The sequence below is a fragment of the Rhinoraja longicauda genome, chromosome 15 (assembly GCF_053455715.1).
Source record: "Rhinoraja longicauda isolate Sanriku21f chromosome 15, sRhiLon1.1, whole genome shotgun sequence".
In the NCBI taxonomy this organism is placed as follows: domain Eukaryota; kingdom Metazoa; phylum Chordata; class Chondrichthyes; order Rajiformes; family Arhynchobatidae; genus Rhinoraja; species Rhinoraja longicauda.
In genome coordinates, this window is record NC_135967.1 from 12,102,005 (window position 1) to 12,217,380 (window position 115,376).

At 44.5% G+C, this 115,376-nt stretch overlaps 2 protein-coding genes across 6 annotated transcripts; one reads left to right on the forward strand and one right to left on the reverse strand.

Annotated features, from left to right (window-relative positions):
* Positions 1-29,745: 29,745 nt before the first annotated feature.
* fam199x (family with sequence similarity 199, X-linked) lies at positions 29,746-50,737 on the reverse strand. 4 transcript variants are annotated; one of them, XM_078412194.1, is made up of 7 exons: positions 50,686-50,737; positions 46,293-46,490; positions 40,747-40,975; positions 37,589-37,741; positions 34,558-34,719; positions 33,727-33,981; positions 29,746-32,748 (listed from the first exon to the last, which is right to left on the reverse strand). In XM_078412194.1, exons 2-7 carry the CDS (start codon positions 46,457-46,459, stop codon positions 32,578-32,580), a joined length of 1,137 nt encoding a protein of 378 aa, XP_078268320.1. In that variant the 5' UTR covers positions 46,460-46,490; positions 50,686-50,737; the 3' UTR covers positions 29,746-32,577. The 4 variants fall into 4 exon arrangements, with proteins under 4 accessions (XP_078268320.1, XP_078268321.1, XP_078268319.1 ...); XM_078412195.1 differs by lacking the exon at positions 50,686-50,737 and adding an exon at positions 50,451-50,661; XM_078412193.1 differs by lacking the exon at positions 50,686-50,737 and adding an exon at positions 50,386-50,661.
* A 186-nt stretch (positions 50,738-50,923) lies between these two features.
* Positions 50,924-106,170, forward strand: commd5 (COMM domain containing 5). Of its 2 annotated transcripts, none has more exons than XM_078411926.1 (8): positions 50,924-50,954; positions 57,131-57,240; positions 57,682-57,842; positions 59,908-59,936; positions 78,010-78,060; positions 82,006-82,101; positions 84,432-84,507; positions 105,449-106,170. In XM_078411926.1, the coding sequence occupies exons 2-8, from the start codon at positions 57,132-57,134 to the stop codon at positions 105,548-105,550; spliced, it is 624 nt and encodes a 207-aa protein (XP_078268052.1). In that variant the 5' UTR covers positions 50,924-50,954; position 57,131; the 3' UTR covers positions 105,551-106,170. The 2 variants fall into 2 exon arrangements, with proteins under 2 accessions (XP_078268052.1, XP_078268051.1); XM_078411925.1 differs by lacking the exon at positions 50,924-50,954 and adding an exon at positions 51,890-51,941.
* Positions 106,171-115,376: the final 9,206 nt, after the last annotated feature.

Genomic DNA, 115,376 nt, shown 5'->3' on the forward strand with positions numbered 1-115,376 from the left:
TCAACCTTTAACTCTTTTAATGTGTAGGAAAGAACTGTAGATGCTGGTTTGCACCAAAAATAGACACAAAATGCTGGGGTAACTCAGCGGGTCAGGCAGCATCTCTGGAGAAAAGGAATAGGTGACATTTCGAGTCGAGACCTTGCTTCAGACTGAGAGTCAGGGGAGAGGGAAATTCGAGGGATGAATAGGTACAAAGAACAAATGAATGAAAGGTATGGAAAGAACATATCAAAGCCAGCCAAATGTGTTTAAATTAGTTGGCAAAATCATCTTCGCCTTGCAGGGATGAAAGTGTATCTCTTCTTTCAGAACAGGTGCAACAATTTGAACCCCAGACAATAAAACTCTAAGCAAAACAATGCCTAAAGCAAGTGACAAACCAAATCTCCCCACAGTCACCATTTCAGAGCAGCAAACAGATCAAAATGCAAATCTCTGACTTTTATTTGCTTTCGAGTTTGTTCAAGATTCCTAACGGCAAGTTTTTTTTTTCTCTGCTGGTCGCTGGGAAGATGGGAACACTGCTGGGAGAAAGATGTCTTTCTGGAGTTTAAAAACTTCAGCCGATGAGAGAGTAATTACACCGAGAACGCCCATTAAAGTATTTAAAACACAAACAAATCCCCCTTCTTCAGCTCCCCGAGAGTAGTGTAGGGCAGAAATAGAAAGGGGGATTAAAAATATAATCAGGTTTTGTGATCGGGATTGAAGGGGAATAGACTAGGCGAATGCACGGAATCTTTTACCCAGGGCAGTGGATATCAAGAACCAGAGGGCACAGATTTTTAGATGAGAGTGGAAAAATATACAAGGAACCTGAGGGCCGACTTTTTCACTCAAAGGGTATATGGAAGGGGCTGCCAGAGGAGGCAGTTGAGGCAGATACTATATCAGCTTTTAAAAACAGTTGGACAGGTACGTGGATAAGAAAGGTTTTGAGGCATATGGTCCAAATATGGGCAAATGTGACTGGCTTAGATATGGCATCCTAGTAGGCATGGACTAGTTAGGCCAAAGGGCTCAATCCCATGTTGTATGGCTCTATGGCTAGTTTGTTCTTCTCATAAAGTCATTGACTCATAGGGTCATAGAGTCATACAGCGAAAAGACAGGCCCTTCAGCCCAACTTGCCCACATATCCCATCTACACAAATCCCACCAACCTGTGTTTGACCCATATCCCTCTAAACCTGTCCTATCCACATATCTGTCTAAATGTTTCTTAAACGTTGCTATAGGATCTGTCTCAACTACCTCCTCTGGCAGTTTGTGCCATGCAGCATCTGTGAAAAAGGTACCCCTTCGGTTCCTATTAAATCTTTCCCCCCTCACATTAAACCTATGTCCTCTGGTTCTTGATTCCCCTACTCTGGGCAAGAGACTGTATTTTTATCCAATCTATTTTCATGATTTTGTACATGTCTATAAGATCACCCCTTATCCTCCTGCACTCTAAGGAAGTGGTCCTAGCCTTCTCATTAGCTATCCATATCCCGGGCCCTCGAGTCCTGGCAAAATCCTCGTAAATCTTCTCTGCACCCTTTCCAGCTGATCTTTATTTTTCTGAATTACAAAAAAAAAAATAGATTACAGACCCTGAATATCTTAATCATGTTGTAATAAATAAATGCATTTGTTCATTTCCGTTTCCTCAAATTAAGGAAGTAAATTGTTCATCGAAGCAATGTTGTAGACATAAAATTACATGTTTAGGATAAACAAAGAAACAGATGGAACAAATCAACATACTGAAAGTAGTTATTATTGTATTATTATATATGCTCTGTGTATGAATGCAAATGCATTATAAAATCATGTGGCTTATTGCAAATAAAACATTTTTGGAGCTCTTTACGCAGGGTGATCACAATATGAAGCACTCAGTGTAAATTCAGGGTTTTCAGTTAATCACTGCAAACTATTTCCCATCCAGCACATCTTCTGATTAATGGAGACTATCCCTATTCAATGTGCTGACCCTCAGTTCAAACCAATATTATTAGTTTTTGCTGTTGCTAACAGCAACTTATCTGGTGAACATAATTGCGGCAATTTGTGCAACACCATGGTGACCTGAATTACAGCTAGATAAATACTTACTCCTGTTACGGTATCATCAATTTTCGGGATAGCTGAAGTCAAAGACTGCTGGACAAATGAACAAACAATCTCTATTTGCCATTGTCTGAACAAAATGTAAAATTGATACTAACAATCAGAAAGGCAACTCACTCTGTAATGTTTAAATTGATTTATTACAATTAGGAGAATCCGCAACAAATCCTCATATTTCATCTTGGAGATCAAATGTCCGTACTTCAGGGCTTAGTCACCAGACTTTAACCCATTGCGTATGTAAAGGATTTGCAGCCATGGCGGGTTGCCCATCGTCACGTAGAGTATCACACAACAGGAGGATATTCAGCCCATTTTTTCCATGCTAGCTTCCTCAAAGATCGATTCGATTTGATTCCATTCCATCTGCGGTTTCCCCTTAGTGCGGCTATTTTCAAGGTCCATCTAATATCCCTTGGGGAACCACAACTGGATCTGTAACCAAAGGGACACAAAGTGCTGGAATAACTCAACGGGTCAGACACCATCTCTGGAGCTACATCCAAGACCGCAAGATATTGCAGAGATTTGTGCACGTCGCTCCGACCATCATGCAAACCAACCTCCTTTCCATTGGCACCATCTACACCACGACGCTGCCACCAGCATAATCAAGGACAAGTCTCACCCCGGTGACTTCTCCTCTCCCCTCTCCCATCAGGCAAGAGGTCCAGAAGTTTGAAAATGCATACCTCCAGATTCAGGGAGTTTCCCAGCCGTTTTCAGGCAACTGAACTTTTAATACCATTATCCAATCCAAGCTCACCAAACCTGTTGAACTTGGAGTCATCACTCATCTCTGCAAGTGGATCCTCAACTTCCTGACCAACAGACCCCAATCAATGAGAATCGGGGACAAAGCCACCTTTCAATGTTTCAAGGTATGTTTATTGTCACATATACCAATTAAGGCACAGTGAAATTTGTGTTAGCATACAGCCATACTCAGTGAAAAGCAACAAGACGCACAGCCACATAAAATAAAAGTGAACATAAATTTTAGGCTCCCCACATTCTTCACTGTGATGGAAGGTAATAAAGTCCAATCTTCTCCCTTACGGGAGAGCCGGTGGATGAGGTGTGCCTCGACTTTCAGAAAGCCTTCGACAAGATCCCACATAGGAGATTAGTGGGCAAAATTAGAGCACATGGTATTGGGGGTAGGGTACTGACATGGATAGAAAATTGGTGGACAGACAGAAAGCAAAGAGTGGGGATAAATGGGTCCCTTTCAGAATGGCAGGCAGTGACTAGTGGGGTACCGCAAGGCTCGGTGCTGGGATCGCAGCTATTTACAATATACATTAATGACTTGGATGAAGGGATTAAAAGTACCATTAGTAAATTTGCAGATGATACATAGCTGGGTGGTAGTGTGAGCTGTGAGGAAGATGCTATAAGGTTGCAGGGTGACTTGGACATGTTGTGTGAGTGGGCGGATGCATGGCAGATGCAGTTTAATGTGGATAAGTGTGAGGTTATCCACTTTGGTGGTAAGATTAAGAAGGCAGATTATTATCTGAATGGTGTCAAGTTAGGTACAACGAGATCTGGGTGTCCTAGTGCATCAGTCACTGAAAGGAAGCATGCAGGTACAGCAGGCAGTGAAGAAAGCCAATGGAATGTTGGCCTTCATAACAAGAGGAGTTCAGTATAGGAGCAAAGAGGTCCTTCTGCAGTTGTATAGGGCCCTAGCGAGACCGCACCTGGAGTACTGTGTGCAGTTTTGGTCTCCAAATTTGAGGAAGGATATTCTTGTTATTGAGGGCGTGCAGCGTAGGTTTACTAGGTTAATTCCCGGAAAGGCGGGACTGTCATATGTTGAAAGACTGGAGCGGCTAGGCTTGTAAACACTGGAATTTAGAAGGATGAGAGGGGATCTTATCGAAACATATAAGATTATTAAGGGGTTGGACACGTTAGAGGCAGAAAACATCTTCCTAATGTTGGGGGAGTCCAGAACCAGGGGCCACAGTTTAAGAATAAGGGGTAGGCCATTTAGAACGGAGATGAGGAAAAACCTTTTTAGTCAGAGAGTTGTAAATCTGTGGAATTCACTGCCTCAGAAGGCAGTGGAGGCCAATTCTCTGAATGCTTTCAAGAGAGAGCTGGATAGAGCTCTTAAGGATAGCGGAGTCGGGGGGTATATGGAGAAGGTAGGAACGGGGTACTGATTGAGAATGATCAGCCATGATCACATTGAATGGCGGTGCTGGCTCGAAGGGCCGAATGGCCTGCTCCTGCACCTATTGTCTATTGTCCATTGTCTTTTGTCTATTGTCTTGATTCTCCCGCGGTCGGGGCTGTCGAACCATCCGCAGTCGGGGCCATCAAAGCTCCCGCAGCCGGCAATCTGAAGCCTTCGTGTCGGGGTGATCGAAACTCCTTCGTCGGGATGGTTGAAACTCTCCGCGGCTTCGAGCTTCCGAATCAGTCTCTAACCAGGGACCGCAGGCGTCACGATGTTAAAGTCCACAGGCCCGCGGTTGGAGCTCTCCACAGTCGATCCTTGGCAAAGGGATCACAAGCTCCACGATGGGAAGTCCGCACCGCACCTGCGGTTGAAGCGCCAGGTTGGTCTCCAGGAAAGGCCACCAACTCCATGATGTTAGGCCGCAGTGCGAACAGAGATACGATACGGAAAAAAATCGCATCTCCGTCAAGATAAGAGATTGAAAAAAGTTTCCCCCCCTCCATCCCCCCCACATAAAACAAACCAAGGAACACTAAAACATACTCATTAACACGTACTTAAAATAACAAAAACAAATCATCCTCTATGATAACCCTCAACACTAGTGCTCAGCAAGGATGTGTTCTCAGCCCTCTTCTTTACTCCTTGCATACCCACGACTGTGCAGCCAAGTACAAATCCAATTCAATTCACAAATTTGCGGATGTTTGACACCACTTTGGGCTGGATATCAAATAATGACAAGAGGAAGCACAGGAAGGAGATCAAGAACCTCGTGACCTGGTGTCAAGACAACAACCTTTCTCTCAATGTCAGCAAGTCAAAGGAGATTGTGAATGACCCCGGTACATATTGACGGCACCAAAGCTGACCGCTTCAAGTTCCTAGGAGTAAATATCACCAGCAACTTGTCCTGAACCAGCCATATTAAAGCAATGGCCAAGAAAGCACAACAATGCTTCTACTTCCTCAGAAGGATTAGGAAATTCGGCATGTCCCCAACGATTCTCACCAACCTCTACAGATGCACTGTAGAAAGTATTTAATCGAACAGAAGGGCCTCTTTCCTTGCTGAATAATTCTATGAATTTGGCGGCACAGTGAAGTTGTGGTAGAGTTTCTGCTTCCAGCGGCAGAGACCCGGGTTCAATCCTGACTACGTGTGCTGCCTGTACAGAGTTCGTATGTTCTCTCTGTGACCGCGTGGGATTTCTCCGGGTGCTCCGGTTTCCTCCCACACTCCAAAGACACACTCAGGTTTGTAAGTTAATTGGCCTCTGTAAAATTGTAAATTATCCGTAGTGTGTAGGATAGTGTGTAGTGTGATCGCCGGTCAACATGGACTCGGTGGGCCGAAGGGCCTGTTTCCATGCTGTATCTCTAAAGTCTAAAGTCTCCAAGAGTATTTAAAAGGCACATGGGGAGAAAAAAATTCACCTCATCTCTGACCTACACGGGGAATTACTTTTTAACAGTGACCTGGAATCTATGATTGTCCTCAAGTGGAAACATCCTCTCCGCACCCACCCTGTAATATTCCCACAGGATGGCATACGTTTTAATCATGTTCGAAGGGCAAAGTACTGGAGGAACTCATCGGGTAAGACAACATGTATAGAGGGAAGAGCCACAAAGCTGGAGTAACTCTGCCGGTCAGACTTGATGTTTAGCATCAAGACCCTTCTTAAGATTGGAAGTAGGGTCTCGACTCGAAACATCACCTATTCCTTTTCTCCAGAGATGCAGTCTGACCCACTGAGTTACTCCAGCTTTTTGTGTCTATCTGCGGTTTAAACCAGCATCTGCAGTTCCTTCCTACACAGCATGTATAAAGCGAATAGATAGACCACATTTCAGGTCAGGACCCTTCCTCAGACTTTTACGATCAGTCTGAAGAAGAGTGCTGACCTGAAAAGTCATCTGTCCATCCAATCTATAGATGCTGCCTGACCCAATGAGTTCCTCATGCACTTAGTTTCTTTGCTCAAGATTCCAGTATCTGAGGACTCTTGGGTTTAAATCAAGTTCATGAGACCATAAGATCATAAGACATAGGTACAGAATTAGGTCATTTGGCCCATCGTGTCTGCTCCACCATTCCATCATGTCTGATCTATTTTTCCCCCTCAACCCCATTGGCCTGCCTTTTTCCTGTAACCTTTGACACTCTTACTAATCGAGGACCATCAACCTCTGCTTTAAAACTACCCAATAACTTGACCTCCACCGTCGTCTGTGGCAAATAATTCCACAGATTCATCAACCTCTCGCTAAAGAAATTCCTCCTCATCTCCATTCTAAAGTTACATCCTTTTATTATGAGGCTGTCAGAGATACTTCCTACAGTAATAGTTATAATAATAGTTCGTTTATTTGTCATTCCACTCCTTACAGATCATGCAACGAATGGGACGATACAGGGTGTCTCCGGGGACCATAGTGCAATACAAATGCAAAACATATAGACAGGGGATGACAGTGCAGTACAATACAATACGACACAGTACAATACAATTAGACAGTGCAATACAATACAATACATATAGACAGGGGATGACAGTGCAGTACAATACAATACGACACAGTACAATACAATTAGACAGTGCAATACAATACAATACATATAGACAGGGGAGTAAAGCATGTAAACGATAAAAGGTAAAGCACCAGGAAAAAGAGAAAAACAAAGGAGAGAAGTGTAGTTTGGGTGCATTTGGAGTATTGCGTGCAGTTCTGATCACCCCCATGACAGGAAAGATGTGGAGGCTTTGGAAAGGATGCAGAAGTGATTTGTCAGAATGCTGCCTGGCTTAGAGGGTACTAGCTAAAAGGAGAGATTAGGCAGACATGGATTGTTTCTCTGGAGGCTGAGGGGAGACATGATCAAGTATATAAAATTATGATAGACGGAGATATGGGCCACAGAATCTTTTCCCCAGGGTAGAAATATCAAGGACGAGAAGGCACAGCTCCAAGGAGATTAGGGAAAGTTTAAAGTTGTGTCACATAAGTTTTTTATAACATAGTGAGTGGTAAGTGCTTGGTGTTGGAAGCAGGTACAATATTGGCATCTGAAAGGCATTTCAATAGACAAATGAATGAATGAATGAATGAATGAATGAATGAATGAATGAATGAATGAATGAATGAATAAGTTTATTGGCCAAGTATGTGCATGTACAAAGAATGTACCTTGGCGCACCACTCACAAATGACAACACAAACATACAAAACAATAAGGATACAACATTACGGTCCAAATATGTGGGTGAAAATAAACCAGAGAAAAAAAGAGGCTACAGACTTTGGTTATTGAGTAGAACTGCTACTCGTGGAAAAAAAAGCTGTTTTTATGTCTGGCTGTGGCTGCTTTGACAGTCCGGAGTTGCCTTCCAGAGGGAAGTGCTTCAAAGAGTTTGTGGCCAGGGTGAGAGGGGTCAGAGGTGATCTTGCCCGCTCGCTTCCTGGCCCTTGCAGTGTACAGTTCGTCAATGGGGGGAAGGTTGCAGCCAACAACCTTCTCAGCTGTGCGAACGATCCGTTGCAGCCTCCGGATGTCGTGCTTGGTGGCTGAGCCAAACCAGACCATGATGGAGAAGGTGAGGACGGACTCAATGATAGCAGTATAGAATTGGACCATCATTGCCTGTGGCAGATTGCACACGTGAATATAAAAGGAATAGATGGGCAAGGATCACATGCAGGAAGAAATTAGTTTGATTTGGCATCTTGTTCGACACAGACATGGTGGGCGGAAGACCCTGGTCCTGTGCTGGACTGTTCTATATTCTAGAGGAGACAATGTTCCCATTGTCCTTCCCCAGCCTTCTCTATTACTAAAAACGAGTGTGTCCCTTTAATTCAATTTCCCTCATAAATATGTCCTGCCTCTCATTGCATGCATCGCTCCATTCACTTAATCCATTTCCTATGTGAGCATGTAGAAAGGAACTGCAGGTGCTGGATTATGCCGAAAATAGCCACAAAGTGCTGGAGTAACTCAGCGGGTCATGCAGCATCTCCGGGGAAAAAGAATGGGTGACATTTGGGGTCCCGACTCTTTTTCAGACTGAAAGTAGAGGGGAGGGAACTGGGGGCAAGAAAAGGCCAGAACAAAGCAGGGCTGGCAACAGATGGCCAAGGAAGGGTGGAGCCCAAAACTCCCCATTGTTGGCTGGGGAAGAGGTGTTAACGGAGGAATACAAGGAGGCAAACCGTGGCCTACAAGATCTCCTGGTTCCCAAACATTTTAACTCCACTTATCATCCCCATACTGACCTATCAGTCCTGGGCCTCCTCCACTGTCAGAGTGAGGCCACACTCAAATTGGAGGAACTGCTTGGGCAGTTTACAACCCAGCAGTATGAACATAGATTTCTCTAATTTCAAGTAACCCCTGCATTCCCTCTCTTCCCCCACCCTAGTCATCCTACTAGTTATACCGTTCGCATCCTTGTATCCCTTTATTATAGTAGTTCTATCCTACATACTAGGGACAATTTACAGAAGTCAATTAACTGACAAACCTACACATCTTTGGAGTGTGGGAGGAAACCGGAGCACCTGGAGAAAACCCACGCAGTCGCAACGAGAACGTACAAACTCTGTACAGACAGCACCCACAATCAAGATCGAACCTGGGTCTCTGGCACTGTAAGGCAGCAACTCTACCACTGTGCCACTGTGCCACTGTGCCACTGTGCCACTGTGCCACTGTGCCGCCATTGTTAACACTATTCAGATTACAATGGCGGCTGGCCGAATAGACCTGTAGCAGCATCATGCGCTCAGGTCATGCTGAATTATGCACAGGTTTATATATTCAGGACTTCTCAGCCAGGTTAATATGCATCAGCTGTCATGCTCATGAACAAAGATTACATTTGCTGTTGAGGTGAGCTGTTATTAAGTCTTAGCTGCAGTTTTTGAAAGACGAGCTTATTAGAAGTGGCTTTAAGTATTGCACTATGACTGTTACTTGTCGAAACACTGGTTTGATTCGTATTTGTTTTTTTCGCTCAAATATCCCACATTCAATTTTCAACGTTTCTTCTGGCAGGTTAATGATATTTAAATTGAAACACTGCAAGGGACAAGAAAGCAATTGCAATTAATCCGCATTGACATTAAGATCAGTTATGATGGCAGAAATGATTTTAATGTGCTCAGTTAAATCAAGGAATATTTCTTAAATTAATGGTGGGATGTGGCTATTGTTGGCATGGTCAATATTTCCTATCCATTTATAGTTATCCTGAAAAGGCTGTGCTACTGTTGCGCATTTTAGAGAAACAGCCCCTTCGGCCCACCGAATCCTTGCTGACCATCAATCACCCGTTCACACTTGTTCTATGTTATCCCACTGTCTCATCCATTTCTCGCCCACTAGTGGCAATATTACAGAGGCCGATTTTAGGGTGGCACAGTGATGCAGTGATATAGTTGCTGCCTTACAGTGCCACAGACCTGGGTTTTGATCCTGACTGTGGATGCTATCTGTATGGAGTTTGTACGTTTTCCCTGTGACCGTGTGGGTTTTCTCCGGGTGCTCTACTTTCCTCCCACGCTCCAAAGACGTACAGGTGCTTTTGGTTAATTGTCTTCTGGCAATTGTAAATTGTGCTTCGTGTGTAGGATAGTGCTAGTGTCAGAGTCACTGGTCGGCACGGACTCGGTGGGATGAAGGGCCTGCTTCCACGTTGTATCTCTAAAGTCTAAAATCTAATTATCCTACCAACCTGCAGGTCTTTGGGATGTGGAAGGAGACTGGAGCACCCAAATGAAACCCATGTGGTCACAGGGAGAATGTACAAACTCCACACAGTCAGCGCACGAGGCCAGGATCGAACCTGGGTATCTGGTGCTGAGAGGCAGCAGCGCTACCAGCTGTGCCACTGTACCACCCATCTGAGGAAAGGTTTCTTCACTCAGAGAGGGTTGAATCTTTGGAGTTCTCCTCCCTGGAGAAAGATGGAGGATCCATCAAACAACATGGAGATCCTTACATTTCTGGATCATGGGACAGGTCGGGATCAAGAAGCTTGGTCGAAGATCAGCCATGATATTGTTGAATGAATGAGATGGATCCCAGGACCAAATGGCTTACTTCTGCTCTTAATTCAAGGCAAGTATATTTTAAATGCACCAGTGCGGTGAGATACAGGTACAATGAAAATGTTGCTTGCGGCAGCAGTCCAGTAACATAGACTCAGACAACACCCAGAATTATCGCCAAACATTTTATCTCCCCTTACCATTCCCATCCTGACCTTTTTGTTCCGGGCCTCTTCCACTGTCAGAGAGAGGCCGCACGCAAATTGGAGGAACAGCACCTAATATTTCACTTGGGCAGCTTTCAACCCAGCAGTATAAACATTGATTTCTCTAATTTCAAGTAACTCCTGCATTATCTCCACTCCCCTCTCTCCCCCCATCCCCCACCTTAGTTGTCTCACCAGTTTCACTGGTCACATTCTTGTATGGACCATTATAGACTCCACCCTTCCTGATGGGAGTTATCTATAGGCCCCCAAACAGTAGCCTCGACTTAGGGTGCAAGTTAAATCAGGAGATAAAATTGGCGTGTCAAAAATGTAATGCTACGGTGGTTATGGGAGATTTCAACATGCAGGTAGACTGGGAAAATCAGGTTGGAAATGGACCCCAGGAAAGAGAGTTTGTAGAGTGCCTTCGAGATGGATTCTTAGAACAGCTTGTACTGGAGCCTACCAGGGAGAAGGCAATTCTGGATTTAGTGTTGTGTAATGATCCTGATCTGATAAGGGGACTAGAGGTAAAAGAGCCATTAGGAGGCAGTGATCACAACATGATAAGTTTTACTCTGCAAATGGAAAGGCAGAAGGGAAAATCGGAAGTGTCGGTATTACAGTATAGCAAAGGGGATTACAGAGGCATGAGGCGGGAGCTGGCCAAAATTGATTGGAAGGAGGCCCTAGCAGGGAAGACGGTAGAACAGCAATGGCAGGTATTCCTGGGAATAATGCAGAGGTTGCAGGATCAATTTATTCCAAAGAGGTGGAAAGACTCTAAGGGGAGTAAGAGACACCTGTGGCTGACGAGGGAAGTCAGGGACAGCATAAAAATTAAGGAGAGGAAGTATAACATAGCAAAGAAGAGTGGGAAGACAGAGGATTGGGACTCTTTTAAAGAGCAACAAAAGTTAACTAAAAAGGCAATACGAGGAGAAAAGATGAGGTACGAGGGTAAACTAGCCAATAATATAAAGGAGGATAGCAAAAGTTTTTTTAGGTACGTGAAGAGGAAAAAAATAGTCAAGGCAAATGTGGGTCCCTTGAAGACAGAAGCAGGGGAATTTATTATGGGGAACAAAGAAATGGCAGACGAGTTAAACCGTTACTTTGGATCTGTCTTCACTGAGGAAGATACACACAATCTCCCAAATGTTCTAGGGGCTGGAGAACCTAGGGTGATGGAGGAACTGAAGGAAATCCACATTAGGCAGGAAATGGTTTTGGGTAGACTGATGGGACTGAAGGCTGATAAATCCCCAGGGCCTGATGGTCTGCATCCCAGAGTACTTAAGGAGGTGGCTCTAGAAATAGTGGAAGCATTGGAGATCATTTTTCAATGTTCTATAGATTCAGGATCAGTTCCTGTGGATTGGAGGATAGCAAATGTTATCCCACTTTTTAAGAAAGGAGGGAGAGAGAAAATGGGTAATTATAGACCAGTTAGTCTGACATCAGTGGTGGGGAAAATGCTGGAGTCAATTATAAAAGACGAAATTGCTGAGCATTTGGATAGCAGTAACGGGATCGTTCCGAGTCAGCATGGATTTACGAAGGGGAAATCATGCTTGACAAATCTACTGGAATTTTTTGAGGATGTAACTAGGAAAATTGACAAGGGAGAGTCAGTGGATGTGGTGTACCTCGACTTTCAGAAAGCCTTCGACAAGGTCCCACATAGGAGATTAGTGGGCAAAATTAGGGCACATGGTATTGGGGGTAGGGTACTGACATGGATAGAAAATTGGTTAACAGACAGAAAGCAAAGAGTGGGGATAAATGGGTCCCTTTCGGAATGGCAGGCAGTGACCAGTGGGGTACCGCAAGGTTCGGTGCTGGGACCCCAGCTATTTACGATATACATTAATGACTTAGACGGAGGGATTAAAAGTACCATTAGCAAATTTGCAGATGATACTAAGTTGGGGGGTAGTGTGAATTGTGAGGAAGATGCAATAAGGCTGCAGGGTGACCTGGACAGGTTGTGTGAGTGGGCGGATACATGGCAGATGCAGTTTAATGTAGATAAGTGTGAGGTTATTCACTTTGGAAGTAAGAATAGAAAGGCAGATTATTATCTGAATGGTGTCAAGTTAGGAGGAGGGGGAGTTCAACGAGATCTGGGTGTCCTAGTGCATCAGTCAATGAAAGGAAGCATGCAGGTTCAGCAGGCAGTGAAGAAAGCCAATGGAATGTTGGCCTTCGTAACAAGAGGAGTTGAGTATAGGAGCAAAGAGGTCCTTCTACAGTTGTACCGGGCCCTGGTGAGACCGCACCTGGAGTACTGTGTGCAGTTTTGGTCTCCAAATTTGAGGAAGGATATTCTTGCTATGGAGGGCGTGCAGCGTAGTTTCACTAGATTAATTCCCGGAATGGCGGGACTGTCGTATGTTGAAAGGCTGGAGCGATTGGGCTTGTATACACTGGAATTTAGAAGGATGAGGGGGGATCTTATTGAAACATATAAGATAATTAGGGGATTGGACACATTAGAGGCAGATAACATGTTCCCAATGTTGGGGGAGTCCAGAACAAGGGGCCACAGTTTGAGAATAAGGGGTAGGCCATTTAGAACGGAGATGAGGAAGAACTTTTTCAGTCAGAGGGTGGTGAAGGTGTGGAATTCTCTGCCTCAGAAGGCAGTGGAGGCCAGTTCGTTGGATGCTTTCAAGAGAGAGCTGGATAGAGCTCTTAAGGATAGCGGAGTGAGGGGGTATGGGGAGAAGGCAGGAACGGGGTACTGATTGATAGTGATCAGCCATGATCGCATTGAATGGCGGTGCTGGCTCGAAGGGCTGAATGGCCTACTCCTGCACCTATTGTCTATTGTCTATTGTCATCTGCTGCCAGCCCTTTTTTGCCCTGTTTTGTTCTGGCATTTTCTTGCCTCCAGTTTATTGCCTCCAGTTTATTTATTTATTTATTTATTTACTCACTCCCTCCCTCCCTCCCTCCCTCCCTCCCTCCCTCCCACTCACCTCTACTTTCAGTGTGAAGAAGGGTTCCGACCAAAACGTGACCTATTGTTTTACTCCAGAGAAACTGCCTGGCCCACTGAGTTACTCCAGCATTGTGTGTCTATCATCGGTATAAACCAGCATCTGCAGTTCCTTCCTGTGCAAAATTATATATTATACATAAATTACACTTAAATTCTATGAGCGAGTGAAAGGATAAAGACTGTAAACTAAACAAGAGATGAGTTCAAAGCACAATTGGAGAATAAACCCATAGTTGTGCAAAATGAAATCTATCGGTTCTGACCTGAAATGCTGTCTGTCCATTCGCACCACAGATGCTGCTTGATCCACTGAATTCCTCCAGCACTTTAGGTTTTGTTCAAGGTTCCAGCATCTGCAGTTCTTATGTTTATCTTATGTTATTATGTTCTTGTAAATCTCCTTTAACACAGTAAAACATTCCAAAGTTCCTGTTAGGCACTTTATCCACTAAAAATATGGTACTGAACCATGCAAGAATTTCATGTATCATGTATTACTTCATGGTTCATGTAGTTTGTATTTAATGTATTTTGTGTTTTTATGACTATTGGCAGATCAATTTCCCTCCTGGGATAAATTAAGTTCTATCGTATCGTATTGTAAGAAGATATATGACAGATGAAGATGTCATTTTAAGGAGCAAAGAAGGAGTGGCAGATAACAGAGAGGGAATTCCAGAGGCTGGGGCAGGAGTCAACGGAAAAATTGACTGCCTTTCAGACAGCAGTAGAGCTGCTACCTTGTAGTGCCAGAGACCCAGGTTCAATCCTGACTATGGGTGCAGTCTGTAGGGAATTTGTACATTCTCCCTGTGACCAGGGATGTTCTCTCTCCCATGTGGGTTTTCTCCGGGTACTCGAGTTTCCTCCCATATTCCAAAGACTTGCCGGTTGTAGGTTAATTGGCTTCTGTAAATTGTGCCTAGTGTGAAGGATAGGGTTCGTGTACGGGTGGTTGTGATCGGCATGGGCTCGGTGGGCCAAAATGCCAGCTTCTACGCTGTATTTTTCTAAAGTAAAACAAACATTGGTGGCATGGTTATAATCAGGGATGAGGGAGGGAGGAACTGGAAGATCCAGCATATCTCGGAGGGGGTTGGAGATAGAGCGGGGCAAGAGCCCAAAATGATTTAAAGCACGGATGAGAATTTTAAAATTGTGGACCGACGGACCTCTTCCTGTGCTGTTCTGTTCTATGTTCTATGTTCTATGTTCGGGTGTCAGAGGTTATGGGAAGAAGGCAGGAGAATGGAGTTAGGACAGAGATAGATTAGCCATGATTGAAAGTCGGCTTGATCGGCCCAATGGCCTAATTCTGCTCCTATTGCTTATGCCCTTCTCTGAACGACTAAACCTGGAACAGTCACTATGATGCTTCCACGACACATGTTATGAGAATATTCAAGGCAAAAAAAAAACGCATGGTAACTATCAAAGGCAGAGAATGTGCAGAAGATAAAGAGTGCCACGTTTAGAGTTAGACCAACAGCTGAAAGTATTTGCCTCACAGCACTGCCTTTAATTTGACAGGGTATTATTTATCTGGGTTCAGAGTCAATTATTACAAGGAGAGAGTTGGTGATGTGAAGCCGTTAATGAGGTGCCAATTGAAGAGTAGCGTTTGCTCTGTGACTGTGATTAACACTTAGGTACTTAGGACACTAAAGCGTTAATCTCCACAGAAATGATGAGCACAAATATCAGACGTCAAACACCTGCGTTGATAAGCCAAGTATCCACTTTGTTAAAATCCTTGCACAACCTATATAACCCATATGTGTAAGAAGGAATTGCAGATGACTGTTTATATTAAAGATAGATACTATCTGTGGGGAATGTAGACACATAATGTTGGAGTGGCTCGGCGTGTCAGGCAGCATCTCTGGAGAAAGACACACAAAAAGATGGAGTAGCAGCAGGTCAGACGGTATCTCTGGAGAAAAGGAATAGGTGACGTTTCGGGTCGAGTCCCTTCTTCAAGGCAGCTCTGGGCCTCGCTCACCCAGATCTGCAATGGACCCCAACTTTACTTCATTTTATGCCAGTTCCACACCCTAAAAATTAAGCATCTTTGGAGAACATGGATAGGTAACATTTCGTGTCGAGGCCTGGTCGGCCTGGGCTAAGTGGAACGAGGGGCCTGCTTCCATGCTGCATTTCTAAACCAAACTAAATTAAATAGATTTAATCTTCTCACAATTATAGCAAAATTATTTTTTTAAATATCTAAGTGTAGTTTGTGTTTGTGTTTTTAATGTAATCTGATATTCAGCTAATACTAAAAACGAAATAAAGTGCCGGAGTAACTCAGCGAGACAGATAGCATCTCTGGTGATGTTTCAGGTAAGGACCCTTCTTCAGACTGATTTGATTCAGACTCCATCTGAAGAAGAGTTGTGATCCAAAACTCCAGAGATGCTGCCTGGCCCGCTGAGTTACTCCAGCACTTTGTGCCTTTTGTTTTAGTAAACCAGCATCTGCAGTTCCTTGATTCTACATTCTTTAGCTAATACCAGGTTTGGGTTTGGGTTTATTATTGTTGTGTGTACCGAGATACAACGAAAAGCTTTGCTTAGAATGATATCCAATCAAATAAGATAATACTAAACATAAATACAATCAAGCCAAACTCAAGTACAATAGTTAAAGTAAAGGAAAATATACAGAATGCAGAATATAGTTCTCAGCATTGTAGCATACAGGCAATGCTTGGTTATATGTAACTAAGTGGCAAGCAAACACCATCAGGAGGGTTGGGAATGATTTGGATTGTTCTCTCTAGAATAATGGAAGTTGAGTGGAGAGTTGATCAAGGTAGATAAAATGATGAGAGGCATAGAGATGGAGTAGATGGTTAGAATCTTTTCCCCAAGGTGGAAATGTCAGACCACAGGGTATTGCTTTAAGGTGACAATAGACAATAGACAATAGGTGCAGAAGTAGGCCATTCAGCCCTTCGAGCCAGCACCGCCATTCAATGCGATCATGGCTGATCACTCTCAATCAGTACCCCGTTCCTGCCTTCTCCCCATACCCCCTCACTCCGCTATCCTTAAGAGCTCTATCCAGCTCTCTCTTGAAAGCATCCAACGAACTGGCCTCCACTGCCTTCTGAGGCAGAGAATTCCACACCTTCACCACTCTCTGACTGAAAAAGTTCTTCCTCATCTCCGTTCTAAATGGCCTACCTCTTATTCTTAAACTGTGGCCCCTTGTTCTGGACTCCCCCAACATTGGGAACATGTTTCCTGCCTCTAATGTGTCCAATCCCCTAATTATCTTATATGTTTCAATAAGATCCCCCCTCATCCTTCTAAATTCCAGTGTATACAAGCCCAATCGCTCCAGCCTTTCAACATACGACAGTCCCGCCATTCCGGGAATTAACCTAGTGAACCTACGCTGCACGCCCTCCATAGCAAGAATATCCTTCCTCAAATTTGGAGACCAAAACTGCACACAGTACTCCAGGTGCGGTCTCACCAGGGCCCGGTACAACTGTAGAAGGACCTCTTTGCTCCTATACTCAACTCCTCTTGTTACGAAGGCCAACATTCCATTGGCTTTCTTCACTGCCTGCTGTACCTGCATGCTTCCTTTCATTGACCGATGCACTAGGACACCCAGATCTCGTTGAACTCCCCCTCCTCCTAACTTGACACCATTCAGATAATAATCTGCCTTTCTATTCTTACTTCCAAAGTGAATAACCTCACACTTATCTACATTAAACTGCATCTGCCATGTATCCGCCCACTCACACAACCTGTCCAAGTCACCCTGCAGCCTTATTGCATCTTCCTCACAATTCACACTACCCCCCAGCTTAGTATCATCTGCAAATTTGCTAATGATACTTTTAATCCCTTCGTCTAAGTCATTAATGTATATCGTAAATAGCTGGGGTCCCAGCACCGAACCTTGCGGTACCCCACTGGTCACTGCCTGCCATTCCGAAAGGGACCCATTTATCCCCACTCTTTGCTTTCTGTCTGTCAACCAATTTTCTATCCATGTCAGTACCCTACCCCCAATACCATGTGCCCTAATTTTGCCCACTAATCTCCTATGTGGGACCTTGTCGAAGGCTTTCTGAAAGTCGAGGTACACCACATCCACTGACTCTCCCCTGTCAATTTTCCTAGTTACATCCTCAAAAAATTCCAGTAGATTTGTCAAGCATGATTTCCCCTTCGTAAATCCATGCTGACTCGGAATGATCCTGTTACCGCTATCCAAATGCTCAGCAATTTCGTCTTTTATAATTGACTCCAGCATCTTCCCCACCACTGATGTCAGACTAACTGGTCTATAATTACCCGTTTTCTCTCTCCCTCCTTTCTTATATGTATATGCAGGGAATGGAAGGATATGGATCGTGTATAGCAGAAGAGACATATTGGGCATGGACATTATGTGCTGAAGGGCCTGTTCCTGTATAGTATTTCTCTGTGCTCTACCTAAAAAAAAGACTGATCATTTATACAATGCTTTTCTGAAACTCAAAGTACCTTTTTGTCATTGAAGTTTAATTTAAATGTAAACAGTGAAACACATCGGAAGCAACAAGAGTGGTGGGCCTCGGCCTGTAGAGGGATCCGTCGTGCCCTGCCCCAACTCGACCCCAAGGACCGGAGAACTGTTGAGGAGGATGGAGGGAGCAGGCAATGGCAGACACGAGGAGCAAGGCCCAGTAGGAGAGTGAACCGGGGTCTTGCCTCCTGCATCCTCAAGGTCAGCTGCTGGAGGCACCTCCAGGGCACAAAGACTGACGGGCGAAGAAAGGGACGATGTTTCGCTGGACTATCCAGATGGAGGCGACAGTTGCAGCATCCTGTTTTGTTAGTGTGTTTCCTTTCTGTAACCAACTCCAAGCTACATATACACTGTATACACTGGAATTTAGAAGGATGAGGGGGGATCTTATTGAAACATATAAGATAATTAGGGGATTGGACACATTAGAGGCAGGAAACATGTTCCCAATGTTGGGGGAGTCCAGAACAAGGGGCCACAGTTTAAGAATAAGGGGTAGGCCATTTAGAACGGAGATGAGGAAGAACTTTTTCAGTCAGAGAGTGGTGAAGGGGTGGAATTCTCTGCCTCAGAAGGCAGTGGAGGCCAGTTCGTTGGATGCTTTCAAGAGAGAGCTGGATAGAGCTCTTAAGGATAGCGGAGTGAGGGGGTATGGGGAGAAGGCAGGAACGGGGTACTGATTGAGAGTGATCAGCCATGATCGCATTGAATGGCGGTGCTGGCTCGAAGGGCTGAATGGCCTACTCCTGCACCTATTGTCTATTGTCTATTGTCTACACAACTAATTAACAGAGGCTTTACACTCGTGTCTTGGGTTCAGCCATTTTAATTCAGGATCCCCTTGGCTACTGCCTCATGGGTAATATATCCCCGGTACTGCGCCACAGTGTGCGCTATTCCCATAACACATCCTGGGGCTCGCCTGGATCATGCGCCGGCCGCTCCAGAAAAAGGAGCGCGCGGACCGGACTCGACTTTGCAAGTTGCGCCAAAACCTGACAACCTTTGCATGCGGTCTCAGTGGATTATTTTAGTTTTAGTTTTGAGTTTTACAGATACAGTGCGGAAACAGGCCCTTCGGCCCACCGAGTCCGTGCTGACCAGCGATCCCCGCACACTAACACAAGCCTACACATACTGGAGGCGATTTACACTTATACCAAGTATACAAACCCAAGCCAATTATCCTGCAAACCTGTACACCTTTGGAGCGTGGGAGGAATCTAAACACTTTGTGCTAATCGGGGATTGTGCTTGGGTATGGCAATGCATTACTGAACCGTATGAAAAAAGGGATTTCATTGTGCATTTGTATGTGATAATAAAGCACCATCGACCACCTAAATAGAAATAATGTTAAGCCAATCTGTGTTTTCACGTTAATGTTCATGGATGTTGTCCAGGACTACTGAGAGAGTGGCCAGTGGATAGAGTCCCCATTTCAAACTGCTTTATTTTCTGACAATAGACACAAAATACAGGAGTAACTCTGCGGGTCAGGCAGCATTTCTGGAGAAAAGGAATAGGTGAAGTATCTGAAGAAGGGTTCCGACCCAAACGTCACCTGTTCTCTTTTCCAGAGATGCTGCCTGACCCGCTGCGTTACTCCAGCATTTTGTGTCTATTTTTGATATAAACCAGCATCTGCAGTACCTTCCTACATTTCTTTTCTGACATTCTTATTTCTGCTTGCTGCAGAGGCTACATTTACTAATCACAGTCTGACCAGAGGCAGGATGAAAATATCCTCAAGGATTCTTTTTCAGCTCACACACGCCCCCTCGTGGTCAGAGTAAGGATCATGGTTAACACCAGCAATAAATATCACACCAGTGATCATCAAGTCAAGAGCCAAGAGTGTTTTATTGTCATATGTCCCAGACAGAACAATTAAATTCTTACTTGCTGCAGCACAACAGAATATGTAAATATAATACACTGTAAACAACATAATAAACGATAGAGAAAAAAAAGTTAATACTCACAAGTACACACATACATATATGTGCATATGTACATATATATATATATATACACATATATATATATATATACACATATATATATACACATATATATATATACACACATATATATACATATATATATATATATATATATACACACACATACACACACACATATGTACACACAAAAAACAAACAATTGTAGTGCAATATTAATAATAATAATAATTATTATTATTATTATAATAGTCTATTGTAGTTCAGAGCTTATTTGTGGTTGTGATGTTTAATAGTCTGTTGGCTGTAGGGAAGAAGCTGTTCCTGAACCTGGACGTTACAGTTTTCAGGCTCCTGTACCTTCTTCCTCAATATCAATAGTCAATAGTCAATAGTCGTTTATTTGTCACATACACATAAATGTGTAGTAAAATGAAACATTACCCGCAGTTGAACAATAAGACCAATAAGATTAATCAATAAAAATGCAATAACACATACAATCACAACTAACACCAAACAAAAAGAAACATCCATCACAGTGAGTCTCCTCCAGTCCCTCCTCACTGTGATGGAAGGCCAGAATGTCTTTTTCTCTTCCCTGCCGTCTTGTCCCGCGGTCAGGCTGTTGGAGTTGCCACGTCGGGGCGGTCGGGGCTCCCGATATTGAAGCCCCCGCTGGGCGGTGAAAAAAAATCCCGCGGCCTATTTCAGGCCGCGCCGGATGGTGAAAGGTCCGTGGCGGGCCGACCCAAGCCCCGCGATTCGGGGCGGGCGGACACGTTGCCTCTGCCGCTGCCGGAGCTCCCGATGTCGGCCCCCATCCAGGGGCCTGCGGGCTTCCGACGTCCACGCGGCCCGCGCCGGAGCCTCCGGAGACGAGTCGCAGCCGTTCCCGCAGCATTCGCAGGCAGCCAGCGCCGCAGGTGGTGAGTCCGGACCGCGGGCTCTGCGAACCAGAGACCCAGGTGGTCCCAGGTGCATGGCCGGTGGTAGGCCGCAACGGGAACGGAGACACGATACAGAACAAAGGTCGCGTCTCCGTTCTGGAGAGAGAATGTTACAGTTACAGTTCCCGTTCCCTCCCACCCCCCCCCCCCCCCCCCAAAACATAACATACAACACTACATCATATTAACACTACAATTGAGACAAAAACAACAAAAAACACAAAAGACAGACGGACTGCAGGCAAGCCGCAGCTGCGACGGCAGCGCTGGCTCCTGATGGCAGAGGTGAAATGAGTGTGTGGCCAGGATGGTGTGGGTCTCTGATGATGCTGGCTGCCTTTTTGAGGCAGCGACTCCGATAAATCCCTTCGATGGTGGGGAGGTCAGAGCCGGTGATGGACTGGGCAGTGTTCACAACTTTTTGCAGTCTTTTTCACTCCTGGGCATTCAAGTTACCAAACCAGACCATGATGCAACCAGTCAATATGGTCTCGACTGTACACCTGTAGAAGTTCAAGAGAATCCTCTTGATATATTCGGACATACCGAATCTCCGTAATCTTCTCAGGAAGTAGAGGCATTGATGGGCTTTATTTACAAATGCATTCAGGAAAGATCTTCGGAAATATGCACGCCCCGGAATTTGAAGTTTTTGATTCTCTCCACCGTCCCGTTGATATAAACAGGATTGTGGGTCCTCATCCTTCCTCTTCCAAAGTCCACAATCAGTTCATTGGTTTTACTGATATTAAGAGCCAGGTTGTTGTGCTGGCACCATTTGGTCAATCGGTCGATCTATACTCTGACTCAGCGCCATCTGTAATTCGTCCAACGACGGTGGTGTCATCGGCAAACTTGAAGATGGAGTTGGCACTGTGTCCGGCTACACAGTCATGAGTATAGAGTGAGTAGAGCAGGGGCTGAGCACGCAGCCTTGAGGTGCTCCCGTACTGATTGTTAATGAGGAAGAAGTGTTTCTGCCAATTCGAACAGACTGTGGTCTGTGGATGAGGAAGTCGAGGATACAATTGCAGACGGATGCGCAGAGACCCAGTTCCGTGAGCTTGGTAACCAGCTATTTCTTTTTTTAAATTTCATCAATAATATGTATTCAAATATTAAAATAATATTTACAATACAATAAAACAGAACCCACCACCATAATACGAGACTAACAATAAACTATTTTACAACTATCTTACAATCCTTGTCAAGGATGCATTCAACCCCCCGCGGTGCCCAGCGGTCCCGGAGATCCCCACAGGGTTCCCGTAGTCAGCGCATGGTCCCTCTCCAACACCACCCGGGTGGGGGAAAGTAATATAGATAGGACAAGTCATAGGCGATACGGTGAAGAAACAGGTCATTCAGCCCAACGTTTCAGCATTTGACGGCACTGGGCCTGTACTCGCTGGAGTTTGAGGTCCTCATTGAAACGTACAGAATAGTGAAAGGCTTGGATAGAGTGCATGTGGAGAGGGTGTTTCCACTAGTGGGAGAGTCTAGGACTAGAGGTCATAGCCCCAGAATTAAAGGACGTTCTATTAGGAAGTAGATAAAGAGGAATTTCTTTAGTCAGAGGGTGGTGAATCTGTGTAATTCTTTGCCACAGAAGGCTGTAAAAGCAGAAATAGATATATAGATGAGGCTCTCACTAGGGTCTCCTCGATATCCCGCAGCTCCTCTCTCGCTCCCCCTCCCCCATTGGCAACAAGGACAGAGTCCCCCTTGTCCTCACCTTCCACCCCATCAGCCGTCGCATACAGCAAATAATCCTCCAAAACCTTCGCCACATCCAACGGGATCCCACTACTGGCCACATCTTCCCATCTCCTCCCCTTTCTGCTTTCCGCAGAGACCATTCCCTCCGCAACTCCCTGGTTAACTCGTTCCTTCCCACCCAAACCACCCCCTCCCTAGGTACTTTCCCCTGCAACCGCAGGAGATGCAACACCTGTCTCTTTACCTCCCCACTCCACTCCATCCAAGGACCCCAACAGTCTTTCCAGGTGAGGCAGAGGTTCACTTGCACCTCCTCCAACCTCATCTACAGTATCCGCTGTTCCAGGTGTCAACTTCTGTACATCGGCGAGACCAAGCGCAGGCTCGGCGATCGTTTCGCTGAACACCTTCGCTCAGCCCGCTTTAACCTATCTGATCTCCCAGTTGCTCAACAGCACTTCAACTTCCCCTCCCATTCCCAATCTGACCTTACTGTCCTGGGCCTCCTCCATTGTCAGAGTAAGGCCCAGCGCAAATTGAACGAACAGCACCTCATATTTTGCTTGGGTAGCTTACACCCCAGCGGTATGAACATTGACTTCTCAAATAGCCCTTGCTTTCCCTCTCTCTCCATCCCCTCCCCTTCCCAGTTCTCCCACCAGTCTTACAGTCTCCGACTACATTCTACCTTTGTCCCGCCCACTACCCTATCATCAGTCTGAAGAAGGGTCTCGATCCGAAACGTCGCCCATTCCTTCTCTCCAGAAATGCTGCCTGTCCCACTGAGTTACTCCAGTATTTTGTTTCTACCTTCGATTTAAACCAGCATCTGCAGTTCTTTCCTACACATAGTTTCTTGATTAGTACAGGTGTCAGAGGTTATCGGGAGAATGGGGTTAGGAGGGAGAGATAGATCAGCCATGATTGAATGGTGAAGTAGACTTGATGGACTGAATGGCCTAATTCTGTTCCTATCACATGATCTTATGAACTTCCCCTATACCCACCAACATGTCCCATTCACACTTGTCCCAATGCAGCAAGGTATAATGTAATTATACTGTGTTTGGTTGCACAACACTATTCCTTCTGTGTTTTGAGGGGTATATGATAATGCAATCTGGAGATTAATCTGTCTTTGCACACACATATGTAGAAACAAAGAATTGCAGATGCTAGTTTACAAAACAAAAGACACAAATTGCTGGAGTAATTCTGGTTAGTCTGTCTGAAGAAGGGTCTCAACCTGAAACGTGACCTATTCCTTTTCTCCAGAGATGCTGCCTGACCCGCTCAGTTACTCCAGTACTTAGTGTCTTTTTTCTTTGTAAACCAGCATCTGCAGTTCCTAGCTTCTACATATGTGTGCAAAGACTGATTAATCTCCCTCTTAAGACCTTTCTTAAGAAAGGTCCAGACTGAAATATCACCCGTCCATGTTCTCCAGAGATGCTGACTAACCCTGTGTGCTGGATGACCCAAAATATCCCCTATCCATGTTCTCCAGAGGTATTGCCTGAAGGGTCCTGACCCGAAACATCACTTATCCATGTTCTTCAGAGATACTGGCTGACCCACTGAGTTACTCCTGCACTTTGTGTCTCTTAGTATACTCATATGATGCTTTTACTCTTTACATGCAGAAAATGGAGGTGTTATAACAAAGACATCTTTGATAAAAGTTAATATATAAACATCACTTTAATAACAGGAACATTACCAGGGAGATTTGTAGCCTTTTAAACAATGGAAATAATGCATAGGAAGGAACTGAAGATGCTGGTTTAAACCGAAGATGGACACATTCTGAAGAAGGGTGTTGATCCTTCTCGTCACCTGTTCTTTTTCTCCAGAGATGCTGTCTGATCCGCTGAGTTACCCCAGCTTTTTGTGTCTATCTTCAGAAATAATTCATACCGTTTGCATATTGACTACACCATATCAATACAGTCAAATAAATGTGGGAGAAAATGACATTGTATAATGGGACTAATAACAGGTGAGTCAGAGGTTCCAACTTAATAAAGTACCGGGCGGCACGGTAGCGCAGCGGTAGAGTTGCTGCTTTACAGCGAATGCAGCGCCGGAGACTCAGGTTCGATCCTGACTACGGGTGCTGCACTGTAAGGAGTTTGTACGTTCTCCCCGTGACCTGCATGGGTTTTCTCCGAGATCTTCGGTTTCCTCCCACACTCCAAAGACGTACAGGTTTGTAGGTTAATTGGCTGGGTAAATGTAAAAAATTGTCCCTAGTGGGTGTAGGATAGTGTTAATGTGCGGGGATCGCTGGGCGGCGCGGACTTGGTGGGCCGAAAAGGCCTGTTTCCGCGCTGTATATATATGATGATGATGATGAATAAAGACTGAACAACAATCAATGTTACCAAGTTACATGTTAAAACCATGCTTCCATTACGAGAAACAAATCAGATTATCAGAGCCTAAAAGAATAATGGATTTATTCAAGCTAATGTCATTTCTATCCTGCAAATCTAAACATAAACCATCAAAGTACACAGGAAATTTGTGTGCAATAAACCAAAAATAAATTACAATCCATATCCGAGCACTCTGGGCATCCATCACTGCTCTGTGCAAATACACATATGAATTCATGTGTTTAAGACAAATTACAGCAATAAGTTTACTGCATATTGAAACTATCAACAGATGTGGTCAAAATAACACGTCGCCAATATGTGTTTTGCAAGGGTGATGAAACCCCAATTTGGCAAATCTTTACCAATGATTCCTGCTTCATCAGGCAGTATTTCAGATTAAAATCACAGAAGAGTAAGCTTAATGGGTTGTTATAAGTGAGATAAAGACGTGCGGTAATTAACAAATCACATTGAACGCCGCGTTTCTTCAGCAATAAGTAAGTGTGTCAACAGCAGTGATATATTCCTACAAATAATCATAACAGGCCAGAGGTTTGCAGCTTAAAAATATATATTAACAAGATTGGAACTGTGATAATTACTTCCCACTTAACTTCTGTTTGACCTATCTAGGTGTGAAAGTTTTTGTAAATTATATCTTAAAATTAATAAGAATGGCTGTTATATTTCCAAATGTTCAATATTTACAAAAAAGTTGGAAATCATTGACTATCAGAGGTATCATGAGTTTTAATAAGGTGGTGCAGCTGGTAAAGCTCCTAACGCCAGATGCCTGGGTTCAATCCTGATCTCGGGTGCTGTGTGGAATCTGCATATTCTTCCTGTGACCACATGGGCTTTCTCCGGGTGCCCCGATTTCCTTCTTCATCCCAAAGATGGGCAGGTTTTTTAGTTAATTGTTCTCTGTAAATTGCCCCTAATGCGTAGTGAGTGGATGCAAATATGGGATAACAGAACTAGTGTGAATGGATGATCAATGGTTAGCATGGACTTGATGGATCAAAGGGCCTGTTTGCTGTATCTATAAACTTAACTAAACAAGCAGCATGTTTTCATATTTACCAAGGCTTCTCATTTCACACAGATGAGAGGTGTCCACAAGATTTCTGTTAACCTGATGACTAATATTTCATAATCTTGAACTCACATAAGACAGATGAACTGTTTAGTACATTACCATATGGTGTACACTGTTTTTAAAATCATTTGGCTCAATGTACTGTGATTATTAAATGTTGTTATGATTCACAAAGCATCACGATTGTTTGAGAGCGTAGGGCCACATCCTTGTTCAGAGAATGAATCAGAAAATGCTGGAACAACTCGAGTCAGGCAGTATCTGTGGAGAAATAGATACAGCAAGGAAACAGGCTCTTTGGCTCACCGTGTCCATGCTGACCTCCGATCATCCATTCATACTAGTTCATTGTCATCCCACTTTCATAATTAATCTACAAACCTCCACAACGTGCAAACTCCACACAGACAGCATCCGAGGTTGGGATCGAACCAGAGTCTCTGGCGCAGTGAGGGTCTTAAGCTTGTTCAGGGCTGGTGAAAATGCCAGTCTGGAATCAGAAGACATGCTTTAATTGCTATTGGAAGCAAAGATACACCAACATGATTCTGGGTTAAAAAATTATGGAATTATTAATATGCAGAGGGAAGCCATTCAGCCCTTTTGGAGTAATCCATTCTATCCCTGCCTCCTGCTTTAGACTTTAGAGATGCAGCACAGAAAAAAGGCCCTTCGGCCCAGAGTCCAGGCCGAACAGCGCTCATCGCACACTAGCACTATGCGACTTACATAGGGACAGTCTACAATTTTACCAAAGCCAATTAACCCACAAACTCTTCGGAGTGTGGGAGGAAACAGGAACACCTGGAGAAAACCTATGTGATCGCAGGGAGAACGTACACATTCCATTCAGACAGCACCCATAGTCAGGATCGAACGCGGGTCTCTGGCGCTGGAAAGCAGCAACTCTACTGCTGCTCCACTGTGCCGCCACATCCGGCTTTTTCCCCAATCCCTTGAAATATATCTCTCCGGTGTAGACCCAATTACCCTTTGAAAGCTAATTTCTACCATCTTCACAGACGGCAAGTTCCAAATTTTAAAATACATCAAATGAAAATAATTGGCAATTGTGCAACTGATGGAGCTGCAGCCTCACAGAGACTCCGGTTCGATCCTGACCTCGGCTGCTGTCTGTATGGTTTGCACGTTCTCCCTGTGACTCCATGGGCTTCCTCCCACATCCCAAATATGTGCGGGTTTGTAGGTGAATTGACCTCTGCATAATTGCCCCCGGTGTGTAGGAAGTGGGTGCAAAAGTGGGATAATATAGAACTGCAAATAGGTGATCAATCGTCGGCAGGGATTAAACGGACGGAGGGCATCTTTCCATGCTGCATCTCTAAACTAAACCGAGGGTCGAGATCGGCCACCTCACCAGACCCAAGCACCACATTGTCGGGGAGATTTCAAGTGCACTCTTGTAATTTGGCCTGGATTAAAGAAGGTGCCAGAAAATCTGTGGTGGACCTGGACCTCAAATACCTCCTCAAAGCTCTCATGGTTACCTCTCAGCCTCCTGCACAATAGGTTAAAAAAACATGTCCCAGTTTATCCATTCTCCCCTTATAACTCAAGCCCTCCAGATCCAGTAACAACCATGTGAATCTTTTTTGCTTAATGACATCCTTCCTGTAGCTTACGGACCAGAACTGCAACCAATTCTGTGTAGCTTCACAAAACATCTTGTACCTTTGTGACATTTCACAACATTTATACTCAGAGCTCTGATCAATGTAACCAAGGGCGCCAAACACCTTCTTCACCAACCTATCAATCACTGTAACCATTTTCATGGAACTATGAACTTGTTTCCGTGTTCTACAACATTCTCCTGAGCTCTGCCATTTACTGTGCAAGTCCTGCTCCAGTTTAACTTCCCCGATGTCTTGAATCCCTACCCAAGAAATGGAGTCAGGGAAAGAGCGTTCACGTTGCGGCCCTGTTTCCACCAATCTTTCCACCACCACGCACAAGAAGCACAATTGTACGCAGATGCTGAGAAGTGTGTTCAGCTCTGGCTGAATAATTTCTAATCTTGTGATGTGGACCCGATAAGGCGACCCAAGAAATGGTGTACTTTAAACAGGGTTTAGGTTAGGTTAGTTTAGATATAGTGCGGAACGGCCCATCCGCCCTAGTCCGCACTGACTAGCCATCCCCATACACCCGCATCATCCGACATATTAAGGACAATTTATAATTTTTACTGAAGTCAATTAACCTACAAAACCTATATGTCTTTGGAGTGTGGGAGGACACCGGAGCACCAAACCACGTGGTAACAGGCAAAACGTACAAACTCCATACAGACATCACCTGTGGTCAGGATTGAGCACAGGTCTCTGGCGCTATAAAGCAGGAACTCAACAGCTGCATCACCGTGCCATGCTTAGGGAGAGCATAATGGTTGGGATATCATAGGGCGAAGAGGTTAAACTGACTTAGCATGCATTTCTAAATTTTAGAATTAATAGTGATCGGTTTGAAACATTTAAAAAAATGTAAGAGGCTTGAGGGGATAAATCTGGAGCTGATTTTCTGCCTAGAACCAGGTATCCATGTCAAAATAAGAGATCAGACATTCAGTAGAGTTGAGAATTTTCATTGAGGTTTGTAAATCTATGGAATTCTCAACCCAAAAAGGTTGGGGAGGCACAGAATATATTTGAAGCAGAGATTGATTAAAAGATAAAGCATGGAAACAGACCGTTCGGCCCGCTGAATCCACACTGACCATTGATCGCCCGTTCGCTCTAGTTCTGTTATCCCACTTTCACATGCACTCTCTACACACTTGGGACAATTTACAGAATCGGATTAAACTACAAATCCGCATGTCTTTGGGATGTGGGAGGAAACCCACTCAGTCACAAGGAGATTGTGCAAACTTCACACAAACACCCGAGTTCCGGATCGAACTAGCATCTATGGCCCTGTGTGGGAGCAAAGGTCGATAGATTTTAAGACATTGAAGGAATCAAAAGATATGGGGATAGATGAAAAAGTGTCAATGAATTGAAATATCAGACATGACCGTATTAAACCACAGAGGAGGCACAAGGGATTGAAAAGCCAGCCTGTTATTTCTCATAATCTTATGCTCTCATTTTGAACTGCAAACTGATTTAGAGGGAGTCTTCACACACTGCACTGCCTTGAATGTACTAGACTGATGAACATCGCCAATGTCACGATGAATGTTGCACCTAATTACATACAGTGCCCTCCATAATGTTTGGGCCAAAGACCCATCATTTATTTATTTGCCTCTGTAGTCCGCAATTTGAGATTTGTAATAGTAAAAAAATCACATGTGGTTAAAAATAACAAGTGCACATTGTCAGATTTTAATAAAGGCCATTTTTATACATTTTGGTTTCACCATGTAGAAATTACAGCAGTTTATACATAGTCCCCCCCATTTCAGGGCACCAAAATGTTTGGGACACAGCAATGTCATGTAAATTAAAGTAGTCATGTTAGTATTTTGTTGCATATCCTTTGCATGCCATGACTGCTTGAAGTCTGCGATTCATGGACATCATCAGTTGATGGGTATCTTCTCTGGCGATGCTCTGCTAGGCCTGTATTGCAGCCATCTTTAGCTTATGCTTGTTTTGGGGGCTAGTCCCCTTCAGTTTTCCCTTCAGCATATAAAAGGCATGCTCAATTGGGTTCAGATTGGATGATCGACTTGGCCACTCAAGAATTGACCATTTTTTAGCTTTGAAAAACTCTTTTGTTGCTTTAGCAGTATGTTTGGGATCATTGTCTTGCTGTAGAATGAACCGCCGGCCAATGAGTTTTGAGGCATTTGTTTGAACTTGAGCGGATAAGATGTGTCTATACACTTCAGAATTCATTATGCTACTACCATTGATAATACTACAAAGATAAGTGAGCCAGTACCTTCAGCAGCCATACATGTTCAGGCCATAATACCCCCACCATTGTGTTTCACAGATGAGGTGGTATGCTTTGAATCTTGGGCAGTTCCTTCTCTCCTTCATACTTTGCTCTTGCCATCACTCTGATATAGGTTAATCTTTGTCTCATCACAAGTCACAAACACCTGTGAAGCCATGTGCCCCAAACATTATGGTGCCCTGAAATGGGGGGGGGGGGGGGACCATGTATAAAAACAGCTGTAATTTCTAAAACCAAAATGTATAAAAATACCCTTTAATAAAATCTGACAATGTGCACTTTAACCACGTGTGACTTTTTCTATTACAAATCTCAAATTGTGGAGTACCGAGGCAAATAAATAAATAATGGGTCTTTGTTCCAAACATTATGGAGGGCACTGTAAGTTGCTGGCTCTTGCTGGAATAAGCTACACCACTGTGCAAGCAAACACACACACAAGTTCTTCACCCAGCTTCCCACTCGAGAATTGTTCAGAAACCTGAGACAAGTCCTTAAACCCAAACACAAAGATAATTCACGTACAAGCTTTGTATAATTCAACTATGCAAGGAATCACAGTATAGACAAAAGAATCCATATCCAAAATCAAACTACTTTTAATGTAGATTTTGCACCTGACTGGCCAATCATCTTGTTTGGATTCAACAAGGTATCAGTGATTTGCAACAAAAGTCACAAGGCAAGATTTTAAACAAATCAATGGAGGGTGAAGGAAACAGTGGTAAAGGCCACAAATCTTTGCTCACTGGAGCACAGTGATTAGCCTGTTAAATTAAAACCCAACATGGTCTACTCATGCTTCTACACTTATTCCTTCACACATGAAAGCAAGCAATTTTCAATTACCTTATGCATGAATGCATCTACTCGGTTTACAAACCTTACAGGTACAGTAAAATGCATACCAGCCTGTAATATGTTAAGTACTGGACACAAATGTTCTTGAGCTCTCCCCCACCCCCCCCACCCCCATTTTTTACACTGCAGCTTACAACCCAAATTGAAAAATGGAAAGCAGAGTCCCAGTGGACGAGGGGAGTGAAGTATTCTTTGCAGAAAACAAATATTTTTTTTAGGTTAGCAATGATAATTAGAGTAGGTTCATTAATTGAGTTGCAAGGAACTGCTGACGCTGTAATCTTGCATAGAATAAAGTGCTGGAGTAACTCTGGGTCAGGCAGCATCTCTGATGGACGTAAAAAGACGACATTTCGGCTTGGGACTTTTCATCACACTGGCGAAGGGACCCGACCCAAAGCGTTGCCAATCCGTTCCCTTCAGAGATACCACCTGACCCGCTGAGCTACTCCAGCACTAATCGTTCATGAATTGAGTATCCATTCTCAGCCACTCTAGAGGTATCAAGCTACATCCATGCAACATCTATTTGAGTTGACACTTACAATTGTCATGAGTGCCATTCTCATATCTGAACAAGTCCAGACTGGTGGTGGTGGCTTCCGAGGTAGTAAGCATCAACAACAGTTCTGCCTCCACTTCCAGCACTTTGTTTCACTCAGTGCAACCCTAGGTTCTATCCATTGGTGACCACACAGATGTATTGGTTGTGAAAAAAAATGCATTTTGGTGTGAACAGCCTTATTTTTTATCTTAAACAAAACTTTGTTCTATTACTTTCTCTTAAGTCAGTTCTGTTAGTACTTTTTTTTTTTTAAACTGCTCTTTTTGAGTAAAGATAGACACAAAGTGCTGGAGTAACTCAGTGGGTCAGGCAGCATCCCTGGAAAAAAAGGATGGGTGATGTTTCAGGTCGGGACCCTTTCTTCGGACTCTGTCCTGATTCCTGCAAACACTATTCAACCGATCCAACTTAGATGAAGTGTTGCCAGAACACAATGGATTATATCGATAAACATGGCAAAGGTCGACCCCAGCAATCATGCATTATGGTGATTCGGACCAGTAATTCATTACTGACAGTTATTGTCAAATGTTGCCAAATTTCCAAAGATTTATAGGATGTGCAGAAGACAATTTATAACAAAATATGAAATATCCTGATATATAATATCTATATACAGTCCACAGGCAATATTTCAAATACCACAGCAAAGCACAAAAAAAAAGAAATATATTTCTACTAAAATAGTGCCCACGTTAGTGTTATAGGAATATACAGGGTTTCAAAAGCATTCTGTTGTCACCAGGTCATTTGGATATCTTACAGACTGAACTACATTTAACATTTTTCTATACAAATTAGTTTTTTCAGCAGCTTTAATAGAATTACCAAGTTGTTTTAAAAACACAAAATAAAGTACACAATGTTAAATTGTAAACAGAAATCAGCCCCTTTTAGCTTCTGTCTCAACTTTTAGCTCCAGCGTTCCCACTGGTTGGATAATCCATTATTTTTATAATTCAATATATATTGCCAGTTTACATTTGGTCACATTAATATGTCCACATCTCCTTCGTGGTCTTCCTCTGCCACCTTCACAGAGACCACTTCTTCATTCAGAAACAGGCCGCTCAGACTCTCTTTTCTTGCTTGGCGCTGTTCCTTCAACTGGCGTTTACGCATCGCTTTCTGTTGCAGTTTGCGCTGCTTGGATCTCTTCTGCCAAATCATTTGGGATTAGGATTGGGATGAGGGAGCAAGAATGGTAGAAGTTACCAATTGTCACACATCGATCTTTAAAGACGTTCTGAAAATTCTCATTGATCACACAGCGCGGAAACAGGCCCTTCAACCCAATTTGCCAATGCCGACCAAGATCCCCCTATTGACACTAGTCGCACCTGCTCACGTTTAGCCCCTATCCTAATCCCACGAGATTAAGATTGGGATATGGGAGAGAGAACGGTTGAAATGACCAATTGTCACGCATCTATCTTAGAGACTTTCTGAAAACACTCATGGATCATAGAAACTGACCCTTCAGCCCAACATTCCCATGCCGACCAAGATGCCCAATCTACATTAGCCCCACCTTTAGCCTATATACCCCAAAACCTTTTTTATCCACGCAGAAGACCGAGCTTATTGGTAGTAAAAGATTTAGAAATGACGCAAATCAGCACTTACCAGGCTACAAAATCAGGAGTGTACCTCCAGGAAACTTAGTATATCAAGAAAAGTGAACACTCCGATGAAACAGACATTGCCTGGACAACATAGACACAAAATGCTGGAGTAACTCAGCGGGTCAGGCAGCATTTCTAGAGATAAGGAATAGGTGACCTTTTGGGTCAAGACCCTTTTTCAGACTCAAGGAGGATCTCCAGAGTTGCTACCTGACCCGCTGAGTTGCTCCAGTAATTTGTGTCTATCTTTGGTTTAAACCAGCATCCGCAGTTCCTTCTGATAGAGAAAATACAATTGTTTTTTACTAATAGACACAAAATGCTGGAGTAATTCAGCGAGACAGGCAGCATCTCTGGAGAGAAGGAATGGGTCTCGACCTGAAATGTCACCCATTCCTTCTCTCCAGAGATGCTTCCTGTCCCGCTGTTACTCCAGTATTTTATGTCTATCTTCAATTTAAACCAGCAACTGCAGTTCCTTCCTACATGTTTTTCAATAATGACGCCTTACCTTTGAGTCTCTTATCCTGTCGGCGGCACTGGTGGAGAGGTTGCTGTCGCTGTGTGCCCGGCTCATGTTGGCACTTGAAGCGGACGCAGAGTTGCTGCCGCTGGATCCACTGCTGCTCGCCGAACTCACCAAGCTGGCGCTACTGCTGCTGGCACCACTCAGGCCGCTAAGTCCGCAGCCAGCGTGACTGCCTCTCCTCCAGCTCTCGTGCCCGCTTCGCTGGCGGACTCCATGCTCCTTAATGTAATTCCTGACCTAGAGGGGACACAACATACGCTGGGCTCGTCACTCGTGCCACAAAATTCAAAAGAGTAACCAAAACTTAGCAATCATCAAATGCAATGATGTTCCTGACTTTATAAAATAAAGGTAAACACATCCTTGGGGAGTTGGGGGATGAACCTGGCGGGGGTGGAAGGGGGGACCCAACGGGGGAGTGGCTTTCGAGAACGATGGGGGGGGAATCAGCAGGGGGTTGGAGAGAAGGAAGCGCCGAAAACAAAGGGGGGTACCTGGTGGGGAAGCCGGCTCCCTGTTTCCACGTGCGTAGGCAGTAGATATGAATGTTCTGTGAACTTTTGTAACTTTGTCGCTGCCAAAACGTGGCCACACACGTACTGCCTAGGTGAGGTCCGCTACCTGATTTTAACAGGTTGTATACAAAACAAAGCACTTCACTGTACCTGGATAGGATAGGTTTAGAGGGGCATGGACCAAACGCAGGCAGGTGGGACTCGTATAGGTGGGACATGTTGGTCGTGTGAGCCAGTTGGGCCGATGGGCCCGTTTCCACGCTGTCTGACTCAAAGACTATTATGTCTTAAGGTTTACCTGCTTTAGCTTTTCGTCCGTCAAACAGTTGAGCTCAATTATAAATTCGCTGTCCGTGGGTGAAATCTGAGCATTTGGATCAATGATTTTAATAATATCGAGCTGCTCCCGAAGACCCATTTCTGTGCTAACTTTACGACTCAAGTATTCAATATATTCAACCTGAAACAAACAGAAATGGGAAGCATTAATGTTCAATTAGTGCTGCATTTGTTCCCCTCTTTACATTATAATCACAAACAATTGCATTATAGATATTAGTTTTGCGTTTTAATTTTCCTTCTGGTTGTTCTCCATAAATGTGATTTTCAATCAATTCTGGGGCTTTAAGGCGTCAATTCTTAACTTTTTTCCGTAACGGAGCTTTTTATTACAAATTCAGTTTGCAAAGTACTGTATTAATTAAAACTGCTATTCATGTAACTTGCAAATATCGACCATCAGACGACAACATTGTCAGCCTTATCCACGGTGCTCCAGCGCCCACGGCACCCAGCGTTCATGGAAGGCCTCCAAAGTCCCCATGGACACCATTGTGCTCCCTCTCCAGGGACGCACAGGCATCGTCGTTAGCCCGACTTGGGACATGCAGTCGATTCGGGTAGAACCCTCGAATGCCCGCTGCCTGGTTCTGTGAATGGCCATCTTGACCATACCCATGAGCAAACCAACAGGGAGATCTTCCCCACCAACACACCCACCGCTCTCCTCTCCTCTCCTCCGTACTGGCTGACCAAAGATCGAGCATGGGGCTGAAATGCAGCCAAAACTTGAGGAGTTATTCCTTCAGAAGTTAAGTACTTCCTGAATTAAGTGACAATGTAATGCATTGTGCAGATCACCAAATGATTGTTTTTATAAAGCCGTGATGTGATTGAAGGATAAAATGTTACGCTGTGGAATGGGCAGATTTCTTTGACCTTGGAATCATGGAACTTCCAGAATGAAGGTTTTCAAGTGGAATTATTATGGTTTTTAACTTTGTAGAGCACACGTCCAGATTCAGGGACAGTTTTCTCCCCAGCTGTTATCAGGCAACTAAATCATCCTACCGACAACTAGAGAGCAGTCCTGATCCACCTCATTGGAGACCCTCGGACTATCTTTGATCAGACTTTACTGAACCTTATTTTGCACTAAACATTATCCCCATTATCATGCATCTGTACGCTGCGTATGGCTCGATTGTAATTGTCTTTCCGCTGACTGGTTAGCACACAAAAGCTTTTCACCATACCATGACAAAACTAAACTCAAACAACTCTAGGAAACCATATCAACTACATAAAAATTGACACGGTTTCAGAACTTTAAATTCTACAGATAAAACTAGGCGGCAGACTCGTAGGAATTATCATCATGGCAAAACTTGTGTGGGAATGAGTTTAAGGATAAAAATTAGAAATTAGTTAACTGCGATTCTTGCTTGCCTGGGGCATCACTGTTTACAGTCATGAAAAAAAAAAGCTTTGCAAATGTAATTCCAACTAAAAACTTGAGAGAAATATTATTCCAACAGAAGCCGCAAATTGTGCATTTTTGTTACAAACCCTGATGGACCACTTTTTTTGGCAGTCAGAAATCCCTAGTCCATGCCAACAATTCCATTCCAGGTTGGCTCCAATCATCTTGCCAGATAATCAGAATCTTTTAGCACCATGGCTCCCCATGCGATTAAATATATTACTTTTCAATTTTAACTTATTGGATCCCTTTTTTTTTTGCAAAAGTGAACTTATGTTTAGTTTAGAGATACAGTGCGGAAACGAGCCCTTCGGCCCACCAAGTCTGCACCGACCAGCGAGCCCAGTACACTTGCACTATCCAACACACTAGCGAAAATTTACAATTTTACCAAAGCCAATTAACCTCCAAACCTGTACATCTTTGGAATGTGGGAGGAAACCGGAGCACCCAGAGAAAACCCAAGTAGCCACAGGGAGAACGTACAAATTCCGTACTGACAGCACCAGTGGTTAGGATGGATCCCAGATCTCTGTCGCTGTAAGACAGCAACTCGACAGCTGCGCCACCGTATTAATATTATGATTAGTAATCACAATTTTTTTTTCCAGCAAAAAAAATCTTCAGGATACAAAAATATAAGGATTGTGTTTCTTCACGCACAGAAAAAACCCAAATAAGCAGGATTTCAAGAATGACTTTTAAACTTTTAACTTGCATTTTGGGAAGTCAAACTACGGCCTTCACAGTGAATGGTTGGCCCTTGGTATGTTGTAGAGTAGAGGGCTCGAGTACAGTATAGATCCCTGTGAGTGGGGTCACGGGTAGAAAGGGTGATGAAGAACCATCTTTGGTACATTGGTTATCATCAGTCAGGATATAGAAGTTGGGACATTATGTTACAGCTGTCCAAGAGGTTGGTGAGGCCATACTTGGAGGACTGGGTTCAGTTTTGGTCACCCTGCCATTAAGATGGAAAGAGTGCAGAGAAGATTTATGAGATTTTACCAAGACTTGATGGGCCGAGCTATAGGAAGAAGTTGGGCAGGCTAGGTCTTTATTCCTTGGAGCACTTGAAGCTGAGAGGTGACCTTACAGAGGTGTACAAGATCATAAAGGGAATTAATAGGGTGAATGCAGAGTCTTTTTATCCAGGACAAGAGAATCAAAAAGAGAACATATGTTTAGGATGAGAGTGACAAGATTTAATTTGAAGTCGAGGGGCACTCAGAGCGTGGTGGGTATATGAAAAGAGCTGCCAGTGGAGGCACTTGAGGAAGATACTAGAACAGTATTTAAAAGCCATTGGGACAGGTGCATTGATAGAAAAGGTTGAGAGACATATGGGCAAACGTGATTAACTGGGAAAGATAAACACAAAGTGTTGGAGTAACTCACGTCAGGCAGCATCTCTGGAGAAAAAGTATGGGTGATGTTTTGTAATGGGAACCATCTTCAGATTGAAAGTAAGGGGCAAATGGGACTAGTGTAGATGGGCGTCTTGGGCGGCATGGACGAGTTGGGCTGAAGGTCCTGTTTCTGAGCTGTACAACTCCATGATAAATACCTGCTCGTCATTGGTCATCGCACTCCACGGAAGCTCGTCCAAACTTCTTTGCTGCTTATTTCTCCTCTTCAGGACAGGGCATGGTGAACTCGTAACGCTGGGAACCACATCGGACAACACGTCGCTTCCACTTGCAAAATCACTGCCGGCCAGCTTCAAAATACATTTTAAAGAACAGGCGATAGGTTAAAAGCACTGTCTTACAAACATGACATAGAACACATGTACGATCAAGAATAGTATGACATTTAACTGTTGGCATGAGTGGGGGTGGGGAGGAGGGGATAATGGGGTTGAGGGGAGAATGGGGGTGGAAGCAGGGCTGTGGGAGGGGGCAGGGGAGGAGCAAGTGGGGGTGGGGTATGGGGGGATGGAGTGGGTCAGTGGGGGGAGGAGGGGGTATAAGGGGGATTGAGTGGGGGGGTGGGGGGGAATTGAGGCTTCCACACCAATACAGGAGAGGCTTTGGGTCCAGGGCTCACTCAGTCACACCCTCTCCCCTTCCCTGTTACCCCTCTATGATGCTCCTCAAAGGAGATGAGGGGTAACATCATTAGCCAGAGGTTGGTGAATTTGTGGAATTCATTGCCATAGAAGGCGACGAAAGTCAAATCAATGGATATTTTTTCAGCAAAGATTGATAGGTTCTTGATTAGTAAAGGTGTCAAGGGTTATGGGGAGAAGGCAGGAGTACGAGGTTGAAAGGGGAAAAAAAGCAGAGTAGACTTGATGGGCCATATGACCTAATTCTGCTCCTACAACTTATGAACATAAAAGAAGTAGGACACGGAGTCAAAAATAGCTTTTCACTGTACCTCAGTACACGTGACAATAAACTAAACTGAACTTTCTATAACTAAAGGTAGACACAAAATGTTGGAGTAACTCAGCGGGGACAGGCAGCATCTCTGGCGAGAAGGAATGGGAGAAGATTCGGGTCAAGACCTTTCTTCAGACTGATGTCAGGGGAGTGGACGGTACAGAGATAAAATGTAGTCCGAGACAGTAAGACTGGTAGGAGAACTGGGAAGGGAGAAGGGATGGAGAGATTGGGAAAGCAAGGAGGTGCAAGTGAACCTCTACCTCACCTGAAAAGACTGTCGGGGTCCTTGGACAGAGTCGAGGGAGGAGGTATGGGGACAGGTGTTGCATGTCCTACGGTTGCAGAGGACAGTATCTGGGAAGGGTGGGTTTGGGTGGGAAGGGACGAATTGACCAGGGAGTTGCGGAGGGAACGGTCTCTGCGGAAAGCAGAAAGGGGTAGAGATGGGAAGATGGGGCTAGAAGGTGATGAAAATGTCGGAGGATTATGTGCTGTATGCGACGGCTGATGGGGTGGAAGGTGAGGACAAAGGGGGGGGGGGGCTCTGTCTTTGTTACGAATGGGGGGAGCGGGAGCAAGAGTGGAGCTGCGGGATATGGAAGAAGGGAACCCCCGTTCCATAAAGAATGAGGACATTTCCGATGACCTGGTTTGGAACACCTCATCCTGTTTCGGGTTGAGATGATGTCAAGGGAGTGGGCGGTAGAGATAAAATGTAGTCGGAGACAGTGAGACTGGTAGAACTGGGAAGGGGATGGGGAGAGAGGGAAAGCAAGGGCGACTTGAAGTTAGAGAAGTCAATGTTCAATTTTTCACAGCAACACGTGGTAATGGGTGAAGTTATTAAGACAGTGTATGTTTTTAAGTAATTTGCTTAATATTTAATGACTGAAAACGGAAAATTTGCTGTACATGAAGTGCTAAGCATTTACGAAATATTTATTTTCCAAGAAAAAACACAATTAACTTGGGGTGGCCTGGCGACGCAGTTGGTGGCGCGCCAGATATTCTTCCATTTATTTTAGGACTGACACAGTGGCGCAGCGGGTAGAGCTGCAGCCTCACAGCTCCAAAGACCTGGATTCGATCCTGACCTGTGCTGTCTGTGTGGGGTTTGCACACTCTCCCCGTGACCACGTGGTTTCCTCTGGGTGCACCAGTTTCCCCCCACACCCCAAAGGCGTGCGGGTTTGTAGGTCAATTGGCGGCTGTAAAATTGCCCCTAGTACGTATGGAGTGGGTGAGAAAGTGGGATAATGTAGAACTAGTGTGAACAGATCATCGATGGTTGGCATGAAAACCGTGGGCCAAACAGTCCAATTCCACGCTGTGCCTTTCAATTCAAATATTTCCTACCCGACATTTGACGATCGACTTCTCACTCAGTTACAATATTCCCATATGCCCTGGAAGTTTTTTAAACTTTGTGCAATTTAGCATAGTTAATCTTCACATTAGTGTCAAATTTACAAGTTTGTTTTGGTAATACTGAGAATTATAAATAAATAGAGAAACTGCTTCCTTTGATGAAAGGATCTTCAATAATGGAAAGAAAGCCAAAAAAAGAGGGGAGACGAGAAGAGGTATTTCACGCAAGTTCTAAACTGGGAAAAAATGTCTCAAAGAATTATGGAAGCGGAATCAGTAGCTTTCAAAGGAAAAATGAAATGAACCTTGAAAAGAAACATCTACAGAAGTGCTGAGTGATACTAATTAGAGAGTTCTTTGAAGGAACTGGTTCATTTATGGATGGGCCAATGGGACTAGCTTGATGAGGCAGTCTGGTTAGCATGGATGAATAGAGTCGAAGGGCCTGTTTCCATGCTGTATAATTCTATGATTGGCCAAATAGAATATTAAGCTGAACAAGGGCAGCACAGTGGCCCAGCAGTAGAGTTGCTTCCTTATAGCGCCAGAGACATGGATTAAACCCTACTAGTGCAGTCTGTACGTTCTCCGTGACCTTGTGGGTTTTCTCCTGGTACACCGGTTTCCTCCCACATTACAAGGATGCGCAGGGTTGTAGGTTAATTTGCTTCTGTAAAAATACTGTTCGTAGTGTGTAGGTTAGAACTAGTGATCGCTTGTCTGCATGGACTTCGGTGCCTGTTTCCATGCTGTATCTCTGAAAAGAAAACTAAAATCTAAAACTAAAGCAAGCAGGTTGGTAGTTTAATTAGCTTCTGTAAAATTATCCCTAGTGTGCAGGATTGACTAGGATAGGGGATCACTGGTCAGCGCGGACTCAGTGGGCTGAAGAGCTCGTTTAAACATGGTATCTTTAAAACAAAATTAATTCTAATTTAGTTGCAGGTACAGGACTGTTCAAGCTCACCTGCCACTCAAATTCACTGTCAGACCAATCCCAATAGGTGCTGATGGAGGAAGACACATCACTACACACACTACCCTCTGGAAAGAGGTCAAAGGATGCATTCTGAGTGAATTCCTGATCGTCCAGCCGGGAATAACAGTCCTCCTGATCTCCGCACGAAACCGATGAAAAGAGTTCCTCACTGCTTTCGGAGCTTGCAACACTTGTTCCACAAGAAGTCAAATTCCATCTACGCTCAAACAAAATAGTTAAAAACATTTCAAGGAAGCAGTAGAGAAAAGGCAATTTATGCAATTCATTTTTAAAAAAAGTACCTAAAACATATTAGCATGCTTCTATTCAGACAAGAGTTTAAGCCACTGGACGTTGCGAGCGAGGAGGGTTGCAGAGAGTAACCCGGCAGGGCAGTCGAGAACGAAGCGGGAGACCCAGCAGGGGGAGCGCTGAGAAGGAAGGGGGTACTCGGTGGGGGCACCGAGAAGGGACCCAGTGGGAGGGCGCATCGCGAATAAACAGGGGATCCGGCGGGGGGGGGGGGGGGGGGACACGACACCGTGAACATAGGGGACCCCGTGGGAGGCCGCTGTCAAGAATTAAGGGGGGACCCGTCGGGGGCGAGAAAAAAAAGGGGGTACCCAGCACGAGACTGCCTGCTGCCACGTGCAGCGACCGGCTTAGTTCGCCAGTGTGAGGAAATAAGAAGGTTCAATTAACCAGACACATTGCGACTCTTTGTGTACTGCCCAGGTGAGATCTGTTGTATGATTTTACCGGATTGTATTCAAAAACAAAGAATTTCACAGTACCTAGGTACATGTGACAATAAAGTATCATTGAATCGAAAAATCTACGTATTTTTTAAAAAAAACGATACAAAATATTGTTTGTTTTCCCACTCTTCATATTCACAGTAAACGCCAAAAACACTTCTCACTGGATTCGGGAGGTTTCAGGGATAACTTGGACACTGGCAGTGGCTTCAAAGAAAGTAAAACAAAGGTGATATATATTGAGGTAGTGCCGTGGTACACACGATAGAGCTGCTGCCAGCAGTTCCAGTAACTGCGATCAATCCTGCTTTCTGTGCGGACTCGACACCAACAACACCATTCTCCTGAAGAGCATGGGTTTCCTCCGGGTGCTCCCACATCTCAAAGATGTACGGGTTAGTAGGTTTATTGGCCCTGGTGTATAGGAAAAATCTGCAGGGAGTTGGTGGGAACTTAGGAAGAATAAAAAGGGAATTAATGTAGGTTTGGTGTCATATCGCCATCGTGGACTCTGTGAGGGCAGCACAGTGACACAGCAGTTGAGTTCCTGCCTTACAGCGCTTGCGGCGCCGGGTTCGATCCCGACTACAGGTGCTGTCTGTATGGAGTTTGTACTTTCTCCCCGTGACCTGCGTGGGCTTTCTCCGAGATCTTCGGTTTCCTCCCACACTCCAAAGACGTAGAGGTTTGTAGGATTATTGGCTTGTTTTAAGTGTAAATTGTCCCTAGTTTGTGTAAGACAGCGTTAGTGTGCGGGGGTCGCTGGTTGGTGCGGACTCGGTGGGCCGAATGGTCTGTTTTCGCGCTGTATCTCTAAACTAAACTAAACTCTAGGCCTGTTTCTGTGCTGTATCGCTATATTTTGCTATTTTTCAGCAAAAAAGAGCTGAGGAAATGTGTACTGCGCTGGTCTGTTGAAAGTTACTAATTTAAGTAACAGCGTCACTTAGTGAGGAAGCAAAGAAATCTGGTACTAATCGCACTTTATATGCACTTGCCATCAGCTGATCACACTTCAGACATGCTGTAAAACACCTCCAGTTTAGATGGCACAGTATAAAGTGCAGATGGGAGTAGAAAGTTGCAAGGGCGTAAGTGGGCAAACCTGTGACAGATGGAAGAAACGTGGTGAACTGTGGTCATCCATCTGGGATGCTAGATCAGAATATATTCCACATACAGGAGGTAGTTGAATCTCGTTTTGTAACAACATTTAAAAGACATTTGGACGGGTACATGGATAGGGATGGTTTAGAGAGATATGGGTCAAATTCAGGCAGGTCGTCGGACTGGTGCATTTGGGGTATCACATTCTGCATGGGCAAATTGGGCTGAAGGGCCTGTTTCCATGCTGTGTGACTCTCTAAATGGCAAGATGAGAACTGTGCAAAAGCCTTGGATATACCATGAATAGAAACTGTATGAAGGGTACAAACATACAAAGTTATTGACTATAATAATGAGTGCTGGCCTTCATCTCAAGGAGACTGAAAAACAGGTCAGGAAGGAAAGAATGGTAGAGGAACAGTATAGGTTCACCACTTTTATAATAGGGCTAAGAGTTAAAAGTGTAGAAACAAGCGGATGATGGTTAATACACATCAGGACTCAAAGTGGTGGAGTAACTCAGCAGGTCAGGCAGCATTTCTGGAGAACATGGATAGGTGACATTTTGGGTCGAGACCTTTATTCAGACTGATAGTAGGGGGGAGGAGGGTAGAGAAGAAAGGTGGAAGTGGGGAGAGGCAGAACAAAGCGTGGACAGCAATAGGTAGACATAGGCGAGGGGGGGTCTTGATGGCAGGTGGTTGGAACAAAGGCCAGAGGTCAAAGCAGAAGTATGAGACAGGATTGAAGAGTTAAGTACAAACTCCGTACAGACACCACCCACAGTCAGGGTCGAAAATGGGCCTCTGGTGCTGTGAGGCAGCAACTCTACTGCTGCGCCACTGTAAAACCTGCCAGTAGAACATTTTCACAATGGGTGTATGGAACGAGCTGCCACAGGAAGAGGAGGTAGTTGACGCAGAAACTATCACAACATTTAAACAAGTAGATGGATAGGATAGGTTTAGAGGGAAAATGGCCAAATGCAGGCAGGTGGGACGAGTGTGGGCAAGTTGGGCTGAAATGCCTGGTTCCACGCTGTAAGACTCTATGACTAAGAAAGACAACACGACTGAACAGAAGCACTCCACTCATATGTACAATCCAAGTACCACTAGACCATTTAGAGGTAAATAAATTGCACGGCCTTCCAGAGACATCTTCTCAAAAAATAAACTCAACCAACACGATCATTTGCTGCCTCAAACAATAGGTCAGGACCGAATTGCAAGCAATTACAGAGTTGTAGTTGTAGCCCAGACCATCGTGCAAACCAATCTCCTTTCCATTGACTCCATCTACACTTGATGCTGTCCCAGTAAGGCCGCCAGCATAAGCAAGTACCAGTCTCACCCTGGTCACTCCCTCTTCTCCCATCAGGCAAGAGTTAAAGGTGGAAACGCATACGTCCAGATTCATGGACAGTTTCTTCCCAAGTGTTATCAGGCAAATGAATGGACCTCTCATCAGCTAGAGTGTGGCTCTGACCTCTCATCTACCTCATTGGAGGCCTTGGAACTATCTTTACTTGGACTTTATCTTGCACTATATCAAGGTTGAACCCTTTATCCTTTGTCTGTACAGAGTGGACGGCTGGTTGTAATAATGCATTTTTTTTTCGTTGACGAGATTACACGCAACCAAAAGCTTTTTACTGTGCTCAGTATACATAATAATAAACTAAGCTAAAAATATGTCGCAGAACTGAAGATAGGGTGTTTATTTCAGAAACCAAGGACCATCCAAACCAACAAACTGATATATTCCCGGAGGCCTGTGCTACCCAGTTACAGGCTTAAGATACACTGGCAACACAATCTGCTGGCAGAAGCTCACTATATGATTTTGATATTTTGAGTTGCACACACTGATGTGGTTCCAATTCAGTAAATGGGCAAAAGCCAAATAATTATTGACATTTTTATTTTTGCTGATTTTTTAAACAGCGATTACGCATCCCAGGGTCCAGCATATGTGGGGAAATAAACTTGTGAAAAGACATCCAGAGAAATCTGTTCAATGCAGCATTAATCAACTTACAATTACTTTAGTGTGAATTAAATGTAGATGAGCCTACTTTCTCTGCCAAAAGTCACTCTTTAAGCAGCATCAAATTGAGACGAATTCTCACTGTCAAACAGTGGATCAGAAAAACATTGCCTATTACAACCAAAGGATATAGAAACAAGATTGGTTTATAAAAGACACAAGATTGGTGGAATAGCTCAGCGGGTCAGGCAGTATCTCAGAACATGCATAGGCGAAATGGAAAGTGACAGGAGAACATGGATAGTTCTGTCTGAGTAGAGTTTGCACGTTCTCACTGTCACCGTGCCGCTTTCCTCCGGGTGCTCCAATTTCCTCCCACATCCTAAAGATTTCGGGTTTGTAGTTAGATCAGTCTCATTTTTGAAATTGTCAATTGTTCATCTACTGTTGTTCCAGTTTCGGCTCCGTATTGCATGAACACGTCAACCTTCTCCGGTCAACCACCCAGCAGAGGACAATGATTTTTTTGAACTACGCTATAAAATCTTTGAATTCATATTAACCATCTTGCCTAGATAATTTGTAATCTACACCGATCAGCCAAAACATTATGACCACTGACAGGTAAAATGAATAACATTGATTATCTTGTTACAATGGCACCTGTCAAGGGGTGGGATATATTAGGCAGCAAGTGAACAGTCAGTTCTTGAAGTTGATGTGTTGGATGCAGGAGAAATGGGCAGGAGTAAAGACCTGAGTGACTTTGACAAGGGCCAAATTGTTATGGCCAGACGACTGTGTCAGAGCATCTCTGAAGCGGCAAGGCTTGTGGGGTGCTCCCGGTCAGCAGTGGTGAATACCTATCAACAGTGTTCCGAGGAGGGACAAACCATAAACCGGCGACATGGTGTTGGGCGCCCAAGGCTCATTGATGCGCGAGGGCAACGAAAGCTATCCCGTCTGGTCCAAACCGACATCAGGTCTACTGTGGCACACGTCACAGAAAATTTTAATGGTGGTCATGGGAGAAATATATGTCACAATACACAGTGCATCGCACCCTGCTGCGTATGGGGCTGCACACGGAGGACCAACAGCATATTAGGCAGGTGGTCATAATGTTTTGGCTGATCGGTGTAGACTCCCAGTACAGGAAAGCTGTTTTATGCAACATGTTTGAGGCCACATTTAACTCCTAGCCTTCTGTTTAATGCAACATGTTTGGTACAATCTTTAACTCTTGGCCTTATTATAAAGTGGTGAACCTAGACCGTTCCTCTTTCATCTATCCATGTTCTCCTGAGATGCTGCCTGATCTGCTGAACTACTCTGTGTCTTTCAAAGGATACAGAATATATCTATATATTGGGGCAGCACACTAGCGCAGTGGTAGAGCTGCTGCCTTACAGCACCAGACACCCGGGTTCGATCCTAACCTCGGGTGCCCTCTGTACAGAGTTTGTACATTTTCCCTGTGACCACGTGGATTTCTCTAGGCGCTCCAGTTTCCTCCCACATTCGAAAGATGTGCAGGCTTGTAGGATAATTAGCTTCTGTAAATTGTCCCTAGTGTGTAGGATGGTAGTGTATGGGTGATCATTGGTTGGTTCCTCTGTGGACGGAAGGGCTTGTTTCTGAACTAAATAAAACCAATGTGATTTGACTGCTACTGCTTACCTGTTGGTGTGGAGTCTGTGCAGTGGGTCAGTTCTATGGCACGATGAAAGTTGGCATCCAAAGTCACTGACATCAAGGCTGGCGACATCACTGGTGTGCCCCCTCTGTGGCAACAAGGGAAATGGCTCATCTGGTGCCAGGAACTTTCCGTACAAATCATCCGACATGTTTGGTTAAATAGACGACGGGGCTTAAAACCTGTCAAAAAAATATTTATAGATTATAGATCCAAGAACCCACAAACACTTCATTTCATTTCTCTCTCGCTACAACATACACACATTAAGTAAGCAAGATCTTCGGTTAGAAAGTCAAGATTTAAGATACAAAAACGTCAGCTACATTTCCCACTTTATTTTAATTTAGTATGTGGGTCACACCCCACTTTACTTTAGTTTAGTTACTTTAGAGATACAGCATAGAAACTGGCCCTTCAGCCCAGAGTCTGCGCCGACCAACGATTTGCCTGTACACTAGCACTATCCTACACACAAGCGACAATTTACAATTTCCGGAAGCCAATTAACCTGCAAACCTGTACATCTTTGGAATGTGGGAGGAGACCAGAGCACCTGGAGAAAACTCACACACAGGGAGAACGTATAAACTCCATACAGAGAGCATTTGTAGTCAGGATGGAACCCGGGTCTCTGGCGCTGTAAAGCAGCAACTCTACCGTTGTGCCACTGTGCCGCTCAGACCACTCCAGGGAATGAAGTACATAGTTCAGGGTAACACTACACTACTGAGGAAGTGCTGCATGTTGAAAAAGTTCTTTCACACCAATACATTAAACTGGGTGCAAAGATTTGGGAAAATTACTGATAAAAACAAGGGAATTCTCCCCATGATTCTGACTAAAGTTTACCTCCATGGAACATTGATCAGTACAGGAACATCACAGTGCATCGCACTGGAACAGGCCCTGCAGACCACATTGTTGAGAATGTTTTACGAGAATGATCCCAGGATTGGGTTAGCATATGATGAGCGTTTCAAGGCACTGGACCTGTACTCGCTGGGGTTTGGAAGGATGAGCAGGGACCTCTGAAACTTCTCGAATAGTAAAAGGCCTGGATTAAGTGAATGTAGAGAGGATGTTTCCACTAGTGGCAGAATCTAGGTCGAGAGGCCATAGCCGCATAAAAGGAAAGACCTTAAGAAAGGACATGAGGAAGAATTTCTTTAGTCAGAGGGAGGTGAATCTGTGGATTTCATTGCCACAGACATCCGTGGTGGTCAAGTTAATGAATATTTTAAAGGCGGAGATTGACAAATTCTTGATTAGTAAGGGTGCCTGGGGTTAGGGGAAAAGGCAGGAGAATGGGGTTGAGATGGAATGCTAGATCAGCCATCATTGAATGGCAGAGTAGACTTGATAGACCGAATGGCTTAATTCTGCTTGTTGAACGTCTATGAAACATGATGCTAAGATAAACGACTCTCATCTGCCTGCACAAGATCCATAATCCATAATCCTCCATTCCTCACATACCCACGTGCCTATAAGCACTTCAATCAAAACTGCCTCCAGCAACTATACCTGGCAGAGACGAGTTTAAATCCAATCATTGCTAGGAAATTTAAAATTGAATGAATGAGAGTTTAACCACCTCACTTTGATATTATCATTGCTAAATTTCCCACCAGCATGTTTTTTTTTTTAAACCTGCACTCTTTCTGTATCTGCAAATGTCAGACTAGAGGGCATAGCTTTAAGGTGAGAGGAGCAAAGTTTAAAGAAGTGTGGGGCAGGTTTTTTTTTTTAAAAGGGGGCAGTGGATGTTTTTTACACAGGTAGTTGTGGGTGCTTGGTACGCAGTCAGTGATGGAACAGGTACGATAGTGGTATTTAAGATGCTTTTAGATAGGCAATTGGATATGCAGAGAATGGAGGAATATGAATCATGTGCAGGCAGATAAATGTTGTGCTTGGCATCATGTCTGGGAGGGATTTGGTGGTGCAGTTGGTAGAGCCGCTGCCTCACAACGCTAGAGTCCCTGGTCCAATCCTGACCTTGGGTGTTGTCTGTGCAGAGATTGCACGTTCTCCCTGTCACCATGTTAGTTTTCTCCGGATTCTCTGGTTTCTTCCCTCGTCTCAAAGATTGCAGGTCTGTAGAGTAATCGGCCCTTTGCAAATTGCCCCTAGTCAGTAGTGGATGCGAAAATGAAATGTAGTTTACTGTCACATGTACCGAGGTACTGTGAAAAGCATAACATAGTACTAGTGTGAACAGGTGGTCAGTGCGGACTCAGTGGACCGATGGGCGTTTCCCCGCTGCATCTCGAAACTAAACTACCTGTGGGCGGAAAGCCTCGTTACCATGTGCTGCCCTGTTCCGAGTTCTATTGATATTCACAGTTAGTGGAAGATTTACATTTTCCTGACCCCCTCCCCCTGAAATGTGAGCACACTGTGGCCGTGTAGAAATGGCTTAAGGTGCTCTAGGAGATGTATCTTTAAGGTGAGAGGGGCAAGGTTAAACGGAGATGTGTAGGGCAAGTTTTTTTTTTACACAGAGGGTGGTGGTGGAGGCAGATACAATTGTGGTGTTTAAGAGGCTTGGATGTGCAGAGAATGGATGGATGTGGATCATGGAAAGGCAAAGGAGATTGAACTGCATAGACTTGGTGGCATTGTAGTCTTTCTGCACTATTATTGTTTGTTTTGTATGTGTGTGTGTGTATGTATATTTGTGTGGATATGTACACACACATGAATATACATGCACACCCGGGTTACACACGCACTCACACATACATATACATATATATATAGGAAGGAACTGCAGATGCTGGTTTAAATCGGCCACAAAGTTGGAGTGACTCAACGGGTCAGACGGCGTCTCAGGAGAAAATGAATGGCAGACGTTTCGGGTCGAGACCCTTCTTCAGACGTACTGTTGGGTTGTGGAAGCAACATTGGGAAAAACAATACAAATTATTGCAGTTTCTGGAAAGGACCCAAATTGTCACACAGCATCTGCGAAGAGAGAAACTGGCATAATCTCAGATCAAAAACTGGTTTGGTTGTTTGAACTGAAAGATTCCACTGTCTCCAAGTACAGCCTGATTTATTTTTCAGCTTTAAATTTCACTTTCAGGTTATGGCTGTATATGAGTTAATAACATATAGTCATTGTTTAGATGCGCTGATTCCAAATACAACAAAACAATTTATGGTAATTAATTTTGTAGGAAGGAACTGCAGATGCTGGTTTACACCAAACATAGACACAAAATGCTGGAGTAATTCAGCGGGTCAGGCAGCATCTCTGGAGAGAAGGAATGGGTAACGTTCAGCACTTTAACTCCCCCTCCCATTCCCAATCTGACCTTTTTGTCCTGGGCTTCCACCATTGTCAGCATGAGGCCCAGCGCAAATTGGAGGAACAGCATATTTCGCCTGGGTAGCTTACACCCCAGCGGTATGAACATTGACTTCTCTAACTTCAAATAGCCCTTGCTTTCCCTCTATCTCCATACCCTCGCCCTTCCCAGTTCTCCCACCAGTCTCACTGTCTCAGACTACATTCTATCTCTGTCCCGCCCACTCCCTTAACATCAGTCTGAAGGGTCTTGACCCGAAACATCACCCATCGCTTCTCTCCAGAGATGCTGCCTGTCCTGCTGATTTACTCCAGCATTTTGTGTCTACATGCATATATACACACACACGCGTATATACACACACATGCGTATACACACACACACACATGTACATATACACATTATACATATACACGTGTGTATATATAAACATACACACGTGTATATATACAAACATACACACACGTATATACAAACATACACATATATACAAACATGTACATATATACATACACATGTATATATACACATACATGCAAATAGACAGGTATAAACATACACACGTGTATATAAACATACACACATGTTCACGTGTATATATACACATACACTCACGTCTATATATACACACATACTCACGTGTATATATACACACGTGTATACACACATATGCATACACATATATATATACACACACGCAAACACATATACGCACACATGTGTATATATATATATAATGCACGTTTTTTTCATTCATTACATCGTTTGTTTACATATTCTGTTATGCTGCTGCAAGTTAGAATATCATTGTTCTGTCAGGGACACCTGGCAATAAAATACTCGACTCCGTTTAACGAGGCGTCGGGTTCGGCACGGAAATAGTGGGCCGAAGGGCCTGTTGCTGTTGCATGGAGTGGGCGGGGGATTTCCCCCTGGGGTTCGGGTCACCCGCACCCTGCGGGGCGGGGGAGACAGTGACCTCGGGGCCGGGAGGGGGGGACGACGACCCTCGCCTCTCTCCGGGGACGGGCCGCCATTGCCCTCTCACTCACACACTCACCGTGTCCGTGTCGTCCCCCCCGCCGCCGCCGCTGCCGTCCGTCCGTCTGCCCCCTCCAGTGACCTCACTTCCGCCCCGCAGCCGTCCTCCCATCCCTCCAGTGACCTCACTTCCGCCCCGCAGCCGTCCTCCCATCCCTCCAGTGACCTCACTTCCGCCCCGCAGCCGTCCTCCCATCCCTCCAGTGACCTCACTTCCGCCCCGCCGCCTAGCCGTCACTTCCGGCGCCGGCCCCAGCTCTCAGCCATTGAGGGAGCAGGGATCTGCAGGTACACATAGATACATACATGTAAATATACATTTCATTTATTCACAGCATTTTAAAATGCTGTAATAAACGGCATATTCTGGGTTCAACTAATTTTATATCCTCCAGTCAGGAGTCACCAGACTAGGAAAAAGCAGCACATTTCCTTTGCTTTCCTTTCCAGGAAAGTTTATAACTAGAATCCAAAGATGAACATAGTGTTGAAGCTACTCTGCGGGTCAAGTCGAAGCTACTCCAGCGTAGATGGGGCATCTTAGTCGTCATGGCTATGTTGGGCCACCTGCAATGGATTTAGAAAAATGCTTCAGGGATTTTGGTGCTTTAATTGTCACATACGCAACTGCACAGTGAAACTTGGAGTTTGAAACATTAAAACTTTTAAAGTTTGGAACTTTGCATACTTTAATATGTGTAAATCTATAACGTGCTGGTGCTGGTGACCGATCAACTTGCACTTTACCATGTCCAAAACTGTTACAACTGTTTCGTTTCGTTGGGTTGCTGCTGTCTAAATTACCTAAATTATTGCATCGTTTGGGAGGCGCATTCCCAATCTCGTTGTACCCCTGGGTACAATGACAATAAAGATATATTGTATTGTATTGTAGTTATTGAAAGAACTGCACATGTTGAAATCAAGTGGCACTTCATGAAAAATATGTCAATCAGAACACACAAATGATACATTTTAATATATATAAAAACCTTTGAACAGGAACAATGACAGTTAACCATTTCAAACACCTATTCCCCAAACTGATTGTCTATAACTGCAATTTATATTTGTAGGTGGCATTGTCCTCAACATCTTGTGCCTAGCAAATGCTAGGGTCTGGGTGTGCGGGGCGGAAGTGGGTCTGGGTGTGCGGGGCGGAAGTGCATCTGGGTGTGCGGGGCGGAAGTTAGTCTGGGTGTGCGGGGCGGAAGTGGGTCCGGGTGTGCGGGGCGGAAGTGGGTGCGGTTGCGAGGGGATTGCTGAGAAGCGCAGGTGAGCGGCGATTCCCCGTTAAGCTGCAGGCTCTGCAGTCGGGTTGCCGGAGGGCTGGACCGTGTGTCAGTGCCCGGTGGCCCCGCTCCTTTCTGTGCCCAGCAGCGCTGGGATCATGCTGTGCACGGAATGGCCGCCTCCTGTCCCCTCGATATCCCCACCAGGCCCCCCTGGCTACCCCAGTGGCTTCCTGCCCTCTCAAACCTTCGCCTCGCTCGGGGGTGGCCTCGCCTCGGGCAGCGACAGCGCCGCAAATCTCTGCTATTGTATCCCTGGCACGGATTCAATGGGCCGAAGGGCTTGGTTCAGTTCTGTGTGGCTCTTCCTTGGGACAAACTGTTGGTCACCTTCCCAAATATACTATCCCAAAGTGAAGGCTGCCTGTGGGGACTTGGCACAGAGGAGGAGGAGTTGAGGCTTGCCTTGGGGCAGATAGGCCCTGATCTTATTGACTATGGAGTTTTGCTGTAGTTCCAGATATAAGAAAGATGTGGAGGCTTTGGAGAGGAGTTACCAGAGTACTAAAGATGGACACAAAGTGCTGGAGTAACTCAGCCAGTCATGCACCATTTCTGGACAAAAAGGATGGGTGATGTTTTGGGTTGGGACTCTTCTTCAGACTGAAACCGAAGATTCACAACCCAAAATGTCACCCTTTTTTTTCTCCAGGGATGCCGCCTGACCCGCTGAGTTACTCCAGCACTTTGTGTCCATCTTTGGTATAAACCAGCATCTGCATTTCTTTGTTTCTACATTTTACCAAAATGATGCCTGGATTAAAGGGTATTAGCTACAAGGAAAGTTTGGACAAACTTGGACTCTTTTCACTGGAGCGTCAGAGGCTGAGGAAAACTGATAGAAGTAAACAAAATTATAAGAGGGTACACAGTCAGAACTTTGGTTTCCCCCAAAACACAAAGACTCGAGGACATAGCTTTAAGGCAAAGTTTAAAGGAGATGTCTCTTTTTACATAGAGAGTGGAGGATGCTTGGAACTGCTGCCAGGAGTGGTGTTGGAGGCAGATGTGATAGTGGCGCTTAAGAGGCTTTTGGATAAGCACATGGATATGCAGACAATAGAGGGTTATGGATCACTTGAAAGCGGAGGAGAATAGTTTAACCTGACATGTTGGCACAGACGTTGTGAGCTGAAATAGGAAAATAACTGCAGATGCTGGTACAAATCAAAGGTATCACAAAATGCTGGAGTAACTCAGCAGGTCAGGCAGCATCTCTGGAGAGAAGGAATGGGTGACGTTTTGGATCGAGACCATTCTTCAGACTGATGTCAGGGGGGGTGGGACAAAGAAAGGATGTTGTTGGAGACAGGAAGATAGTGGGAGAACTGGGAAGGGGAGGGGAAGAGAGGGACAGAGGAGCTATCTAAAGTTAGAGAAGTCAATGTTCATACCGCTGGGGTGTAAGCTGCCCAAACAAAATATGAGGTGCTGTTCCTCCAATTTGCGGTGGGCCTCACTATGATGCTGGAGGAGGCCCTTGACAGAAAGGTCAGACTGGGAGGGGGAGTTGAAGTGCTGAGCCACCGGGAGATCAGGTTGGTTAAGGCAGACTGAGCAAAGGTGTTGAGCGAAACGAACACTGAGCCTGTGTTTGTCTCGCCGGTAAAGAAGATGACATCTAGAGCAGCGGATACAATAGATGAGGTTGGAGGAGGTGCAGGTGAACCTCTGACTCGCCTGGAAAGACTATTTGGGTCCTTGGATGGAGTTGAGGGGGGAGGTAAAGGGACAGGTGTTGCATCTCCTGTGGCTGCAAAATTGGTTGGCAGACAGGAAACAAAAAGTGGAGATTAACGGTTCCCTTTCACAATGGCAGGCAGTGACTAGTGGGGTACCGCAAGGCTCGGTGCTGGAACCACAGCTATTTACAATATACATTCATGATTTAGATGAAGGGATTAAAAGTAACATTAGCAAATTTGCAGATGACACAAAGCTGGGAGGAAACTGTGAGGAGGATATTAGGATGCGCTATGACTTGGACAGGTTGCGTGAATGGGCAGATGCATGGTATATGCAGTTTAATGTGGATAAATGTGAGGTTATCCACTTTGGTGGCAAGAACAGGAAGGCAGAGTATTATCTGAATGGTGTCAAGTTAGGAAAAGGGGAAGTACAACAAACTCTGGGTGTCCTTGTACATCAGTCACTGAAAGTAAGCATGCATGTACAGCAGGCAATGAAGAAAGCTAATGGCATGTTGGCCTTCATAACAAGAGGAGTTGAGTCTAGGAGCAAAGAGGTCCTTCTGCAGTTGTACAGGGCCCTGGTGAGACCACACCTGGAGTGTTGTGTGTAGTTTTGGTCTCCTAATTTGAGGAAGGACATTCTTACTATCGAGGGAGTGCAGCGTAGGTTCACAAGGTTAATTCCCAGGATGGCGGGACTGTCATGTTGAAAGAATGGAGTGACTGGGCTTGGAAACACTGGAAATTAGAAGGATGAGAGGGGATCTTATTGAAACATACAAGATTATTAAGGGATTAGACACGCTAGAGGCAGGAAACATGTTCCCGATGTTGGGGGAGTGCAGAACCAGGAGGCACAGTTTAAAAATAAGGGGTAGACCATTTAGAACGGAGATGAGGAAAAACCTTTTCACCCAGAGAGTTGTGAATCTGTGGAATTCTCTGCCTCAGAAGGTAGTGGAGGTCGATTCTCTGGATGCTTTCAAGAGAGAGTTAGATAGAGCTCTTAAAGATAGCAGAGCTAAGGGATATGGGGTGAAGGCAGGAACGGGGTACTGATTGTGGATGATCAGCCATGATCACAGTGAATGGCGGTGCTGGCTTGAAGGGTCATATGGCCTACTCCTGCATCTATTGTCTATTGTTTACAATACAAGGCATAAAGTCCTGGAGTAACGCAGTGGGTCAGGCAGCATCTCTACAGGACATGGAGTGGTGATGTTTTGGCTGAGGACCTTCAGACTAATTGAAGGGGTGGGGAAGGAAACCTGGAAGAGAGGTAGGACTGGACAGAGGGTGGTGGTTAATAGGTTGACACAGGTGTGGGAGTGAGGGGTTATAAGTAAATGGTGGACAAAGGCCAGAGGTGGAAAGACAGAAGATGTGAGATTTTGCTAATTAAATAAAACATAGAATGCTACAGCACAGGAACAGGCCCTTTGGCTCACCATGTCTGTGTTGAACATAATCTCAATGAAACTCATTGCTCCCACCTTGCACATGATCCATATCCCTCAATTCTCTGTATATCCCTGGGCCGATCTGAAAACCTCTTAAACACCAATATTGTATTGGTGTTTAACACCAACACCCTTGGCAGCATGTACCCACGACTCTGTGTAAAAAAGAACTTGCCCTGCTCAATCCTTTAGATTGCCCCTCTATCCTTGTAGCTATTCCCATTCATATTTGACACTTTCACCTTGGGTAAAGAGTTCTCACTGTCGACCTTATTTATGCGTCTCTTAATTTTATAAACTTCCATCAGGTGTCTCCTCAGCCTTTGATGAACAACAGTGTTGATCGTGTATGTATAGCCTAAATGATGCAGACTTAATTTCCACTTGTACGGATATTGAACTGCTATTAAATCCATAGCTTTAAACTAAAATAGAAATTAGTTAAACCAGGCTTTTAGCGCAGTGAAGTGTCGTGAATCCATTTGTAAGTTGGGAAGTTTAAATAATGAAGACAGATTGTATTCGGGCAGCATCACAGCATGGTTTGGGAACAGCTCCATCCAGGACGGCAAGAAATTGCAGAGAATTATGGACACAGCCCAGACCATCACACAAACCAGCCTCCCTTCCATTGATTCCATCCCCTCGCCGCCTCGGCAAGGCCACCAGCATAATCAAGAACGATTTGCATCCCGGCCACTCCCTCGTCTCCCTTCTCCCATCAGGCAGGAGAAAGAGATGTGTGAAAAACGCACACCTCCAGATTCAGGGACAGTTTCTTCCCAGCTGTTATCAGGCAAATGAACCATACTACCAACAATTAGAGAGCAGTCCTGAGCTATTATCTACCTCATTGGAGACCCTCGGACTATCTTTGATTGGCCTTTACTGGACTTTATCTTGCACTAAACGTTATTCACATTATTCCCTTTACCATGTATCTGTACACTGTGGATGGCCCGATTGTAATCATGTGTAGTCTTTCTGCTGACTGGATAGCACATAAAAGCTTTTCACTGCACCTCAGTATGTGACAATAAACTAAACTATTGAATTTCTAGAATCTGAGCGATAAAATAATTATCTGTTTGAGAACTTTAGGTTGATAATAAATTGATAGTTTTTTTGTTTAATAAACATTAAGCATCCCAGTAAATGGTGGAGACAGGAAGATAGAGGGAGAACTGGGAAGGGGGAGAGGAAGAGAGGGACAGAGGAACTATCTAAAGTTGGAGAAGTCAATGTTCATAACGCTGGGCTGCATGCTGCCCAAGCAAAATATGAGGTGCTGTTCCTCCAATTTCCAGTGGGTGTAGGATAGTGTAAATATGCGGGGATCGCTGGGCGGCGCGGACTCGGTGGGCCGAAGGGCCTGTTTCTGCGCTGTATATCTAAATCTAAAAAAATTAAAAATCCATGTTGCTTGAAAGGACACAAAAGTGCTGGAGTAGCTCGGCAGACCCTAGTCACCCAAGCAGTTCCACTGGTTGTATCATTGTATCCCTCTTGTTATCACACCTTCCCAAGTCAACAATGGGCCATTATGTGCACCACACTTCCTAGGGTCATCTGTTGCCGGCTCTGATTTGTTCTGCTCTTTTACCGCCTCCAGTTTATTTCCCACCCCCCCCCCCCCCCCCCCACTACTTTGAGTCTGAAGAAGGGTTCCGACCCGAAACATCACCTATTCTTTTTCTCCGCAGTTGCTACCTGGGTTTCTCCAGCTTTTTATGCCTATCTTTGGAGAACATGGACAGATGACTTTGGGTCCGGACCCTTCTTCAGAATTGAAACGTCACCTATCCATGTTCTTCAGAGATGCTGCCTGAGTTGCTCCAGCACTTTATGACCTGTTGTGTATTAGCCAGCATCTGCAGTTCCTTGTTTCTAGGGTAGTCCATGTTGCCATCAAGTAGTAGCAGAGCTTGGAGTGGCTGGATTGCTGGCCTTCCCAACATTGTGCTCATGGATTGATAGAAAGCCATCTTGTTCAATATGCTCTTTATTTTTGTTCATTCCAGAATGTCGCACAGGAGTTGTTTCCTTGGAGCCAGGACACCACTGGAAGTGGAGCTGATGGTGAAACAGCTGAAAGATTTAGACAGAGAAATCTTCAGAAAAATACTCAAGAGTAAGTGAGCGTTTATTTGCAAGGAGATGCATGTTCTGTGATTTGTTTTTTTCCTCATATTTTACATGATTTAAGATTGGTAATTAGGTTAATCCTGAAAGTGATTAAGGATCTGAAGAAGGGTCTCCAACCGAAACATCGCCTATCCATGTGCTCCAGAGTTGCTGCCTGACCCGCTGAGTTACTCCAGTACTGTGGGTCCTAAAAGTGACAATTGATTGAAAGTTACAGTATGGAAGCAGGCCCTTCGGCCCATCAAGTCCATTCCGACCATCGCTCATGTGTTCAATGTTATCCCAATTTCACATCCGCTCCCTATAATGAACCTGAAGCTAGTTCATAAAATTCAAGTTATTTTTTAAATCAATAACTAAACAGAGATGTGAAATGGGTGATTTGCTTATGTAAGAGTGCTGTAAAAAGCATGATTATCTGTTGCAGCGGTCGTGAACACACTCGAAGGAAAAGATTCCAGAGAGGCTGTAAGGAGTATCGCGGAAACAGAGAGCCTGTCCGAGGAGAGGTTAAGTCACATCCTAGCTGGCATGTACACACTGCTACAAGAAGCTCTACGGCTGCCACCATCTTCCCTTAAGCAAGAGGTGAGTGGAGTTGCAGAGGACAGGGCTGGAGATGAACCTGTTGTGCATAATAAGTTGATGAGTTTGAAATGAATACAATGCAAATAGTATATGGAATATAAGTGAAAATAATGGTTTTTTTAAAAAAGGAAGCAAGTCATTCTACTGAATTGCAGATGAAGTAAGGTTCGTCAGGGTTGTTTTTTCATCAAGTATATTGAATGATTGAAAGCTATAGCATGTAAACAATCCATCCAAGTCCACGCCGCCCATCGATCACCCGTTCACAATAGTTCTATGTTATTCCACTTTTGCATCCACTCCCTACGCAGTAGGAGCATATTTACAGAGGTCAATTAACTTACAAACCTGCACGTCTTTGGGACGTCAATAGTCGTTTATTTGTCACATACACATAAATGTGTAGTGAAATGAAACATTACCCGCAGTTGAACAATAAGACCAATAAGAATAATCAATAAAAATGCAATAACACATACAATCACAAACTAACACCAAACAAAAAGAAACATCCATCACAGTGAGTCTCCTCCAGTCCCTCTTCACTGTGATGGAAGGCCAGAATGTCTTTTCTCTTCCCCTGCCGTCTTCTCCTGCGGTCAGGCTGTTGTCGTTGCCACGTCGGGGCGGTCGGGGCTCCCGACATTGAAGCCCCCGCTGGGCGGTGAAAATCCCGCGGCCTATTCCAGGCCGCGCCGGACGGTGAAAGGTCCGTGGCGGGCCGACCCAAGCCCCGCGATTCGGGGCGGGCGAACACGCTGCCGCTGCCGGAGCTCCCGACGTCGGCCCCCACCCAGGGGCCTGCGGGCTTCCGACATCCACGTGGCCCGCGCCGGAGCCTCCGGAGACGAGTCGCAGCCGCTCCCGCAGCAGGGGGGGGGGGTGGTGAGTCCGGGCCGCGGGCTCTGCGAACCAGAGCCCCAGGTGGTCCCAGGTGCATGGCCAGTGGTAGGCCGCAGCGGGAACGGAGACACGACACAGAAACAAAGGTCGCGTCTCCGTTCGGGAGAGAGAATTTTACAGCTCCCGTTCCCCCACCCCACATAACATACAAACCCTACACCATATTAAAACTACAATTCATACAAAAACAACAAAAAACACAAAAGACAGACGTGTGAGGAAACCGGGGGACCTGGCAGAAGCCCACGTGGTCACAGGGAAGACATGTATACTCCACACAGGCAGCACCTGAGGTCAGAATCGAACCTGGTTCTCTGGCGCTTTGAGGCAGCAGCTCCATCATCTGCGCTACTGTGCCGCCCATTGCAGATAGGATCATCTGCATAGTTCTCATTCTGTATAGTCAATCCATCGCTTCTCACATCAGTTCTCCTTCCGTGCCCTGTGCTCTCCACCCACTTCCCAGTCTGAAGAAAGGTCCCAACCCAAATGTCACCCATTGTTTTCTTTCAAAGATGCTACCTGACCTGCTAAGTTACTCCAGCTATTTGTGTGTATCTCGTGTAATGAAAATGCTGGTCGTTATGAGTCTCAGGATCTTCTAATTGCAGGTGTATGTGTACAATTGCGAGTATATTTGTACAGTTCCACAGCAATCCTCTATACATCTCCAAACCCCCTGGAGTTTTCCTCCAGCCCCATGGTGGATGAATACCTGATGTGAGAGGCACACACCTTGCCTCAAGAGGTTGGCAGGAGGTCCAGTGCATCTTCTGTCCTTTTTGCTTTGCCACCAACTCTAAGGCAGCAACTCTACCACTGTGCCCCCTTGCCACCCATTTCATGAGAATATTTGCATTTTATAATGTTTTTGCCACCATTCTTCAAGCATTTCCTTTGTCCTGCAGGACATTTACAATGATTCAATGATACCTTATTGTCCCATGTACCTAGGTGCAGTGTAATACTTGGTTTTGCATCTAACCCAGTTAAAATCATATGGCAGACGTCACCTGGGCAGTACATAGGTGTCACCACGTTTCTGGTGCCGACAAAGTTATAGAAGTTCACCGAACAGTCCTTGAAACATTGCTTATGACCTTGAAATGTTGCTACTTTAAAGGACATAAAACCTGATCAAAGTTTTATTTCATTTATTTAGGTTTTTAAGGAAGATTTAAGAGATATAAGGTAATTATTAATATTTTGTCTATTTTTAAATTGAACAATTTTACATTGTTTTACGGAGTTTATTCCTACCAGTGGTTTGAATAGTGTATTTAGCAAAGAAAGAGATTTGCATGTTAAATGGTTTTTATAAACTTCCAACATTTTTCTGCAATGCAACATGGGCAATTTGACTCTGAAGCTAGACACAAAATGTTGGAGTAATTCAGAGGGTCAGGCAGTGTAAGAAAATAACTGCAGATGCTGGTACAAATCGAAGGTATTTATTCACAAAATGCTGGAGTAATTCAGCAGGTCAGGCAGCATCTCAGGAGAGAAGGAATGGGTGACGTTTCGGGACGAGACCCTTCAGACTGATGTCGGGGGGTGGGACAAAGGAAGGACATAGGTGGAGACAGGAAGATAGAGGGAGAACTGGGAAGGGGGAGAGGAAGAGAGGGACAGAGGAACTATCTAAAGTTGGAGAAGTCAATGTTCATAACGCTGGGCTGCATGCTGCCCAAGCAAAATATGAGGTGCTGTTCCTCCAATTTCCGGTGGGCCTCACTATGGCACTGGAGGAGGCCCATGACAGGCATGACAGAGGGTCAGGCAGCATCTCTGGAGAAAATGGGTAGGTGATTTTTTTGGCCGGGAATGGTCCCGACGTGTGTCTATCTTTGGTATAAACCAGCATCTACAGTTCCTTTTAATTACATATTGACACTTTGATATTTATTCACAAAATGCTGAAGTAACTCAGCTGGTCAGGCAGCATCTCAGGAGAGAAGGAATGGGTGATGTTTTGGGTCTAAAGAAGGGTCTCCACCTGAAACGTCACCCATTCCTTCTCTCCTGAGATGCTGCCTGACCTGCTGAGTTACTCCAGCATTTTGTGAATAAATACCTTCGATTTGTACCAGCATTTGCAGTTATTTTCTTACACTACCAATTGACTCTTTGAGTTGTTTGTTATGAACTCTTTTCAATCGCATTTTCGTACAAGGGATTGAAAAAGAAGTAACCAGACCCTATTTGGTTTAAAGTTTTCCCTTAAGTAGGATATAAACAAAAGGAAAAAAAAAATCTTTGTAGAGGGTAGGGAAGATTACCAGAAGGCTGCCTGGATCAGAGGGTGTATGCTAAAAGGAGAGGTTGGAGAAACTTGGATTGTTTTCTCTGGAACGCCGGCGACCTGAGGGGAGAAAGTAAAATTATGCGAAGCATGGATAGGGTAGGCAGTCTGAACCTTTTCCCAGGGTGGAAATGTAAATGACTGGAGGGCACACTTTTGAGGTGAGAGGTGCAAAGAGATGTGTATGACAACCATTTTTACACAGAGTATGCCTGAAATGCACTACAAGGGGGTGGTGGTTGGAGGCGTTGATCGGCTTTTAGATGGGCATATAGATATGCAGGGAATGGAGGAATATGCACAAGATTAGTTTGTCATGGCCTCATGTTCAGCGCAGACATAGGCCGAAGGTAGACACAAAGTGCTGGAGTAAGTCAGCAGGTCTGCAGCATCGTACAGAGAAAAAGGATGGATGATTTTTCTTGGGAAGGAACTGCAGGTGCTGGTCTATACTGAAGATGGACACAAAGTACTGGAGTAACTCAGCAGGTCAGGTAGCATCTCTGGAGAAAAATGGTGTGTGACCAACAAATGTCATCCATCCTTTTTCGGGTGTGTGACTAACAAATGTCATCCATCCTTTTTCTCCTGAGATGCTGCATGACCCGCTGAGTTACTTCAGCACTTTGCGTCTACCTTCGATATAAACCAGCATCTGTCGTTCCTTCCTATACATTATGGGCCAAGGGGCCTGTTCCTGCACTGTACCATGTTAACATAACAACACTTTATTGTTCTATCTATATATATATATTTTTAGCTTTCTATGACTAAAACTCTCAATTTGTTTGTGTGTATATGTTTATGTGTGTACCATGCTCTCTACACAGCCAAACCGGTACATGACAGCACAACAATTTTAGGCCCGCCCTACTCACCATTCCCCCGTGGTTTGAATAAACCCACTTTTGTTACTTTTTAAAAACAATTTACTTAATAAACTTTAATAAATGCGTCCCCCCCACCGCCCCCCCCCCCCCCCCCCCCCCCCGGGAGGACCGGGGCACGTCCTGGCGTGCCCTGCGCCTGACCTTGCTCCAGTGGTGCAGCGCGACGCAGAGATGGCAGCAGAGGATCCACAAGATGGCCGTCCCCACCGCTCACAGCCGAGCTGCAGGAGAGGCTTTGGCCACTCTCGCCCACCCACAGCCCCGCGAGACACTCCCCGCCCAGCAATGGGTCCATGTCGTCAGGAGACGCTTCAGCTCCATGCCTGGCCCGCAGGAGAGGCCCGCAGGAGAAACGGGGCCGAGGTCACTGCTTTTTCCCAGTACTGCCCTTGCCCGCACACTGCCACGGAGGCACTCCCCATCCGGCAATGGGTCCACGGTTGGGGCGAGGGGGAGGGAGGGAAGGGGGAGAAGGTGGGGAGGGAGGGAGAAGAGAGGGGAGGGGGAGGTAGGGGGGGAAAGGGGAGGAGGGGGAGGGGTGGGGGGGAGATGGGAGGGGGTGAGGGGTAGGGGGAGGGGAGTGAAGGGGAGAGGGGAGGAGGGGATGCTGCACCAATGCAGGAGAGGTTTGGACCCAACTTGGTCTAGTATTCTGTATACTAAAACTTTTGTTTGTTCCTGAACTACAGCCAAAACGGTACATGATAGCACGACAATTTTAGGCCCATTCTTTTGTTTGGTTTATGATCGTATGTGGTATTGCATATTTTTATTGCTTATATTTTTATTGGTCTTATTGTTGAACTGCGGGTAATTTTTCATTTCACTGCCCATTTATGTGTATGTGACAAATAGATTGACCTTACTCACCGTTGTCCCTTTGGTGCTAATGGAAGATATTTCATTGAAATCGGTGTTAACAATGCAGGAGAGATTTGGACTCAACGGATCCACGAGTTGTCTAGTGTTCTCTAAAACCGTGGATGCTGGAAATCTGAACTAAAAGCAGAAAATGTTCAACTGGTCCGTACACTGCATCTGTAATAAGTAAAACACCTGGTATTTTTGATACAAAAGTTAGTGGTTTTGCAGATAGTGAAGATGGTTGCGAACGATTGCAGCAAGATCTGGATCGATTCGCCAGGTGGGCGGAGGAATGGTTGATGGAATATAATACGGAGAAGTGTGAGGTGTTGCATTTTGGGACGTCGAGCAAGCACAGGACCTACACAGTAAATGGTAGGTCTCTGGGTAGTGTTGTAGGGCAAAGGGATCTAGGTGTACAGGTGCATGGTTCCTTGAAGGTCGAATCGCAGGTAGATAAGGTGGTCAAAAAGGCTTTTGGCATTATGACCTTCAGAGTGCAGAGTATAGAGGTTGGGAGGTCATGTTGCAGTTGTACAAGACGTTGGTGAGACCGCATTTGGAATATTGTGTTCCGTTCTGGGCACCATGTTATAGGAAAGATATTGTCAAGCTTGAAAGGGTTCAGAAAAGATTTACAAAGATGTTGCCAGGACTAGAGGGTGTGAGCTGTAGGGAGAGGTTGAGTAGGCTGGGTCTCTATTCCATGGCGCGCAGTAGGATGAGGGGAGAACTTATAGAGGTATACAAATCATGAGAGGAATAGATCGGGTAGATGCACAAAGTCTTTTGCCCAGAGTAGGGGAATCGAGGACCAGAGGACATAGGTTCAAGGTGAAGGGGAACAAATCGGAATCCAAGGGGTAACCTTTTCACACAAAGGGTGGTGGATGTATGGAACAAGCTGCAAGAGGAGGTTGTTGAGAATGGGACTATCCCGTCGTTTAAGAAACAGACAGGTACATGGATAGTATAAGAAAAGGTACATGGATAGGACAGGTTTGGAGGGATATGTACCAAGTGCAGGCAAGTGGGACTAGGGTAGCTGGGACATTGTTGGCTGGCGATGGCGAGTTGGGCGAAGGGCCTGTTTCCACACTGTATCACTCTATGACTAAACAGCAAAAGACACCAATGAGCCAGTGACTGGTATTCAAATCTCATTCAACAGGGGTGGAATTTAAAACCAGCTAATTAAATAAATAATGTACAAATGGTTCACACCAGTGTTGGTGACTGTGAGCCTGTTGATTGCCATGAAAACCAAATAATTTATTAACTTCCTTTTGTGGGAAAAAATCTGTCATCCATATTGGTTTGGCCTATGTGTACTCAAATTAGGAAAATGTGATTGGACATTTAACTGCTTTCTGAAATATCTTTGAAAGCCATATCGTTATTGGAAAGGCAATTAATGACCCCTACATCCAGACCAATATGGGCATTAGATGCTGCCCTCTCTTTTGCTGTTCACAAGCCATGATTTTTTTTTTTAATTTTAAAGAAATGAAAGCGTAGAGAGTCTTCGTATTTCAGTTACCTTTAAGAGTTTTCAGTGCACTGTGGTTTAGAAAAAAATGAGTTAATGTTTTTAATTCAGGACTGAAGGGTTTGCAAATCTTTTATTGGAATCTGCAGAGAAAGGAAAGGAACAACAGATAAGAAATGCATCCCAAAACCACTATATGTTTATTTTACTGAGTAGTCCTTTGTAATATGCTGGAGAGCCAGCAGGTGCCAGAGGAACTTTGTGTTCTGCAGCTGCATTAGTGCTCTAGGGTGGAATATGTTGTGTTGAAGAAACGAAATAATGTTATGCAAATAGTTGCGCTACCGTGACTGGCAAGATGTTATAATGCTAATATTCTCTCCTTTGGTGATTACTTTGTCTTTCTTCCAAAACCTCTCAGTCGTCAAAAAATCATCGGAATTTCCACATGTTCTACTTTCATGCAGCACACCAGTTGGCCAGTTTGTCCGCCATCCCTTTGCCATCTCTACAAAAGAGCTACCCAATTGCTTGTTCCTTTCCCCTGCACCTTATTTCCTTTCAACAATTACAATGTGCATTTATATAGCACCTTTAACAAAGTAGTAGGACTCTAATGTGTTCACAGAAATGAGAAAGCAAACAACGTTTGATGCTGTTATTTTCTTGGAACACATGGGAAGTGCTTGTTTAGTGAGAGGTTATGAGGTGGATCGAAAGGGGAATGTTTAGAAGTTTAGTTCAGAGATGCAGCGTGGAAACAGGCTCTTCGGCCCACTGAGACAATGCCGACCAGCGATCACTCGTACACTAGTTCTGCCCTACACACTAGGAACAATTTCACAGCAGCCAATTAACCTACAAACCTGCACGTCTTTGGAATGTGGGAGGAAACCAGAGCACCTGGAGAAAGCACTCACGGTCACAAGGAGAACGTATAAACTTCATGCAGACAGTACCCGTGGTCAAAACGAACCCAGGCCTCTGGTGCTGTAAGCCAGCAGCTCTACCGCGGCTCCACTGTGCAGCCCCTATAATTAGTGTTTCAGTGGGGAGAGGTCTGGTTGCCAGTAACAGGGCAATTCAAAATGGAGAATTGTAAGCAGAGCACTGACCCAACTCCTATGAGGCATTTTCTTTGAGTTTAATTTGATAGACAGGTGAGATTAGCAGAATGATGTTCACGTTTTTAATCCTCTTTCAGCCGCAAGGTGATGAGCCTGGTTATATTCATGATTGCATCTTGTGCAAATGTGACTGGTCTTCTCTACCTACCTCTCTGTCCCTTCAATGGACTAGTGATACCTGCATGACAAAGGCTGAGGTTTTAAGTTTAAAAACGGAGCAGTCATGAAATATTTTGACGCTGCATGCAGAAAAATCTAATCTGCTGGTTTGTGTGTTAAATGGCTTCTGTAACATTGTGGGATAGTGCTAGTGTATGGGTGGTCGGCACGGACCCAGTGGACCGAAAGGCCTGTTTCCACGCTGTATCTCTGAACTAAACAAAACTTAATGAGATCATCCTGTTTTTTTTACTGCTGCTCCACTTTTCTTACACTTATCTCACATCCCTTGATTTCCTTAACATTCAAAAATAATTTGCTCTGTCTTGAATATATTCATCGACTGAACCTTTACCACCCTCTGAGAGAGCAGTTCGAAGCTTCACTTCGTGAAGAAATGTCATCTTATTTTTGTCCTGAAGAGCTGAACCTTTGTTTGACAGATAGTGATAATTGTATTGTTATAAAGACCCCAGATGAGGGAAACATCAACTCTGTGGGTAATGCGTCTCGTCACTCAAGAAATTTGCACATTTCAATGAGATCAACTTTCGGTTTACTGAACTCAAGAGTCTTGATTTATACCAATCTTGCTTTATACCAATTAGTCTGAAGAAGGGTCCTGACCCGAAAAAAACCCGCCTTTCCTTTCCCTCCACAGATGTTACCTGACCTGTTGAGGTCCTCCTGGAGAGTCAGAGAGTCATGCAGCATGGAAACAGTCCCTTCGGTCCAACTTACCCATGCTGACCAAAATGTCCCATTTACACTAGTCCCACCTGCCCGCGTTTGGCCCATATCCCTCTCAACCTTTTCTATCCATGTACTTGTCCATCTCTTTTAAATGTTTGTTACAGTACCTGCCTCAACGACCCCCTCTGGCAGCTTGTTCCATCTACCCACCACCCTCTCTGTGGAAAAAGCTGAACCTCAGGTCCCTATAAAATCTTTCCCCTCTCACCTTAAACCCATGTCCTCTGGTTCTTGATCCCCATAGTCTAGATAAAAAGTCTCTGTGTGTTTTGCTCAGATGCAGTTCCTTGTGTCTTCAGTGTATGAGCTTGGTCTGCTTATATGCTCCACAATGGATAATGAGGTAGACACAAAATGCTGGAGTAACTCAGCGGGACAGGCGGCATCTCTGGAGTGAAGGAAAGGGTGAAGTTTCGGGTTGAAACCCTTCTTCAGACTTAAATTTAGATTTAAGCCAGCATCTGCAGTTCTTCCCTACACATGAATCGCATGAATCGATCGAGCGAATTTTTGTGGTACTCCATGTATCACAGAGATACCTTTTTGTAGAGAATCCAGACCTGTCACCAATATTCCAGGTAAGTACTATATAATTGAGTGCAGGACTTCTGACCTCTTGCAGTAAAACGTCAGCATACTAAAAGGCCACAAAGTGGGTCAGGTGGCATCTGTGGAGAACATCGATAGGTGACATTTCTAAAGCCTGAAGAAGGGTCCAGCCCTGAAACATCACCTCTCCATGTTCTCCAGAGATGATGCCTGACCCAATGAGTTACTCCAACATTTTCTGTCCTTTTGTGTAAACCAGCATCTACATTTCCTTGTTTCTACTTAGGTCAGCATGCCATTTCTCTTCCTAATTGCTTGTTCTGCCTCCATGTTAACATTCAGTGATTTGTGTACAAGGCCACCTCTGATCATCAATACTGCGACTCAGTGGCGCAGCGGTACAGTTGCTGCATTACAGCGCCAGAGACCTATGTTTGATCTTGACTACGGGTGCTGTCTGTATGGAGTTTGTACGTTCTCCCCATGACTGCGTGGGTTTTCTCCAGGTGCTCCGGTTTCCCTCCACGTCTCACAGATGTGCAGGTTTGTAGGTTAATTGGCTTCTGCAAATTGTAAATTGTTCCTAGTGTGTAGGATAGTGCTAATGTATGGGTGATCACTGGTCGGCGTGCTCGGTGGGCCGAAGGGCCTGTTTCCACGCTGGAGTCTAAAGTAAAGAGACATAGAATCACTTTCCAAATTCTCACCACCTACTGTACCATTCCATTATTTGCTGCCAAAGTGCATGCCGCGGGACACCATTCTGCTTTAGTTAAACATTTTGTTCAAGATGGCCGCGCCGTTGTGTTTGGCTGCCTGCCACTGTATGTTTCTTTTTTTTTTTCCCTAATCAGATGTGCAGCACTTTGGTCAACGTGGGTTGTTTTTAAATGTGCTATACAAATAAAATTGACTTGACTTGACGTGACATTTTTCCATAATATATTCCATGTGCTAAGTCCTTGTCCATTCACGTAATTTATCGGAATTCCCCCTGACATCTCTCACAATGCGGCAGTGACGCAATGTGCTGGAGTAACACAGCGGGTCAGGCAACATCTCTGGGGGAAATGTGTAGGAAGGAACTGCAGATGTTGGTTTAAACCAAAGATAAACGAAGAATAACTCAGCAGGACAGGCAGCATCTCTGGAGAGAAGGAATGGGTGACGTTTCGGGTAGGGACCCTCCTTCAGACTTCAGAAGCAGGGAATATCTTTTTTCTGCCAGAGATGTTGCCTGGCCCGCTGAATTACTCCAGGGCTTTTAGACTTTAGGCCCACTGTGTCCGCGCCGACCAGCGATCACTCGAACAATTTACAATAAACAGAAACCAATTATTCTACAAACCCGTTCGTCTTTTTAGTGTGGAAGGAAACCGGAGCACCCGGAGAATACATACATGGTCACAGGGAGAACGTACAAACTCCGTACATACAGCACCCATCGTCAGGATCAGACCTGGGTCAATAGCTCTGTAAGGCAGCAACTCTACCGCTGCGCCACCGTGCTGTCTTGTATTCTATGCAAGATTCCAGCATCTGCAGTGTGTGGTGTGAGTCAGGTTGAAATTTTAAGACAGCTATGTGGGACGTTTTATTAGGCCCATATTTATTAGTAACACGAGAAAACCCCCCAATATTTTTGTCAGTTTGTGAGTTCTTGCCCTTAGCGGATTAGTTGTTATTTTTTCTGACATTACCAGTTTTGATATGTTCTGAGTTCTTGAATTTCGATACGAGTTTCTTTACCTTTTATTGTTCACTGAAGTAATATTCAGTGAAATGTGCAGCACTTGGTACTTTATAAATCATTGCCAAATTTAAAGTGTCAGTCACGAATCATCGGCTTTGTTGCTGAAACCCCTGAGCCGTGTGCCTTTTTAATAAATGATGTATGAGCTATTAACTGGTTTGTCTCGGTCTCCAAGCTCATTAAGTTGTACCTTTTTTAGCATAAAAAGTCGCATGAATAATGCATGATGTGATTTTGTCCTGTTTTACGTCCAGTCACTGGCACATCTCTGAAGTTATTTACCTTGATTTTATTTTAGTGTTGTTTGGAATCAGTTTCTTTTTGAATTAGAAGCTGTTAGACTTTTAACCATCACAGCATGAAATATTATCCTTCTTGGACCTGCATGGTGGCACAAATCTGTTGAGACCTTTGTTGCATTTATAAGTTGTGATTGTGTGGACATAAACAGCTTTCCATTACATCATGCTAATTGATTGATTAAAAGACATAGCATGGAAGCAGGCCCTTCAGCCCACTGAGTCCGCGCCACCCATCGAGCACCCGTTCACGCTAGTTCCTATGTTGCCCCACTTTTGCATTCATTCCGTATACACCAGGGGCAATTTATCAAATAACCTCCAAACTCGCTTGCCTTTGGGATGTGGGAGAAAACCAGAGGAAACGCATGTGGTCGGAGGGAGCACATGCAAACTCCACACAGACAGCACTGCTGGTTACAGTGCTGCCCTTCTAGAGCATTTTATTTCCCTGTTTGATTCCCGTTATTCACCCATCATCATTCATCTACTCACCAAGCTACGCTGGCTCCCATTTAAGTAATGCCGTGAATTTAAGTTGCCCACCTTTGTTTACAAACACCTTTCAAGTTTCAACCCTCCCTATCTATATAATCCTCTTCACATGATAATCACATTATCATCTGCTGGGATATCAATGCCCCACCAGTTTTGGTCATCTGTTCATGCCTGAGGCAATAGCCATGCCTTCAGCTTCCTGGACCCAACATCGACCATAGGACATCGAACAGTTCAGCACAGAAATAGGCCCTTCAGTCACAGGGAGGATGTGCAAACTCCTCACAGACAGCAGCCGAGGTCAAGATTGAACCCGTGTCTCTGGCGCAGTGGGGTAGCAGCTGCTGGGCGCCATGCCGTCCCTATTGAATGTTTTCTTAAGAGCTCCTCTGGATAAATATCATGCAGTTAAGGAGCTGGAGCAGATTAAGCAGTCCATTGAGTTAACTATTACTTGCAATGGAGTCACTTTTTTTTGAGGACTTGTTATTTTTGGCCAATGGAACAAAAACAGATTAAATGCTCATTCATCTCATTGTCTTTTGCTGAGTGAAGATTAACTGCTGAGTGTGTTTACTTCAGTAGTGACTGTCTATCCTTAGCAAATCATTGACAATGAAGTGCTTAGGCCATTCTGAGAACAAGAAAGGTTCTATGTCAATGCAGGTTAATTCTTTAAAGCACTGATTCAGAGTAAAATTTGCTGAAATTGCTTCAGTTTTAGCAGAAAGGTTTACTTTATCAGAAGAGTAGCATTTAAAACAAAACTTTGTGACATGTGTTTGAGCTGTGAATTTTAGAGGAACAACTTGGAAACAGGCCCTTCAGCCCACCTAGTCCATGCTAACCATTGACCACCTGTTCAAACTAGTTCTATGTTATGCCACTTTCACTCCCTACATACTGGGGCCAATTGACTTAAGGGCCTGTCCCACTTAGGCACTTTTTTAGGCGACTGCCAGCGACTGTCATAGTTGTCGTAGGTTGCTGAAAAACTGGCGACTGGATCCCCCCTATGACAATGTCTACGACCATCAACAACCACCTAGTCGATGGCAAGCTACCGACAACCGACGACCCAATCGTCGCGATTTAGGACGTCCACCTACGACCGCACTGACGACAACCTACGACCACGCAGGCGACAACCTACGACACATGAAGTAAATCTATGACTACCCACGACAAGCTGCGACAAGCTACCACCCTATCGGTGACAACTGAAGGCAATTCACACCATTTTGGCCACCGGTTTTGACGGCGGTACCTGTTGCCTGTTGAAGTAGGTTGATGTAGGTAGTCGCCAATGGAATTTACCGAAGTCAGCACCGGCGACAACCTACGTCACCTGGCGACAACCTACGACAGCACCTACGTCAGGAGATGTCAAGCTACGATCATTGGCGTCAAACCAACAGTCGCCAAAAAAATTTTAACAGAAAATGGCCACGACTCTTAGGAGACGACTCACGGCCATACAGGCGACACCCCGGCGACCGTGTGGCGACAGCCTAGTCGCCTGTAGTCGCCTAAAAAATCGCCTAAGGGGACAGGGGCTTTACAAGCCCGCACGTCTTTGGGATGTGGGAGGAAACCCACGCAGTCGCAGGGGTATCATTCAAACTCCACACAGACAAGGTAAGGATTGAACCCGGGTTTCTGGCGCTGTGAGGCAGCAACCCTACCAACTGTGCCACTATGCCACACTTTAATGGTGGCACATTGGTGCAGCTGGTAGACCTGCTTCCTCGACGGCGCCATAGACCTGGGTTCTTCCCTTTATTGTCGTGTGGATAAGCACAGATTAACATATTTTAAAAAAAGAAATGTCCTTGTTTTGTTTGGGCCTTAAACCTATGACATCTGGTTATTGAATTGCCTGTCAGTGGAAACATTTTTTTCATAGTTATTCTATCAATGCCTTTCATAACAGTGGATGCCTTCACTAAATCTACACAGAGGTGCTATCCTGTAACTTCAGAAATTCCATATACTGAGCCAATGCAAAATCTGGTTTTGTTTGTGGGGAGAATTAGGGCTTTAAAAATATATTAGCAAGTGGAGTATTGCTACAGAAAGGTAAGTGTGCCAGATTTTCTAATCACTCCTCTGGGGAAAGTACTTGATCTGTTGTTGAAAATTCATTTGGTTTATCTGCAATCAGGAGCTTACTGCGTGGGATTGCGAGGCCAAGCTCACTTGCCGTGTCAAGAACAGTCGGTCAATGGTAGTGGAGTCAGAATGTTGGCACTTCACTTTAAAAATATTAACTATTAATACAAATGAGGTGCAGTTGTAGAAGTGGACTCTGACTGGTTTACCTATGCTAATCTGTGCATCGATCACAGTACCGCTTAATTTGCTTAAAAGCATTCATATATCTGAATTTGGAAAACAAATAAAATTGCGGATGCTAGAATCTGAAACAGAAACAGAAAATGCTTAACAAACAGCACAGTGGTGCAGCTGATAGTGCTGCTGCCTCACAGCGCCAGAGACCCAGATTCGACTACAGGTGCTGCCCTTGTGGAGTTTGCACATTCTCCCTGCGACCGCGTGGGTAATCTCCGGGTGCTCCACCTTCCTCCCACATCCTAAGCGTGGACTTGTCAATCGTTTCGCTTAACGCACAGTCAATTCGCCTTGTCCTACATGATCTTCTGGTTTCCAAACATTTTAACTCCCCCTTCCCATTCCCAAGGTGTAGGTGCAGGAGTAGACAATACAATACAATACAATATATCTTTATTGTCATTGTACCAAGGGGTACAACGAGATTGGGAATGCGCCTCCCATACGATGCAATAATTTAAGTAATTTAGACAACAGCAACCCAACGAAACGAAACAATTGTAACAGTTTTAGACAAGGTAAAGTGCAAGTTGATCTATGCGTTGTGGCCATCCGGCTCAGCAGGACCGGTTCATAGCAGCTATGGCCCTGGGGATGAAGCTGTTCCTGAGTCTGGATGTGCGGGCGTAGAAGGCCTTGTATCGTCTGCCCGATGGAAGGAGTTCGAACAGACTGTTGCAGGGGTGTGAAGAGTCTTTGTGGATGCTGGTGGCTTTTCTGAGGCATCGAGTGTTGTAGATGCCCTCCAAGTCTGGTAGCTGTGTTCCGATGGCCCTCTGAGCTCTATGGACTACCCGCTGTAGAGCTTTCCTTTCTGCCTCCGTGCAGCTGAGGTACCACACAGGGATGCCATGCGTTAGGATGCTCTCTATGGTGCAGCGGTAGAAGGTCGTCAGCAGCTGTTGGGGTAGACCAGACTTTTTCAGTGTTCTTAAGTAGAACAGTCTTTGTTGTGCCTTCTTGACCAGCGCAGCAGTGTTATTGGACCATGTTAGGTCCTCCGAAATGTGAGTGCTCAGAAACTTGAAGCTGGACACTCTCTCCACACTGTCCCCGTTGATAGAGATCGGGGCATATTCCCCGTTATGTGACCTACGGAAGTTGATGATCAGCTCCTTGGTCTTGGTGGTATTTAGGGACAGGTTGTTATCCGAGCACCAGTCCGCCAGGTTCTGCACCTCCGCTCTATAGTTTGTTTCATCCCCGTTGGTGATAAGCCCGATCACCGTTGTGTCGTCTGCAAACTTGACAATGGTGTTGGTGTCGAATGCAGGAACACAGTCGTGTGTGAAGAGGGAGTAGAGCATGGGGCTCAGAACACAGCCCTGTGGTGTGCCGGTACTCAGGGTGATAGTGGAGGACAGGTGCGGGCCCATTCTCACTGCCTGCGGTCATTCCAGCAGGAAGTCCAGGATCCAGTCACATAATGACGAGCTGAGGCCTAGCTGGTGGAGTTTGGTGATGAGCTTGGTGGGGATGACCGTGTTGAAGGCGGAGCTATAGTCTATGACTAGCATCCTCACGTACGTGCCCTGTCTCTCTAGGTGAGTCAGGACAGTGTGAAGAGCCAGAGAGATGGCGTCCTCTGTGGATCTATTTGCCCTGTATGCAAATTGATGTGGGTCCAGTGAGTCAGGGATGCTGGATTTGATGTGTGAGAGGACCAGCCTCTCAAAGCACTTCATGACTATCTGCGTTAGGGCAACCGGGCGGTAGTCGTTCAGGTTGGAGATCTTTGCTTTTTTCGGCACCGGAACTATGATAGCCGACTTCAGGCACTTGGGGACTGTAGCCAGAGATAATGACAGGTTAAAGATCCTGGTGAATACCTCAGCCAGCTGTTCAGCACAGTCCTTCAGTACCCTTCCTTGAACTCCATCCGGTCCTGCAGCCTTGCATGGGTTGACCCTTTGCAGAGCGCGTTGTACCTCCTGTGTGCTCAGTTGCAAGACCTGTCCCACCGCCTCGGCTGGGGTTCTTTCACTCAAGGTGGTTTTGCCAGTTTCAAAGCGGGCAAAGAAGGTGTTAAGCTCGTTGGTCAGTGCCATATCGCTGTGGGGGCAAGCAGGGCTGCTCTTGTAGCCAGTGATGTCCCTGACACCCTGCCACATGCTTCTGGTGTCCGTGGTGTTGAAGTGGTCTTCCACCCGTTGCCTATGGGTGTCTTTGGCCCTTTTAATACCTTTGTTCAGGTGTGATCTGGCAACACTGTATGCTGAAGTGTCACCAGATTTAAAGGCAATGTTGCGTGCCCTCAGCAGGTTCTGTACCTCCTTGTTCATCCAGGGTTTCCGGTTTGGGAACATCTTTATCTCCTTGTCCTCCGTGACATTCTCCACACAGCAGTTGATGTAGGAGAGCACAGTGGATGCGTATTCCTCCAAGTCTACCTCTGAACCGTAGGTGGCCTGTTGTGCAAACAGGTCCCAGTCGGTGCGATCAAAGCAGTCCTGGAGTTGTAGGGTGGCATCCTCGGGCCATATTTTGGCCGTCTTTATTGTGGGTTTGGTCTTGTGGATGAGGGGTTTGTATGCGGGCAGTAGAAACAGTGAGAGGTGATCGGATTGTCCCAGGGGTGGGCAGGGGAGAGCTCTGTAGGCGTCCTTTACATTGGTGTACACCTGATCCAGTGTGTTTGAGCCCCTGGTAGGGCACTGCACATGCTGATGGAATTTGTGGAACGAGGCTCGTAGGTCGACCTGATTGAAGTCCCCTGCAACAATGAAGGCACCGTTGGGGTGGGCATCCTGCTGCTTACTGATGGCCGAGTGTAGCTGTGCTAGTGCTAGGTTAGCATTAGCCTGTGGGGGAATGTATTCGGCCATGATGATGACCACCGTAAACTCCCGCGGCAGATAGAATGGCCTACATTTGAGCAGTAAGTACTCCAGGTCTGGGGAGCAGTAGCTCTCTATTGCGGAGTGGTTGGTGCACCAGTCATTGTTGATGTAGATGCAGAGCCCACCGCCCTTGCTCTTACCGGAGTCCTTTGTTCTATCTGCACGATGTAGTGAGCGGTTTGTTAGCTCCACAGCCCCGTCGGGGACCAGCGCGTTGAGCCACATCTCCATGAAGATCAGCGCGCAGCAGTCTTTCAGGGATCGCTGGGTGTTGATCCACAGCCTTACCTCATCCAGCTTGTTGGAGAGTGACCGGACATTGGCGAGAAAGATTTCTTCACCCAGAGCGTTGTGAATCTGTCAGAATTGCTATTGAGGGCGTGCAGCGTAGGTTCACTAGGTTAATTCCCGGAATGGTGGGACTGTCGTATGTTGAAAGGCTGGAGCAATTAGGCTTGTATACACTGGAATTTAGAAGGATGAGGGGGGATCTTATTGAAACATATAAGATAATTAGGGGATTGGACACATTAGAGGCAGGAAACATGTTCCCAATGTTGGGGGAGTCCAGAACAAGGGGCCACAGTTTAAGAATAAGGGGTAGGCCATTTAGAACGCAGATGAGGAAGAACTTTTTCAGTCAGAGAGTGGTGAAGGTGTGGAATTCTCTGCCTCAGAAGGCAGTGGAGGCCAGTTCGTTGGATGCTTTCAAGAGAGAGCTGGCTAGAGCTCTTAAGGATAGTGGAGTGAGGGGGTATGGGGAGAAGGCAGGAACGGGGTACTGATTGAGAGTGATCAGCCATGATCGCATTGAATGGCGGTGCTGGCTCGAAGGGCTGAATGGCCTACTCCTGCACCTATTGTCTATTGTCTATTGACCATTCGGCCCTTCGAGCCAGCACTGCTATTCAATATGATCATGGTTGATCATACAAAAGTCAGTACCCTGTCCCTGCTTTTTCCCCATATCCCTTGAATCCTTCAGCCCCGTGAGCTAAATCTATCTCTCTCTTGAAAATATCCAATGAATTGGCCTCCACTGCCTTCTGTGGCAAAGAATTCCACAGATTCACAACGCTCTGGGTGAAGAAATTTTTCCTCGTCTAAGTCGTAAATGGCCTACTCCTTATTCTTAAACTGCGACCTCTGGTTCTGGACTCCCCCAACATCAGGAAAAACTTTCCTGCATCTAGTCTGTCCAATCCTTTAAGAATTTAATATGTATCTATAAGAACCCATCTCATCCTTATAAATTCCAGAGAATACAAGCCCAGTTGACCCATTCATTTATCAAATGTCAATCCCACCATCCCGGGAATTAACCTGGTGAACCTACGCTGCACTCCCTCAGTAGCAATGATGGCCTTCCTCAAATTAGGAGACCAAAATTGCACACAATAGTCCAGGTGCAGTCTCACCAGAGCCCTGTACAACTGCAGTAGGACCTCCATGCTCCTAAACTCAAATCCTCTCGCAATGAAGGCCAACATGCCATTAGCTTTCTTCACTGCCTGCCGTACCTGCATTCTTACTTTCAGTGACTGATGTACAAGCACACCCAGGTCTCGTTGCACCCCCCCCCCCTTTTCCTAATCTGACACCATTCAGATAATAATCTGCCTTCCTGGTCTTATCACCATAGTGGATAACCTCACATTTATCCACATTATACTGCATTTGCCATGCATCTGCCCACTCACTGAACCTATCCAAGTCACCCTACAGCCTCATAGCATCCTCATCGCAGCTCACACTGCCACCCAGCTTTGTCTCATCGGCAAACTTGGAGATGTCACATTTAATTCCCTTGTCTAAATCATTAATATATATTATAAATAACTGGGGTCCCAGCACCTAGCCTTGTGGCACCCCACTGGTCCCTGCCTGCCATTTTGAAAAGGAACCGTTAATTCCTACTCTTTGCTTCCTGTCTGCCAACCAGTTTTCTATCCATGTCAATACCCTACCCCCAATACCATGTGCTCTAATTTTGCACACTAATCTCTTGTGTGGGAGCATGTCAAAGGCTTTTTGAAAGTCCAGATACACCACATCCACTGGCTCTCCCTTATCCGTTCTACTTGTTATATCAAAAATTTCCAGAAGATTAGTCAAGTATGATTTCCCTTTCATAAATCCATGCTGACTTTGACCGATCCTGGCACTGCTTTCCAAATATGCTGCTATAACATCTTTAACAATCGACTCAAGCATCTTCCCCACTACCAATGTAAGACTAACTGGTCTATAATTCCCCGTTTTCTCTCTCCCTCCTCCAGTCCACAGGAACTGGTCTAGGGTCAAGAGAACATTGGAGAATGATCACCAATGCATCCACGATTTCTAGGGCCACCTCCTTGAGTACTCTGGGATGCAGACCATCAGGCCCTGGGGATTTATCTGTCTTCAGTCCCAACCGTTTACCTAACACCATTTCCTGATTTATGTAGATTCCCTTCAGTTCCTCCCTCCCACTAGATCCTCGGTCCCCTAGTATTTGTGGGAGATTGTTTGTGTCTTCCTTAGTGAAGAAAGAACCAAAGTACTCGTTCAACTGTTCTGCCATTTCTTTGTTTTCCATTATAAATTCACCTGTCTCTGATTGTAAGGGACCTACATTTGTCTTCACTAATCTTTTCCTTTTTACACATCTAAAGAAGCTTTTGCAGTCAGTTTTTATATTCCCCGCAAGATTTCTTTCATGCTCTTTTTCCCCCTTAATTAACACCTTTGCTTTCCTCTGAGTTCTAAATTTCTCCCAGTCCTCCAGTGCATCTCCACCTTCAACCCTGTAAGTATAATTTGCCAGTCTATCATAGCCAATTCCCGTCTCATACTTTCAAAGTCTCCTTTCTTTGAGTTCAGGACCCTAATCTCTGAATTTACCATGTCACTTTCCAACCTAATGCAGAATTCCACTGTTGCCCAAGGGGCTTTGCACAACAAGATCGCTAACTAATCTTCCTCATTACACCATATCCAGTCTAAGATGGCCTGTCCTCCAGTCGGTTTTTCTACATATTGGTTTATAAAACCATACATCCCAGGAAATCCTCCTCCTCAGCGCTGCTATCAATCGATATGTAGATTATAGTCACCCATTTCTGTCTTCGTCCTCCTCCACTGTCACAGTGAAGCCAAATTGGAGGAACAGTACCTCATATTTCGCTTGGACAGCTTACATTGGTGTGAACATTGACTACTTTGGTTCTGACCCGAAACGTCATCTATTATTTTTCTCCAGAGATGCAGCCTGACCCACTGCGTTACTCCAGTATTTTGTGTCCATCTTCGGTATAAACCAGCATCTGCAGTTCCTTCCTACATATGTTTTGAACTGTGCTCTTCTGATTAACATAACACTTTCCTTTCATTTTTATCTGTTTCAGAATTCCAGAGGAGCTTATTTCAGACTTTGCAAGTGTTGTATTTGGTAACAGGTAGGTTTATCACGTTTGCTTCTTCAAAGAGTGTCAGTAATATGGGTTACAACAGCTGATAAAACCCAGAAAACTCCGGACAAAAGTGGCCAAAATTAACTGTTTGCTTTGATTTATTTTTGGCTTCTGAAACAAAATAAATTGTAACTTAAGAAGTACTAAGTACTGCACTGCTCCTACGCATTCAGTTCAATGAGTGAAGAGGTATTGCAACATACTTAGAATCATAGAGCCATACGGTATGGACACAGGCCATTCAGCTCAACGTCCATGTCGACCAAGATGCCCCATCTAAATTGGTTCCATTTGCCCTATTTTAGCCCATATCCCTCTAAACCTTTCCTATCCATGTACAGGTCCAAGTGTCTTTTAAATGTCAAGGGCATTTATGCACTTCTTTAAAAATAAAACAAGGAAACAAGAAAGAGAGCAGATGACGGGGAGAGCTGAGAATGGGTGTAAAGGAGCAAGAGGTAAAAGGAATCCCAGGAATTCCAGGTGTGTCAGCATGGGAGGCAATGAGTTAGTATTAGGATGGGATGGAACTGATGGATGGGTTTGACAGACTAAATAGAGAGGACCCGTTTTTTCTTTAGCAGAGGGAACCACGGACATAGATTTAATTCATTAGAGACCCTTGGACTTTCTTTAATCGGACTTTACTGGATTTTATCTTGCACTAAATGTTATTCCCTTTATCATCTGTGCACTATGTATGGCTTGTTTGTAATCATCACTCCACTGTCTCCACCGGCTCCCCTCCTCTTGGACTCCCCAGAACGGCCTTCTACCCTCTCTAGATCTCTTTATTTCTAACTGCCGGTATGACATCAACCATCTCAACTTTTCCACTCCCCTTACCTACTCCAACCTCACCCCTTCCTCCTTCATAGATGAGGCCCTCACTCTTGTCCCCTTGGTACACCGCAGCTCCGCCCGTCCTCACCTTCCATCCCATCAACCGTCGCATACGACACATAATCCACCAAAATTTCCACCACCTCCAACGGGATCCCACCACTAGCCACATTTTCCCATCTCCACCCCTTGCCACCTTTTGCGGAGACCGTTTCCTCCACAACTTTCTGGTTAACTCATCCCTTCCCAGCCAAACCACTCCCTCCCCAGGTACCTGCCCCTGCAACCGCAGAAGATGCAACGCCTGTCGCTATACCTCCTCCCTCGACTCTGACCAGGGACTCCGACCGTCCTTTCAGATCAGGCACAGGTTCACTTGAACCTCCTCCAACCTCATCTGTATCTGTTGTTCAAGATGTGGACTCTTATACATCGGCGAGACCAAATGCAGACTGGGCGATCGTTTCACGGAACACCTTCGTTCAGCCCGCCTGAACCTACCTGATCTCCCGGTTGCTAAACACTTTAATTTTCCTTCCCATTCTTACACAGACCTTTCTGTCCTCGGTCTCCTCCATTGTCAGAGTGAGGCGAAGCTCAAATTGGAGGAAGAGCATCTCAAATTTTGCTTGGGCAGTTTACAGCCTAGTGGTATGAATATTGATTGCTCTCACTTCATGTAGCCCTGGCATTCCCTCTCTCGCCCTCCCCATCCAAGTTGCACTGACTTCTCATTTTCACCCTATAAACAGCTTACAATGACCTATTTCCTTTATTGTCATTACTTTTTTGCATATCTTTCATTCATTGTTTCATTATCTCTCCACATCACTGTCTATATCTCTCGTTTCCCTTATCCCTAACCAGTCTGAAGAAGGGTCTCGACCCGAAACGTCACCCATTCCTTCTCTCTAGAGATGCTGCCTGTCCTGCTGCGTTACCCCAACTTTTTGTGTCTATCTTCGGTTGCAATCATGTATGGTCTTTCCGCTGACTGGTTAGCATAAGACAAAAACGTTTGTCACCTCAGTACACGTGACAATAAACTAAACTAAACTAACTAAAGGAGTTTGTAAAAGGATTCGAGGGAAAATTGAAAAAAAGTCAAATAAAAGTTGTTAGGGATTTGGAACGTATTGCCTGAGGGAGAGGTGAACTCACAAAGGCTTGGTACTTTTAAGAAGTACTTGGTTGAGCACTTGAAGAAAAGTGAGAGGATGTCCTGGTATTGGAAGAATTTGTCTGGTGAGCTCTTTCTTTGACAAAGTCAAACATATTGTGCTGAATGGCCTTCTGTACCATTAATTTTCTATGATTCTGTAATCTGGATTTCACTACTCTTAAATTCATAAATTATAGGAGCCAAATTAGGCCAATCGGCCCATCAAGACTACTCCATTCAATCATCTCTGATCTATCTTTCCCTCTTAACCCTCTTCTCCCCATAATTCCTGGCACTCGTAGTAATCAAACTACCCGATACTGACAATTTTTTTAATGTCTCTAATGCTTTACACCAAATCAGCTGACAGCAGACCGTCTTAAAGTAGAATATTTGATGCAAAAGATCACATTGTGAATTAGTTTTGATAACATTCCGATGTTCAGTACTGTAAACACCATAATGGGTGTGCATTTTTGTGTTTATTGATTTTGCTGTGTGATATGAAATCTGTTGCCAAAGAACACATTGACCTAGCAAATCTTTGGCTCTGCTGCAGATGGATTAAGTGTATTTACGTGGCGCAACAGTGCCTGTTTATGGTCATTAGTCAGCTCTGTGAAACTTCAGCAGTGCCTCAGGCCCATGGTGCTGTGTGTTACTGAAGGGCCCTTGCCCACAAGGTTCCTTATGACCTAGAAGGAGACTGTTAGGTCCATTGAGTCTATGCTAGCATTTAGAACACAAAACGTAGAAATGTACAGCTTAGGAACATTGCCCAGTGTTCAGCCCACAATGTCTGTGCCAAATATGATACCAAGATAAACTAATGTCATCTGCCTGCACGTGATCCATACCCCTCCATTCCCTGCATTTCCATGTGCCTATTTAAAAGCCTCTTCAAAACTCCTGGCAAAGCATTCACCACGCTCTGTAAAAAAAAAAACTTGTCCCCACATATCTCCTTTGATCTTTCCACATTTCACATTAAGGCTATGCTCTCTAGTCTTTTACATTTCCACCTTGGGGAAAAGGTTATGACTGCCTACCCTATCCATGCCTCATAATTTTATTTACTTCTGTCAGGTCGCCCCTCAACCTCTGCTGTTCCAGATAAAACAATCCAAGGCTTACAGCTCGTCTCCTTGCAGCTAGTTTCCTCAAATCCAGGCAGCATTCTGGATAACCTCTTCTGCACCCTCTCCAAAGCCTCGGCATCCATCCTTCCTGCAATATGACGGCCCTGAGCTGTGCACAATGCAGTCAAACCGAAGTTGTATAAAGCTGCATCTTGACTTCCTGATTTATACTTAATGTTTCCACTAATGATGGCAAGCAAACCACATGCTAATTTTCTCTGCTAATTTTCCCTAGCAGCCATTCTCCTCAGATTCACCTACCTTACCAACCTGTACCTCTTTGAAATGTGGGGAATCCCACGTGAGCCAATATAATCAAGGACTAGTCCCAGCCCGGTCAATTCTTCTCCCCGCTCCCATCTGGCAGAAGATATAGAAGCCTGAAATCTTCTCGGAACAAAGCTTCCCACTGCACCTCGGCACAGTAGACAATATGAAACCCAAAGCTGAACCTAAAACCATGCTAACTCCACATACAGAGCACTGCCACTGGATTGTGCTCAAAGTGTGGTTTGGTAGGCAGATGGTTGGACAAAGGCCAGAGATGAAAATCTTTGGGGTTTTTTTTTTTGCTTAAAGCTATTGAATTTAAAATCTGTTGTGATTTATTTTGTTTTCTGACACCATTTGGACTCATTAAGCTGCCTTTTAATCGTATGATTTCTCTGCATTAACCAGTTATGTGCCGACATGACTTTGGAAAGGGTTGCTTTTGACCTGTAGTTTGAACATTTCCAATGAGCCGTGTGTTAAAGTTTGCACTGCAATGGTTTCTTTTGCTTTAAGACGCTCAGTGTTGGACGCTGCCGCCTTGCAACAAGGGAACCGGCTGCCCAGTGTTGACGATTTCAGATGGCGAGTTGACGTGGCCATTTCTTCCAGGTACAATCACGTCGTGGCGCATTCCCTTCTCTTCAATCTTGTTTGGGTCTCCATTCAAAAGGTGTCATTTCCTGACTTTCAAAGACGTGTCAATACTCCCCTTGCACAATCCTTGGCATAACATGGGAGTGGCATGGCAGATTCAACAACTAAATACACATAGCAACAATCAATAGTTTAATTGGTATTGTGTACTTGAAATCATTGGGAAAAAATACAGAGATATCCCAATAGTTTGGCACCCTCAAGAGTTTCATGGGGATCTTCCAGAGTTTGGGATTTTACTGTAAATACCCAAGCACACTTTTAGATATTACACAATAGAGTCATAAGGTCACAGTCCTTTTGGCCCAACTCATCCATGCTGACCACGATGCCCCAAGTAAGCTAGTCTCATCTGCCCTCTTTTGGCCCACTTCCCTTTCAGCCTTTCCAATCCATGTACCCGTCCAAATGTCTCTTAAAGTTGGTATTGGACCTGCCTCAACTATTTTTCTCAATGTAAAGGCAGCTCAATCCATATAACCACCACCTCAATCCATATAACCATCTGTGTGAAAAAAGGTTCCCTACTAAATCTTTCCCCTCTCAGTTTAAACCTATGGTCCTGTGGGTTTTGATTCCTCTACTTTGGAAAAAGACCCTATCTATTCCTCTCGTGATTTTATACACCTCTCTATAAGATCACCCCTCAGCCTCCTAAATTCCAAGGAATAAAGTCCGAGCCTGCTGACCCTCTTCCTGTAGCTCAGCCCTTCATAGTCATAGGGCGAATGTGCTGTCTCCGCACAGACAGCACCTGAGTAATTTCTGCCATCCAGTAAGATCGTGGCAAATCTGCATCTCTGCTCCTTTATCCGGCTCTCCCACTGGTCCCCACTGGCCATTAGAATCTGTAGACTTTTGGAAGAAAGGAATAATATTATTTTTGTTGTGATAGCACGTGGAGAAGATTTCTTTCTTTCTTTCTATTCAGTTTCGGTTTACGTTTTTTATTGTCATGTGTACCGAGGTTCATGAAAAGTTTTTGTTTGCCTGCTATCCAATCAAAGCAAATAATACTATACATGAATACAATCAAGCCAAACTCAAGTACAAAAGGCAGAACGATGAGAACGGTGCAGAGTGCAGAATATAGTTCCCAGCATTGCAGCGTAATAGTCCCCAGCATTGCAGCGTAATAGTCCTAGGGAAAGGTCCATTGTCCGCAATGAGGTAGGTTGAAGAATCGGGACAGTCCCCTCACTTATGGAAGGACCATTCAGAAGCCCGATAACAGAGAGGAAAAAGCTGTTCCTGGGTCTGGTGGTGCTCGCTTTCAACCTTTCGTCTGCCCAATGGGTGCTGGGAGAAGAAGGAATGACTGGGGTGGGACAAGTCTTTGATTATGTTGGCTGCTTTTCCGAGGTACCGTGAAATATAGATGCTGTGAAATTCTTTGTTTTGTACAATCCGGTAAAACCATATCATAGATAAGCACAATCATAGCTAAGTTAAAAAGTGCAACAATTGTTGTGTAAGTACAGTGGACTTCACCGAGGCATTGCACAAAAGAGTCACCCTGTTTCCGGCACCAAATTGTGCCCTACAAGTTTCTGTTTTTAGAGTACAGAGCCTCGACAAGGAAGGCTGCTCCTTGGTAGCACACATGGTAGGCTGCTCTGAAAGTTAGATCGCATGGGATCCAAGGAGAGATAGCTGAATGGATAGAAAATTGGCTTCATGGAAGGAAGCAGAGGGTGATGGTGGAAGGTTGCTTCTCGGACTGGAGGCCTGTGACTAGTGATGTGCCTCAGGGTTCGGTGCTAGACTTGTTACTGTTTGTTATCTATATCAATGATTTGGATGAGAACATACATGGCAAGATTAGCAAGTTTGCCGATGATACAAAAGTGGGTGCTTTTGCAGATCGTGAAGATGGTTGTGAAAAATTGCAGCAGGATCTTGAGTGATTGGCCAGATGGGCTGAGGAATGGTTGATGGAATTTAATACAGAGAAATGTGAGGTGTTGCATTTTGGAAAGTCTTACATGGGCAGGACCTAAACAGTGAAAAGTAGGGCTCTGGGGAGTGTTGTAGAGTTTAGGGTTCTTGGAGTGCAGGTGCATGGTTCCTTGAAGGTGGAGCCAGAGTTGCAGGGGACGGCCTGGCCTGGCGATGCTGTTGGTGTCCTCCGCCGCTCTGTACCACTGCGGGCTGCGTCCGATCCATGCACTTGTTTGACCTCTGTGGGATCTTCAGCAGTGCCCGATCCCTGCGATCCCCACCGGTTGCAACCCACGTACCCTCCAGTGTTCTCAGTTTGCCACTGACTGATACTATGTTTACAGTTCCTTAACCCGTGCTCTGCAACCAGCCATACTGATGCAGTTGAAGTTGTCAGATGGAAACGCTCATCGTTTTGAGGTGAGTACTCGTGAGAGCTGAATTATTTTGGGTGCAATGTTTCTGCTGGTGTGAGACAATGAACCTCTTCATTGCTGGGTTCTGCACAGGGCCACTTCTGTTTTCGGCCCCATATGTGAGGAGGGATGTATTGGTATTGAAGAGGGTTGAGAGGAGGTTTATGAGAATGGTATCAAGAGGGAAGAAACTAAAAAAAAAACTGCAGATGCTGGTTTAAATCGAAGGGAGACAAAATGCTGGAGTAACTCAGCGGGTCAGGCAGCACCTCAGGAGAGAAGGATTGGGTGACCTTTCGGGTCGAGACCCTTCTTCAGACTGAACATAGCTAGCATGAAACTAGCATGGATAGAAGGTTGGTTGAACGGCATAAGGCAAAGAGTGGGAATAAAGGGTTTTTTAATGGGTGACTGGCAGTGTCCTGCAAAGGTCAGTGCTGGGGCCACTACACCATATTGTATATCAGTGATTTGGATGAGGGAATTGAAGGCTTTGTGGCCAAGTTTGCAGATGATCTGAAGATACGGGGAGAGGCAGGTAGTGTAGAGAAAGCAGGGACTCTGCAGAAGGGCATGGACAGATTGAGAGAGTGGGCAGAGAAGTGGCAGATGGAATGCAGTATAGCAAAGTGTGCAGTCAGGCATTTTGGTAGTAGGAATAAAGGCGGAGACTATTTTCTAAATGGTGCGAGGATTCAGAAATCGGAAGTGCAGTGGGACATGAGAGTGCTGGTGCAGGATTCCCAAAAGGTTAGTTTGCAAGTTGAATCAGTAGTAAGAAAGGCAAATGCAATGTTAGCATTAATTTCAAGAGGATTATAATATAAAAACAGGGATGTAATGCTGAGGCTTTATGTCCGCATTTGGAGTATTGTGAGCAGTCTTTGGCCCCATATCTGAGGAACGATGTGCTGGCTCTGGAGAGGTTCCAGAGGAGGTTTACGAGAATGATCCCAGGAATGAGTGGGTTAACATATGATGACCGTTTGTTGGCACTGGACCTGTACTCGCTTGAGATTACAAGATTGAAGGGCGATTTCATTGAAACCTACCGGATAATGAAAGGCCTGGATAGAGTGGACATAGAAAAGATTTTTCCAGTAGTGAGAGAGTCTAGTACCAGAGGGCACAGCCTCAGGCATACCTTTAGAATAGAGATGAAGAAGAATTTATGTGGCCAAAGGATGGTGAATCTGTGAAGTTCATTGCCACAGAAAGCTGTGGGGGCCATCATTGGGTATTTTTAAATGGGAGATTGGCAGATTCTTGATTAGTAAGGGCGTCAGAGATTACGGGCAGAAGGCAGGAGAATATGGTTAAGAGGGAAAAATAGATCAGTCGTAATTGAATGGTGGAGTAGACTCCGTGGGCCAAATGGCCTAATTCTGCTCCAATGTCTTTTATAATCTTTTGGCCTTATGAACGATTTAAACACAAGAGACCTCAGATTCTGGAATCTTGAGCAATAAAAAGTGCATGAAGAACTCAGCTGGTCAGGCGGCATCTATAGAGGAAATGGCCTAATTCTGCTCCTATGTCTTATGGCCATATAGCCTTGTGGCACTGGCTGGCAAAACCACAGCCGAAGCATTTAAGAACGTGTGACACTTTACAACTTGTGCTGACTGCAGCAACACATTGTGTAACAGCACGTCCCTGGCTCGATGCCTGGAAGACGGGTGGGAGCTGGTTAATAGAAAACATTGATGCTGCAGTTAGATCTTTTTGTGCTTCATGAAATCGATTCGATAGAGCTGTAGAGTTTCATTGCACTTGATAGATGCATGGGTTATAATCCAATGCGGAACCACAGAAGGGAATTTCCATGATTTGGAACACCAGCAACTAAAGATAGACATAAAAAGCTGGAGTAACTCAGCGGGACAGGCAGCATCTCAGGAGAGAAGGAATGAGTGATGTTTCGGGTCGAGACCCTTCTTCAGACCAGAAACTAAAGTATGTTTAGTTTAGTTTAGCGATACAGCAATGAAACAGGCTTTTCAACCGAGTCCACACCCGACCATCGTTCACCCATTCACACCAGTTCTACATTATCTAATTTCCGCATCCACTGCCGATACACCAGGGGTAATTTAGAGGCCAATTGACCTGCAAAACCCGCACATCCCTGGAATGTGGAAGAAAGCCAGATCGGCCGGAATAAACCCACATAGTGACAAGATTATTTAGTTAACTGAAGTAAAATTCCCAATTACTGGAATTAATTCCAATAAAATTCCCAGTTCCCAATTATAATGTTTGAACTTTATTAGTCATTTGATCGACTGTCAAGGTCTCTGCACTATTATCCCAGTAACTAAACACTGCTCTTCTCAACAGTGTTGAAAAGGTTTCTTGTCTACATTCTTTAGTGATTGATTATTGGACCCTACTCACAGAGTTCCAGGGACAGATCTTCATGTACTGCCAAAGTTAAGATACATCTAGCCTAAAAATACAACCAGCAATAGAAATGGAGCATAACTGTGTGCAGCCAACCGTTTCAGAGACTTTCGAAATGATTCACCTCAGCTTGTGAGTGTTGGGTTTTATTTTAAAATCAAGGGTTAAAAACCTGAAGATCTGTTCAATAAGTTAGTTGCCCAGATACAGTCTAGGCTGCTGGTAGGTGCAGGACCCTTGCACACTGACGGTAAGATCTGCCTGTTGTTTGAGTTGCCCAATAAACATTGAGAGGGGTCAGTGTAGAAAATTAATTGCAACTAGAACTCGAGATGCATCAAACTTATATAAGGAAGCAATGCTGCCAATTATAGACTTTATATAACCATTTGGTCAGCTGCCATTGCTGAGCTGACTTCTATTTTAGTTTAGTTTAGAGATACAGTGCGGGAACAGACCCTTCGGCCCACCGAGTCCGTGCCGACCAGCAATCCCCGCACACTAACACTATCGTCCTACACACTATTGTCTATTGTCTATTGTCTATTGTCACACACTAGGGACAATTTACAATTTTACCAAAGCCAATTAGCAACAAAATGAAAGCAGAGCTATTATATCTTCTAGAACTTCTTGTGTGAAATTGAAACTGGATTTGAACTTTTCTCCATTAAATTATATGTAAAGGACTCCATATTTGACCATTTTGGTCGCCCCTTGATAGCTCATCTCTTCTCATTATTCCATGGTGTCAATATCCCATCTCCAACCAAATTCATTCCACGCCAAATTTATTTGTACTCCCAGTGACCTTCCAGCCCAAATTTAAAATTCTTAGCATGATTAAATCTATTCATGGCATCGTTTCTCCTGCTCTTTGTAACATTTTCCAGACCTACAATCGTCACAAGCTCGCCAAAGTCTCAGTTCTTTTGCATTTCCGTTACAAGGCAGATTTTGTATCGCACTCTGTTTTATCTATAGTGACATGTTCTGAGACTGTGCTGGTTACATTTTCTTCACTGAAAGCTGGCTAAGAGTTTTTGATTTTATACCCCCTCGCATTCTTTATAATTCACATTGAGTACGATGTCAACTTACAATATTGTGCCTTCAATTAGAGTTGGGCAGCATGCCTTCAGCTGCGTAGGCCCAGTATTGATTCCTGTTTAATTGTGGTTCCAAAGAAAAATCATCTTTTGCTTGTAGCAAAATAAAATACCTATATTAAACTCAGAACGAAGATTTAGGGGTTTTACAACTGCTCAACTTCAGCTTTTGTTTTGCTTTGTTTTATCAAGGGTTAAAACAGCTGAAGATCTTGAACCCCTGAATAACTTGCTGAAATATAACTTAAGTTCTTAGTTTACTGTGGGTGTTAAACTTGTTGCATGGCGACTAAGATCTGATTGCAGCTTGGGTTACTCAATAAATACTGGGATGGGTCAGTGTTGAAATTAATGATAATTAGGACCTGAGAAACATTAAACTTGTATAAGGATGAATAACAGCCAACTATCGATTTTTACATAATCGTTTGGTCTAAAGATTTGCTGCTTCATTCACAGTACAGACAAGCGGCACAGCAGTAGAGTTGCTGCCTTACAGCTCCAGAGACGTGGTTTTAATTCTGTCTATGGCTGCTGTCTGTACAGAATTTCTACGTTCTCCCTGTGGGTTTTCTCCAGGTTTTCTCCAGGTGCTCTAGTTTCCTTCCAAAGATGTGCAGATTTGTAGGTTAATTGGCTTCTTTAAATTGTCCCGAGTGTGTAGGATAAAATGATTTTATGGGTGATGGATGGTCAGTGCGGACTCGTGCTCCGAAGGGCCTGTTTCCATGCTGTATCTCTACACTGAACTACACTAGAACATGGGCAGGGCCGTCTTAATGCATGGGCCTGATGGGCACTTGCCCGGGGCCCCACGAGCATAGGGGCCCCATGCTGATCTGTGTAGGTTAAGTGACGCAATAAATAAATACTACTTTAAAAATGTAGGTTCAATAAGTGCTTTTTTCGCAACATTTTCGGTCACTAAGTGCTTCTCACAGCGATCTGTAAGTGCTTTTCGCAACAATGTAGCACCCTTAGTCCATCGCTAAGTGCTTTTCGGTAAGTGGTTTTCGCCGGCACGACAGGGGGGGGCTGGTAGGGAAAGGGGGGTGGGGGAGAGTAACGGTAGGGGCCCCAGTACACTGCTTTGCCCGGGGGCCCATAATGCTGTAAAAACGGCCCTGAACATGGGGCAAAGTAAATAAATCAAGTAGCGGTGATCTCAATGACCACGGTAACAGTATTGACTTGGTGGGGTTAAAGATCTCTTTACATCTTTGCCTTCGAAACAAATTTAACTTCAAAACAAACATGAACGTTAAACGAGTCAAGAGTGTTTAATTGTCTAATGTACAAACAACGGAACAATTAAATTCATACTTGCAGAGCATTACAGGCCTGTAAACACAGTATTCATTGATATAGTTAGAGAGTCATACAGCATGGAAGCAGACCCTTCAGCCCAACTTGTCCATGCTGACCAAGATGTCCCATCTACACTAGTTCCACCTGCCTGCATTTGACTCATATCCCTCAACCTTTCCTATCCATGTACCAGTCTAAATGTCTTTTAAATATTGTCATTGTATCTGCCTTAACTAACCTCTGGCAGCTCGTTCCATATACCCATCATCATCTTTATGAAAAGGTTGCCCCTCGGGTTCCTATTAATTCTTTCCCCGCTCTCCTTAAACTTATGTCCTTTGGTTCTTGATTCCCCTACTCGGGGTAAAAAGCTCTGCATTTACCTTATCCCTTTCATGATCTTACAACCTCTATGGGGATTCCTGGCCTGCTGTTAGTATCCTCCACCACTGCCAATCCCCATATTTTGCGTCTATCCCTAGTTTTAGTTACGTGTCCAGTAATGCCCTGCCTCGAAAACTTGGCTTTTATTTTTCTGCACACTATTCCAAAGTTACTTGCACTACCATGGGCTTGTTACACAAGTAACAAGCCCATGTATAAATAAAATTTATGCACAAAGAATTGCAGATACTGGTTTAGGAAAAAAAAGACACAAAAAAAAGTGCTGGAGGTACTCAGTAGGTCAGGCAGCATCTCAGGAGGACGAAGGCCAAAGAAATAAATCTTCTTCCTTTGTCCACCCATCTGCCTATCACCCCCCACCCCACTCATCTGTATCCACAAATCACTTGCCAGGCTTTGTTTCCCCTCTCCCTCCACCTCTATTCCAGTTTTCTCTCCCTTACCTCAATTAGTCTGAAGGGTCCCCCATCCAAAACCTCAGTAATCCATGCCCTCCAGAGATGCTGCCTGACCCGCTGAGTTACTCCAGCACTGTGTGAAACCTCACCTATCCATGCCCTCCAGAGATGCTGCCTGACCCGCTGAGTTACTCCAGCACATTGTGCCTTGTTTTTCTAATTTTGTTTAGTTATTTGCATAGCCATTTTCTTTTCACTTTCTTGTATAATTTATGTTTAATGTGCATGTAATATATGTTTTGGTGTGTTGTCTGGGTTAATGTGCCTGTGATACTGCTGTAAGCAAGATTTTCATCGCACCGCCACCTCACCTCACCGCACTTGTGCAAATGCCAATAAGCTTGCCCTGACTTGACGCTACCTTTAAATCAGTACATCAAAGTGTTTATCATAACTTGAATCATACCTTCCAGTTTGTTACACATCAGCAATGATTCTTGTTGCCCGAAGTCCTTCCAATTACTCAGCATTAGTGTTTGGAAAACTTGCGTAGCGTTCATAGCAAACAATTCCAGCAGTACCTTCCAGTATGGAAAGTAGTTGAATATGATAACTATTCACATGAACATACCTATGAAAACACATTTCAGATATATAGACCGTAAAAACCTTAAGGCTAGGTTTGTTCATATTAAGTCTAAAGACATAGCATTGAGACAGGCCCTTCAGCTCAACAACACCATGCTGACTATCGATCACCGATTCACACTGGTTCAACGTTATCCCACTTACTAATCCACTCCCTATACATTAGGGGTAATTTACAGAGGCTAATTAACCTACAAACCCGCACGTCGTTGGGTTGTGAGAGAAAGCTGGAGCACCCGGAGTAAACCCACACTGTCACAGGGAAAGCGTGCAAACTTCTCGCAGATAGCACCTGAGATCAGGATCCTGCCCGGGTCTCTGGCGCTGCGAGGCAGTTGCCCTACCCAACTGCACCACCGTGCCGACAAAGCTGCTATGACAATGTGCAGTTGTACTGTTCTTCATTGACAGAGGATAGTGCTGTCTTTTAATGGTATTATGCACTTTATTCAGACCTAAACATAAACATGGTCATCTAACCAGCCTAGCCTTTGCACCATTGCAAAATTCAGGCAGTCAATGTTTTTACCAGAACTGGAATATCTTGACTAACCAGATCTGGTGTTTCATTCAGCTTATCTGATTTGGTCACAGAGCCCAACAAAGGACATATTACAAAGTATTTATTGTTTCATCAATTCTGATTCAGTGCTGTCCAATTCCATCACAAAATGTTTTTACTGGCTAAAAGTATATTATGATATGTATCATGACTCATGAATGGTGTGCTTTCAGATGTATCATTATCATTGCACTTAGTATTACCCATGTCATACACACCACTTGTCCCAGTGGAAATCTTACAGTCCAACCTATATTTTTAGTCAGCACAGGCCTAGATTAGGGCAGCACAGTGGTACACCTGATAAACTTGCAGCCTCATAGCGCCAGAGACCCAGTTTCGATCCTGACCTCGGGTGCTGTCTATGCGGAGTTCTCCCTGTGACCATGTGAGTTTCCTCCAGGTGCTCCACTTTCCTCCCACATCCCAAACACATGCGGCTTAGTAGGTTAATTGATCTCCTTAGATTCCCCTTAAGTTGTGTAGGGAGCGGATGAGAGAGTGGGATAACAGAACTAGTGTAAATGGGTGATTGGAGGTCAGATGGTACTCAGTGGGCCGAAGAGCCTGTTTCCATGCTGTATCTCCAAATCGAACAAAACATTTAACCAATACTTATATTTATCATCCAGTAGGAAAATATACCCTGCTATAGATTCTGGCCGCCCCATTACAGGAAAGTCTTTGGACAGGGCGCAGAAGAGGTTTACCAGAAAGCTGCTTAGCTTAGAGGGTATTAGCTTTAAGGAGAGGTTGGACAAACTTGGATTGTTTTCTCTGGACTATCGGACGTGATAATATCTAAAAGTCTGAGAGGCATAGATAGGGTAGACAGTCAAAACCTTTCTCCCAAAAGTGGAAATCTTAGGGATTAGAGGACAGCTCTAAGATGAGAGTGGCAAAGTTTAAAGATTTCCAGGGCAAGTCTTTTACTCAGAGGGAGGTAGGTGCCTGGAACATGCTGCAATGGTAGAAGCAAATATAATAGTGGAGTTTAAGAGGCTGTAAGATAAGTAGAAACAAAGAACTGCAGATGCTGGTATATACTAACGATAGACGCAAAGTACTGGAGTAACTCAACGAGTTACATTCTGAAAAAGGGTCCCAACCCGAATCGCCACTCATCCATTTTGGATGATGTCTGACCCGTTGAGTTACTCCAGCACTCTGTGTCTATCTTAGATAAGTGCATGGATATGCAGGGATAAAGGTATACGGATCATGTGCAGGCAGAGGTGACTAACGTGACATCATGTTCGGCACGGACATTCGTGGCTGAAGGGTCTGTTCCTGTGGTGTACGGCTCTCTGTTGTATAAGATATAATTGCAGATTTAAAGTTTAAAATCTGGTGGCTTTCTTATATATGTGAATTGGCGTAATGCTGTGTTTAGCTCTTGCAACCATCAAGAACTCAGGGGGATGCCTGATTTATTTATAAATAAAACTGCCAACCACTCGTCTTAGTAACTATAAATACTGTTGTTCCGAACACCTCATCAATTGTTCACGCTGCTTGATGATTTTCCATGACGAAGGGGAAAGCATGCTTGCCTAATCTTCTGGAGTTTTTTGGGGATGTAACTAGGAAAATGGACAAGGGCGAGCCAGTGAATGAAGTGTACCTGGACTTTCAGAGAGCCTTTGATAAGGTCCCACATAGGAGATTAGTGGGCAAAATTAGAACACATGGTATTGGGGGTCGGGTACTGACAAGGATAGAAAATTGGTTGGCAGACAGGAAACAGAGTAGAGATTAACGGGTCCCTTTCAGAATGGCAGGCAGTGACCAGTGGGGACACTGCACAGATGTAGTTTCATGTGGATAAATGTGTGGTTATCCACTTTGGTGGCAAGAACAGGAAAGCAGATTATTATTTGAATGGTTTAAAGTTAGGAAAAGGGAAATATAACGAGATCTGGGTGTCCTTGTACATCAGTCACTGAAAGGAAGCATGCAGGTACAGCAGGCAGTGAAGAAAGCTAATGGCATGTTGGCCTTCATAACATGAGGAGTTGAGTATAGGAGCAAAGAGGTCCTTCTGCAGTTGTACAGGACCCTGGTGACACAATACCTGGAGTATTGTGTGCAGTTTTGGTGTCCAAATTTGAGGAAGGACATTCTTGCTATTGAGGGAGTGCAGCATAGGTTCACAAGGTTAATTCCCAGGATGGCTGGACTGTCATATGTTGAAAGAATGGAGCGACTGGGCTTGTATACGCTGGAATTCAGAAGGATGAGTGGGAATCTTATTGAAACATGTAAGATTATTAAGGGATTGGACACGCTAGAGGCAGGAAACATGTTCCCGATGTTGGGGGAGTGCAGAACCAGGGGCCACAGTTTACGAATAAAGGGTAGGCCATTTTGAACGGAGATGAGGAAAAACTTTTTCACTCAGAGAGTTGTGAATCTGTGGAATTCTCTGCCTCAGAAGGCAGTGGAGGCCGATTCTCTGAATGCATTCAAGAGAGAGCTAGATAGAGCTCTTAAGGATAGCGGAGTCAGGGGGTATGGGGAGAAGGCAGGAACGGGGTACTGATTGAGAATGATCAGCCATGATCACATTGAATGGTGGTGCTGGCTCGAAGGGCCGAATGGCCTACTCGTGCACCTATTGTCTATTGATTATTTATCTGTAAAATGATTGCCCTTAACCTGCACTCTGCACATTTTATCAAAGCAGGGTACCGTGTATTCCTTGGAACTCATAGTTCCTCTCACAGTTCCAACACTTTCTGTCCTTCACTTTTTTCTTGCTGTCGACAGAATGTTTCTTAGCGTTACAGTCAGCTCTCACCTTCTGCCCTGTTGAGTCAAAAATTACTTCACGCCACGTAACTAACCTCATCTATCTTCTCGAGAAGGAAGTATTCTTAGTGTGTAGGAAGGAACTGCAGATGCTGGTTTATACTGAAGATTGACATAAAGTGCTGGAGTAACTCATTGGAGAACATGGGTCGGTGACATTTCGGGTCAGGACCCTTCTTTTAACTGACCCACTGTCCCAATCCGAAACGTCACCTCTCCATGTTCTCTGGGGATGCTGTCTAACCCGCTGAGTTACTCCACCACTTTGTGTCTCGTTTTATAAACTAGCATCTGCAATTCCTTGTTTCTCCAAGAGTAGGTTAGATTTTTGAGATAATCCTTCCTGAATACAAAGGTCTGTAACACCAAGCACAAATCTTCCTCTGGGTACATTTATTCCAGCTTAATTACCCACAATCAGTGCTTCATTTGTGTTCGTATATGCTAACAAACCAGCCCGATGACACAGTGTTAGAGTTGCTGCCTTACTGCACCAGAGACCCGGGTTTAATCCTGACTATGGGTGCTGTCTGTATGAAGTTTGAACATTCACCCTATGACCATGTGGGTTTTCCCCAGGTGTTCCGTTTTCCTCCCACATTCCAAAGACTTACAGGTTTGTACATTAATTAGCTTTGATAAAAATAATAAATTGTCCCTCGTGTGTAGGATAGTGCTAATGTACGGGGATTGTTGGTCAGTGTCGACTCGATGGACCGAAGGGCCTGTGACATGCGTGTTTATTAATCATCTGCACCACCATCTTTTCTTCCACAAAATAAGCACAGCATTGAACTCACAACTTTTAATGCTCTTTCACAGCACTGTTCCGTACTAATCATATGACTTGCTAGAATCTGGTCTTCTATTAAATTTATTCTCCTTGAAGGAAAGTGCTCGTTACTTTGTGGTTGGCAATACTGGGAAAAATTCTACAGCACCTAGTGACGTAAAGCGTTTCCCCGCTTCTACCCACATTCATTCCATGTTATCTTCCCTGGCATTATCATTCCAAGCTCACTGCAGTATCCTTCTCTACTCTGCAACATGTCCATCATTTCTTCCTGGAATTTTGTTTTATGATTGTACTAAACTTTACTAAAGGCATCTGTGGGTTCCATTGCCACAGATGGCGGTGGAAGCTAAGTCATTGGTTAAGGCAGAGATGGACAGGTTCTTAATTAGTAAGGGTGTCAAAGGTTACGGAGAGAAGGCAGGAGAATGGGGTTGAGAGGGAAAGATAGATCAGCCATGATCGAATGACAGACCAGAGCAGACACGATCGGCCAAATGGCCTGATTCTGCTCCTATGTCTTATGAAGCCCCAAATGAGATGAAATTGTTGGTTATCCAATGCAAAATATCCTGTTCTTTCGATTATTTGCAAAAATATCATGTTTTTTTAAATTACGACTGTGAGTGACTTGGGAACTATTTCTGTGTTCAAGATAATTATGTAAGTGCAGCTGATGTTTTATATGCAGGCGACATGCTTGTTATGGCTGTTCAGGGAATGGAAATTCACCCTGACAGAATTCACAAACAACTACACAAAAATTTGAGATATGCAATGAAATTCGCTCTCACAGAATTTATGTGGATAAAAAAGTAAATAAATCAACACAAATGTATTTTTCCCCACCTCGTTACCTTGAACTTTGTGCTTTGGACATGTCTTTGCACTATGTAGGTTAGAACAGTTATCTAAGAATACAAGCATCACCCATAGCCTCCAGCCACTGCAGCATCGAAGGTATCACAAAAAGCTGGAATAACTCAGCGGGTCAGGCAGCATCTGAGGAGAGAGGGAATGGGTGACGTTTCGGGTCAAGACCCTTCTTGAGACTGACCTCAGGAGAGGGGGCGGGAAAAAGAAAGGATGTAGAGGGAGACAGGAAGACAGTGGGAGAACTGGGAACGGGGAGGGGAAAGAGAGGGGCAGAGGAGCTATCTAAAGTTAGAAAATTCAATGTTCATACTGCTGGGGTATCATCTGCCCAAACGAAATATGAGGCTGTTCCTCCAATTGGGCCTCACTATGATAATGGAGGAGGCCCATGACAGAAAGGTGGGAGGGGGAGTTGAAGTGTTGAGCCACTGGCAGATCAGGTTGGTTAAGGCGGACTGAGCGAAGGTGTTGAGCTAAACGATCGCTGAGCCTACGTTTGGTCTCGCCGATGTAGAGAAGTTGACATCTGGAACAGCGGATACAATAGATGAGGTTGGAGGAGGTGCAGGTGAACTTCTGCCTCACCTGGAAAGGCTGTTTGGGTCCTTGAATGGAGTTGAGGGGGGAGGTAAAGGGACAGGTGTTGCATCTCCTGCGATTGCAGGGGAAAGTACCTGGGGATGGGGTGGTTTGGGTGGGAAGGGACGAGTGGACCAGGGAGTTATGGAGGGAACGGTGTCTGCGGTAAGCAGAAAGGGGAGGAGATAGGAAGATGTGGCCAGTAGTGAGATCCCGTTGGAGGTGATGGAAATGTTGGAAGATAATATGTTGTATACGCTGGCTGACGGGGTGGAACGTGAGGACAAGGGGGACTCTATCCTTGTTATGAATGGGGGGAGGGGGAGCAAGAGCGGAGCTGCGGGATATAGAGGAGGCCCTAGTGAGAGCCTCATCTATAATGGAAGAGGGGAAGCCCCATTTCCAAAAAAATGAGGACATCTCTGATGCCCTAGTGTGAAATACCTCATCCTGGGCGCAGATGCGGCATAGACGGAGGAATTGGGAGTAGGGAATAGACTTTTTACAGGAGACAGGGTGGGAAGAAATGTAGTCAAGATAGCTGTGGGAGTCAGTAGGTTTGTAGGTTTTTTTTAGTGTAGGAGGGCAGGAGGAATCACAGAGGGGGAGCAGTGAGAGAGCATGTTGCTAAACTCTCGTTGAAGAGAGGAGAACTTTTTCAAAGTAGACATACCTTAAGGAAAGCTGACTCCAGTTGTAGAATAATCAATAACCTCGAGACATAAGGTGACAAACGACGAATAACTAACTAATCATTCTTGCAAAAGAACAAAGTATTGCTTTAGTTTAGAGACACAGTGCGGAAACTGGCCCTTCGACCCACAGACTCCGTGCCAACCAACGATCACCACGCATGCTAACACTATCCCACACGCTTGGGCCAATTTGCCAGGACGAAGGCCTGAGCTGTAGGGAGAGGCTGGGCAGGTTGGACTTCATTCCTTGGAGCGCAGGAGGATGAGGGGTGATCTTATAGAACTGTATAAAATCATGAATAGATAGTGAATCCCCTGAGTAGGGGAATCAAGAACCAGACATATGTTAAGATGAAAGGGGCAAGATTTAATAGGAACCTTAGGGGCAACTATTTCACTCAGATAATAGCGGATATATGGAATGAGCTGCCAGAGAAGGTAGTTGAGGCAGGTACTATAACAGCATTTAAAAGTCACCTGGATAGGTACAAGGATAGGAAATGTTTAGAAGGATAAGTGCCAAACATGGGCAAGTGGGACTAGCTTAGATGTGGCATCTTAGTCGGCATGGACAAGTTGGGCTGAACTGCTTGTTTCTGTGCTGTGTGACTCTAAGGCAGATTATGATCCAAATCTACTGTCTGGTGGATGCAAATTGAATTGTGCCCTGCTTTTGGTAAAATGTGCAGCTTAAGTTCATATAAGTCATAGTTAAAGTTTGTTTTCTCTAGTCAGACAACATGCAACAAAGTTAGTGGTAAAACAGTAAAGTCTTTATTACGCCAGGCGGGAGTGGGGAGGTCAGCACCGGGTGTCATCTGACTCCCAAGCTCACCTCCTGCCCCACTTTTAGAAATTTCATGGATAACATCCGACATGACCAATCTTTTCCAGAAAATTTTCGCTCTCTCCCATCAACACATGTGATATTACTTCTCCTTCCTCCATACATTTCTCGGCCCTTTCTCGGTCTTCTTCTGACTCGACTTCTCTTTGTCTAACTGTGGGAGGGGCTGTAGTCTGGGGTAAGGGGGGGTAAAGGGCTTGTGTTTCCTGAGGTAAGGGGGCGTAGGGTAGAGGTCTGTACCCTACCTGCTGACCCTCATCCTCCTCTATAAACAGGGTTGCCATACCAGACAGGGGTCTCCGGAGGTATTTTTCTTAACCGGTTGTTTCTTAATAATCAATTGTTTATGCCCTTTTTCAGTGCTTAATGTTTCTTTCTCCAATCTATTTTCTTGGTCATCTAGCCACTGGCATTCTAATTGTAATATTTCCCAACCTTTTTGTTAATGAAGCAGACAATTGTCGGTAATCTTTACATTTTTCTGGATCCAGATAACACATGTATAGTACCGGAGCTCCCCCATCGCTCTGACCCAGAGCCTGTCGCTCCTTGTAACGTCTCCAAGGTTTCGATTTTCCTCAGGTAGAATTCAAGCTCTTTTCCTTCAAGAACGTAGCCATCAGCTCACTGCTAGAAGAACAATTCCAGCAGGGGAAATTGCTTGCTTGCATAGCTTCAAGGCCTGGTCAGTGGGGCAGAGCTGATGGCTACGTTCTTGAAGGAAAAGAGCTTGAATTCTGCCTGAGGAAAATCGAAACCTGGGAGGCATTACACGGAGTGACAGGCTTTGGGAGGTTGCTACTAGCTAGAGATAGACAGAGCGAAACGCTGGGAACAGGAGTTAAAATACACCCGCGAAAGACAGCAAAAAGAGTAATCCGAGCTATGGTAAAACCCCGAGCAGGAGAAAACAGGCAGCCAGACACGTAAGGATATACATGGCAGGGAAACCACAAGACATGTTGGTAACAAGAGATAAGTATTCTCCTTGACTAAATCCTTACTGGACCCCATTGAAGGGGCGCACTGAAAAAAACCCCAAGTGGGACACGAGGTGAGCTTGGGAGTCTGATGACACCCGGTGCTGACCTCCCCACTCCCACCTGGCGTAATAAAGACTTTACTGTTTTACCACTGACTTTGTTGCTTGTTGTCTGTCTAGAGAAAACAAACTTTAACAATTGGAGCAGAATTAGGCCATTTGGCCCATTAAGTCTACTCTGCCATTTAATCATGGCTGATCTATCTTTCCCCTCAATTCCATTCTCCTGCCTTCTCCCCATAACCTTTGACACCCATACTAATCAAGAATCTGTCAATCCCTGCTTTAAAAATACCCAATGACTTGGCCTCCACAGCCCTGTGTGGCAATGAATTCCACAGATTCACCATCCTCTGACTAAAGAAATTCCTTCTCATCTTCTTTATAAAAGTATGTCCTTTATTCTGAGGCTGAACCCCCTTGTAGACTCTCCCACTAGTGGAAATATCCTTCCCAAATCAACTCTATCCAGGACTTTCACTATTCCGTAACTTTCAATAAGGTCCCCCCTTTCTTAAGAACATTTTACTCTATTAGAAAAGGAAAGAAGTATGGGACTGGGACTTATATTAGCACATTCAGATTGGCACTAGGATATTGTATTTTGTCCATGGGTGATCATGCTTCCAGAGATTTATTGAGCATTGCATTACAAAGTTATTTTTTAATAACCATTCTAATGATTGTTTTACATTTTGTTTCGTGTTCTGAATGCAAATAATAGTATGTTTGCATCTGAGTGCTCCTCACCTGAATGCCCTAAAAACAACCATTCACTAATTGATAATCCTCTGCCACCTAGATTAGCTGTCACCTTCTCATTTGATCTCAGAGGTGGAAATATATATCTTGTACACACTAAACATGCAATGTAAAACCTACGTACATTGAACTCTGCCTCTGAAGTTTATGCCCGTTGACTTCAGTGTAAGTGAATTTTTCATACTAGATCTCCTCCATGTGTTCTGCATTGTGCTATCTTGGCCGAATTCCAGTCCCGGAGGCTTTAAAAAAATTAGATGCAAACAATTACAAATAACGTCTTCTGTAACCTTTAATAGCTGGGAGATTGGGAGTCACCATTTCTCGTCATCTAAGATTACCAATAATACTCCTTTAGACTTTAGAGATAAAGTGTTGAAACAAGTCTTTCGGCCTGCATACTAACACTGTCCCACACGCTAGGGACAATTTACAATTTTTACAGAGGCCAATTATTTTGTTAAAGATGATTATGTAAGTGCAGATTATGTTATTTATGCAGGCGGCACCCATTTTATGGCTGTTCGGGGAATGTAAATTCACCCTGACAGAATTCACAAGCCACTACCCAAAAATTTGAGATATGCAATGAAATTCACCCACACGGAATTTATGTGGGGAGGAAAAAGTAGACAAATGAGTACAAAATATTTTTTTCCCACCTCATTTTCTTGAAGCTTGTGCTGATAGCTTCAAGCTGTGGAAGTTATGGTTGTGTTCACCGAATTATAGGAAGGATGTCATTAAGTGGGAAAGAGTGCAGAGAAGATTTACGAGAATGCGTGGCAATGAATTCCACAGATTCACCATCCTCTGACTAAAGAAATTCCCTCTCATGTTCTATGTAAAAGTACGTCCTTTGTTCTGAAGCTGTGCCCTCTGGTCCTAGACTCTCCCATTAGTGGAACGTGCTTTCCAAATCAACTCTCTCCAGGGCTTTCACTATTCCGTAACTTTCAATAAGGCCCCCCTTTTCTTAAGAACAATTTACCATATTAGAACAGGAAAGACAAACAACGGTGGAGACAGTATGGGAATGGGATTAATTGGATAGCTCTTTCACACAACTGCCGCATTTATAGCGAGTTAAATGCCCCCCTTCTAGGTTTATTCATTTGTACTTATAATTGCGAATTGCAAGAACATTTGAATGGTCAGTTTCAACGTGCATGGAAGAGGCTCTCCTATCCTCACTTCGGTCATGTTGGATCAGCACAATGGCACAGCTGGGGTAGACCCACTGCCTGACACCAACAGAGACCTGGGTTCAGCATCAACCTCGGGAGCTGTCTGTGTGGAGTTTGCATGTTCTCCCTGTGACCCCATGGGTTTCTTTCGGTGTCCTCCCACATCCCAAAGACGTGTGAGTTTGCAGGTTTATTGGCCTGTGTATATCCCCCCTAGTGTGTATATTCCCCCCTAGTGTGTATATTCCCCCCTAGTGTGTATATCCCCCCCTAGTGTGTCGCGTGTGGATAAGAAAGTGGGATAACATAGAACTAGTGTGAATGGGCGATCGATAGTCGACATAGACATTGTGCCTAAGGGCCTGTTTTCATGCTGTATATTTGAATCAATTCAATATACCCTTACTAGTTATGAAATGGGACTTAATGGTATCAAATAATAAGAAAGGAATAGAATAGTTTGCGTTTGTGTCTGGCATATAAGTGTTAGACTTATATTGAAACATACAGATTGGCTCTAGGATGTTGTATTTTGTCCATGGGTGATCATGCTTCCAGAGATTTATTGAGCATTGCAATACAAAGTTATTCTTTCATAACCATTTTAATGATTGTTTTATATTTTGTTTGGTGTTCTGAATGCAAATAATAGTATGTTTGCATCTGAGTGCTCCTCATCTGAATGCCCTAAAGCTGCTTCTTCTTTCGTGTCCATCATCCATGTTTCAAATGTTACATCAATGTCATCGTCCGTCCTGGAAACGGCGCAAGCGTCCAGTGACAATCAGTGGGAGCCATCACTTGTACGATAGATGGTGGTGGTTGCAGAATTAGCTCAGGACACTTCCAGTTTCCAGCCCCGCGATGTGGATGCTTCTAATGCGCTAAAGCAACCATTCGCTAATTGATAATCCTCATCCACCTAGATTAGCTGTCACCTTCCCATTTGATCTCAGAGTTAGAAATATATGCTTGTACACGCTAAACATGCAATGTACAAGTACATTGTACGTACATTGAACTCAATGCCTCTGAAGTTTCTGCCTGTTGACTTCAGTGGAACCGAATTTCAGGCTCCATGTGTTCTGAATGTGCTATCTTGGCCAAATTCCAGTCCTGGAGGCTTAAAAAAAAATTAGATACAAGCAATTACAAAATAACTTGTCTTCTGTAACTTTTAATAGCTTGGAGATTGGGAGTCACCATTTCTCGTCATCTAAGATTACCAATACTCTTTTAGACTTTAGAGATACAGTGTTGAAACAGGCCTTTCAGCCCACAGAGACCATGTCAACCAGCGATAACCCCGTACACTAGCCCAATCCTATACACTGGGGACAATTTATAATTTACAGAAGCCAATTAACCCACAAATCTAAACGTCTTTGGAGCATGGGAGAATACCGAAGCACCCGGAGAAAACCCACGCGGTTGTAGGAAGAATGTACAAACTCCGTACAGACAGCACCCATAGTCAGGATCGAACTTTGATCTCTGGCATTGCAAGGCAGCGGCTCTACCGCTCCGCCACTGTATTCCCTCAGACTACATTTAGCCATTTTGTCATGCAAAAGATGCACTTTTGTGTAGAATCTGTGAATTTAATAGATCTCCAAAGCACATGGGTCAATGGTACTTTATTCACCCCAGTACCCAAGAACATTGAAGTTCTTTTTCTCCATACAATTCAGTGACATTCATTAATACATTAAGCACAGTTATACTAAGTGCAAGAGTGTAGGGCACTCTAGTTACTCCAGCATTTTGTGTCTATCCTACTATTGGATAGTTTAATTAACAATGTACTTAGTTCCCAAATTTGTTTTCAGAAATACCTAGAAAATAATTCAATTGCTATTCTTCTACTGCCAACAAAATTAGAAGATAAATTGGCACGAGTTTACTTTGCAGGCAAAAGATATTTTTTTGTTTACTTCAGAAACAGTAGAGTAGTGCAGCTGGTAAAGCTGCTGCCTCACGGTGCCAGGGACCTTGGTTTGAACCTGACCTCAGTTGCTGTCTGTGTGCAGTTTGCATGTTCTCCCTGTGACCGCGTGGGTTTTCTCCGGGTTCTCCGGTTCCCTCCCACATCACAAAGATGTGCAGGTTTGTAGTTAATAGGCTTCTGTAATTTGCCACCAGTGTGTGTGTGTAGGATAGAACTAATGTATGGGTGATTGTTGGTCGGCGTGGGCCGAAGGGCGGCACGGTGGTGCAGCGGTAGAGTTGCTGCCTTACAGCGAATGCAGCGCCGGAGACTCAGGTTTGATCCTGACTACGGGCGCCGTCTGTATGGAGTTTGTACGTTCTCCCCGTGACCTGCATGGGTTTTCTCCAAGATCTTCGGTTTCCTCCCACACTCCAAAGACGTACAGGTATGTAGGTTAATTGGCATGGCAAAAATGTTTTTAAAAAATTGTCCCTGGTGTGTGTAGGATAGTGTTGATGTGCAGGGATCGCTGGGCGGCGCAGACCCGGTGGGCCGAAGGGCCTGTTTCTACTCTGTATCTCTAAACCTAAAACAGAAATTACCACATACACTCTAGAGCTATTCACTCCAGTCATCCCATATGGGAGGCTTAATCACGCTGTTTTCGTAGCATATTCTAAAAGGGCACGTCTGGGGCATTATGAAGTATTTTTCTGTTGACTAAAATCATTTCCCACCACCACCTACTCCTTCATTATACTTTCTGTGAAACATTGAAAATGCTAGAAATACATGGAATGAACCACCAAGCTCAAATAGGCCACAGTCACAGCCCGAATAGTTATTTCATTCTATTCAGTCTAACTTTATTACCAAACATATTCTCCTTTATCTTTCAATACATCCTTATCACTGTGTGGGTCAAGGAGTTGCTCTGAAATTCCCTTCTTGATTTAACAGTAATGATAATGATTTAATTTTCTGGCTCTGGTTCCCACAAAAAAAAAAAAATTGTTGAGTCACTTCTATTTTGTCATTCCTCGGTTTTATTCCTAGAGGAACATGGGGCAGCACAATGTCACAGTGGTGGTGTTTCTGACTCACTGGTCCAGACAACTGGGTGCGAGCCTGATCTCGGGTGCTGTCTGTGTGAAGTTTGCACGTTCTCCCTGTTACCGCGTGCGTTTGCTCCGGGTGCTCCGGTTTCCTCCCACACTCCAAAGACGTTGCAGGTTTGTAGGTTAAATCATATCATATCATATCATATATATACAGCCGGAAACAGGCCTTTTCGGCCCTCCAAGTCCGTGCCGCCCAGCGATCCCCATACATTAACACTATCCTACACCCACTAGGGACAATTTTTACATTTACCCAGCCAATTAACCTACATACCTGTACGTCTTTGGAGTGTGGGAGGAAACCGAAGATCTCGGAGAAAACCCACGCAGATAGTTCTATAAATTACCCCATGTGTTTAGGATTTGATATTAGGATAGCGTAGAATTATTGCACACGTGAACAGAAGGGCCTATTTCCACACTGAATAACTAAACTGAACTAAGGAAGAGTCATAACTTATACACGTCTCCACTTAAGTATAATCTTCAAGAGACAAAAGGATTTAATTGTCACACGTATCAACAACAAAACAATTAAATTCTTACTTGTGGCAGCAAAACAGGCCGATAAATATAATAGACATGGATAATATAAAATGAACAAAATTTCATAAATTGATAGCCACAATACTAACGCAAAAAATCCCCAAAGTCCTTAGTGCAACCAAGACAGCCCCTAGAGTTTCATAGAGAGGTTACTAATATGTAGTGTTCAAGTTGTTGGGAAGAAGCTTTTCGTGAACCTGATGGTCACCATTTTCAGGCACCTGTACCATTTTCCTGATGGCAGGAGTGAAATGAGAGTGCGACCAGGGTGTTGTGGGAACCTGCTGATATTTGCTGCCTGTTTGAGGCAGCACCTCCGATAGCTCCCTTCAGATGGTGGTGTGGTAAGTCGCTGTGATTGAACGGGCAGCGTCTACCGTTCTCTGTGCTCTCCTTCATTCCAGTGATCTCCTTTGAACCTCTCAGCTCTTTCAGCTTTACAGACGTCAAACGTGGTGCAGAGATAGAGCCGCTGCCTCACAGCGCCAGGGACCCGGGTTCGATCCTGACTGCATGTGCTGTCTTGATGGAGTTTGCTTGTTCTCCCTGTAACCGTGTGGGTTTCCTCTGGGTATTCCGTTTTCCTCCCACATTCCAAAGACGTGTGGGTTTGTAGGTTAATTGCCCTCTGTAAATTGCCCCTCTCGTGTAGGATAGAACCAGTGCAAGGTGATCGCTAGTCCGCATGGACTCAGTGGGCCGAAGGGCCTGTTTCCGCACTTCCATCTCTAAAAAAACCTCTTTTTAGAAAAAAGATGAGGTTTGAGGGAAGACCTCTAATTATTTAAGGAAAGTACTGTAAGTACTAGAAATCCAAAATAAAAAAAGGTTGTAATATTATTGCATGACAAGTTGTCTTTGGTGATTTACCCATTTAGCAAACGCATTCAGTCCCTTATTCCTTATGCTTTTCTTCCTTTCAGCTACCTGTTGCCAAGTTCCAGGAGTTACGTTACAATGTCGCCCTGATATTGAAGGAAATAAATGATTTGGAGAAAAAAAGCATTCTCAGGATTCAAGATTAGTACATTTCACATGGTACCATAAAAAAAAAACTGGAAATGAACTGGTGTGACAGGAATTTGCCTGCCGTCATCTTCAGCAGACAATTTAGCTTTGTGCAACGCCCAGAGAACTGCATTATTTCTGGTTTGTATACAGAGGGGCTAATTCATGACGTGTGATTTGAGATCATTGATGCATTGCAGACTTGAATGGGTTCCCAGTATTCAAAATGTCAAGCCTTGCAAAACAAACCAGTGTGTCGATCAATAGTCGACACAAGTTGCTGGAGTAACTCAGTCGGGTCAGGCAGCATCTCTGGCGAACATGGATAGGAGACGTCTTTGGTCAGGACCCTCTTGACACGAAAAGCTCGCTATCCGTGTTCAATTGATGTCGATCAATAGTGTTGCAACTGGTTTGATAGGTCAACTCAAACTCCATTGTTGGTTTCCAGCAGTTCATTTAAAACGGTAGATGACGTGAGAGAGAAAACAAAACCTGGAAAAATAGATGCTACGACCTCAATAAACAATTAAGTAAAGCAGGAAAATGATAAAAATGTGAATAGGATCAATTCTTGCATTCATATTACCATTTAATTAAAAAAAATTGTTAAGTTCAATCACATTTGAGTTGATGTATGGTAAAGATTGTATCAAATATGGTACTTAATATGTAATAAAACCTGTATTTGCCTTTCCTTTTGTTTTAGACTTTACTTTAGACTTTAGAGATACAGCGCAGAAACAGGCCCTCTACTCACCGAGTCGACCAGCGATCACCCCGTACTCTAACACTATCCTACACACTATGGACAAATTACAATTTTACGGATGACAATTAACCTACAAAACTGCATGTCTTTGGATTGTGGGAGGAAACTGGAGCACCCAGAGAAAATCCACGTGGTCACAGAGAGAACGCACAAACTCCGTACAGTCAGCACCTAAAGTCAGGATTGAACCCGGGACTCCGGTGCTGGAAGGCAGCAACTCTACCGCTGCACCACTGTGCTGCCCTAATCTTCTATCAGCAACATTCCTGTCCCTTGCAAGAGCCAATCATTCTGCATATGTTACCAAACCAGGCTGCTATACTGCCTATCCAAAATATTTCTGCTTGTCCAATATGGAGTATGCACTTTATCTTCCGTTAATCCTTAGTTAGAGATTTTTAATTCAGATTGATAAAAGACGGTGCTTAAAAGCTAGTGACACCAAATCCTTAATAAGTCTAAAAGAAATTCTCAATATGTTTGTGTGGAAAATAATGAAGTCTTTAAACACAAGTTCATAACTCATACGAGCAGAATTAGGCCATTCGGCCTATTAAACCTACTCTGCCATTCAATCATGGCTGATCTATTTTTCCCTCTCAACCCCATTCTCCTGCCTTCTCCCCGTAACTTTTGACACCTTTACTATTCAAGAGCCTGTCAATCTCCGCTTTTAAAATACCCAAAGACGCCATCCACAGCCTGAATTGCACAAATTTACCACCCTCTGGCTAAAGAAATCCTCCTCATCTCCTTCCTAAAGGTACGTCCTTTTATTCCGAGGTTGTGCCCTCTGGTCCTTGACTGTCCCATTAGTGGAAAGATCTTCTCCACATCCACTCTATCCAGGCCTTTCATTATATGGCAAGTTTCTGTGAGATTCCCCCTCTCATCTTTCTAAACTCCAGCAAGTACAGACCCAGAGCCGTCATCACACGTTAATCCAGACAATTTAGTCTGGGTTTTTTTCTTTCCTACTCTCTATGTCCTTTCTTGCACTTATTAGTTCAAGTCCAACTCTTGTGACCTTCATCCTGCGACGTTTATCATATGAACAATGACTTGCAGATTTCCTGCAGAGTGCTTTGCCACTTAGGATGATTATATTTTCACTTAATTGGTGCTGCCAACAGTGGTTCTGGTGCCAAGATCAACTGTAATCTGGAACTATTTTGGACATTAAGACAATTTGCAGGTTAAAAGTTCAAGTGTGATTTAATCACACTTTGCATAATGCCCCAAAACATTTATAATGCCCGAGTACTTTTTTGCACCACTTGATTTTTCCCTGATCAGTCTCCAAAGTTCTGCATGCATAACAACAACATTACATAATCACCGAAATATCAGGCTGATTCATTTTGGGAACATTTTCACTTCTGAGTCAGAGGCTGTAATAGTTCAAGCAGTCTTTAGACTTCTGCGATATAGCGCGGAAACAGGCCCTTCGGCCCACCGAGCGAGCACCAGCGAACACCCCGCACACTAGCACTATCCTACACACTAGGGACAATTTACAATTTTACTAAGGCCAATTAACTTACACGCCTTTGTAGTGTTGGAGGAAACCGGAGCACCTGGAGAAAACCCACACAATTACTGGGAGAAAGTACAAACTCTGTACAGACAGTCTGTACAGGTCGGGATTGAACCTGAGTCACCTGCGCTGTAAGGCAGCAACTCTACCACTGCCACACTGTGTCACTCCAGTGTCGGATTCAGCCTGCCTCTTCAAAGCTTGTCGGAGGTCGTTGTGCAATGTGGGCACCAGCAAAGGAACTGAATTTCTTCTGCGTTCTGACTCAGGTCTCCCCTTTGATCAGTGTCATTAAAAACAGATTAAGCTGTCATTCATTTAATCTGCAGTTTGTGCACAAATTTGTTGTCATGTTTACCTACTGGAATAGAATTTTAACTTGGCTAACTGGCGTGCTTTCAATCATTTTGAGATGTAAGGGATGCACTGATGCATGTTCTTTTTTTGCCTAGCCAACCCTTGCTTATTGAGAGCCTCCTTTCAATGATGTCTTGAACTGCATCTAAAACCTGTAAATCTAATACATTTTAAACAAAGCAAAGGCTTGGTTTTGGACATTGTCATTTTAATTGTTCCCAGCCCCAACAAGTTCATCCCATTCAAAACATTGAACAAAGTAATGGTAGGCACAAGGATCTGCAGATACAGTTACAATAAAAAAAAAGCAAAGTGCTGGAGTAACTTAGTGGGTAAATAGTATCTCTGGAAGACAGTTTTGGCACGGGTCCGGTGGGCCGAAGGGCATGTTCGTGCGCTGTACTGATCTATGTTCTAAGACATGGATAGATTAAGTTTTGGCTCGCGATCCACATTCAGGCAGATTGTAGTATGGTAAAAGCTGGAAAGGGGGAGGAACAGGACAACGCCTGGTGAGTGATAAGTGGATGCAGGTGAAGGTTTTGTTTTATTGGCAGATGGGTGGACAGAGAGCAGAGATTTAAAAGGAGACAACAGGCTATAAGATAAAGAGTGAAGAGGAATGAAATGTGAAGCCAGAGGATGGGGTGTAGGTGGAAGGGGACTGCAGGAAGAGGATTGGGGTGCAGGATAGTGGGAGAAATGGGGCGAAACCAACTAGGGCACAGGAAATAGTGGTGGGGAAAAAGGAACAGAGAATCTGTCCGATGCTGCATAAGGGAACACAGAAATAGAATGAGCGCTTCATCATTATACTGGAGAGATATTTGTTAATTAAACCAAACTTCTTTTTCTGCTTTATTTCAAGAATATTTTTTTTTTCCATGTTTAGTTCTATGCTCTGTTAATTCAGTAACATCAATTGCCCCTCCTGCACCTTATTATTATTTTGCATCACTTTGAATTTTCAAGACTTATCCATGTAAAACCGACTACAACATGGATGTGCCTCACTAATTCAAAATATTAATGCTCAATCAATGTGATATAAAGGACCCAAAATTTGCTGCTTCGAAAGTGACAACTGTGCACTGACCTTATTAGTTGTGTAGGAAGGAACTGCAGAAGCTGGTTTACAACGAAGATAGACACAAAATGCTGGAGTAACTCAGCGGGTCATGCAACATCTCTGGAGAAAAGGAAGAGGTGACGTATCGGGTTGCGACCTTTCTTCAGAGCCTGAAACATCCAAACATCACCTATTCCTTTTCACCAGCGATGCTGCATGAGTTACTCCAGCATTTAGTGTCTACCCTCCTCATCAGTTCACTGATTGCATGTAAGTGGCAGACTGGGTCAAGTTACAGTCTGGGTTATGCCTCTGCCAGTAGTTTCAGAACAAAGCATATTTGCTGCCTGCATTGACATTAAAGAGCATTGAATGTGTGTGACATGTTGTACATCAGCCACTTTCCGGTGAGGTTAACGGTTTCTTTATTGTCATGTGTACAGAGATACAGTGAAATGCTTGTTCTGCACACTATCCATTAAGTCATATTATACATACTATACACGAGGACAATCAGTACAATTGAGACGGCACAGTGCTGCAGCGGGTAAAGCTGCTGCTTTACAACGCCAGAGGCATTAACCTACAAACCTGCATGTCTGGAATGTGGGAGGAAACCGGGGCATCCGGAGAGAACCCACATGGTCAAAGGGAGAACGTACAGGGAGCTATTTCTACTCTTTACATTCCTTCAAGGCCATGCTTGATTTTATCTTCCCTAATCTTATAGATCTTCCTTTTTTTCACCAAATTTACAACCTTCCTCATCAAGGTTTTCTTACATAGCTATTCTTGTTCCTCCTCCTCACAGGAACATGCTGATCAGTGAGTGATCAGCTGGCCTTTGAAAAATTCCCACTTATCAGAACACAAAGTGCTAGAGGAACTCAATGTGTCAGGCGGCATTTGTGGAGGGAATGGACAAATGACATTTCGTGTCGGGACCCTTCTTCAGATCTGAAACCTGACCCTAAACGTCATCTGTTCATTCCCTCCATTGATGCTGCCTGACCCGAGTTTGAAGAAGGGTCTTGACCTGAAAAGTCACCTATTCCTTTTCTCCAGAGATAATGCCTGACTCATTGATTTACTCCAGCTTTTTGCGTCTATCTTCGATGCTGCCTGACCCATTGAGTTCCTCCAGCACTTTGTGTTTTGCTCAAGATTCAAGCATCTGGAGTTTCTTGTGTCTTCCACGTGTCACATGTGGACTTACTTAATAATGGCAGCTCTCATTTTAATCTCCCTAGCTTCTATCTAATAATGGTGTCATTTGTCCTCCCTCAATTTAGTGCATTCACCCAAGGTCTATATTTATCCTTATTCATAGCTTTATTGAAACTTATAAAGAGTTGTGATCACTGTTTCCAAAATGTTCTCCCACTGAAACGCCAGTCACCCGGCTAGGCTTGTTTCTTAATACAAGGTCCAGTACAGTCTCAGTATCTTCTCAATGGATTATCCACATAATCTCACCTTGGTACAACTATTTCGCCCTGTCTGAGCCTCTTGCATTGAGCAAGTCGCACTCAATTATGGGGGTTAATATCAACCACTCCGACATTCCTGATGCTTTTAGATTGGAGATGAAGAGGAATTTCTTTAGCCAGAGGGTGGTGAATCTGTGGAATTTAACACCACAGATGGCTGTGGAGTCCAAGACATTTGGATATTTTTAAAACAGAGATTGATAGTTTCTTAATTCGTAAAGGCATCAAATGTTACAGGGTGAAGGCAAGAGAATGGGATTGAGGGGGTAAAATAGATCACCCATAATTGAATAATGGAGTAGACTGGCCTAATGGTCTGATTCTGTTCCTATGTCACACGAGCTTATGGCACAGGCTGGCAAAACGACAGCTGAAACATTGGAAAAAATGTGACACTCTACAACTTGATGTGCTGACTGTACACCTCCTTTAAACTTTGCCCCTCCTACCTTAAAGCTATCAGAAGGCAGGAGAATGGGGTTGAGAGGGAAAAATAGATCAGCTATAATCGAATGGCAGAGTAGACTCCCTTGGGCCGAATGGCCAAAATACCTTCGATTTGTACCAGCATCTGCAGTTATTTTCTTATACTACTTTCTGCTCCTATGTCTTTTGGTCTTATTTTACATCTTTCCATAATCTGTCTACATATCTGCTCCTCTCCCGCTTGCTGTCGGTGTGGTATAATCCCATCAGAGTGTTTGCACCTTTCTCATTTTTGAGCTCTACCCGTTACACCTCAGTGGGTCACCCGTTACACCTCAGCATGTCCCCTCTGAATGCTGCAGTGACATTTACGGGCGACACGGTGGCGCAGTGGTAGAGTTGCTACAGCACCGGAGACCCGGGTTCGATCCCGACTACGGGTGCTGTTTGTACGGAGTTTGTACGTTTTCCCCGTGACTGCGTAGGTTTTCTCTAAGATCTTCATTTTCCTCCCACACTTCAAAGATGTACAGGTATGTAGGTTAATTGGCTTGCTTTATGTATAAATTGTCCCAAGTGTGTGTAGGATAGATTTAATGTGCGGGGATCGCTGGTCGGTGCGGACTTGGTGAGCCGAAGGGCCTGTTTCCGCGCTGAATCTCTAAACTAAACTAATTCTCCCCGATTAGTAATGCAACTCCTCCACCTGTATTATTTCCCTCTCTATCATGTCTTAAACATCGACTCCCCGGAACATTGAGCCAGACATGTCCCTCACTCAACCAGGTCTGTGATGGCCATGACGTGTAAACTTCAGATAGTTTCTGGAGTAACTCAATGGGTCAGGCAGCGTCTCTGGAGAAAAGGACAAGGTAAGTTTCGAGTCGAGACCTTTTTTCTGAAAAAGTGTCCCGAATCATCACCTATCCTTTTCCTGCAGAGATGATGCCTGACCCGCTGAGATACTCCAGCACTTTGTGTCTATCATTGGTGTAAACCAGCCTCGGCAGTTCTTTGTTTTTACAATGTGTAAACTTATCCTGAAAATCTTCCTGGCAACTGATCAACTGATAAAATCAACAGATAAACGTCTGGCATCTTATTTCAAGGAAATCACAGAAACATAAAATGTGCCTTTTTCTTTTTACTCTATCTGCTAAGCTCGTTTTGATTTTTCTTGTACCCAAATTAGTATGGCAACTCTGATGTTGCTTGTCAGACCTTGCACAGTTTATGGTCTCAATTCTTTATCCTGATCTGGCGAACAAAATTGATTGAGTGATAGATACAGCATGGAAACAAGCCCTTCGGCCCACCAAGTCCATGCTGACCATTGATCACCTGTTCACCCTAGTTCTATGTTATCCCTACACACTACAAACTAGGGGCAATTTTAGAGGCCAATTAACCTACAAGCCCGCACGTCTTTGAGATGGGGGAGGAAACCAAAGCACCCGAAGGACACCCATGAGGTCACAGGAAGAACATTCAAACTCTACACAGACAGAACCGGAGATCAGGATCGAATGCTAGGGTCTCTGATGCTGTGAGGTAGTGGCTCTAGCAACTGGATATTTGGTTGGCCTATTTTTCTTGCAGTGCAGTTATCATCCCGCACTTTAAATGTATTGCATGAGAAATTTAAAAATCTAAAAGGTCAATCAATTGCAAAGTCAAAGGGCCAAACACTATCACATGCCCTGTCCGCAGTGAATAAGGCCTATTATGCTTCAGTACAAGTCTGGATTATTGATGGTAAACAAGGCTTTCTCCTCTAATCAAGCGGCACCATTTTTTTATTTCAATGGAATGTTTGGAAAATGTCGAGCCGTCAGCTTCCATCAACTTGTTAAAGCTGAAAACAAATCCAACTTTCGACTGAGGATGGAGAGCAAAGAGTTAAATTTACCAGAGAGGATTATATACAGGCTGAGGCGAACTCCCTGGAATTTGAAAAGTTACATAACAATTTGATTGACGTTCACAGATAGAATATGATGCGGAAATGTGGCATTGAAGCACGTAACAGAAAAAGCAGAGTGCCTGTTAAATGGTGGGAGGTTGGATACACTTGATGATCTGTAGGTCCTGAAACTACTTGTATACCCAAGGTCAACATGTAGGGGTGGCTAGTGATGAAGGGGGAAAATGGGATATTCGTTTTTTATTACAAGAGAACATCAATGCAGGAGTAAGGACATGATATTGCAATTTTATAAGGCCTTGGTGAGTACACCTTTAGTACTATGTAGAGTTTTTGTTCTCTTATCTAAAAGAATGTACTTGACATACAGGGAGGGCAGTGAATATTCACTAGACTGGTTCCATAAATGGTATTTTCACCATATCAGGAGAAGCTGAGGGGACTCTGTGTTTTTAAAGAAATTGCAGATGCTGGAGCCTTGAGCAAGAAATAAAGTGCTGGAGGAACTCAACAGGGCAGGCAGCATCTACGGTGGGAAATGGACAACATAGAAACATAGAAACATAGAAAATAGGTGCAGCAGTAGGCCATTCGGCCCGTCGAGCCTGCACCGCCATGCAATATGGTCATGGCTGATCATCCAACTCAGTATCCCGTACCTGCCTTCTCTCCATACCCCCTGATCCCTTTAGCCACAAGGGCCACATCTAACATTTAACTAAAGTAAAGTTTCGGGTCAGGAGCCTTCCTCAGACTGGTCTTCACATGAAGGAACTGCAGATGCTGGATTACACAATAGGACACAAAGTGGTGGAGTAACTAAGCGGGTCAGGCAGCCTCTGTGGAGAACATGGGTTGAAATCAGTACAAAGAAGGGCAATGACCCAAAACGTCACCTATCCATATCCTCCAGAGATGCTGCCTGACCCGCTGAGTTACTGCAACATTTTGTGTTCTTTCCTGTTTAGAGATACAGCTTGTAAACAGGCCCTTCGGCCCACCAAGTCCGCACCAACCATCGATCACCCTATACATCAATACTATCCGACAGATAAGAATAATTTACAGAAGCCTATTAACCTATGTTTTTGAATTGTGGGAAGAAACTGGAGCACCCAGAGAAAAGCCACATGGTCACAGGGAGAATGTACAAACTGTATAGACAGCACCCATGGTCAGGATCGAACCTGGATTTCTGGCGCTGTCAGGCAGCAACCTTACAGCTGCACCACTGTGTTCTAACATGAGTAGGATGCTGGGCATGATGTGTACTGTTGCCTTGTGGAGGACGAGGTATAGTTCTCTGTTAGTAATGTCAAAACATTGTCTGCCCATTCCTACCACAGATGCTGCCCGACCCACTCTGTTTTTAGAGTTTAGTGCAGAAGAATGAGATGACATCTCATCTAAACGTTTTAAAGGAGTTCACAACCTAAATGCAGGGAGAGTATATTTCTAACGTAGGAGTCAAGCACCAGGAAGCATAATTTCAAAATAGTTTCATGAGACTTGATGGTTTAGTTTAGTTTACTTTAGAGATACAGCATGGAAACTGGGTCCGTGTCGACCATCGATCCCTGTGCACTAGCACAATCCTACGCACTAGGGACAATTTACATTTTGTACCAAAGCCAAACCTGTATGTCTTTGGAGTGTGGAAACTGGACCACCCTGAGAAAACCCATGCAGTCACGGGGAGAACATACAAGCTCCATATAGATAGCACCCTTAGTCAGGATTGAACCCGGGTCCCTGGCGCTGTAAGGCAGCAACTCTAACGCTGCACCACTGTGTTGCCCTTGGCTCCCCTCCAAGCCACACGACTGGTACAAGATCTTTCCAAAGTCATCAAGGATATTTAGAGGGAATTCCGGTCCACATGAGAGAACTTTGATTGTTTTCCCTCTCCCTGTCCCCTTCCACCCAAATCCCTCCCTCCCTCTCTCCTCTCTCTCATTTCACTCCCCCTCTCTTTTTCTTATCTGTCACGCTTTTGTCTCCTTTTCACTGGGGGGTAACATTTTTACAGAAAGGGTGGTGTGTAGATGGAACAAACTGCTGGAGAAGGTAGTTGAGGTAGGTTGCTGCCTGACCCACTGAGTTACTCCAGCAATTTATTTTAGTGGAAAACAGCATCTGCAGTTCCTTGTTTCTGCATTTCGGAGCCAGTTTGAAGAAGGCTCCCAACCTACAACTTTGGCTGTGCATTCCCTCCACAGATGCTGCCTGCCCTGCTGAGTTCCTCCGGCTCTTTGTTTGTTCTCACAA

What these genes read in the sequence shown, in the direction of transcription:
- fam199x (XM_078412194.1), bottom strand. Translation starts at nt 46,459, where the DNA reads ATGTCGGATGATTTGTACGGAAAGTTCCTGGCACCAGATGAGCCATTT. An exon ending in CACAGACTCCACACCAACAG is followed by an intron (nt 40,976 to 46,292) that starts GTAAGCAGTAGC and finishes GTTTGAGCGTAG; the next exon opens with ATGGAATTTGACTTCTTGTG. An exon ending in ACAGGATAAGAGACTCAAAG is followed by an intron (nt 32,749 to 33,726) that starts GTAAGGCGTCAT and finishes ATGATTTGGCAG; the next exon opens with AAGAGATCCAAGCAGCGCAA.
- commd5 (XM_078411926.1), top strand. Translation starts at nt 57,132, where the DNA reads ATGTCGCACAGGAGTTGTTTCCTTGGAGCCAGGACACCACTGGAAGTG. An exon ending in CTTCAGAAAAATACTCAAGA is followed by an intron (nt 57,241 to 57,681) that starts GTAAGTGAGCGT and finishes TATCTGTTGCAG; the next exon opens with CGGTCGTGAACACACTCGAA. An exon ending in GAAGATTTAAGAGATATAAG is followed by an intron (nt 59,937 to 78,009) that starts GTAATTATTAAT and finishes TATCTGTTTCAG; the next exon opens with AATTCCAGAGGAGCTTATTT.